Below are 113,879 nucleotides of genomic sequence, written 5' to 3'. Positions count from 1 at the left end.
GGGTGTTAAAAATCTCTTCTCCAATTGTGACTATTTTTGAATAGTTCATTTCAGGCCAATACATTTTTTTTCTTTGTATTTTTTTTTCATCATTAATCTTGACTTTTTGGTGCGGCCCTTCGTAGAATCGGGATTATAAAATGGTTGTTGTTTAGTAGATTATTTTTGATTTAATCAGATGGCAAAGGCAACCCCACTTGGCCACCGGATGCTAATCAGCTATTGGTCGGGTACAAATCTCAGACAAGAAATATTAGCTTCACGCTTCAGGCGGGGTTCTGCTTTCATAATTAGGAACATTTGATTCTATTTGAATCCCGTCTAAAGGTTTCCATGACAACATTTACAGAACTTGCAAATGTCCACGCCAAACATATTTCGGGATGAAAGTTGTTCTCTTACTAATTGATTTGACGTGATCTGATGACAAATGATTTGACAGGATGCAGACCAGCTGAATGTGAGCTTTTGTGAAGCACTTTTGTCTCTCATCCGGCTCAGGAACTGCACCACTTTGCTTCTCTGTTATTTTTATTTTATAGAGCTGTTTTCGAATAAATAATTAGCAGCAACCTTTTTGGGGGAAATCGTCCCTTTTTGCAAGTTCTGTTTTCTTAACCAGTATAGCTGAAAAGTAACAAATATACTTGTTTTCAAATTGAATATGTTGCTGAATAAAAAGGATGCGTATGTTTGTCTTAAATGTTTTTTTTTCCTCAAACATTTGCATTGGGGATCCTTTGCTTTCTAAAAGTTTGAGAACCCCTGAATTAGCATAGTAGGCCCATGGGCCTTCTAAAAACTTGTACGACAGTTAAGAATGTTAAAGGCGTCTTAAAACACTACCCGTGCATTCAATAACACCTTTATTATTATTTTTGTTATAAACGCTCATATTTTTCACTTTATTTACAAACATAACAAATGGAAAAACCCCAGACAAGATGGATTCAATTTTAATGGACAAACAATGACAATGATTTACACTTCCTGGGATAATTTGGTCAGAAAAGCGGACTTTTTTTGTGTGTTTGTACTCGTGTGCGTTTCAGAATTCCTTTTGACAGAACGCCAGTGTGGATTGCACACTGCTCAGGATCACATGCTTGGCCCTCGGCGATATCTCTCAGTTCCAGATACTCCCTGGAGGATTCTGACAAGGCATGGAAATGACCAAGCAGGGGCAGCACCATGCACTGTCTGTATGACGTGAATGGAGATGCTCAACTCAGCCAATAGCCACCATACGCCAAGACAAAATTCATCATCTAATAAAAAATGCATAGGAAATGGCGTTTATTTCATTTGTGAAATTAAAAAAAAAGAACTCCATTGGGTAAATAGTGTACAGAAAAACGTCACTAAGAATAAACAACTTGAAATAATCGTTTTAGATTTTTAGTTTCAAAATTTAAAGAATGGTGAAACAAAGGCAATTTATTAATGGTTAAAAAAAGAACATTTTAAAAAGAAAAAAAACACTTCGTTTCCGTTTATTCTGAATGTAAATTAAATTATTGTAATACTTAAAAAACTGATATTTTAAAAGTAATTTGTTTCAGTGTTTATTCGTACTCAAATATTGAATTTTCAAGGAAAAAAATCCATGAAACGCTGAGGTCATTTCCGTGCGCCTGTTTGAGATGAAAAACTCTGACGTCACATTTACGCGACGGCCATTTGTCAAGCAAAAGAATCCGAAAGCTAGCAGTAGCGCTGAGCGGCACTCCAAGCCAAATTGCTCCCGTTTGATAAGCCGTTTGCTCCCGTTAAGACGCGGCCCCCTTCCGTCACAAACACAGGCCGTGACGGACTTGAAGCAGCCGCGCGAGCGCCATATACGCCCCGACTGCTTTGAGCCGAGCGGTTCACGCTAGCGGCGTTTTTTTCACCAGGACCCCCGCGCGGACCGATGCTAAGTTAGCCGGTGCCGCTAACGTGGTCGCCCGCGGTACCCGTTCGCTACACGCTGGGAAAGAGAAGACCCTAAAGGGAGAGCATCGTTCACTCGGAGGCTCCACACCGGCGCTTGCTGCCCGGAGCACATGAGGAGACCCCGCGCAGTATACGCCGCCGCAAGGAGCTACCGTAGAGGCCCGTCGTCCCCGGCCGTCCTCGCGCTTGTGAGGTGAACACACTCGGGCATTTTCCACTCACCCAACCCGGGGAGCGAGGCACCACATCGCGGGCCTAGCATCTTAGCTTTAGCTTGTTAGCCACATGCTAATTCGGCGTGCTTGTTTCACCCTAAAGAAGTTATTTACTTTTCTTTCCCCTAAGCTCAACCACCCGTATGACTTCCTGCGCGTTAATACGATTAGGGTTCTTTTTAAAAAGATGCTGCTAAGTCAAGAAGAAAAGAAGCCGAGTTAACTCTTGTTTAACTCGTTAACTAACTTTGCTCAGAGTTCTATTGCAGCTAAACTTTGTTCATTGTTGTGGTTTGAATACAGCATTTTGCACATTGAGCTCATCAAGCTTTTATATTTTTTCGGTGTCTGATGTCTGGGTAATCAACGTGCTCGCTGAAACATTACGACAGGAGCAACAAGGAAGCTTTGAAGTCACACAATCTAGTCAAATAAACTCATGGCCAACACCACTTGTAAACAGCATGATGCAAAGTTCTGGTGAAGGCGAGGCAGGGTGATCAACTTTTAAAATGGATGCAATCGGCAACAGTCAAAGGTTATTTTTATATCTTCCAAAATGTCCCTCGAATTCTTCTTTAGCTTGAACAACCTCCCGGCTTCCTGCTTGGACAGTTTATTACGTTGATTCAATTGTGGTCATGAGCTGTTGTGTCTTTGCGTTTTCCCATTAAAAGACATTACAGAACACACAGACATCTGAACTTATTCTGTTTATTTCATTTAAATCCACGAGAGAACAATCATTTTGTTTGCCCATCTTCCTGTCACGATCGATAACATTGTGCAAGATTGCGCACAGAAAGAAACATTGGCTAAATAAGTCGACTCTTGTTGAGCAAAGATGCAGTCTCCATCTGTGAAAACGCATTAATCAGATGGTTATCATATTTTCTCATCACGTGCCTTTGTAATCAACAAACGACCGACTCCACGAGTCCTTCCCATAGAACCGGTGCCACACGCTTCTTGTCATGCACGTGTCAAAAGAAGTTAAGCATTGTTTATTAACTGACAATAGGCATAATTGTCATTGCTTTGAAATGTGCCACAAGAATTCACTTCCTGTTTATATTCTTTTGCTGGAACTGCTTTTAACACTTGTATCTCAAATCATATTTCCCCATCGACCTCAGGGGACAGTCATTTTGCCACTTACTGAAAATGACATCACATTTGCCCAAGACTCAGGTAATGGCCAATCAGTTTGTGAATGTCACATGACCTAACTAGCCGAATTGGTCTTTACTTGTGCCCTGAGGAGCTGTGATGTCATTTTCGGTCTGCAGCAAGTGGCAAAAACACTATGAATCAGAGTGTCATATTTCATCTTGTGGGGACCCAAAAAGTATTTCACAGTGATGTGCGAACTGAATACCAATACTAGATATTTGGGACACTGTAAATAACAATGGCAAGTGTGAAAGTATAGTACTTATTCTATGTTATATCTATTTATTCTTTGTTCATATTTAGTTAATATGCACCAATTGGAGCAGCACTCCCATTTTTTTGTCCACCTGCTGTCCAATGATAATAAAGACATAATATAGTATTCTATGCTATTCTACCTATTATCCAGCTGGTACTTTGCTTTATTTTAAGGTATTGATACACTGCTGGAGCAGTTTTACAGTCATAAACTAAAGATTACAAATTAGAATAATAAAAAAGACCCTTAATAGCATGAGATTTTAAGCCTGAATGCCTTAAATACAGATGCTGTATACAGGTCTTTCTTAAAAAAAAAAAATCTTTTATTTGTGGGAAATTTTGTATAGAAAAATAGTAATGACTACTAAAGAGTTGCACTTGTACTGGTTAGTAGTATTTCATTCAAATATTTGATTATCATGTATATTATATCGAGTATTATTCAAGAGCTGTAGTCTCACGACTCCTCAGTCATTTTGTTTTGATATATAAAATGTATAAAAAATATATAAAATGTATAAAAAATATACAAAATGACAAAGTTGCTCCTCTTGAAGTCATCGATTAGCCAAAATGTTCCTCAAAGGAAAAAAAAAAAGGTAGTTCCAGCTTTGTGCAACGTCTCAAACCGATGAATCGATTAGTAAGTAATACTCGTTTAGTTGACCTCTATATTTGTTTTAATAGAACAATGCGGTGCGCTACACTCACTGAGTCGTGATGGCTTTTGGAACTTCTTAATCACCTTATCATCGGAGCAGACTTTCCAAATAGCCCCCGACTCTTTGAAACAAACCCTCGGACCTCCTGCCTGGTGTAAATAAATAAAAGCAAAAGAGCGTAACTGGTGAGAGTCTCCCAGGTGGCGACGCATTCCCCAAGCATAAGAATCTTCAGTAGTCGGAATCCCTTATCGCCTCCGTGTTTGTTTTAAGATTAAACGCTTGTTTTGAGGGAGCGCTCCGATAAGAGAGCGGGCCGCAAATAACATCGCGTCATGGATGTCAGTAGGAAGGGCAGACGTTTGATGCGGCAAAATGAAGAACTGAGTTCCAACGTGGTGTGTGGGCAGGAGGAAATTAAAGGGCTTTGCTTTCGTTTCCTGCGAGAGAGAAACACGTGCGCGCACAACAGCATGCCTCTGATTCGTCGTTCTGAAGCCTGATTTTATGCTATCATTTCCTGACAAACTCGTCACATCTCTTTCTTTACCGCTGAAATTTGGTGTGTCCTCCAATCACTAATGTTACCCTTATACACAGCTAACTACTTGTATTCCTGGTGGAATCTCAAGTGGCTTCGGGCCTGTAAGAGAAAGCTTAGAAAGTGGCATATCGTGTTTTTGTGTCAACAATAAGGCACCAAAGTACGGCTGTCCTCATCTGTGTCCAAATTTCAGTCCAGTGTTGTCTTTATTTTATTTATTTTGATCCTGTGCTCGGTGAAGCTTTGCTGAAGTTTGGTGAAGTGCATCACGTACTGTCTGGACAGTTTTGCACAATTTGGTCCATAGTACACAAATCTATTAAAAAAAAAAAAAAGGAAACAAGATAACACGCAAACTTACTTTGAATAATTTAGGGCCTCAAGTTAATTATTTTGTTGATGAATTCGATTTTAAATAGTTTATTTTTCCATTCCTTCATTAAAAAAACAACACTTTCAAATTTACGTGAAAAAAAAAACAAAAAAAAATTCTCACTTTTTCGTCATCTTGATTCGATCCAAGTCTTTAGCAGCTAGGACCGAATAACGAACACTGAAGTACTCCGATCTTCGTCCCGGATTTGACCAAATGTTATTGTTTTTGTCGTTTTCTTTCTTCATCTCAGGAAATCTTGACTTAAAAAAAAAAACAACCCTCTTTTTTCCCCGTTTACATCAAAGCACACCTTTTAACCACTTACATCATCATTTTGTAGTCCAATTTTTGGCACATTTTAGAACCGGAATCAATTTCCTTTCCTCTTGAGTCTTGCAGAGCTTAGCAAGCATCGTGTCGTTCTGCCTTAACAAAAGATGTTCCTTTCCATCCCAATGACATCAAAGTACACTAGTCCGCATCACACAATCCATAGAAATGATCATAAGCATCCAATATAACCTTGGATGGAATTTGATGCTAAACCTGCAGTGCAGTTCCTCCTGATGTAGATTGAAGATGTGCTCAGTTGGAAATGTATGCAGATCAGCTCTGACCCACATTCCTTCTCACTCTCAGAATGAATTATTTACTGTTTATCAAACTTAAGTTAAGACGCATTTTGTGGCTCCCACATATTGACACCAGTTTAAGTACTACTCGTGGAACTTTTTATCTGTTCAAACGTTGCTCCAAGGTTGAAAGCATCCAGTTGTCCAACATATTTGAGGGTCATTCTGTGTCATTTCAAGGAATGCCAGGGATGTCGCTCTAGTAAAACCCAGTATTGGAGGTACTTAAACTTCTTGTTTAAATAATGAGTTTTAGATAATTACTCAACAATATGAAACAAAAAAAAAATAAAGATACTTGCTAGCATCAGCTTGCCCCAAAAACTGCATGTTTTAGCACCGCAAAATCCCCCAGACCGACCCTTAAGTGTTCTGCGTGGGGCTAATGCGAGAACTTTGATGCTGCCCTTAATCTGGGTGTTACAATACATCTGGAATTCCACAACTCAATGCATAGTTTGCGCCGCCCGTGTCTGGATGACCGATTGAGTTCATCTCAGCGCTTGAAGCACTTTTGGAATGTGCGTAGGCCGTCTTTGGATTCCAACCTGGATCGGAAGGCTTTCCCGGTGGCGGCGCAGACAGCTGGGAGATCAGTTAAAGTGCCTTTAAGTCTATTAAGAGGGGGATTATCCCTTTGTACGGTCAAAGTGAACTAAGAGGTGCAGGAAAACAAGTCTATCACTTTCATCACATTTCCCGAGTGAGTTTCTTTTCCCGTTTGTGTTGAAACGGTAACAAATGGACTCCGTATCGAAGAATTTCACGACAACCGTTTGGCTTCCAAGATCCCATTCACACCCGACTCTGGCTTTGCTGAGAATGAAAACGTCAATGTTTTTTTTTACCCCCCTCTCCACCTGCCGTCCAGACAGGCAGCATTGAAATTTCAAGGTCAGGAAATTACCGTGCTGCGTTTCTGTCAGGCCGTTTCACCATTTGGCTTATGGGCGTTTCCATGGCAGCAGCATGTTGCAGGGCGCTCAGGTCCGCCGCCGCGCTTCTCTCCCCTCGGGGGTGAAACACCAGTCTCCACCCCACGCTCTCCTGTAGCACCTCTTCAAGGCAGCATCTGTGATGCAAGACCACCTTGCCAGCAGGTTGTCTGTACGGTTACAGACTCCAAACGTCTACAATCTGCCCATTTCTGCATTCACAGCGACATTGTGAATCCCTGTTATCGCGAATCGGAAATGTTCATAACTAAACCCGTAATAGTTGAAAACCGCGAAATAAAGGGGCTGTCGTATTTGACACTGCTTATGATTGGGTCTGCTGGGTGACTTTGGGTTAGAGATGGTGTACACCCTTGATTGCTACTCACTCAGCCGCAAGAAATGCTAGTATTTTTTTTACCTTAACTTTTGGAGAGGTGCTCCAGTCTTATTACATGCTGAGATGGTTTATTTTTCAAATTGTTTAGCTGCATTTCCTAGGTGAATGATGATTTGGGTGAGGCAATGACGGCACCCTATATAGTGCAGAACCAATGGCCAGTTTGACATTCGTCGCCTCGATTAAGCAGCGTTGTAAGTAGGTGAGCAGCTTCTATTTGCGGAAGCAGAGCACGTAGTGTGGGAAAAGAAGAAAACGTACGTAAAGACATTCATACGATTTCACTCTTGGAGGCAACGCTTCAGTCATGATATACTTAATACACAATTGTACTGTGCATCCATCAAAACTCATTGTAGGAATGTCTTTGCACACAGGTGACTTTTCCAGTTTTTGCAAAGGTCATAGATTTTGAGATTATTTGAAACAAAGTTGAAATAGTTGAGATTTCCCATTGACCCAAACGCCCTTTCCCCCGTTTGTCCCACAGTTATCAAGTGTCGCAGCACAGCTGGATTGACTGTACGCACATCTGTTCCTTTCCCAGACCCCCACGTCCAAATAAGCCTGCGCTTGGCACACAAAACAACCTTTTGAGGGTGTTTTTTTTTTTCACCCTTTTGTTGACCTTATACAATGTATAGGATTGCCACATATATATATTTATATATACATACATGTGTGTGTTTGTATTGTAGACCTTAAGCTTCTCTTTCTTATTTTAGGTGGCACCACGGCACCGTGACCCTCTGATGACCTCGGATACAGCGACGGTGGCACTGACGGAACTTTCGTGCACAAGAGGCGTTCACACGCCCGGGCCGGCATCCAGAGCCGAAACCAGCGCTCGCGGCCAGAGCAAATACCAGCAGAGAGAACTGTAAGTAAACACTGCAACTACTACTAATCTTCTTTTTTTTAACAGCTCAACTAGGGCTGAACAATTAATCGAATTTTAATCGCGATCACGATATTGGCCGCCACGATTACTTAAGATGATCCCCGACGATATTAACATTTAAGCTGGTTGTCAAATCAAGCACTTTCAGTCATCCTACCACCAGGGGGCAAATGCAAGGTTAAGACTTCATTAAGCTTAAGAAATAGCAAGCGTGCAAATCCTGCAGCTTCGGCTAGAAGCGTAGTAGAATTAGCAGCAGCCTTAAATGAAAGCCGTCCGAATGATCTTAGCGACGCGATATTTGATATGCCCATGCTGAGGAAAAATCCAATACTTTCATTAACCTACAAGTCTTATTAATATTAGAACATTCTTAATTGCCATGTGCAGTCAACCACTGTAAATTAAAATCAAATTTAACCAGAAACTGATAGGAACCCAATTGGTGTGTTTGTTTGTTTTTTTAACCACTGGTAATATTAAGGGGTTAAAAAGGCATTGATCTGGCCAAGAGTGACGCCTCGTGCACTATAGCAGGCTTGGTGTTTTGGAGTTTGCAAGCTAGCAAGTGATATTCCTGCTCATTTCGGGATGGTTTGTGCAGAACATCCTGGCTTTTAAATCATGCATCTGTCAGGAGCTTTTGGACTGCAAAATGACATCCAATTTACCAGCGATCTTGTCCTCATCGACTATTGAAATAATCATTAGGGATAGCACTAGTTTGCAGCGCACCCCTCAAAAATGTGCGGCACTGGCTGCCACAGGGTTCTTCTCTCGGTGAGCAAATGAGACTTCAGTGACAAAGTCATCACGCAGTGGGGGATGTTTTTAACAAGTGCTGACTCAGACATCACCTGCAGGAAACCAAATTAACGACGGCACTTTACCACCTTTGGCCGGTAGAGCGCTGCCCACGAGAAGTAAGTCGGTAGCTGATGTGCATTTTTATCACTCGGAATGAGACAAATAGTTTTCAAAAGACAGGCTTTAAACGTCTGCTGGAGTAAAGACGCCGGCACCGATGAGTTGACATGAGATGGCTTTTACGTCCTCGTATTGTCAAGTCTGGTGTCCTGTTCTCTGTGGTGCAGTGACCACTCTGCTGTATGGATCAATACTCTCATGCACTGAGCTGACACAGTGAAAGGCAATATTCATAAATAATGAACCCTCTTTTCCTGTGTTCGCTAGGAAAAGACCATAACGGTAAATAGGATTGTTGTTCCCCCTAATCCCCAGATGAAGCTCAAACTGGACTCTTTGGGCTTCATCTTTAAGCTGCGCTGTTATCATCAAAGCAAACAGGAGGCTGCTTCTGAGCAGCTTTAAGTGTGTGTGAGGGTGTGTGTACTATGTGCAGCTGACGGTGACATCATGCACTGACTCTGCTGTATGAACTCAAAAAGACACTTCCGTTTCGAGATAAACAGTTTTGATGAATGATCTGTGCACTGTTGCATTTTAATAAGCCGTTCTGTTTTTCAGGTCCTACTCATTTTTTTTCCTTTACAAACACAAGCAATAAATCTGTATAACGATACGCTATCCGATCTATTACACCTTAATGTTTAGGTTCTAAAGGTTAGACCCGTGGTAAAGTAAAGCCAAATGAACCATGAATTCATGAGACTTAATTGATCTATTCCAGCAGCATCAAATCAAATTAATTTTTTATGAATCCTTTAAAAAGGCAGCAATTTAAAAGTTAGCTAGATTGTGAAATTGACGCTTTGCACTAGTAGCAGTATTCTGTAGAAATGTTTTACGAGACGTTTGCAATAGTTATTAGGTATATTATGCCATTTGAGCGAGATATACACAAGCTATGAATAACTGTTTAATTTAGCGAAAGCTGTAGATGTAAATTTAACCTTAAAACTCATTTTAAACGAGTGTACATTGTTGTTGTCCTGCACAGGATTTTTTTCAATAATTCAAATATTTAAATAAATGTTTGTTTGGTTTATTAGTAAAATTAGTTTAGGTATTATTAGTAATTAAAAATGCTCATAATTTGGTGGCTTAATTAGTTTTTTTGTGTCATTAAACATTGGTATGCCCCTAAGCATTGAACCGATTGACTGTAGACACTATAAGAAAAAAAAAAAAAAAGAAATAAGCCCACTGATCGTCTGAACTGAACCCCCACCCCTTTGAAAAAGGGTTTAGTTCCACTTTAATTAGACTTTTTGTTACAGTTGACTTTGTTGCATATCAGAGTGGAAAGGAAAAAAAAAAGCCTTTCTGCTAATCACGTTAGTGCTTCTGAGTTTTCATTGTTTTGAAACTAGGGCCCATCAGTATTTGGGTCAAACAGCTTTTCAGTTTATTTTAGAAGACTGCTCTTGCCAGATGTACATTTAATCAACTTTGCTTTGTGTCTGTTTGAATGCCATTTATTTGTTTATTTTCACCCTGCACACACACACAGACAATTTTTCCACTCTATTATTCGTCTTTATTTTTGCTTCGCTGTGCGGTTGCATCAGTTTGCGTAGCGCCTTATCGAAAAGCATCGTCTCGTTCTCGTGGGTTGTTCCATTACTTGCCGCCCCTTTCTCCTGACACAATGGTGGCAATTGGGGGGGACAGGGAATCAATCAATGTAATGCCTGAGCTATTAATATCACACCGCTTCTGCGCTTCCTCGTCGGGAGAGGGAGTCATCCTATCTCCCCTCGCGCTCCACCACACCAACCTTCAGTTGTATCCGCTTACTTTCAGATTCTTGTCACCGGCTCGTGTCGCAAAGGTTGAGGGACGCAGTAGTAATACTTGTATAGTACAGGCAAGTAAACTTTGTTTCTAGACCACTTTTAATAGCAAGTCTTAGCAACTCCAAGAAGAAAAGTTCAATCTGCCAATGGGTGTTTGTGGCCAATTTGCTTTCATCGCCCATCCTTCGCTCACTATTGTCCACTGTTGTTGTTATACAACAACTCGTCATGATCGGAGCTTAGTTGTGTCGTTGACGTATTACTTTGTCAGATTTCTCTTTTTACACAAATAAAAAGCACAACATACAGTTTTGAGCTAATCTTTTGAAAGTCGATTTTCCTATTAATTATTCCATCCAATTGTCAAGTAATTGACGCAGCCCCCCTAAGAATATTTGTTTTCAACAAAGGTTGAATTTGTGTGAAAGTGCTTGACTGTAACTATTAGAAGATATCTATCGCAGATAATTATCTTCGATACATAAGAAATTTTAGACACCAACAAAATTGTTAACTGTCAGGAATCAATCACAGCATCTTCTTTCAACCAAGATGAATAAACCCAGGAATGAGATTTAGATGTAGATGAGCTTCTGTGTTCCAAACGCTCAGTTGTCCTCTTATAATTCCTTGTTTCCAAGTCAAAATTTCTCACCATATTTTGTCAGATCTCTATGTGCAATGGCTAACTTAGCCCCCAGTGAAGACATTTATGCAATTTTCGCAGCTGTCATCCTTTTTCATCCAGTCATCTGCAGCATTTTGAACGATTACCATTGTAATCTGGTGTGCCCTGTTGTCGTCAGCTTCCTAACTACTTTACCCCCCCCCACACACACACACACACACACCTTCCCCCACGAGCGTACCGGCGCATGCAAAGTGGCTTTGCATTTCTCGTCTGATTCTGCCAGACCGCCCGCCCGCCCTCCCGATTTAATGGAAGCGTCGGGAGCTCAAATGTCATTCGGAGGAAAGCACTTTTATCGGCAACTTGGTGGAGCTCAGTCTGAGCGTAGCTGCTCGTGGGGGGCGCGCGTATGTGTGTGTTTGTACACAGCGGTGGAGGAGGATAGCATCCTCAGTGCACGCCGACTGGATTCGGGAAAGGATCCAGACATCTTCTTTTGTTGTTGTTGCAACATCAGGTGGAGGTGTTTTGTGGATCTAAGCGGAGTCCATGGGGAAAGAATCACTAGGGGATCGCAGCAAGAAACTCCTTCTAATGTTTGTGTGCGGATAGAAGTGGAAGTCTGTGGCCTGGAGATAAGTCAATTATGACACGGAGTACCCAAAGAGCCAGCGCCATGCGGAATACAATGAAAACAAACCCTCGGAAGTGAGGAGAACCGGAAGAGATTAGGCAAAACGACGAGGGGTGGCCTTTTTTTAAAAATTTTATTTTCTTTGAAGTGCCCACTAATGAGCAGGTGGATGTGTGGCTGTGGCTGCAGCATCATCTCCTCTTTGATGAAGAGGCTGGGCCGCACGGCGTGCTGCTCGGACCTCCTCTCCTGCAGCCACACTTCTGAGCAGCTGCAGCGGCTCGCCACAGGCGACCGGCCCAAATCCAAGGTAACGGTGCCCGTGTCTGCACCTTGACCGCGAGCGGTCGAAAAGTCGCATACTGACTTTTAACCTAGTCAGCATTTTTTTTTTTTTTTTTACTCAAGGTGAGATGCCAATGTTGTCATGATACTGTACCTAATTTCCAAGTTCTAAGTGGAAAATAATTATTTCGCCAATATCAATAGAACATTGTGCACTGACCACATGGATTTGATGAAAAAAAAATCCTTTTAACCCAACATATCACAATTAGGATGACCCTGACAGATAGGTGACTTCAAGACACATTTTCCTCTTATGGTCTTTGCTTCCCTTGTAAGTTTACTTGCTGACTGATAAGCAAGTTGAACATAGAACTGTTTGTTTGTGTTTTGGTCTGGTTTTCATCTTGTAGTTCGCTCCCTCGAGTGAATAAAAATCTTCTCTTTCACTTGTCCTTTCACACTCGCTTACAGACCACAAGACTGCTCTGTTAAGATGTGTGTCTTTGAAGCTTCAAATATACAGAGCCCTCGATGAAAGGACAATTTGTCATTTGACAGACTTTTTAATGATCTTGACTAAATCCTAAAAGTTCCACAACACTGTTCAAAGCGTCTGTATTGGGCCCGTATTATTTCAAGTTATCTCGGCCGATGATAGTTTTAGCTGTAAAAATTAGCCGCCGCGTTTGTGGAATTTTCCAGAAAAAAACATGGGGTGAACAATTCAAATGCTTTTATAATAATCCATACCAATAAAAATCCCTCCAAAAGATTTTTTTTTCCATAAGCAACCTATCATTTTGCCTATTGCATTTTTTCTCACCAATATTATCCTATCTGTGCTAGTCAAGTCGAGTTTTTCTGGGAATGTGTCTGCCTTTGAAACAGGGCTTATTTTTACACATTTTCCTCTTATAATTTTGGCCTGAAAAATTGGTGTATGTTTGCCACTGAAACTTGAGCAGAAGACAAAGCGGAAGAAGGAGAATGTTGAGAAATAATGGTTATACTGGTTTGTTCAAATTTTGCCTCAACTGGTTTTCAAAATGTTTTTTACGTTTTACACAAGTTGAAATGGCATTTCTGAACACATTTTGGCATTTTGTCAGATTATCTTTTTTTTTTTTAATGATTAAATCTTGTCATGTCTTTTCTTGGATAAGTCGCTCTCTTGTATCAGCTTTCTGATCGTCAACAAAAAACATATATAATATTTTTTCTAACTGAAAATGCTATATTGGATTATAGGTCTTTCTTTGTAATTACCTGTCATTTTTTTCTGGGTAAAATTCATTGTTTCAAAAGTATTAGCGTTATTGCTACTCAGTATCTGTATCTGTAACTTCTCAAGAGTTGAGTGCTCGTACTGTTATCAGTTGGAAATAAAAGTATCGAACAGGCCTACAGTTTATTGACATCTGTTGAAAATGGCTGATTCTTTTTGATAATGCATGTTAATGGTTGAACAAACTGTTTTGGGGATCTTACGGCCTGTTAAGAGAAACAGCGCAAACATACATTGAAATCCACAAAAAAGTTAGTTTCACTATCTATCTAAGAATCGCTTCCACAGAAAGGAAATGCAAACAGATTAATTTGGGAGTCTTGAATTGTAAATAAGCATTCATCAGAAGCCAAAGCTGTTAGCTGATGCTAATCCGTGCAGCCTACAAACATAACTGCAGTTTTTATTACATTTCGGCTTTGGTGTGATAGCGTTTACTTTCATTTCGGGGAAAAAAAAATGACATCTTTTTCTGAGCCCCAAATCATCACATACAAATGCAACTTTCATTTAAATAGCTTCAGGATTCGAAGCTTTACTCATTTTTTTTCTAATGAAACGGAACTCTTCGTGTCGCCCGTGATATCGTCTGGGTATGATATGGCAGCGCTTGTCGCTCTAGATTGTCAATTGCATGAAGCATAGAAGCCTTGTGAGTCCGCTTTGGTGCTGTAAAACAATTCTTCAACTCGAACAAGTGTTGCATCAGAGAGTAGCGCAGTAATTGATTCTTTAATGGAAGCGCGGCAGCCTTGACAACAGTGTGCTAGAAATCACTCATTTAAAATGGATTACTTCAGACTGGCTGCAGTGATTGCTGCTTCTCCTCAAGTGGACACCCCCCCCCCCCCCCCCCCCCCTCCCCTCCACCCCACTCCCGAAAGGAACAAGGAACAGGCAAAACAAGATTGCACACGTCTGCGTCGCCGCGGACCCACTTTCTCGAATTTCCTCTTGTCTGTCCAACGAGTTGGGAGGCACCGCTAATTTGGTTGCAGCCAGATTGCTTCAGGGCGAAGGCCGCTTTCACAATAGAGGTTATGAATTCTTGTAGTTTCCAAGACAATTTATGCTCTCACAATTAACAATAGAAGCGCTCAAAGGGAACTTAGTTGTCACGCCGCCACGGTTGCATGGAAACAGTCATGTGCAGTGAGAACAGTGAATTTTCAGAGGCTAACAGCACACTCAGATTTCAGGCCAGCAATTTTTCCTCTCTAATTTTCAAATATCTGCCTGAATTTGAATGCATTATGCGTCTCATCCTCAGGTTAGCAGTTGGTGATGATTTTGCAATAACGTACAATCACAGTGTAACGCACTGGTTGATATTTAACATCTAGTCTTGCTTTGCTGTTTGTTGTTTCAAATTTGAGAGGAGCGTAAACGAGACTTGGTTCGCGGGGTGACAATTTCTCACTCAACTTTTCGACCAAAATGCCCGCTTCAAATCTAAAACAAGTTTTCACCAGGATACATTCATTTTGGAATCGTTGCTTCTGATTTGGAGCTTCTGCTTCCTGTGGGATGACGCAAGAGACTGACTCGAAATAGAAAAATCAATTAATAGCTTCAGCGTGGAATTGGAGAAGCCAAGAAAACAAATACAGACCGAGACTTCAGAAGTATGAATCCAGGAAGACACTTAAACACATGACAAAGCTGTTGGAGTTTAGAGAAATAATAAAAATAAATATGAGTAATTAAATATGAAAATCAGGCATTGCTTTTAAGTTGTGGTACAACGATTTTTATTTTTTAATTTGTAGTATAAAAATAGGAGTGTATGATAGGAAAATCTGTCAGGCAGCAGGATTGTTGTAAAATCAAAACAGCTGCATTTAAATTATTCAAATCATGTATTGCACCGGCAGTAGATGTTAAAAAACAAACGTTTCTAAACGGGATAGTGCACTGGCATTGTATGATACAGCACAAGTCTCTAGCGTTAACACCAGCTGCCAGCTACGTACAGTATGCGGTGCATTCAAACACTGTCGGACAATTCAAACTCAAGCCTGTCAGTATATTAAATGGTAATAATGACAATGTCTAATATTGGGCTTCCTATCAATCTATAAAAGCTGAAATAAAAAAGTATTAAAATACCGAACAAGAATAATACTGTATAGTGTTCCGTCTTTGTTTGTTTTTATCAATTATTTACACACCTGTGCACGCCACTGGTGATGTTACAGTCTGTTCCCGAAGTCGGTTGGCTACCGCAAGGCTATGTGGTGTTTTGTTTTTTGGCCTAGCATTTCTGTTGACCAAAAGTGTTCATTTCGGTGCATCCCTACTATTATACATGAAAAATACCTTTTCACTGCAGCAAATGGCTAACTAAATAAGTGTGCATTTCCCTTTGAAGATGGAGGCGTGTTGGCGCGAAATCCAAACGAGCTGTACTTGGACAGCGATTAGCGTGCGGTACGCGAGCGAATCGCTCCCCAAGTAGAGCTTGGTTTGAGAATCACTGGACAAAAGCCTCCGTGCTCTTTATTTAACCAGTTTGCATTCAAAGTCAAGTGGACACCGCGTCTATTGCGGCGAGCAGTACTTGCGTGCCTTTATGAAAAGTCAATATCTTTTCTACTCTCTCCCACTGCGCTCTGAAGGACACAGTCTTGTGCCATTTATTGCCTAGCATCCTACATAGTTGAGCCATGTAGTCGTTTTGAAGCTGATCATGTCCTTTTTTTTCCCCCCTGTGAACATTCCTCTCAGTAACATCTATAATTTGAAGTATTTTTAACGACACGTACAGCATTGACACGAAAGTAAGCAAATGTCAAGTAGGCTGCGTTTCCGTTTTATTTGTGTACGTTATTAACCCGCTAAGGACATGTTTGAAAATTTCACGCAGCTGAAATAAGAGGGGTTGAGGGAATGGCAGCTTTCCCCACTTTTAGTGTTTGGCGTTAGTTTAATTGTGCAGAAAGCGCTAACACGAGCGCTAATGGTTGCTAGACCGTCTCTAAAAGCCCCGTGATTGACTGCCCACCAACCCTAATCGCTTCCAGGTCCTTGATCAAACTCGACAGAATAAGTCGCGGTTGGCCGTGCGTCATAATGAAACATTTTGACAGAGAGTCATGAAATTCTTCTGGAGAGGGAAACAATGTTTTGTTCTTTGCTGGTTGTACTCTGGCGTGCTTGTATACAGCTGTTGCCAGAGGAGAGGGACGCTTCGTGTCCAAATCGAGCAGCGTGCTGTCTCCCAAGTACCACATTAAGACTCTGTGCACAAAACCTGCCTGTTGGTGCATCGAACGTTATCCAGGCACAGCAAATTCCCATATACTGTGTAGGAATTATCCTCAATTTTTTCTTCTGGGCACAATTGCATAATACGCAATGTTGTCGTCTAACGAAAGCACATTTTATGCAACAGCAAGTTTTATTTTTAATCATTGTATGCAGCAGAACTGCAAAAAAAAAAAAAAAAGCCAGAACATTTACTGTCAATTTTGAAAACCTGCGGATTTAGATGATAATTAGGTATCTAAATGAGTATTTGATCTTAAAAATAAAAAATTCTCGATTGAATAATCGCTTGGGGTGGGCTGGGCTTGAAATGGTTCGTAATTGGTTAACTCGTTTAGTAACAGCAGTTTTCCTACTCTCCTTTACGCTAACATTTAAAAAAAATGCTGCAATAAATACAGGAATTGAATGAGTTAATTGTCGCATTTGGGTCTGGGCCAATAGGAGAAGACCACTTGGTGAAAACGCAAATTTTATAGGGGAGTGAGAAAAGGTTGAAAAACCAAAAGGCAATGTTGGAAGACAGTGAATTGGTGTCTGTTCATGTTTCAACCAACACGGGATCGGGGAGAACGTGCAAACTCCAAACTGGAGTGAGGTGGATTTGAACTCTGGTCCCTGAAATGTCAGGCGAATGTGCTAACCGCCGCCCACTGCGCCACCACACAAAAAAGGCCCAAAAAATGAAAATAGAAAATTTCACCAAGTGGTCCCATGCTATTTAATCAAGTTATACTCGAGCTATGATTTTTTTTTTTTAATAAGGATTTATCTAAATTGTAACCGTCCAGAACGACTGGCGGAAATTAAGATTTTGTTTTTCGGCTTTATCACGTCCTGCCGGTGTCCGGCGCGCCCCCAATTTCGTAATCCACACGCGTGCACTGGTAAACAAAAGGTTGAGCGGCAGCACCACACGAAGCAACCAACATATTTCACCAGCAAAGTGCACGATCCCCGAACATCCCAGAGCAAATTTTTAACTATTCATAGCCCCTTCTCCTCAGCGCTCAAGTCCACGGAGCGGTGGTCCCCGGGGGGCTCCTTGCAATCTGAGATCCTTCTAATGCTTCCCACCGCAGCGCTGAGACCACACTCGCTAAAAGAGACGGGTGACATTGTCCTCAAAGTCAAATGAATGGCGGAAGGGGGGGGGGGGGGGGGGGGGGTGAATTGTGCTTTGTGAGCTTTCCCAGAAAGATTTTCTCACGTCTTATGACTTGGAAGATTTTGGGAGCACATCATCAAAATGAGCTTATAGACCCGATGCGGGCATTAAAATGCATTTTTAAAAGCTGAATTTCTTCCTGACACCAAGCAAATAAACTTTTATTTGAAATAGTTTTTTTGGCCACATTTATCTTTACTTATTTCGTTGAAAGAAAGACTTCCTTGTTCTTGGGTGTATGTTTGTGTGTGTGTTTCACATCTAGTCTGAACTAACTCTGGTTTATTAACCCAGATTTTGTACCTGCAATAGTCTTATCACCAGTTGAGAAATGTTGTTTATCATATTTTTCGGACCGTATTATAAAGGCGCACCGTACTATAAGTTGCACTTTCAATGAATGGCATATTTGAAAACTGATTTCATATATAGGGTGCATCGCATTATAAGGCACATAGAAAAGAAGCTATAGTAGTGGCTGGGTTATGCGTTATGCATCCACTAGTGCTTCTCTGGATACTCCGGTTTCCTCGCAGCTTACCAAAAACATGCATGGTGTTTGTATTTGACAGTCCGGATTACCTTTTGGTGCTTTTATGAGTCTGAATGATTTTTTTGTTTTTTTTTTTTATGCGTGCCCTGCGATTGGCTGTCAACCAGCTCAGGGTGTCTCCCGTCTACTGCCTGGAGACAGCTTAGATGCATATGATTTTTTTTTTTTTTTAAATATGATTTTAGTCTTGATTCTGATTTTACTTTTTTTTTTCTATCTGTGTATTGTTAATTAATTTTAGATGAACTCAGAGTGTCAGAGAATGCAATCAGCAGATAGCAACCGGGATACAGAGAGCCTGGCAGGGTCACCGAAAGACAAAGTCTGTGTTCTTGGAAAATTTCATGATCAATTTGTATTTTCAGTGTAGGCGATATCTTCTCCAGAAATTAACATTCCATTTGCTCACGCTGTAATATTGTGCCAGGAAGCAATACTACTTGTCTTATTCGAGTTCTGAATTTTGGTTTTGTCTCTCCTGCAGCATGTCAAGACCTTCTCCTCTTCAGACAGCTTAGCGAAGGTGCAGGAGGTAGCAAGCTGGCTTTTGGAAATGAACCAGGATCTGCTGTCGGGGGGCAGCAGCAGCAGGCGGAGTCGGGGCTCCGGGGGTCCGGCGGGGAGAGGTAACGCCTCCTCCTCCGCCGCCCGGGCACCCCAGCAGCCGGCAGAGGAGGCCGACGAGGATGAGCACATGAACCGGGTGCTCGAAGATGAAGAGCGGCCGCGGCAACAGGTGACCTTCGTGATCTTTTTACACTCGCCGAGTTCTTCAAATGGACAAAGAAATGAATTGCTCTTCTATAAACAGAACATATGACTTACTCTGTTACCTAGCCAGTTGGTGGCTAGTTTGCGGCTAACGTTGCAAGCTGATTTCTTAAACTTAGACAAATCCAGAAAGCGGATCTTGTGACATCATCCGTTTCGGAATTTGCATTGTTCCACCACGCTAAACTTGTATTTCTGTGGCCAGTTTTGCACTCGGCTCACATATCACCGCGTTGTCCAATTCTCCAGCCCGAGAACTCGCAGGTCGACGTGGACAGAGGACCGCCATGGGCGCCAGGCGAGTCCGCACCGAGCAACGGCCCCCGGGGGGACAGCGGGGAATGCGAGGAGGGTCCGCCCAGCAAGGTGAACCGGGGCGAGAAAGGGCCCCGTTGGACGTGGAGGGCCGAGCAGAGGCAGCGGACGCAGGAGGACGAGGAGGAGGAGGAAGAGGAGGAAGAAGAGGAAGAGGAGGAAAACAACAACAACAACAGCAGCGGTCACCTGGAAGAGGAGGAGAGGACAGAGGGTGGGCAGGAGCCCAGGAGGACGAGGGAGGAGGATGAGGAGGACGAGGAGGAGATGGACCAGGACAGCGATGATTTTGAGCACTCGGCGGAGAGCGGGCGTGAAGAGGAGGAGGAAGAGGAGGACGAGGAAGCAGACGAAGGACTGATGTCTCCCTGCATCAGGAACAATGCAACGGTCGCCAGCAACAATGTGGACTCACACCAAAGCTCCTCCAACAAGAAGGTAAGCTTCGTTCTTCACTTGGATTTAGAAAACTTGTGGGTGCCCAGCTCTATTGCAATTTTTCTTGAAACAATGGCGCCATCTTGTGGCCATAAGGCATTCCTGCAACTGTTGCCTTTGAGTGGCTCTTGAAAATGAAATGGAAAAAAAAGGTACAAGCTTATGCAGGAGTACTTTCATTTACATATCAACCACACTAAAATGAATAAGATTTTTTCTAGGCACCCAAAACACACCATTATTTTGAGTAATATTCATTTATACTATATTTAATCAAATAGTCTTTGTCTTTTTTTTTGTTGCTTTTTTTCCCCTCTCTTTCAACACCTTTTCCATGTTTTCAATAAAAAGTGATAAGCAGCCTTTGGTTAGCGTTTCAGCCGGGAGTTTTAATCTCTTCAGTGAAGGACGAGCTTGATAAATAGAGTGCGATGAATTTCAAGGACGGTGCTTACTAAAATGTGAGGATTAGACAAAGGTTGTAGCTATCGACTTTTCGGTTTTCGAATATTCGAATATAGAAAAGCCCCCATGAAAACATTATGCTTTACGCCACCAGGGGGAAGCATTGACCCAAAAAAAATCTGAAGAAATCCATCCTTGCTCAAGCTTTGCCTAATGTAACCTCCCTGCCTCTGTGAACTGTTGCACCACAGCGGCTATTTGCCAGGCAGTTCGTATATTTTCTAAGAGTTATACCTCCGTTGTTGGGCCGAGTTTCCAGCTTCCCTATTTACCTGCAGTTAGAGACACTTCTTTTCCTATGCATTGCTTATTGGAAGGTCATAAAAGAATGAGCCGGGAGGAAATGCGCGATTTGGGGGAGCAAATGATGATACACGCTCGCAGTAAAACATCTCCCGCTTTGCATTAGATAGATAGATAGATAGATAGATAGATAGATAGATAGATACTTTATTCATCCCCGTAGGGAAATTCATGATGAATATTTAGTAGCTATAATATTTGGGGCAAGCTAAACAGCATTATCGCCCTTCAGGCTGAATTAATAGGCTGAGGCAAGTCCATTATGGGGACACTGAATCTGTTCATGAGCTATTGCAATAGCCTTTACAAAATGCTAGTTCTTAATAGTGTTTCCCCATTACAATTTTTGGGCCTTTGTTACCGAGTGTAGTGACTGTGCTGTATCTGCTATTACTACGCAGAGAATTTATTTTCTTTTCTTCTGCCAGGTAATACACTTTGCATGTGTCAAAATAGAAACTTTAGTGATTGAACATGTGTAGAGACTTTATGTATCTACATGAATATACACAATTCGCTGCCCGTTATTTTGTGGACCCTTAAGAACCTGCTTGCACGTTGAAGCATAGACATTAGTTGCACTAATTTGTTTTAGTATATGTCATATAAACAGGTGCAAGACACCGTTTGTGTGTGTGTGTGTGTGTGAGGGGGGCGTCCAGTGGTGCGAGCCATTCTGCCTGGCCCGTATGGTTGGCTCCGATGTTTTGGCATGGTAATCCTATTCAAACAATGGTGGATGTGAGAATAGAAGAGAGGTTAAGCCCGTTAATTCTTTGTGTGGCCACCTCTTGTTTAGACTTTTAAATGCACACAGGGAAGTTGTCAACGTTTAGCCACAGCCACCATTTTGTTATAGCATACTTTATCTTAGCTTGGCATGGACATATGACATTTGAGAGCATCAGGTTGATTGACTATTAGGGTTGCAAAGGTTTCCCATGGGAATTTGATTAATGAAATCATTTAATCAACACTAAATTTGGAATGAATGCAAATTCTGAAAATAGAAATAATTATTTGCATTTTCTATGCATTGTCTCTGGTCATGTGACGTTGACAAGCGTTATCTTTACTTCTTAGGTTCTTGTAATTGCACAAATCCAACATCGTATTTTATCTTTGCCTCTATATAATATGTACACACACACACACACACACACACACACGCACATATTAATCAAATTGAAATCCATATTGCTACTTGTTAGGTCATGTGTCTTCTCGCAATAAATATTGATATAGAATTATCGCCCAGCCGACATTGTATATTTGAATAAACTATCGCATATTAACTTTTTGACCACTATGAGTACGTAATAACGTCCTCTTTCCCTTTGCTGGCACACAAGTATTGCCGTTCCTGGAACGTCCGCCGCTGTGAAGAGTAAATGCCTCTGAGAAGCAGGGCTCAAGAGAATGCTCGCAATGAGGAAGTTCCTCAGACACGTGTGCTGTGAGATGATGCCGCCAAAGGTTCACGGGAGCAGATTCCACAGTGCTTGCGGGTGGGCGGGTTTCAGAGGAGGCCATATGTTGGGTGGCAGCTGCTCACCAGTGACATCACGGGCCGGCCAGACACTTTTTAAAGGGTGTCCGTCAGCAGGGGTATTTGGACTAGACTGGTGCGAGGCATTAGAACTGCTTGCTCGGGGCCATTTAAAGAGCTTCCTGATGCCTTCCTGGAATATGATTTGTTAGTTACTGTTTGCGCTGCGTTTGCGATGCTGCGGCATTGCCCTATCACCCGTTTCTCGTCCGGCGGCGCCCGTAGAAAGACTGTAAATAATGGGAAGGACAGGACTTCCAGCAAAGCTCCGCAGGCCAGCAAGAGCCTCGACGTGGCTGATCCCAAGGAAATCGTCGCCGACTCTTTACCACCTCAGAAAATCCTCCGAATATTTAGTATTAACATCATCACTCAAGGTTTGCCATTCTGCCGACGACGGGTAAGTGCTAAAGGTTTTATGATAACGGCAAATGGGATTGACAGAAAAAAAATCATTACTTTTGGCCTGCGCAAGTTGTCTCTTGTTACAAATTCTGTTGGACAAACATTCTGTTGTACAAACATTGGCAATGCGCGGCAATTTTACGCTGTAGGTCCACCCAAAGAAAAAAAGCCAGCCGACACATCTGTCGCCGTCTTGAGCCTAATTTTAGCTTTGATAAAAATGTTGCGAGCAAATTTATTCGTCAGACTTGAAATAGGAGGATACATTAGAACCGCCCCATAAGCTAATATTTGCTGCCACGCCGACCTCGCTGGTTTATTTTTTAAACCCAATCAAAACAATAATTAACAAGTAATTAGGTATTATTTACAAGTAGATAATTTACAAATTTAGTACTAAATTGTTAGGATATAAACTCGTTAAACTCGTTTTTCACCTTGTTAGCGGTCCTGAATTTTTGGTGGGCGGGGCTAAAAAGAAACCCAAGTACGCACATGGGATTTCTGGCATGAGTCGGTCCTCTCTCACCTTTCAAGTCGGTGATACCATCATAACCTCGGTGTGCAGTTGCCACTCTCTTATTAATAATCCCCTGGTCCGTTTCGACCGCGACTGTGCTGTTAGCTAGCAAGCGAAGCCTCGGTCCCCCATCATTTGAAAGCATGTTAACTGGTTAGCTAACTGGCTAGTTGCAAATTTAGGGCTGAGTTGACTGTATTTGATTGACAGAAGAAGGCTGAGGTGTGCCTGTCAACAACATATTTAGCAATATGCGCACAGCGCCTGAAAAATAGGAGGCGGGTGTAAGAAAGAACCTGATTTCATATACTCTTCATATTTTTTTATTTTAAAAATGAAGATTTGGTAGTTTTGATAACAGTCTTGAAGCCGACAAAAATGACAAAATAGTTTTGCTTTGCTCCCAGTGGCACAATCTACATTATATCTGATTAATTAATGACCAATACTTCATTAACAGTGTTTTCCTGCAAATGTAACATAACCTCAAGCGTGTATTCCATGTATAAAATCATTTGCCTTGAATTTAAAATGATCCGATCCAATTAGGTTGCAATTTGTTACCTCATTAATTTTAACTTAATAATTGGTCCGGATATTATTTCCCTAAATGATTACGTCTAGTAACATAACACTCTTAATCAGTGGATGAATATGACGAGTCATTTCTCGATCATAAAAGCGTAAATCGGAATGAATGACTATATTACTATTACTAGGAAGAAAAGCGTTAATGAAGCGACCGAAGGCGGTGAAGTAAAAGCTACGTGATCTAACCAACGCTGAAGTCTTCGGGCGTTATTTGATTATGGTTGACCAATTTGAACCGTCTTGTTCCCCCTTAAATAAAATAAAAGCGGCATTCAACTACATTTGGATGATGTGCACATGATGCAGGCAAAGGTTTTAGGTTCCCCAATGTGGAAGCGTACTTCTGTCCTGGTAAGCGAGTAAGGAGTATTGAGTGAAATATTGCGGGAGGTTAGTTTCCGTCACTCTTGGGCCTCAAATAACAGAGGGGACCATCGGGGGCATCTGCCATTGGCTATTCTGAGACGCACACCCCATTCCTGCGCACACAGAGCCAGTCTGTCGGCAGACAAATGCCCAGGTCAGCTACATGTCACCGCCGCCGAGCCCAAAACTCCTGTCATATTTTGCTCCATTTATTTTAATGACGCAATGTAATTGGCTCAACAAATTTGTGGTTGTCTTTTGGTCCTGGAGCAAGGTTCATGCCCAACGCCAACGATGTTATTTCATCGGTGGTCAAGACAGAAGAAAAAAAAAAGCTGGAAGTTAAACCAGATTGTCAAATGGCGTCATTTTGACCATATTCATGTGTCCTTCACAAATAATGCCTACAAATTTGATATTTGACAGACAGATGATGCTTAGTTACAGAACTAAGATTGTTGTCAATCAGTGTTTGCAAAGCATAGCAATAGCACTTGATAACTTGGCAAATTCTGAAGCTGTGTTCCTCACAGGGACAATTTGTAGGGGTTGGTTTTGGAGGGTGGGGGTCATGCTAAGTCCCCCACACCAGTTCAATAGCCATATGAAATTTGGTAGGCATTTCTATTATGAGTAAACCTACAAAAAACAGTATGAAGGACATACGTCCAAAGAGATTAAGGAAGTCTTGTCGTTTTGGTCTGAAGTATTTTAAGGTACTGCATTTTCCGCACTATAAGGCGCACCTAAAAGCCTGGATTTTTTTTTAAATAGCTGATGGTGTGCCTTATAATCAGGTGCGCCTTATATATGGATCAATATTCAGATTGGGATTCGTAGATGGGGAATGAAGTGATAAAGTAAGCTTTATCTGTTTCTTTTGTGTGTTTACTGTTGAACAAGTTTGGATATTGACATTGAGTTATTATGCTATTGAGAGTTTAGGGTTATTATTTGAGTTATCATTGGTATTACTTTGAGTATTACTATTTTGTGATTGAAAAAGTTTTAAAATATGTCATTAATTGAGGGTGCGCCTTATAATCCGGTGCACCTTATAGTGCGGAAAATACGGTAACTTGGGCTCAGAGTCCTCCCAACACAAAAATGTTCAAGATTTTGTCCCATTGTTACCAAATTTGAACATTATTGACAACTGTAGCCGGCGCTGATAAATTTAAAGAAACTAGTCTTCATGGGTCTGTGTTGATGATTTGTTGTCCAGTAAAACGTGACATTTTATGACGACAGATCCCTTAAAGTTTGCGTTTGAAAGATCATGACAAGACTTCATTTATTGTCAGTGTCATTTTCCCATGACCGACCTTCCACAAGGTCCTCTTACGCCTGCCGTAGCCTGCTCATCAGCAAAGATGGCCTATGAATATATCTTTAATAGCTTGTTACTAATATAGTTTGCCTGATGGGGTGGCTGTGAACCCTGCTGACTGCACTCCCGATACACTGCACTGCGGTGTGAACATTTGCTGCAGTCCTTGACCTCTCAGGATGTTTTTCTGCCCTACCCCTCTTTTCTTCTCCGCTGCCAGATATCTTGTTTAGCATCTTTTCTACAATTGAAAGCGCACCCCCCCCCCTCTCGTTTGATGTGACAAAGAGCAGCGTGAGTGCTTTCTTCGGTTCAAACCGCACATCCTGCGGAGGCTGGAGAAGAAAAAGGAAAACAAGCCCAAGCCATGCCTCTTCCCGGTATTCACATTCAGCCAGCGCGGTATCAAGTGCGTCTATATTTAACGGCAGTAAGGGAACGGTATTGTAGGTGTGTGTATGGATACGCATACCTCAGCGGGCGTCCCAGATGGTGAGGAGGAAATCTAAAGAGTTGCGTTGCGACAAAAGGATTCTTCGCTTAAAAGGACACCAAAGAAGGATTTATGCTTACGTATACAATTCCTGCTATTGGACACCAGACCCCCCAATAGATGAAGACCAAGAAGTTATGAACACAAAATGTTACTTATATTTTAAAGCGACACAAAGGAAAATTTCAACCTTTATGAAATATTTTTTTTAAAACCTCCTAATGAAACATTGACTTGCAATTATTTGAATAGTACTTTTGTCATGACCTGAGTGTGTCCTTTTGAATTTTACTGGCTCCAAGCAACTTTGAGGAGGGTGGCATGGACCTCATCACACAAAAAGTTACAAATGTGCTGTTTATTTAATAATTATTCTTCAATGTACACTGTCTGTTCACTTTCCAAGACACGTGGGCGTGCATCGTATAATTCCCACGTTCAACCCCCTGACAGCAAACTCAAATCTCTTTTCCCTTCAACTTTTCTTCGCTTCTGCTCCTTAAGCCCAAATGCTGAAATTGCTCTTTGTGCAGTAAAAGCCCTCCCCGGATACATTCCGGCGGATACCAATCTCCGCCCGGAATCGATTTCCATGAGCCAAAAGAGAGCCGGCCGCCGCAACAAAACATCACATCGCGCCGGCCACAATAAACACCTTCATTACGCCCCTCCTGCCCTACAGTCACACAAAGGTCCTTTAATAGAACCATTAAATCATCCGAGTAGCACCATAACATCGCCCAATCAACATTTTCATGTTGTTGCTACACTTTATTTTCTTCTTTCTACCTTCAGGCCTTTGAGCGAGCGCTTGTTGTTTCCATGTGTCAAATTTGATCAAATCACAACCTTTTACGCTTTTTTCCTCTCCACCGCCGGCTTTTCTGCAAACCGTGGAAAAAGGCAAACGATGCTGTGAGAAACGCCGCAAACGTGCAATTCTGCTTGTGGCGCCACAAATAAATTGTACAAATAAATTGGCGAGAAAATACTGATAAGTAGAGTCAAAAGATAAATTGAGGGTTGGGGTTAGTCATGATTGTAGTGGATATTTTCTCATAACTCTTTCAGTGCCATGGACGGGAATTTTTGTCTTGTAAAATACTTAGGTTGAGTGCCAGTGACAAGAATTCTTATCACCTGTTTTTTTTTTTTTTTTTTTTTTAATGAATGGATGACTCGTTTCACAATTTCTGTGTACCTCTGGATTATTTTGTTGCTTTGTAGCTCTTAAAATATTAAATTACTTCAGTTAAAAAAAAGTCAGACTATTTTTTTCCCCCTCCGTTCTGTTCAGTATGAAATGATGTGATTCGGCCTGATTTCAGATCTCGGGATCAGGACAGCCTGAATTCTGACTAGATAGAATGTAATTCAGCAGAAAAACAAAGCAATTTCACTCCTATTTTTTTCTTGTACCACCGATTTATTTAAATGAACCCAACAGTTTGAGTACAACATTTCCAAACGATAACACGAGTATGTAAGTTAACAGCTTGCTATATGGTTTGAGTGGCTAAGAACTAAACTTCTAATTGTTGTAAAGAGGCAGCGCCTCAGAAATATCCTGAAATTACTGTATGTGGTGCACTAGAATGGCTTGATCAGTTTAAGTGGCTGAAATGCAAAATAATTGGATTTAAAGCAAGATTTTTTTTTTTTAAACATCATTCATTTATAAAATGTTAACGGTCCCAGGCTATCGAGCCGCCGTTAATGTTGTATCCCGGGTTTGGTAAATGAATAGCCACAGGTGTTAGGTATTTTGAAAATGAATAGTGTATATATTTACCAGTTTGATATCCGCTCCTTTTACCCCACACACAACCTCAGTAACAAGAAATCTGTTTTCTTCTCTTCTCGGTGTCCTGCCACCAACCTTTTGCCGTGAAACCACATGAACACACAGGTAAGCAAAATTGTACTCACTTCACAGTTTGTTTGTTTGGTTTTTTTTTTGCATAATGGCTGAAAAATGTGTCTTTTGGTGGATAATGCTGGTGTTTTGGTTTATGGGGCTGGACATGTTTGAATGTGGCCTCCAGGGGGCAGCATGGCCTCAACATTTGATTGCTCTGTCCTTCATGTTTCAAGAGAGGAAATCTTGACTTTCATGCTGGCAGACCGGTATGGTCTTGCAGCCTTATGTAGTGCTGCTAATTTGTGAAATTGCTGCCACTTAACACACACCCCTCAAGCCTTTTCTCCTTTATTTGAGTATGCGAAAGCAACATTTGCGCCGATTAGATGCGCGTCGAGCTCCGTCGGCCTCCCTCTCCTTTTTTTAATTTATTTTCCCGCATGCAGATCCGAGCCGGCTAAAAGCGTGGGTAAATAAATATCCCACTTGTACTGTGAGTGTACTCTCAACGATGCATCATGAAGTGTGTTTGAAGGAGTCCTTCGCGCGATAAAACGAAGCCGCCGACGTGCCAAGCATCCTTGGGTAACTCGTCGCAAGGTCATCGCTGAAGATCAATCTAAGAAAATGGTTTGTTAAAAGTTTGACTCGGAAAAGAAATCGCTCTTCTCTGACGCTCCGACCGAGACTCAAACTTAATCAGAGTTGTCAGATTAGATTTGAGAGACGCATCTGAAAGCAGCGACATGTTTTTAGCACATTAGCATACCATACTTCCTGGGTGTCTACCTAACGCAGAGATTGACTTTTAGGATGATAAGTTTCTCTCTTTTCCCCTCATTTGATAAAAAGAAAAAACAAACAATGAAAACTTGATTTATGATAGGATATTACAAGTACAGATATAGCTTCCATTTTTAATGTTTAGTTTTCTGCGAAGTCTTTTTCTGAAAATCTCACCTATTGACGTTTTTGGGTACTTTTCCACAAAAGCCAGATTTTGGAAAGTTGTGCTAACTACAGTGTACACTCACGACATCGCGGTTTGGTTCTTGTGTCTTCACTCTGGTGGATTTTCATTTATGACCATAATTTTCTATGCATCGTACTACCACACGATGAAATTCTTATTCTGTTGACTCCCCCGAGCAGACGTTCCATAATCGAGCAAATAATAAGGTAGACAATAACATTGACAAAACATGACATCAACAGTTTTAAACAGTTTTTGTCATGCCTTCTCCTTCAATGCCTTATGGGAGAGTTTACAGATAGACAGAACAGTACTGGACACTCAGCTCCTCTGCAGTAGTATTAATAATTCCTTGCAGAGGATAGAGAATATATGTAGGTGAGTATTGCTAAATTGTGCATCTACCTTTGTTACAGCACAGTTCTAATATCTCTCAAGAGGAATAAATGCTAATTTTTTTGCCTGCATACCTATGCAGTTTTTCTCTGTGTATTAGCATGAAGGCAGTCGTCAGTTTCATTCAAGAAGCATCCGGAATCATCCTCCGCTTCACTGTGCATTGGCCTCCAGTGGCAGCCCCCCGCCCGGCCAGCTCTTTATCTCTATATTTAGTAGCATGACTCAGGCCAGTTTTCACCTCCTGCTGAATACACGTATTCGCCCTCAAAGAAATATCGCTTCGTGGTTTTTCTCAGCTGAGAGTAAAACTCAATGAGCCCTTATCTGGCTTTAGGCATAATAGCAGGCCAAATGGCGAGAGGTCTGGAATCTATCACTAAACTATGCTAACAGTGTAGTAGGGTCACAATTAAAGCAAATATTTCTATTTAGAACATTTCTAGGGCCTCATAATCCGAGGACCCCACAGCAATCCCCCTTTCATCCACGGGTTGCCATTCACAATTCATATATTCTTTTGGAACTTATGGTTTCCCATTGTTTTTGGAACTGATAATACGTACATTGCAGAGGTGTCATCTTGGGAGTTGGTATTGGCCAATCCGCAAAATCGGGTGATTCAGACTCAAGCTCATCACACACCCGTTTGTGCGTGTCACGCTTCACCTCCCTCCATCTTGTGCAAGGACTCCTCCCTTCGCACCCTCTTGCCATTTCAGCATGCCACAAATTGCTGATCTGGTCCGCCTGGCCTCTCTTTTTTTTTCCTCGCGCTCTCTCTCACCCTCCCTCCCTCTCTCTCTCTTTCTCTCTCTCTCTCGTTTTATTTGTGGAGAGCGAGGGGATGCGGGGCTGGACTCCCACAGGGCCCGCTGGAGAGCCTCGCAGCCTGCGTGTGCTGCTGCTCGGAGACAGCTGTAGAGAACACCTGCCTCGTTAGCGCATATTTTTTTTTCAAGTAGATGACTTTATTTATATATATTAAACCAGGGCTAGACAAACTATTACACCAAACAGCAGCCGAAAAACTAAACTGTAGGCCGCTATGCCCAGGTTAAATAGGACAAATAGACTTTGTCATATTATGACATTAGAGGAAAACAGTTCAAATGTATGTGTAAAATCTGTAATGTAACACAGTTTATTCTTGTTAAAAGAAATAAAAGAAACAGGTTTCTTTAGCCTAATGCTAACAACTAATGGAAAATACCAATGATATGCTAAAATTAGCATACTGACCTGCTAATTTTTGCGTTGGTCACAAACGGTGGCACGACAGATAATGCAAGAAATTTTGTAGGCATATATCCTTTATCCTCTGTGCAAACTGACTAATAGTTCATTCTGCAGCGTATGAGTCAAAATAGCAACGAGGAATGAGGACATGCGCTAAATTAATTCATTCACTGCCATTGATATCTTATAGCCTGTCATTGACATCAATATTTACTTGGTTGGTAGAATATGAGTTAACTGTTCTACTTGTGACTATATTTCACCAGTACATATCGAAGAATAAGAATGCATTACTTGCTCTAAATAACCAACTGAAACCGTCATTTTGCACAAGACCATTTAATACATTCACTGCCATTGTCGGTTACAGACGTTAAAAGTTTTGATGGGATGGAAGCGAATTATTTAAATGAATAGATAGTATTTTTACATAAATACAGTCATCGTTGGGAGAATGACAATATCAGCCCGAGTGTACAAACACAGATCGCTTGTTAGCAATTTCCGCGTTGCGTAGCGCCGCATAACAATTGAGCTGTTTCATCACTTGATTCGCAGAGTGATACCCCGGCCGATACACTAAAAGCACGTTAGCTTTTTCCTTTATAGATTGTTTCCAGTCTGACAGGGCATGAAATTGCTGCGTGAGATCTTATCTTTGTTCTTTGGAGAAAGTTTGCGGGGAGGGTGGGGGGGGGGGGGATCAAATCAGCCCCATGAAATTGAAGCCTTAATCAGCACTATCTGCTAAACGCGCTCACTAAATTGCCATCCATGCACGCCTGGCCATAAACAGCGAGCCGGCACGTTCTCCCCCGGATGAGGCCAGAGGCGCTCACTGCAGCCTGGAGGCCAAGACGGAGAGACCACTGTTGCCAGGCAACAAGTTTACAGCTGAAGGGGGGTGCGGGGCTAGTTGCGGGGTCCTCCTCTGTTGTCCACGCCCCCGGCCGTCCTCCGTCATCCCGGCGTCGGGATTACATCTGCAGCTCGCCGGGCCCGCTCAAGTATTGATTTGATTTGAGTCTGCTCGGTGCTTCCAGCCAGCGCCTTCTCCCACCCTCAAATGTCTGACATCAGTCAGGCCGACTGCTCTCGTGCTCGCCGGAGGGAAATAAAAAGCACTGCGGCTGCAGTGCTTGTCACGTTTAAGAAAAAATATAATTGCGTCAGGGGGAAAACTTGGGGTGGGGGCTGTACTGCAACTGGCTTGTCATGGGGTCATCTGACATCTGGCTTGGTATGCTGGCATCTCGTGACGTTGTGCACGACGGCTGCGCATCATTTGGAATAACTGTGCCCCCCCCCCCCAACAACCCAACAACCCGCATCTTTCTGTTTGATAAGAATTTCTCTACCCGTCAAGTTTTGCGCATCTACGTTGTCTACGGTTATCTGTTCCTGAATGCGTAATCTGCCAAGTCTCCCCCGCTGTGAACGGGGCCCCTTGTTCGTGTCGTCTGCCCGCCAATCCTCCATCCTCTCGTGCACATTACCATACAGCTGTCCTACCGGATGTGGTTCGAGACGCAAACGCAGCAGATGGACCGACCGGTCCGGATTAAAAGCACCAGACGCATGGCCGCTATTACGGGTCGGCCTTTGTCAAACGGAGCAGGTCATTTATAGTGTCGTGGCTTGAATTTGAGGAAAGAGCCACACCCCCCTCTGTGCGTATTGAATGGGCGCTGCAGCGGCTAGCAAACGTTTTTGTGCTCGTCAATTGATGTCATATGTAACAAACAAGCATAGTCATTAAAGCGTGAGTAGGGGAGCAAATAAAACTGCTTTTTTCAGGACTTGCCACATACTCAAAATCTCATAAGAATTTGCATTTGAATTTGCGACGCCCAAAGTTGAGCCCTTGAAGTCCTTAACCTGAAATTTGACGGGGGGGGGGGGGGGGGGTGTCTCGAATCCTTCCATTGAGAAACTCAGAAAGTCTTTACTTTGTTGTGAGAAGTGGTCGTTTTGCCATTGCAGCACCATACATATCTTCCTAAATAATTTAGCTCCACTTGGACATACCTGCCAAATGTGATGCAAGCGTGCACAACATAATCTCGAGACCCCACACCAAAAATTTTTTAAAGTTGCACGTTTTCTTTGAATGTGCTCATTTTGACTTGGTTGCTACCCCACTTTGTACTTTTCGGTATCGCGCCCTCTAGACAATTTTGGATCTCTTTAATTTTCTGCTGAGCTTCAAAGATAAACTTGCTTGGAGATTTTGCCTGATAGCTACTACATTTAAACTTACATCTAGAAGGTAAATGAAAGAGCCTTAAAAATGGAAAATACTAGTTTTGGTCAACACAAAGCTCCTAAGTCCTTTTCACGCTGCACATTGCATTCTGCAGGACACTCGTGTATGTGAAATGAGGGTCTCGAGGACAGGACGCAAACTAGAATTAAAAAATGTTCAATTCTAGAGTGGTCTCAAGGTGTCAAAAGGCACATCAACAAGAGGGGGGCTGGCGGAGTGATTCCAGAGTGCTAAGAGAGTGCTAGACCAGCCAGCAGGTAAAGTCTTTCTGTTACTTCCTGCTACGCAAGCACTTTCCTAATATGGGCAAGATTGCACCGGTTCAATTATGGCCTTATGTGCTGCCCCTTGGTGCACACCAAAAATACCAACAGACAGTCCTTTAATCACCATAAGTCTGGAAAGAAACAAGAAAGCTGCCATTTTGTTTTGCGGCAGCCATGTTAGATTGATTCTGATGAATTCCAAGCGTCCTTCAAAGATAAACGCCATTAATCGCTGGCAATAAGTGTATTGCAGGCCGTAGGCTGCCCGAAACTGATTTAAGGACACACTTTGAATGCTTTTTTTGTCTGCGTCGTTCAAATAGAAGGGCATGTTTCCCTTTTTCCGTGCCATCTGCTGCCTCGGTGTTGCAGACGCTCCATAAATCCTGTTTAGCTCGCTTTAGCCCAGGGATTCCCAAACTGCGGCGCACTGAGATTAAGTGTCATGGCGGTCTGCTAGGATAACTACACATTGTTCATTTATTTTTTTTTTCTTCTCAAAGAGTGAAACTTTGTTTTTACCCTGGTCATGGCTAAAATTAGTCTTCCGAACAAAAGGATGTTAAAAATCACCTCATGCCTGGGAGTTGGTGGTGCATTATTAAACAGCGCATTCTTCTATTGTTTGCGGTGTCTGAGCTACCAATTCAATGAGCAGCACCTCCTACAAGCTCTATTCAAAATGGCCCGCTATAGTTTTGACCTCGCGTTTGTTTTCCATACGAGGTAGGAGGACGGAGCTTTGTGTACTCTTAGTGTGTAGGCCTACAAGACTGTACGTACACACACCAACCCTAATGAAAGATGGAAAGTCTGCAGCAAAGCCTGACACAAAGTGCAGCATTTTTTTTTTTTTTACAGTGTAGGCTTGTTCACCGTTATTGCAAACGCAAGCTAAACAACTGGCCTTCGGTTCTGTCCTGTTATATATTGCCTTTGCATCCTCATTTGTTGACCACTTCCATCGTTAGGACGTTTGTTTATAAATTTCATTTTAATCAGTTAAAAAGCTTTTTAAGTTTTTTTTAATTTTTAATCCCTGATTTGTGCGAGCATCTTTTGTTTCTTGTATACATGGAAGGTTTGTGTATGAAATTGGGGGACACCGATGAAAATAGGGGTGATTGCAGCTCTGATTATACGTTTTTATACGTATACGTACGTACATATACGTTTTCCATAATGTAATTTTAATGTATCTTTTTCTCTTTCAAAATGGTGCTAGACATTCATTGATGATTAAGAGGGCTAACAGTCTTAGCTTAAATATCATAGTTTGGTTCACACTTAATTCCTGAGATCTTAAAGTGCCAAATCAATAAATACGTAAATAATTGCCTCCCTAGTACTACCTTGTAGGCTGCAACCCTGTTCATCAATATTTTGCGGTTTTTCACAAAACATTTCCTTTCTAGGGAACCACGTCCAACAGCCAGGAGTTATGCTAGTTACATTAAAATTGTATTTACATGAATTACCTCAACAAGTTTGAAGCTTTTCCAAAATGAACACTGCAAGCCACGACCTATATCACCATAACTGCAGGCTGATCATTTCAGCGTGTTCCCCAAAACGTGTTTTTCAGTCTTGCATCATTCCATTTATCGTCTTTGTGATACTTGCCACAAGTTGCATCATTTTACTTCAATCTCCCCAAATATTTCTGACAAAAGATACTTCCATTTTCCCATGCTTCATCTACCTTGAATCTCAGTCTACCGGTCGCCTCTGCGGTCTCTGGCGGCCAAATTGTGTCATTTCAAGTCAAGTCAGGCCGGGCTTGCTATCAGCCGCTCTGCTGGTGGCCCATCAGAGATAGCGCTAATCTCAAACGGGACACTTTGGACAAGAACCTTTGCTCCACAAGCGTGCTGGGTGGACACATCTAAACGAGATCAAACGAACCCTTCACCGGCTGAAATTGGATTGTAAATCAACATGGGTCGCCCGCTCGCTTCACTCTGATCCGTTTGCGCCGCCGCTCTGTCAAACGTGTCTGCAAATACTTACATTTAGCAAAACTTACCTCCTAGCCCATTTATGAGTTGGATTTATTAGTTTCACAAAGGTCCGATCGATGATCAAAAATTACTCAAGGTTCCTTTTTTACTGGGCTGGCAGTTGTCAATCATTTGATTGATCTTTGCACCACTTTCACCCAATTTAATGCCCATGCGTGACACCGAGGTCAGGAAAATCTATCCCTTCTGGGCGTATCTTTCAGGAAATTCTACCCCAAAATGTTTCCATAAAGCTAAATGTTAAAACGTGAGCTTGAGATGTCAAAGTATTAAAATTAACAGTTAACTCATTCGAACTCTAAGTTTGCAATCAAACTTTGAGAGTCACTGGCACAAAGAAACGTTTTTTGTTGTTTTCCACACGATTATAAGGTGCTCCTTCAATGAATGGCCTATTTTAAAATTGATTTTTTTATATATACAGTAGGCCTCACTGCATTATAGGGCACATAGAATAGAAGCCACATTAGTGGCTGGAGTTTGAACTGCGTTAAAGGGAATGTCAACAAAACAATCAGATGAGTCAAGCAAAGAATCGGGGGGAATACCTCTCGATTACATTCAAATAGATTGCTTCAAAATTGGAGCATATCTAGCATATCAAAATTACTAATATAAGTAAAAAGTATTTAAAAGAATGTCTAACAATGTCAGATTTGGCTTTTTTATTTTACAGGAAACTAATTCTATTGAAGGACTAAAGAAAGCTTCTAATACAATCTGAATCCATCCAGCAGTCTGCTACTTTTTCAAAATCCCGATTTCACGATTTAGCTGAGTTTCCAGTCTTCGTTTTTCAAGTCGACGTATTAATCAAATTATTTATTGCCAAACCCCACTATAAAGTGCATTTCTCCAACTTTAGGACTCCTATCGTGGATAAACTACTGCTTTTTATTATCTTAAATATGTTATCGCCTCTGATCAATGGAAGGTTTTTTTCCCAAATTCCTCTTGCCGTACAGTAAAAATGATCAGAGTTGTGCGCGCGAGATAAGTAAAACTCTTTGAAGCTAGCGGGATGAAATGAAGGTCAAGGCGAGACTGTCAGAACGTTCCTAAATGAGTTTTCTCAAACACTTTTGGATCTTCATTTTCAGAGTCAACAGCCAGCAGGCACCGCAATGTGTGTAATTTGCGATGATTAAAGAGGTTTATGCATGCCTGTGTAAATGTTGATGGCCCAGCCAGGAATCACCTGGCGCATCATAGACACATTTCCATAACCCCCCCTCACTTAAATACCACAATGGGATGAGAGCAGCTCAGGCTGCAACCACACGCAAAAGCCTCTCATCATTACCGTATCAAACATGGAAGAACAATTTAGCTGCATGAACACCTGAACTTACAAGTGGCCCCTACGAACGCACAAATAGTACAGTACGATAAACACACTTTCATACCCCTGTCTTGTGAAGGTTGCTGATGCGACTGACTTGTCCTTGGTTGTTGTCCAAGTGGCTGCAGATCTTATTATCTGCTTATTAATGCCGTGGCCAGAAATACTGGTTTTCCTTTTCGAATCAAGAGCAAAGTAATTGCAACATGAAGCAACTAAATTGTGTTATGACTGCTATGCACACCGTCGTATGCCTTAATTTGCGAATTGTCATTGGTGACACAACCGTGTTGGGCAAACGAGCCTGCAATGAAAACAACACTAGTTCTAAAATTTATTAAATCAGAAATGGATTGCACAGCACTCTGTTTTAAGTCCTTTTTTCATCCAATAATAATTCATGCTGGTTCGGAGTTACTTGGCTGAGAAAAATAGTTAAGATTAAAAAAAAATGTGAATACTATTGAATAAAAGCAATAAGTTGGAGCTAGTCACCGTTCCAATATTTTTGAATGAAAATTTGGTGTTGTACCCTGTCTCTCACCCAAATTGTGGATAGGCACCAGCTCACCCATGATACTAATGATCAGACCTTAAAAAAAGGATGGATGGATTTTCAGATGAAGTTTTTTTATTCCCCCCAACAATTATTAAATGGCCATTTTAAATGGGAGATAAAAATCCTATTACATTAGTCATAGGGAAGGTGACATTTTTTTTGTCATTTGGGGCGAATGAGGAAGAATATTTTTATACTAACGTCCTTAAATGTCCTTAAAATAGATTTAGAGGACCCCTCAAGGGTTCGTAAAGTGTGATTTATTCGTAAAACATGAACACTATCCTTTTGGGAGTACCTAATATCCGAGGATTAGCTGCAGGCCATGTGTGTTCAAGCTAAAACGTTAGCATTTGTAATTTCCCAGAAGCCATCCTGCTACACCGCAGCGTTAATGAGCGTTTCCACAGAATCTCTGCCGCTTAAAAGGATCACCTTATCCCCCCCCTCCAAAACCAACTTGCTCTATCGGGTTTACGTAGGTGTGACCGGCGGGATTTAGGTTTTGATGAGCAGTAGGTCAGTATCGGGGGTGTGCGCGGACGGGTTTTACAAAAAGGCCGGAATGAGAGCGACAAAGGAGAGGCCGGCCCATTGAAAGGCCACAGCGCCGCCTCTCCTGCATGCCAAGCATTCCGATGCGCTGTGTAAAGGTTGGGCGACGAGGTGGCCTTTTCGCACCGCCGTCTTGTCCGATGCAGCCAGGGCCTTCAAACCGACGACAGCTAACGACACTTAGCTTCAAATATTTGCACTTACCTTGCAAAAAAGAGATAAATGTGCCTAGCCTACCGATCGACGGATAGTGAGGTTTGCCTAAAATCTTGCAAAACTTTTTTGAGAGGAAAATAGTGATTTGCATAACAACAAATTTCAGTTTAAAAATACGCTGATGATACAAAAATGTTATCCAGTTGGTTGTTCATTAAGTATAGATTTGTTTTGTGTAGGCTGTCACTTATTGAATCGTTTGCTAATCTAGTAACTAGTAAGGTTGAATATGCGTTGGAGTGGATACAGTGACTCATTTTTTTAATCTTCTGTGCATATGAATTTTTAGACCCCCGACAAAAAACGGTTAGCAATCGCAAATAGCGTTAGTGAGCTAGCAATTACACTTTTAGGTCAGCGAACCGTTAACCGCGGGAAATGAGGGATCACTGTATTTCATGAAAGCCTGCTAACTACTCACTGTGTTTTTAAGCACACAAATACCATCAGCCATCCGGCCACTAGGTGGTGCACCAAAACAAGCAATGTCAATGTATGTCAAGACTGTTATTGCATAAGTGCTTTTTTCGTATGTGCTACTGTAGTCTCCCTTTTTCACTTTGCAATAAATCAAAATTTAATAGTTATATAAATTTCTTTGGGAATGATCCTAAACTTGTGACAGCTATGATATCCTGCAAATATGGTTCAAAGCGAAGCTTCGAGGCGGAAATTTTTTAGTCATCATACAGTAATTTTTAAGTTCGCTTTCCTGACTTTCCTGACCCTTTTTTCCCACCATTCAATCTTCTATTTATAATTGCTCCGCTTCATTTTTTTCCCCCCCAATCTAAAATATTAGCTGATTGGATGTTTTTTAGAATTTGCAGGCCGAGTTGTAAATTATATCAACATGCCGTTTATCTATTTGCCGCTTCAAAACCGGCCGAAGACACTTCCGGCCGGTGATGCGAGAAGCGAATGATATTCCGTAACAGCTGCCCGGCGAGAGACCGCGGCAGATCCTGCCGTTCCAAATACCGCTGGTGGGAACCCTTCCAACTCGGCGAGAAGAATGGGCCTTTCTCCAGCTAATGTTTAATGCCAGGCGGTGAACTTGAGGCCGGAATACCTCTTGGGCAGCGATGCGTTACTAAACGGGAGCGCGTCATTGTGCAATTGTCTTCTTTTCGGGGGGGCAAAATCAGTACGGGGGGGGTCCCCCTCTCGAAGAGGTCCCGAACGATTAAAAAAAAGCCTCATTCCAAGCGTGACAGATGCAAGGCGTGAGGAGAAAAGGGAGGGGTTTGATGAATAAGGAAATGATGAATCACGGCGTAATAGAGCATCGTCTGCATGGAGTCGAATTAACATCTTGCACAGCCACCCACGCGACTACAACGTTGGCGTTTGAAGGGGTCGGGTCAAAGAGAAAATGAAGGCGAGAGCCACCGCAATCTCCCGCGTGACATCAATGGGCTTGCAGAGAAAATAAATAGGCGGGCAAAGGTCAGCGTTAGCAATTATCGGCAGTCATTTGGACGCGCCGGTTTGGCGCAAATGCAGTCATTTTGTGTCAAGTAGAGTCCAGGGACAAATGTTGTGTACCTTGGTTAGCTGAGGTGCGGCACTTGCGTCACAACCTTCGCATGCAAAGAGAAGGCGTTGGATTCGATAAATTCAGTGATGAACAATTTATCCTGACGCAGATTTGCCCGAATGGTCACAAAGACAAACAGTATCAGCTGTCGGCGCCGGCCTTATTCAAAGTATCGAGGACTTGTGGAGGATGCCGATACAAAGCGCAGATGCTTAAGGCGAGGATAAGATGGTCAAGCAAGTCCGCTTTGCCGGTTGTTGCCGCTATAATGTGGCATGGCAGTTTGATGTATAAGTGAATCATCATTTGCACCAAAGGTTTTGTTCAAAATGTTTTGTCATAATGGTAAATGAAATTTCAGAAAAGTATCCGTGACTACCCATGTTGATATTTTTTGTATCAAGCAATCCCGATCTTTTAATGTTTTACATCGTAATGTAATAATTATCTTAGATTTTTATATTTTCATGGTATTGGGATTTTTGTTTTCGTGAAAAAAAAAATAACATAAGTCCCATAGTCACAAAACATCCAAACTTTCACAATGTTACTTCCCCAATCCCCCAAAATATAAATCCAAAAAAATATATACATTTTCCTTCTCGTGAGAGTATGAATTTTGTCTTTAAAAACATCATTCCATTCTTGTAATGTTAATTTAAATGTCCTTGTTTTTCTAGTTTCAAAAATATTGCATTCGTTTTATTCATACTCATTTTTAATCATTTTTCCTAACTGTCATAACCTCGTCATCAGTTGTATAGTAAAAATGTATAGAGTAATAATTTCATCTTTTTTTTTCCAAACCAGATAAACAAACGATCGATCTTCAATGTGGTTAAATGGAGACATTTTGACAGTTGTCATCCAGATATGAAAATTTTGACCACCCGTAAAAAGAAGCCACCTGGCGCACTCAACATCCATCCACGATCACCTGCCACACGGAAAGGCTAACGTTTGCTCCTTTTGAATAAGCGGGTGCACCAACAACACTAAATGTGCTGGTAGATTGCGATAGCAAGATCGGTTCATCTCATTTGCGGCTTGAGCCCATTTCTCTGAGGTTTGATAGAAGACTTTCTCGGTGGACAAACATTCAAATGTTTAAAAGATTTAGTCCTGAGCAAATATTGTAATGTGCTTAAGCGAGGTATCCTTGAGTGTGTGTTTGTGTTTGTGTGTGTGGGGTGGGTGATTTTAACTTGGTAAGAACGCCGGAGGTGACGTAGCAACATATTGCCGGATGAAGAAATATTTTTAAAATTGGCGGACTAAGCCCGACGAGAACAGTATATTTCTCAAGGTGTAATCACCACCCTGTGTTACCTGTCATCAATGGTTACTTTTTATTTCCTCACACATGTAAATCTTCCAATTTTTTATGAATTGTTTAAACTGTTATATACTTAGGAGAATGGAAGTGTAAACACAGTCTAAATAGGCAGCAAGCTTCCATATAGTATATACCCCCAGGAATAACTAGCTAAGAGCCAGAGCATTTTTTTCATGTTGAATTTACTAATCATCAAGATCAAGCGCTCTCACACGCAGTCCCGTTTTCACGTTTTCCTTTTGCCCCTGAATTTGCCCTCCCACCCACTACAGCAAAAGTTTCAAGCTCATTTTTATCATGAGTCACATTGTAGTTGTAGTTTCTGTTGGAGGGCCGTTATGACTGTAAAGTCAAATTTGAAGTATGATCGTCACACATTCACACATTTTAGAGGCTATTATAAACTGTTCTCAAGGGGTTATTTGATCAGAAAAAAAATGGTAAAGGTTGACGACAGCTTGGAAACTTTGTATTTCAGCCAGAAAGTTCAAGCATAACAGGCATTTCGCGGGCTACGTAACATGATGTGTCGGGCCGGATCTGGCCCACGCGCCTTGAGTTTGACACCCGTGCACTACGGGAGCTTGTCAGGTTTTATCAAATACGGCTGGCGTCGGACGTCGGAAAATTGATCTAATTAGCATGCAGAAAGATAGAGATTAAAACGAAGATTTAACTGCGACCGTAATCAACGGATCACAACTAATGTTACTCTGACAGCCCTAATTTATTTTTTCAAAAATGAATGAACGATCGGTTGCTCATCGCTGCTGCGTTTCCTCTTTCCAACACTTTCCCCTGTGCAATATTTGGGGGAGGAGGGCCCGGCGCGTGCATCAAGTAGCGTGTGCAACAAGTGGTCGTCCGTCGGTAGAGGAGTTTGTGCGCGCAAACCCCGGGAGAGGAGGGCGCTGAAAGCCAGACTGCACCATTCCTCTCCACTGGGGAGGCTCTAATGCGATCCTTGCGGAGGAGTCGTCGTCTTTTTGCAGCGTGCGCAGAGGAAGACGAGGACGCACAGTCGCTCTCTCTCCCCTGCCCGCTCTCGCTTTTCCGCTCCTCCTCCCCTCCCGCGATCAATCCCCGATCGGCATCGCGTCGTCGACACGGACGCCAGTCTCGCCTCCCTCGCGCCCGGCGTCCGAGCGGAACTCATTTGGCCCGGCGTTGAATTCGATGCCATCGCTCGGGGGGATTCTACCGAGAGCGACGCGAGCGGCGGGGTGACTTGCCCGAGCATGTTCACAACCGAGGCGGCGTCGGATCTACCTGCGAGTCGGCCACCGGCCTCACGCCGCCACAGCCCCGCCGTCACCGCCACCGCCCCCGCAAAAGCACCGCCACGCTCCAGCCAGCGTCACTAAGCAGGAAGGAAGCGGACGCCGGCTCCCGAAAAAGGCAGCACCATGGGGTTCTACGGCACTTTGAAAATGATTTTCTACAAAGTGAGTCACTGCGTCGCCTCCGCTCTTTTATTATTGAGCTCTTTATTTTTTATTTTTTTTAATGACGCGCCACTCGCGGGTGAGGTTGCTCGGGCACTGCGGAGGACGGAGAGCGGCGTGGCGTGGCGCAGAGCTCGGGCAGCCCCGGGGAGGCCTCGATCTTGCGTTTATTTGTGTATACTCCACGCCGATGTGGCGTCCTCGCCTCGCTAAATACCGACACCCGTCTCAAACCGGCGACGGGTGGTGGAGACGGGACTCAGATGTAGGCTTTTGTCCAAAATGACGAAAAATGCGCACGGACTTCTTCATCGATTTGACGCACCGTGCAGTAGAATGGCGTTAAGCGATGACACTCGGGGTTCGCAACTGGTGGCTGGAGGCCCAAACGTGAACCCTTTTCGACGCAATGAGAGCCTGCTTGGCTCTTATATATATATCTATAATTTATATTTAGAATGGTAGGCATGTTTATTTTCCATTATGCATAAAAATAAATACTGCAAGTGGATGTAGTATCCTTAATTTCCATTTTCGAAACGTACAAACTACATGCGTTTGCCCGCAATGTAACAGAGGTTGAAAATCACTTGAAATGTATCCGAAAAAGAAGAAATGACATGACAATATTTGTCCTCTTATTTATTTACAAAACATTTTTTAAAATTTAAAGGTCAGTTTGACCCAAAATAAAAAGAGCAAGGTTAAATGTTACTTAAAGCGGCATTCCAAAAACATAGTTTTAAATCACTTATTTTTTCCATGGATTAAAAAAAAATGCATTTGTAATGTTAAAAATAGGTCAGTGTAAATCCCTAACAAAACAGGAGTGCTTTTAAATGTCGTTTCTCAGCATGAAGGCCTTTATTGTCTTAAAGACATAACTTTAAAAATACCACAATGAAATCGCTCTTGTTCTATGGACATATTTATATATTGGTAAATACCATTTTGCTATCCTGCTCCAAATTAGCCAAATCACTGTCATTCATTCAATTTATCAATTGAAATAGCTTGTTTGCTTGTGTTTAATAGAGGTCTTAAAGTAGATGAAAATGCCTTGGAAATGTTTTATTTTGTAGTTACTGTTAGATTTGATTGGAAAGGGAAAAAACAAACGTAAATAGCTAGAAACCTGCCTCTCTTCACCTCCAAAACATACCCTACTTTTTTGTCATCCAGCTTGGAACTTGTTTTTGAAACCCTCACAAAAGGCTATTTTATTCCAAAATGAGAATAGCTCACTTGTATGGAAACGGTTGGAAGGACTTTGGCACGCTATGCCGCGGCGGTTGTCTCGCATGCATCTGATCTGTTGCTTGTCGGAGTCTTTCACTGACAGTATTTCTTAGCGCTCCCATGACATTATACTTTTGCCCCAGGCTCGGACCTGGGATAATGGGTCACTGTGTCAGCTCGTGTGAGGTTGCGTCTCCTCTGGGAAATCGGGTGGTTGCAAGTACGAATCGTGGTCGGAATTTGAATATTTTATACAATTTTCTTCATGTACTGCAGTGGTATCTTGACTTGTTTGTTGCTCAAGTCATTTCCTGTGAAATGAATGCGGACAGTCTGTTTTAGCCTGCAAAAAAATGCTTATGTTTTTCAAGATAACAGTATATAGAATTAAAAAGTCTCAATTGAGCTGCAGTTTGATAATGGTGGTGTGTTAATGATGCATTTATGCTCATGTCAGTTTTCTTAAACGGTGGATCATTGCTGTGTTCATATCAATATTCATTTTGTTAGTTTTTGGAGATTGATCATGTTAGCATTAAGCTAGCAAAAGTGTTTTGGTTAAATTAAGGGCGACATGACCGAAAATATGTCTGATTGCATTACTGTTTTCGTATGATTTCATTTATTTATTCATTTAAAATGCCACAATTATATGGCAACTATTGTAAACACATCTTGAGAACCAGCCGTTCATCATTCTGCCACTTGCAAGACTTTAACAATTAAGCTCGTTTTTAAATCGTTGCTTTTCAAATGTCATTCATCGATTTAATATAGATTGATTGTATTTAAATATACAATTTGTAGTTCTTGTTTTATGTTTAGATGCCAGGAATGGCAATTAACAGAAGCAAGCACGCGTGGCCTTTTTATTTTTTATATGTTCATGGGGGGCAGAATAAACAAACATCAAGAGGCGGATTTATAATTTAATGTTTAAAAAAAAATGCACAAAGGATATGTGAGCGCCTGAAGCTGTCGGCGTTTGAAACGTCACAGGATTTTGCTGATTTTATCCAAGCACATCAAAATAGTCGTTCCCCTTGCGTCCATGGTGAAAAAAAGTGGTGGCTGAAGCGCTCCCTTATTAGTCCTCACCCCCTTCTCGCTCTCTTCTTCACACACAAGAAGAGGCTTGTTACACACATTCTTTTTTTTCTTCTCTACACCTTAGTTTTCTTTTGAAGTTCTTTTCCACAGGCACATCAATGTGCACCATGGATCTCCTTGGCCATTGAACTGCCATTGCAATGAGATCACCACTTGGTGGTTGTCTTATGTGGAGGCAGGATCTTCACCAACACAAATAACCTCTAACCTCACACACACACACACACACTACATCTACATGGTTTCTGTCTGCTTTTAGACTCCTAGTTGGCCTGTTCCATTTCCTGCTCTTGCCAACCGAAATGCGTCACAACAAACCAAGTAACTGCACACTGTTCCCTCATTATTGGTTGCAGGAATGTAAACAGGAAGGAGGTCAGCCGTCTGAAATAGAGTGATAGAGCTAAAAGGATTTTATTGTCGATAGCTAGCCAAGATGGACGATATGACGGGGTAGGGTACGATGTCAAAAGTTAGCTAGCTAACATTGTATGATTTATTTATGTATTTAGAAACCCTGATGCAATGAATCTGATTTTTGTACACATCCAATTTGCGCAGAGCCTGGAAAATATTTGTGTTTTCAGAAATCTAACCACATTTTATTCATGCAAGGGATTTATTTGGTCCTTTGGCAATTGCCAGGTGTACTTTGCCTTTATTTTGTTTGTCTCCTTAATGTAAGCAGATTGGGAACAATTATCACAGTATCACCAGAAGTGTAGAAAAGTCAGTAGTTTAGTAAACTTCTGATCCGTATGGCATCAATCCTGAATAAAACCTAATAATTTTCTTGTCACATTGTGGCAGGTTTTGTCGTGTTATGAATTTACTATCCAGTGTTCTCTTGTTTATTGCTCGGGTTACTTTCCAAAATAACCCACAATAGGTTAATTACGCAAAGAAGAGGGTTTATTTTAGTTATACATATTTTTTTTTTTTTTTATTTAATCGTTTAAAACATGTCATTGGCTTTATATTTTGCACATTGTTTCAATCGTTTAGCTCAGGGTTGTCATTTTTATTGTGGGTCTCGTTGTAATCATAGTTTGTTAGAGGGCCGTTGCAACCGTGAAGCCAAACAAATAATTAATTTTAATGCATACGTTTGTCACACATCTACCTAGTTTTGAAAGCAAATGTGGGTAAAAACTGTTCAAAAGGGGAATTGGTAACACAAAAGTTGAAAACTACTTGCAAATGTGACATTGTGCTAAAAACTTGAATATAAATCGACCATTTCCCAGATCCAGCCCCCAGACCACGAGTTTGACACATATGGTTAGATGTTGTCAATCCCCAGAATTGACAGTGAACAGTAAATATTCTCAGATTATTATTATACTGAATCAAAACTATAAAATTTAAAATCACTCGCTTTTATTTTGGAAAGCAATAATCTATACTTTGGATAACTTTGTGCCCGGTTATCGACCGATGTTAATTTGAAAAAACAAAATCTTGTTTAACTTGTTTGATCTCATCTTGTTGAAATTTTAATAAAATTAAAATTTGATCGATCGACCAAACAAGCAACAGATGAATCGAGTATTCACTCATTTGCTGGCAGCCGTATTTCAAATCACTGAAAGCACCAAAAGCGGCGGTGAAATGTTGACATTGTACGACGGACGGAAAACCCCTCACCACGGACACGCCTCGAAGTATTTAAGCACGCCGACCACCGCCACTTGCTACAGCGCCTTCGTTTTCGACATTCCTAATCCGTCCTCCGCCGTCGCCATGTTTGTTGTCAAAAGGTTACTCTGAATGAATAACCGGCGGCTTTAGAGGCTCTCTCAAAGTGCCGTTTCGCATGCGGGCGGGAGGAGGAAATCATCAATTGTGCTTTAGATCACAGTCTTAATGTCCTGAGGGGGGTTCGGGTGGAGGCGGCGCAGCATTAGCGTGCTAGTCATGTACATGTGCTTCTCCTGCCGTCACTCGCTTTGAGCGCATTGATTCTGTCGTCTGTTTTCAATACAGGAAAGAATAGGCGCCGTCAAATAGCCAGCATTCCTGGCTGTGTTTTGAGAGTGGTCTGGGGGGCTGTTTTGGGCGCACAAACCAAAAAAAAAACCACAAAACAGCCAAATTATAGAGACTGACAAAATAAATGACCAAACTGGCAACGAGACATGTTATCAAGCCTGTGCAGATCCAGACAGTAAGGCATCAAATATGCAGCTTTTCTCTACAGTTATCACACAAACTTAACAGAAAAGCCAACGTAGGATAATGCTGTTTGAATTCAAGCAGGCCTGGCAGATTTTTATCACCATCAAATTTACTTTTTTTTTTTTAAACTGCCATCTCTTGCTGCAGTTGTGATCATAAAACGCAAATGCAAAATAACGTTCGAACCTCGGTCAGGATTTAGCTCATTTTCGTATTACCGAAAACGTGGAATGAATTCCATTGACTGCCCATCAACAAATACTCATTTGTATTTGCTTTCATTTTCCTTTTCTTTTGTTCTCCTGTACGCAGCCAAGTCAGCCTCACAATTGATCAATCTTTTCTAAATTGCATTACCTGGATAGCCGGAAGATAGCACGCTGCAATAGTGGATGGTGTGTCTGCCTCACAGTGGAAAAGTTCCGGATTTAAATCTCCATGTTCTGCATTCATTGACGTGTGTGATTGTTGATGCAGCGCTTGCCTTGGATCTCATTAGCTTTGTATACAGCGCATTGGCTAATGTATTGATCCTCTGTTCTCGGGCTCCCCATTAGCATGAATGTGACGCTAGCAGATTTTAATATGCCGAGTTGCAGACACAATGCTAACAACGTCTGAGGCAATTCTGCACCGCGTTGGGGGGGGGGGGACAACACGACCTGCTTTTTACCCGCTTTGAGAACTTTTCTTCCTTGGAGTTGAAAGCAAAAATAAAATTCTCTCCACAATCTCCTCCACAAAGGTTTAATTCGTGTTTGCGTGTCTCACCGTATCCTCCACTCTTGTTTTTTTTCTTAGATGAAGAGAAAGTTGGACCATGGCCCCGAGGTCCGATCTTTCCCTTCAGGAAAAAAGCCCTGCAAAGGTCCAGAGTACCCAAGGTGAACTTCACACACACACGCACGCACGCACACAAGTACAAAAATAAGAAAGGAATAAGTCAATTAATTTTGAGTTCATTCCAAGATTTTATTGGAGTAAACTTTACAAGCATCGTCAAATCGTTTTTAACAAATTCGATTAATCACAATTATGGAAAATTTAGCAAATTATGAGTTCAAAAATGGTAAATCGTTTGTCCACTACAGAAAATGTATCATTTGAAGCTAACTAGACCCCGTTGTTTAGAAGAAGTAACAAAGCAAAAGACAAACTAGCGCTTCGGCGTTTGTTCAGTGGAAATCAAAGAGTCATTTGTGGTTATCTGGGTTAAGGTCCTTAAGGACCCCAAGGTAAGCTTCATCCACTTCGTCCCGACAGTGTCACACGCCTTTCACGCCGTTATCCGGCATCAAAAGAAATGAAATATTGAACAAGCGCTAGCTTTAGCCGCAAAGCGCATTAAAGGCCGTGGAAGGAAAGCAAATTGGAGATGTTCAAACGGAATGAGGCTTTTCCCGCCAGCCATCCCTGATGTTTCCCATGAATACTTGATGTGCATGTTGCCCCCATTAAAAATACACAGATGCACACAACAGGCACTTAAGTGTAAATGCGGTCGTGTAACCAGCTGTGTATCGGCATCCTGGCCCATTAAATATGAATCAATAATGAAATGGACCCCCTTCCCGCACTCAGGGAATCTCTTCTGCGTCAGTGTTCTCACATCAGGGTGTACAAAAGAGCGTACCAAAGGACATCAGACACCAATATGAAGGCTTGATTTTGCATTCATGTGACACGGCGATGACATTTTCTCCTTTTACACCGATAAACATTTGACAAGTTGTAATTCGATTTTAAAACAGCCGCACCTTAACCACTAATTGGAATAGTGTCCTGATACCAAGAATGAAGCCTATTTACATCGTATTTAGTCTTAGACATGGAAATGGCGGAGCTGACCTTTTTGGGAATAAATGCTCTCATGAATATTGTATATTCCTCTGTAATGTTTCTCATTAGGGGCGGATCTGTATGGCGCTAATACCTGGCCATATCGCACCATATTAGAACAGCCAATACTAGTATGGTCCTCTTTCTTGGAGCAATTTTACAATCACCAACCACAAATAACGAATTAGAAGAATGGAAAAATTGCCATCGATGCCATTGTGTTTGTTGTTTTGTTTTTGTTTTTGTTTTTTTATACCAATGACTACTGGAGTTAATTCATGATATGAGTCTGGGGGGGAAAAAAGCGTGGGTATCAAACACCCTTATTAAACATTTTTGGCCTTCCAGCCCGACGGGAATCGTGCCGTGCCCGGCCACACCCACCACATTCGGCCACATCCGGGCGGCCAACGGTCAGGGCCAGCAGAGGCGGCGCATCACGTCCATTCAGCCACCCGCGGGGCTCCAGGAATGGCTCCGGACATTTCAGGTAAGAAGCTTTGTGAGGACGTTTGGACCGTTGTTCTTCCGAAAACCACAAACTGTCCCCTCACTTAGGAAAGAAAATTCGCCGCATGTCTTTGACAGGGTTTACGGGCAACTTCCAATTGTTTGCGATACAGCGCCACACTCAATGTGGCTAATACCATCATTGCGGTCAAAAGCGACAACTTGAAATAATGACCGCCTCCGATTTTTATATGCGGGACAAACCCTGGGTAGGGGTAATAATCAATCTATGTTGGCTCTTGCTCTTGCGCGATAATTGTTGTCGTTCCAGCCATGCCGGCACATCACTGGAAGCCACGCAAGCGTGGAATTGGAATTAGCCCGAGCTGTCGGGGAAGCTAAAAGCAGATGAGGGGACATGTTTTCGGTGTTAAAAAGTTGAACAGATGCTATCTAATGTCGGGTATGGATACGGCAGAATTATTTCCTGAGCTTGTTATTAACAGGGCAGAGGATAAGATGCTAATCCAAGGATAATTAAGGCAGTCTGTTTGCAGGTTTCGCTCCGAGAGGGGCAGATAGTACAATTACACTAATGGGCAACTATGATTTTCAACTGTCTGCTTTCCAAAATAAAGACATACCGACGCAGAAATCAGTACCGTATTCCTCAGAGTGCAAGTCGAGTTTTTTTTTTCTTTCCTCATTTTCAACTCCCATATTAGGGGAGACTAATCGAATAGCAGTATTTTCAGGCCATGTTTTCTTATTTATTATTATACTTGCAAATTAATTGCTGGGGTCATGCTTGTCGCCCACTAACTTTCGTTTCACATCAATCAAGAAATGAAAAAGAATGTGAAAACCTAGAAATTGACATAGTTGGCAAGCTAGTTGATTCAGCCAATGCTGACTGAAAGGTTTTCCAAACAATCAGCTTTACCGATTGTCTTGCCCACTATTTATAGTCGCCCTCTTTTTTTTTTTTTTCTTATAACCGCTTCGAAGCACAGAACGCTTTTAATTGACTCTCTTGGAAATAAGACGTCACCGCAAACACGTCCATGTCTGAGCGATGACAGACGAGCGTTCGAGCTGCTCATTACGACCGACTCGCTGTCACACCCTCGCGCGAGCGTGTGTTTTTCCGAGGCGAGTCCTCGGGCCAGTTTACCGTCTTTCCAAACTGACAGCTTCTTGATCGTACAGGCGGCCCCAAGCCAAACTTACATTCTGTACATTCCCCCGTCCCGTCCCGTCTCGGCCTGTCTGGCTTTTCGGGGAAAAGAGAAAGCGACGGCGTGACAAATTCGAGCTGTTAACAAAAAAGACAAAAGTTTGCTTGTACCAGCGCATTTTGGCCAGGCAGCGTTTCGTTATGGGGAGGGACGATGTAACTTGCGACATAAGGACTGTGACGATCATTAATTGGCAAAGACTAGTCTCAATTAGCGTTGGCTCCTGCCGTGACAAAATCGGGAATTTGCAACGTAATTCGATACAAAGAACAAAAATGGCAAGTTGAAATGTAGTTGGATGGCAGAAAAAGAACATCAATTCATCTGAAAATGCCGTATGGAAATGGTTTAAAGCGGTATGAATTTACCATTTTTAATATGGAAATGGAAAATAGAACAAGAAACCTGCAGTGTCTTTTCTGTTTTTATTTTAAAGTGAATGCAGCCTCTGCAATTTGAAAATGTCATTCTATTAAATGTTTAGATGGGGTTCGATTTACAGTATTCTTCATGCACTATCATTTTGATTTCAGACATTACCATAGTAAGAAAACCATGGAATTCTACAAAACACAATAAAAAAAAAATAAGGATGTATGAGACACCCAGATTTTTTTTTTTTTTATCAAGCAAACCAAAATCAATATTTATGCATTCATTAATTTATTAATAGCATTTATGAAGATCTGAAACCTAAATATCTTTCTTTCTACAAAGCAAATAGCTTTAGATCTTACAAGATTTTGGAGTTAGCCCACCAGAAAATGTCAGCCCCCATTCATGCCATATTTTCACATTTGACTGACTGAGCCAAGAGTGGAGGAAACCATTTTGCTTGTAAAAATGTTCTCGTTTTGTCTTTTAGTCACTTTGGTGTTATGAATAAAAAAAAAAAATAAAATAAAATAGTTGCACAAACCATTTTTAGGATGTGCCCGTGGGCTGCTTTCAATGGGACAAAGAGGGGCCACAAACAGCCTCCGGGCCATATTTTGGACACCCCGTCGTTTCTCGTATTTTTTTTTTTACCATGATGACAACTTTGTCTTACTATACTGTGTCCTGTTTGACCACAAATATGTGTCCATACTCATATAGGGTCCATTTCTGCCCACTTTATCCACAGCCTACTTTGGAACGACTCCTTAATAATAGCTCTGCTCGGGTCCAGACGCATTGGCTAGGGGAGTTCCTAAAGATGTTGAAAAGCTCCATAAATAACCCAAGGAGGCCTGCGCGACATAAGAGCCTTTTGCTGGATGATAGTCGTGGAGGAGGGGAACTGTGTCGAGAACAAACGTTTTGATCAGCTAATGGCGGCGGGCTGAGGAAACACTCCAGAGAGGAAAACACTCAACATCATACACCAGGCAGGGAATCCTACAAGCCACAAACATCATCGCAACGCTTGTCGGAATGAGGCTGACTAGGGTTTTGTGTCGGAAATGTGTGATTGGAATGCATTGTACAGAGCAAAGAACATACATGAAGGTCGCAGGTCACGCTTCGGTGGAAACGTGAATGCAAGTGGTGCAAATTTCCCAAGCATAGCATGAGATAACATCCAAAATATAAATCAGTGGTGCAGGATTTTCTTTTTTTCCCCCCAATCTCATGAGAAATATCCTCCAAACAAAAAATATTAAAAAATATTAATATAAATAATAATAAAAAATATTAATGAAACAAAACGAATACAAAAAGATCAGGTAACTATTGGGACAATCCCAGCTGACCAATTGCACCGAACAATCATTCATGCACCCAATCAACACTTGAGGACAACTTTGACCAATACACCCGCCATGCATGTTTTTTGGAGCTTTGGGTGACGCAAGGTGGAAAGCAACTCAAAATTGAGCTCATTTCGCTTATCGCAAGAAGATTAAAAAAAAAAAAACTTGTCACGCATCGTCAGGGCCGGTTTGCGGTCACCCGGAGCTATCCAATGCGGCCAGCTGATCTTCCAATACAAAAACAAAGCCAAGCAAATTACGTTCTTGTTTTTTTTAAACAGCTAAATGCCGGCAGTTAACACCCTGCAACAAGCCCGAATGAGCGTAGCGACAAGATAGTTTGCGTTCGGTGCGAACGTTGCATTAAATACCTGGTTGTGCCTGACCGTTGCGTGTGCTCTTCCACCGTGGCGAGTCCGGCTTCTGACGTTCAACTTTGCGTGTTTGCGGCCCCAAAACGGGCCGAGTGCCTGCAGCCGTCTTCGTAGGTCACGTCGGGAGTTGTTTTTGTCTCCTCCACGCCAAAAACATCCGCAAGATGCTCCAATGACAGGCTTGTTTACATAAGCAATCAAATGACTGCCGCCCGGCTTATAAACTCTTTTGTTTTGCCTCGCATCGTACTGTCAAACTGCATCGGGTGCTAGGTACCATCTGCTTTTATATGGTGTTCAACTAGTGCGCTGCATTGGCCAGGCTTGAGCATGTTTACCAAAGTTGATCTAACTGATGGAATTATGGTGTGAAATAGGGCTAAGTAATCAAATTAGTTTGATTAATTCGCCTTTTTTTTTTTTTTCAATTGACCCTTTTAAAATGAGCTTTTTAACCCCTGATTGTCCAGGGATTTATCCAAGCTTGTCCTTATCACCACCCAACTTGGGCTGACTTTAAAAGGGTCATAACATCGTCAAATTTAATATATATTTACTTTCAACCCCTCAAAATGCTCCTTTGTGTGCACATAGTAGTTGGAGTGACTATGTGTTTCTATTAATACATAGGTGTCAAACTCAAGGCCCGAGGGCCAGATCCGGCCCGCCACATCAATTTATATGGCCCGCGAAATCCTGAGCAAACTTCAAATTTCTGGTTAAAATACGAAATTTGCAAGTTGTCCTCAACATTTCAAATTTTGGGGGTAAAAATAACAAGCATTTTTTGTTACCAATATCTCTTTTGAACAGTTTTTTCCGGGCTCTTATTTCAAAACTAGTTAGAAGTGTGACAAACACACCTAAAATTGATTTAATTTCACAATTATACCGGCCCTCTGGCAAAAAGTATAACTACAATCCGGCCCCTGATAAATATGAGTTAGACACCCCTGTATTAATAGTACAATGTGGATTCCGTTTCGCAAAAAAGTTGCTTGTTTTATTTAGTTTGTATAGGAAAAAAATGTATTGCTGATGTCTGCAGAAACCCTGTCTAAATCTCATGCACCCCCTCTGAAATGCCTTCATGTAACCCCACTCAGCGACACTAAATACAGTAGTCCAGACAATTACAATTTGACACGGTAGTCCAGATAATGACAATTTTTACACCGTAACAACTGTCGACACAGGAATAAATTAGATGTGCTGCATTGGCACAAGAAATTAGGCGAATTCAACTGAAACACTTCCAAAGTCAATCATTAAAAAAAAAAAAAAGGGGAAACCTTTTGTTCATAGCAGATCCTGACAGCATAATTGCTGAAAATCTGTTTCCATGGAGACAATTGTCAAGCTGAATTTCAATGCGGAAATATGTGCGAGTATTTTAAAACCGCTTATGTATATTAAGTAAGTCTATGTTTTGTTTTTGTTTTTTTTGTCCCCCAGAGCTGGACCGGCCCCGAGAAGCTGCTGGCGCTGGACGAGTTGATTGACATCTGCGAGCCTACGCAGGTCAAGCATATGATGCAGGTCATCGAGCCGCAGTTCCAGCGTGACTTCATCTCCCTGCTGCCCAAAGAGGTGAGAAAAGAAATAGCTCCTCCATTTCAATACCCCCCCCCCCCCCACACACACACACACACACACACACACACACAGGTCTTTTTACTTCTTTGTGTCAGACATCAAGCCCTTGAATGGAAACACCTGACATTTCGCTAGCGCTAATCCGACCGAAGGGCCGCCTTGCGTCATTCACGGTGAATCAAAAGAAGACTACAGATGAGTGTTCAACACCGCAATCCATTGTATACTTCATCAAAGATGTATAAAGCCCTCTGAGGGGCCACTTTCTTAAAAAAAAAAGTTGCAGGATATCAGGACAAGCCAAATGTTTGGGAACAAAATGTTTACTTCATGATGGCCGTTCATTTTCCTTTTGTTAGCTGATTTGTTCTAGTTTTAAAACAGATTGTCCAATAGGGCTGTCGGCTGTATATTAACCTGACATCTGCACGGCGCAAATGATGGTCCCAACACCATTGGAAAAAGCTGGAAATTCCACTTATTAACCTTGACAAAGCGCTCGTGTCAAGTAAAAAAATCTTACGGGCGGTGAGCTTGTGAATCTCATGGAGAGAATGCCAAGAGGGTGCAAAGCAGTAGTCTTGAGCTAAAGGCGGCCATTTTGAAGAAACTAGTACATAAAACATGTTTCAGGTATTTCAATTATTTTCTTTTACTATGTGCACAAATCCTTATTGATGATGAAGTTACTTTTTCCTATTATCTTCAAATAGTTCAAGAGACCACTGTATATGGAGTTCCGAAGTTTAATAAATCTGACATTGCTCGTGGAGCATTTAAGTTTTTTTTGTTTGTTTTTTCTTCTCTTATCCATAAATGCTATGGGCTGGTGAGGGCGTCAAAATAAAATGAGACCAATAAAATCAATGAAAAAAGGCAAATTCATATCATTTATTTAATTTTTAATTATTTTTTTTTATTTTTTTTATTTTTATTTATTTTTTTAACATTAGGAAAACATTTTTAGAACAAACATTGGTCTTGTATTTCACCCCCAAAAAAATCTTGTGACAGATACAATCGTGCTTTGCGGTTGACAATCATTTGAAATATTGTAGCAAAAATACAATGTTTACAACAAACTTTTGAATGTTATGGTAGAAAGTGTGAGTTTTTTTTATGCAACAAAATAAAGAATGCTCAAATCTTCGACGAACGGCGAAAACGATTGCTTCTTCGTAGCAGCATAAACATGTTTTCTCGATGTAGTCGAAAGTGGTACCAGCAAATAAGCCTTGAGATCTGTTGACCACATGCTGAATTTCTCACGCGACGGTTAGAGCTGGTCTCCAGATTTTCCACGAGGTCCTGCGCTAAAGTTTTTATACATTCACTCTAGCGGACTGATTCAAAGAAAAATTCAGTCAACGTCATCATCCCTGTTCACGGCATTCTTAGGTGCTTTTTTCTTTCTCGAACGGTGCCGTTCTCATGCCGCCTCCTCGCCATTCCCACAGCTGGCATTGTACGTGTTGTCGTTCCTGGAGCCCAAGGACCTCCTCCAAGCCGCCCAGACGTGTCGCTACTGGCGCATTCTGGCGGAGGACAACTTGCTCTGGAGGGAAAAATGCCGGGAAGAAGGTGCGTGCTTAATCCTCTGCCGCAACATGTCCTTTTGAGGTCTTTGCCGATGACCTTGCCAAAAAAAAAAATGTTCCCCACATTCCCCTCTCTTTTCTCAGGCATCGACGAGCCTTTGCCCCTCAAGAAGAGGAAAATCGTCAAGCCGGGTTTCACTCACAGCCCGTGGAAGAGTGCCTACATTAGGCAGCACAGAATAGACACTAACTGGAGGAGAGGGGGCCTCAAATCACCCAAGGTAGCATTTTGGTCTTTGCTGAACTCCGCTGATGTACCGCTTAAACCATGGGAGCGCTTACGATTTGTCCAATCACATAGAAACGACATTTTGCGTGTAAATTGGAGATTTTCATTAGGGCTGTCAAAGTAAGGTTTGGAGGTTACTTGAAATTTTTACAAAGCGTTAAAAAGAATAAATAAATCAGTCAACGCAGTGTTATCATTGATCGAAATAGAATATTAAAGTAGTTTGTGTTTAGTGGGAACAATTTAGCAATGTCACGCGAGCGGGATTCAGATTTACGCAGCGAAGATTTTGAAATTGATTGATTTACGGGTTTTTGCAAAACGAGAAACCAACTTGGGCGGGAAGTGGACTTATATAAGTACTAAAACTAACAAGGTAGTCCTGTACCTCCTGTACCCACTTTGCTTAGCCATGTATAGTTCTACATCTTTGGTGTACCTTCTCAGTCACTAAGAAAAAAACTGCCCGTTGTGCCAGATTTGGCACTATTGTTCAAAAGTTCTAGTATACAGGAAAATAATTGTATGAAACGGCTAATCTATCACGACCATATTTGAAACAAAATATTTGTTGTTACATAGCCGATACTATTTATCATGATTAATCATTAACAATGTTGTGATAAGTCATAAAATATTAATCGTTTACCAGCACCGATTCATAGAAAGAATGAATGCATTTTTCCCACGCGCTCCCCTGTTCCGTGCACACATTTGCCAGCACTGGATGAGAACTCACCGAAAGATACTTGACCTCAAATCAACAGTAGCATTTTCCTTCAGAGACCTCAATTCGCCACCAAGATATAAAAATGAGTGCGATTACATCTTATAGAAAATTAATGGCCTTCGAACAGTTCCCTGATAAACCCCATTGGGGGCAAAACTAAATGGATGAGAGGGGAACTCAAGGCGGCATTTTGCTTCAAATTAATGAGGTCTAATCTTGTAGAAAATGAACGAACCCCGGAACGTTTCCCTGATGAACTCCCCTTCGCCGCGTTCATCCGCCAGCGCATTTTCGACGCTGACTGGAGTAGAGGGGAGCTAAAATGCCTGCGCGGGGCTGAGCACGCAGTACCCCCGAACCACATGTCAACTTCAAAGATGACATGTGACCGGTCACAGCATGCCGTGTTGGCTACTACACCTGCGGCACTTACTGACATTTTGCGCTGGTTCTTTGATGTTGAGAAGCGAATGATCTCTCCGCTCAGGTGCTGAAAGGTCACGACGACCACGTGATCACCTGCCTCCAATTCTGCGGCAACCGCATCGTCAGCGGCTCCGACGACAACACGCTCAAAGTCTGGTCGGCTATCACGGGAAAGGTAAGAAGCCTTCGAATCCACTTAGCGGGGATGCATCGAAACAAACGTTTGGTTGAAATCGAAAATGGCTGAAAAAAATTGGAAGTGAGCCCACATTATTTTGACATTTGCGGTTATTGACGTTTAACGACGGACCTTTTTTTCCCGATGAGTCGGAAACGTCTGACTGCGTTTGAATGCACCGCATACATAGTTAGCAGCTTGCGCTAACGCTGGCAACTTGTGGGTTTGTTTGCGTCCTTAATCAGCAATTAAATTAGATTTTTTGACGTGTTTTTGACGTTAGCTCTGATGTGACTGCGGTAAAATACAAAGTCGCGAGGATTCAAGAGTCACCCTGCTACCACACTTCCGATTACTACCGTATTTTCCGCACTATAAGGGGCACCTAAAAGCCTTAATTCTTTTTTAAAAAGCTGATGTTGCGCCTTATAATCAGGTGCGCCTTATATATGGATCAATGTTGGGATTGGTAGATGGGGAATGAAGTGATAAAGTAAGCTTTACCTGTTTCTTTTGTGTGTTTACAGTTGAACAGGGTTGCTCATATTGACATTGAGTTATTATGCTTGAGGGTGCGCCTTATAGTCCGGAAAATACGGTAACTTCAAAGTAAAAGCCTTTTATGAGTATTGGTGTCCATGTATTATACGGTGTTTATTTTTTAAGTTGACCTTTGCAACACGTCGTTGGTCTATGACATGATGTTAATAGTCATTTTGATAGGTCTTTTCATCATGTTATTCGTCGTCTTGGTAGGTCTTTTTTTTCTTTTCTCGCAGTCGCAGGAAGGAAGTGGAAAGCTTGAGTGCTTTTTTCTCAACTTGTAGCCTAACAAGCGACGCCACTCTCCTGTGTGCTTGTATGAAATTCAGACAGGTCCTTGCTGTTTTTGGGTCATCACTACATCCGTTTGTTTTTTTTATGTATTGTGTTGATTTTGATTGTCTTTCAGCTGAATATGAGGAGTTCATAGTTTGCCATTTTCAACCAAAGGTTTTCCGAGAAATTGCCTAACTTTTCTGTCAAATCTCCTGAGACAACTATCTCTTTTGCATCCTCCGATCAATGACTGATTACAAATTCTAATTAGAAAATTCCAGCTGGGCAGAGGTGCTGTCGTAATGCACATTTCAAAACGAATGCCCTTATAGGCTTCATTACAGTACAATTCTTTCTGATCATGCAGCACGACCGCAAAGTGCGTTGGTATTCCAAGCCGTTGCTAGCGCGGCCACACAGCTTTCGTGGCGTGGCATTGTGCGGCGCTGACTAAAGAAAAAGCACCGTGGCAAAGGAATGTGTGGAATTTGTTGTAAATCACTGCAGCACCGCTGTTGTTACAGAGCTTTAAATAACAATGCTCTGTTCTCTTTGTTACTGCATACTTGAGCGCTATTTCCTCGCGTGTTTATTGGTGAAAATTAGATGCAGTTTCATTGAAGAGCTGAGAATTTTCCCACCGCTGGAAATGTAGCTCACGTCTGGCTTGAATAGGAAAGAGAAAGAGAGGGAGCGGAATTAAACCCAGTCGACCATTCCGGCTCAAATTGCCTGTCCACGCCAATAAAAGTGCAGTGTAAAAGATACATTAGGATTACCACCATCTGCATGTAGCGCCTTCCACGCAGTCAGCACTCCTTCACAGTCTGTCACGGGATGCTTGGCCGCGCCATTTCACACTCTTCAATCAATGCATTAGGGGCATTTGACCTGTTAAAAGGGGAGAACAAAATGTGGGGTTATTTGCCCGGCGCCTACTCCGCTGAGAATAATTTGTTCATTGTTTTGCAATATGTCTGGAAAGTCCTTCAAAAAAAATGGACCTTGAACACTTATTTTGCTGTGGAACACCTTTCAAAATAGAAAATAAACTCAAGATTGCCCTGACGAACTCCATTCAAAAGTATCCAATCTGAAAACTGATCTTTAGGAGAGTGACCTCGAACCCTGCCCTGAGGAACTCCATTTATTTTTGTACAATATACCGGGGTGCTCGTGTAGAAACTGAGTGAGAATTCAACACTCTCTCCCTCGCACGCTTTCTTTATCTCTTTCTCTCCTCTCTCTCTCTCTAGCTCTCTCGCTCTCTCTCTCTCTCTCTCCCGTTCTCTCTGTCTCTGTCTCTCTCTATCTATCTGTCTATATGGCTCGGTATCGTGGCTCGGTATCAGACCACAGACCACAGGTTGGGAATCGCTGATTTAAATTCAAGCCTTAAACAAACATCCCCATTGGCACCACAGGGTCCTCCCCTTTCTTTGCCAACATTGCAGTTTGGATGGTGCCGACAAGAATTTCTTTCGTTGTCCAAATCAGAGAATGTTTTTGCGCCTTGGACACATTCATTGCACATGGTGGACACTCACCAGAGAGTGCAGTGGATGGGCATCTTCTCACTGGAGTTTAAATATTCAAATCAGTCCAAAATAATGTGTAGACTGGAATGTTATAGCCAAGATATTTTTTTCTCTGCAAATTTATTCTTTGCTGCTTAGCCTGTGTGTGTGTCTGGGGGGGGGGGAATTCTCGCGGGTATTCTCGCTGATCTGACGTCTAGCGGGATTTTCCCTATGCAGTTTCGCCATGCGTCGCAACACTTTAATCACAGGACAGAGACTTGGCACGGTTGCACTGTAATCTTGCTCACGCTCCCTGCAGTCAATCTTCTCTGTCTGCGGCAAAGCTGCTACCTTCCCATGTTGTACATACAGCAGCCTCTACCCACGCACTTTTAATTGAATACATTGAAGATCCGCTAATAGAAGCACACAATGCAGACAAACTGCGCAAATCCAATTGATCAAAAGCATTTCCCGTAAGCGCGCTAATCAATTGCTAATCTAGCGCGCCTAATGAGAATGAATGTGCGCCGCGTCTTTATTGGACACTTGTCAGGGCATGGAAATTCAAATTGTTCATCATTTCATACATTGCTTTCTAACCCCACAGTGTCTGAGGACGTTGGTGGGCCACACCGGCGGCGTGTGGTCGTCGCAGATGCGCGACAACATCATCATCAGCGGTTCCACCGACCGCACGCTCAAGGTCTGGAATGCGGAGACGGGAGAATGTATCCACACCCTCTACGGGCATACCTCAACGGTGCGCTGCATGCATCTGCACGAGAAAAGGTGAGGACTTGCTTTCAAAGCTCGGAAACACTGTTGGCACTTCTGACAAGGGGTTGGGCTCATGTAGCAGAAATGGAGTTGTGGTGGGATTTTGTCTTTTCTCTGGCCCAGAAATTTTGGTTTGGTAAGTTTACCATTACGGTGATGGAATTTATATCTCGTTGGCTTTACGATCCTGGACCAGAAATACTGCTCGAGATGTGTTCGGAAAAACACGGTTCTGCATCAGTTCCATTGTGCATTGACTTTGGTTAGGGTTTTTGACCAGTATATGGTTAGGGTTCTATACTAGATGAAGGGTTTAGGTTTGCTGGCGCCCCCTGTCACAATTACAATTGGGTTAGCGAATTTGTCGGCGTCCGTTAATGCTGGGAATGGCGTCCTGGACTAGAAATATTTTTAGTCAAGGCTTAAGGACCAGATCTGTGGTTACTGGTTATTGGTTAGGGTTAAGCACCAGAGATATGTTCACGGTTGGTGTTATGGGGCTAGACCAATCACGATGCGAGGGTTGGGATCTTGGGCCAAACATAAGTTTAGATTAATAGACTTCTGGAGCTTAAATATTATGTTTGGTGGATCTTGGTCCAGGACCAGAAATATAGCATGAAAGTGTTATCCCAGAAATGAGGCTGGTGTTGGTTTAGGGATAGGGTCCTAGACCGAAATATTGGTAGCATTAGGTAGACCAGAAATGTTAGTGTAAGGGACATTTGCCGACTTTTAATCCACCTCCAGCCAGCCTCCACCTGGAATCCAACCAAAATTGGCCCTCCCACCCGCATGCATAATCACTGGCATTTTCATAATGTCGTCATGCAAGTATGAACGTGCATAGCTGTGCGATGCACAGACATGTATTTCAAGATTCAAAGACGGTCGAGGTAGGACTTAAAATTCGACAGAAGAGCAGAACTTGCCCTTGAGTTTTTGCTCTTGGCATAGCTTAAACGTATGTCAGGAGGAAAATGCTTGTCGTGCACCTTTTATACAAATTGTAATTGCTTCTTGGCCCTCGGTGCCCTTTTGCAAAGTTCTTTACCAAAAAAAAAAAAAGTGTGTCAATTAGTTTAGGACTCATCTTGCTGACAACCCAGCAAACAAACGGCGATGAAAGTCAAAAGTTGCTGGGAGGAAGTAATGAGCATTCTGCCAATGTAGTTGTTTTCTTGACTTAATAGCAGCTGCAACCCGACAGACCAAAAGAGCATCTGCGTCTATGTGAAAGTGAGCATGGTGGCTATTAAACAGGCCCTCTTTAGTGGAGCCCCCCCCGCTCACTCATTCACTCCACAATGACACCAGGGAGGCTCCAAAGTGCTCTTTGCGCCCCAGGGCCCGCCGAGATTTTGTGTAGCTTTTGATGACTGGCTCGGTGGGTTGAAAAGCTGAGAGCCAGTAACATGGCGGCGGGCGTTTCTTCTACATGTAGCAAGGCCCGTTGGAATGATCCTGCGCGGCCCGTGGACCTAGCGCGCAATAATCGAGTCACCAATCGGAGACGGACGGGCCCGGTGTAGTTTCTCAAAGTGCTAGCAAAATTCAGGCTATTCATGTAAACAAACTTGTGGAAGCAATCCACCCTAAGGACGCTTTATCTTCCACAGTCTCTAAAAATATCATCTCTGTTCTGCAAGATGGAGAGCCTCAGGTGGAGCTTTTAGATTTTTTTTTTTCTGTGTACGTTAAAGTGGAAAGCTGTAGAAAAGGGGGATCTTTGAATCAACCCTAACCCTACAACTGCCGATTGAGTTTTAGCTGACTAAAAATGTCCATTAAAACAAACTTAATTACTTGTGATTCTTGTGCTAATTGTCTGCTGTGTAATATATATGCATGGATCAATATGACAAAATTACAGCGGTCATTTGAGGGGTTTTTTTGGTTTGTTTTTAATATTAGTATAACTTAAAATAGGGTGACAGCATTTTTCCCCTGAACAACATAAATATTAAACACAATAATACACGTCGAATATTTGGTGTACCCTGCTAAATTTGCTGAATTCCCCTATTCCTGGTGAACTATTTTTACAACAGACACGTGGGCTAGTCATGTTAGGGCAAAAAGCCCTCCATGTCTTTCATCTTGCTCTCCTTCCCTACTTCACCGGTAACTGCTCACCCCTCCCCTCTCTGCCCGCCGGGAAACAATTCACTTCAAAGAGACTACCAGTTTACTCGACTTTGCAGGCAGCCAATCACATTGTGCTTAAGAGTGCTCTGGGGGCGGAGGAAAGCGGTTGTGAGCCCCCGCCTTCATGTTGAGCCAAGTTCTGTCCATCTGGGTACTCGGTAATTGTGAGGCGGGCCGTTATTGTGTTTCCAGGGTGGTGAGTGGCTCGCGGGATGCCACGCTGCGCGTCTGGGACATCGAGACGGGCCAGTGTTTACACGTCCTCATGGGCCACGTCGCGGCCGTGCGCTGCGTCCAATACGACGGGCGGCGGGTGGTCAGCGGTGCCTACGACTTCATGGTCAAAGTGTGGGACCCCGAGACGGAGACGTGCCTCCACACGCTGCAGGGCCACACCAACCGGGTGTACTCGCTACAGGTGAGCCGTCCGACGGCCCCGCCGAGACAAACCCGGGATCCCGACTCGGCACCCGGCTGAAGTCTCTGACCGTCCGCTCGCGTTCAGTTCGACGGGACCCACGTGGTGAGCGGCTCGCTGGACACGTCCATCCGAGTGTGGGACGTCGAGACGGGCAACTGCATCCACACGCTGACGGGACACCAGTCGCTCACCAGCGGCATGGAGCTGAAGGACAACATCCTGGTGTCGGGCAACGCCGATTCCACCGTCAAGATCTGGGACATCAAGACGGGCCAGTGTCTGCAAACGCTGCAAGGTGGGTTTGGATAACTGAAATCCATCAAGGAATTTGGATAGTGGTCAAATTGCATTTTTCGTCTTCTAAGATTCATATCCAAATACTTTTTAGAATGCCGGTTTCCATGTCATTTCTATTGGTATGTTCTTCTGGGTTAGGCCAGGGGGCAGCGACCTGCGGCGCTTTCGTCCTTATCTTGCGGCTCTTTGCGGTTTGGGAAAATAAATCGTGCTTGACTCGGATCGACTACATGGACGGAGTAACAAGGGACGCGTTTGAATTGCACTTTTGCGTGATTGGGCGACCTCTATAGGACCTGAAATTGAATCGATGATAAAAGACTATTGAATTTGCTTTTAATGGTGGTATTAAGAAATTGTCATGGAAAGAAACAAATTTCCTAGTCATCACAGACACAAATAACGAAAAAATGTCATTATAGTCTTTTATAGTCTTAGTCCTACGGAAAGACTGAACAAAATCGGTTTGGTTTTGTTTTTTGTTTTTTTTTTGGGCGTTATGGCCAAAAACGAAAAACAGTCTTAGTAATAAGTCTGATTAAAATGAGGCAAACAAAGATTTTATTTTTTTTTTCTCTCTGATTCTGATCAGGTGAAAATGTTGATCAGACCTGATTTCTTTCCTACTTATAACTTCAATTTTTCACATTTTATGGAACAATATTTAAACAGTACTTTGTCAGGTGGAACTTTAGAGTTCATTTTGATTCACCGATTACAATTTAAACATGGAATTAGTACATCATGTGTTCAAATCTTATTTTCAAGTTAAATAAAAAAAAAAAAATCACTAGGAACATGAAAATTGACTTAAGACCCGTTGTCTCAAAAGACATTTGATTAGTAAATTCATACATGGGTTGCAAAGCTTTTATTTTTTTTAAGTGCCGCTTTTGCGTTGCCACAGTTGCGTTTAATTGACATTGCGCCTTTGATTTGAATTTGATGAATGGCCGAGGCCTCGCGACGCGTCTTGTTTGTATAATGATGTCAAATGAAGAAGCGGGGCCGTCTGAGCTTGTTTTGTCTGCGCGGGCAAACAAAGCTTCTCGCATTTCTTTTGTGTTTGCGTGAGCTCCGTTATGGCGGCTCACAGGAAGTAGCTGAAGAAGCCACGGCTAAATTCCCTCATTAGCAAAGCGGGATGAAACAAAAGGGAGTCGCGCCGTGGCTGGGCCTTGGGCGGACGTTTGTCTCGGAGAAGGGGGAGGAGCTTCTCGGGTTATATAATGAGGCCGGTCCACAACGTCGACCGTTCATAACCTTTAATGACGCGATCGGAGGACGGAGCGCCTCAGTCCCGTGTTGATTAGCGCGCCCGACGCGGATGGATCCCGCTGCCATGGCAACAGCGGCTCCAAACGCCATTTGCGTTTGGCGTGGCCTCAAATTGATTTTATTAAGATATCGCTTTCAAGCCTCCCACCGGCTCGCGACTGGGCCCGCCGCCATCTTGACTTCTTGTCATGATTTGAAAACGCTATCGCCATTGCATTCAATATGGCGCGGCACTAGCTTTGAACAGGTTCGTTAATATGCAACGGCAAGTAAAAGCTCCCGAAAGCCCGACCAATTGGCAACATCTAACCAATTTTTCTATGGTGTGCAGCGTTCATAAAAGATTTGATTTGATTCTGAGCAACAGATTTTTGGATTCATATTCGGAATTGTACACTTTGAGCCAGGTTTTAACCCTTGTGCACACACTTGATGCACATTTTATTTTGTAAATGCTTTTAAAGGCGTAGTTAAAATTATTTATGAATACTTTTTCCTTCAACTAATCATTGTTAGATGGCATCAGTTCTACTCATACATATGGGAATTACATTTATTAACACTTAAAAAATATTGAAAAATGTTATGGTTGGTCTTTGTAGTCTGTGACACTTTAACTGGTCTCTACCGCCACCTACTGTCTTGAGGTGAAACACAAGCCAACAAAGAATTGTTTTTTAGTTTGAACGCCTCTCAACGCAAAGTTGCAAAAATGGCAGGAAAACCAATGTCATAAATCCTATCAAAATGCATCTAAAAAATTGCAGGCACATCAAGCAAATTATGATTGATCAATTGAAGTGTTTAAAAAAAAAATATTCACTTCAAAGAGGCAGCTCATTTACTCATCTGTAAGCCGCCAATCATGTTAAGAAATTTCAGCCTCTCAACTCATTTGCGTTAAATGTAAGTAAAACGTTTGCAAACTGACATTTACTTTGAAAAGTAACATGAGCTCATGGCTTCTTATTTGATGTATTTTCTAACATATTATAGCCCAAACTAGGAACTGAATCTTAGTTCTTTCGTGCATTTATTTTGCTCTGTGGATCCGATACGGTCGCCATACCAATCAAGGTCCGAATGTGTCCTAGGTCCGCACAAGCACCAGAGCGCCGTCACGTGCCTGCAGTTCAACAAGAACTTTGTGATCACCAGCTCGGACGACGGCACGGTCAAGCTGTGGGACTTGAAGACGGGCGAGTTCATCCGCAACCTGGTGACGCTGGAGAGCGGCGGCAGCGGCGGCGTGGTTTGGCGCATCCGGGCCTCCAACACCAAGCTGGTGTGCGCCGTCGGTAGCCGCAACGGCACCGAAGAGACCAAGCTGCTCGTGCTCGACTTTGACGTGGACATGAAGTGAACGCGCGCGCGCTTGTTACGGGTGGGGGCCGGGAGGAGGTGGATGGGATGGGACGAGCGGGGGGGGCAGGAGGTTGTCGCGTACAGAGAAGCACCTTCAAGACCTAAGAAAGACCTCACGTGTGGATTTTCGACCCGTTCTGTCGCCGTTCCTGTTCCTGTTCCGCTTCCTTGTTCCTGTTTTGAACCTTGGCGTCATCAACTGTGAATTTCCAAATCTGCTTGCCCTCCCCCCCGCCTTCCCGTTGCCAATGGCAATGAATCCCAGTATTAGAAATCTTCACTCGTTATTTTTACGGAGCAAGCAACTGGAACGGGATGGCTACCAACGCTGGTCGAGACGCTTTTCAGACCTTCCCAGATGCTACGTCGTGCTGCCCATTTAGCGCTCATCAGAAGAAAAACCAGGAACGGCAAAGAATTCTGATTCTGCTCTGCCCGCCTACCAACCTCAAACGGGAACAGGAACGTCGATGCTGTGCCCTCTTGCCCTTGGGCGACGGGTTCCAGCCTTTTGAGATGAGGCATTTTAATGTGCCACAACCTCCTCTCTTGCAAGGTCTCAAGAAGAGCAGGAGCAGCAACGTCAAATGGTCTTTTGAGGCGAGCCAACAACCTCCCATCAAGTCTACCCAAACACAAACGGGAGCAGGAAAGCCAGCTCGTTTTCCCTTCCGGCAAGACCTGTTCCAGTTGGGCTTAGAATTGACGAAACGGGAACATCGTCACCGTCTGTCCGCAGTGTTTAAGCTCGTACGCCGTTACGCCAGGAATTCCTTGTCCGCCAACATCCTCCCTCCACAGCCGAAGAAGGAACAGGAACATGGATACGGAGTTTCTGTTCCGGCTTCTCAACTTTTCACCAGATCTTCAGTATCAGGAACGCCAGTGCTGTCCAGAGTTTGTCCATCCCATTGTTTCGTTGGCGATAAATTCTGCTTCCTATCACATCACTATGGGTGGGAAGACAGGAACAGGAACACAGCATGTCACAGCTGGGGTGTGTGAAATCCTGCCTCACCCACCTACCCCACCACATCTCTGTGGGAGGGGCGTTAAAAAAAAAAAAGGTAATTTTCTGGAATGCTGTCCAACTGGTTCCATCCGCCATGCCCCCCCCCCCAAAAAAAAACAAAAAAACAAAAACAACAACAAACACACAAGACAAAGTCAAAGCTGTCCTCAGTTTTTCAATACGTGTTCCGGCCTTCCTCCCCCCCATGAAGACCGCCTCCCACCTGCCACCTCCCAGCCCGTGGCCAAACTGTACAATGCTGCTAGATGAACCGGCGGGACGCAAATAGTCGCAACTTTTTTTTTTCTTTTTCTTTTTTTTTTTTTTTTTTGCTGTGACTTTTTTTTTTTTGGTCCCAGGCAAAATTCCAAATTGAACACTTTTGTGTTTTTGAGAGGGGAGAAAAGAAGACAAAAATAGCAAACATCCTACTTTTTTTTTTTTTTTTTTTTTTGCCACTGAAACTTGAGCCAAACGTGCCTCTACGAGGCGGAGAGGACGAGAGATTGCCTGCGAAGAGAAAGAAGGACGCATGAGTGTTAGCGTGCTAGCGGACAACTTGTGAAGACATTCCTTGGGACAACCAATGGGAATGTATCAATGCTGCGTGGACAAAAAAAAAAAAAAACACTTTAGGGGACTTTACCTTAAAAAAACATTCTGCCGTGTGATTGGTTGTCGTCCATGGAGGGCCCGCCCACCCGTTAAAGTTCAAGTGTTACACATGGTGGGGAAAATTAAAAGAAAAAAAAAAAGTGAACCTTGTAGCCAAAACTTCTCTCCAAAAGTCACAAGCTGAACTGTGAAAAGTGGTTGTAACACTGTATAGAAAACACACAAAAAAAACAAACATCAACAAAACAATCTTGCTCTTTCTCCTCGTTTTTCTCCCGCTGTTTTAATTTATCGTCTGGTTTGACAAATCGGATATATTGTTTATTTTTAAAATGTCTTTTTTTTTTTTCAGTTCGGTTTGCTTTGAACTGTCTGGCAAAAAAAAAAAAAAAAAAAGACCAGACAAACAGAAAGGAGAAAAAAAACCTAAAGGGATTTTTTTTCTGTGATTTGTTTCATTCACTTAGAATTTTATTTTCTTATAACTTAAAGTGCAATAAAACGTGGGTTTATTTGACTTTTATTTTCTTTTTTTTTTTTCCATTTCAAGCGAAAATCCGTTGTCTGTTTTGTTACCTTGTGTGAAGGAATCTTCTATGTTGAATAAAGCAAATTATTTGGGTAATAGTCTCGTGAAGGGAGTCATTTGATTTTTTTTTTTTTATGTCTATGTAAATATGCGCGCTGCCACATGAAAGATTGACTTCCATTCTTCAGTTCGAATTGATGTAGGTAACAGCTGCGTTGTAAGTGTGGAAACACCGCCATCCAATGGTCGCTATTATCACTACACCGCAATTGGCTTATTAGGTAAGCGTTTGTCAAGGGTGTCAGCTACCCTCCATTAAAAAAAAAAAAGTTACTAACCTTAACCATACATGTTTATTCTTGTTATTGCTATTTTAAAAGACGAGAATTCTCGTCCACGGCACTGAATGAGTTAATTGTGTGTCCTCAGGCGCCATCTTCTTCATTTATCTTTTTGTGAAGATGATGAATGGTCTCATTCCTTCAGGTTATTGGCCATTTATCCAGTTCACCCCCCCCCCCCCCCCCCCCCCCCACTCGAACGCCGCCTTCGTGCTTGATGAAAGAGAAGACGCGGCGGTTGCTTCCCAAGGCCCTCTAAGATGGAAGCACGCAGCATCCGTTGCTAGGGAAACATCCAAGGACCAATGTGGATGACTCCTGAGTCGTTTTTTGTTTGTTTTTTTTTGTTTGTTTTTTTTAGTGCTAGCAGCCTTACTTCCTGTTTTTAACTTTTGTTAAAAGCTGCAGGGCTCACCCAAGTTGAGTCGCAGGTGGATGAACTTTGTTTTTTTTTAAACGTTTTTTTCTTGTCACCCAACTTGGGCAGAACAACTGCTCTCCTTCATTCCTCCTTTCTTCCTTCCTTCCTTCCGTCTGTCCTTCCTTTCCCTTTCTTCATTCCTTCTTTCTCTCCTTCCCCCCTTTTGTCTCCATCCTTCTTTCACATTAATTCCTTTTTCTCCCCTTTTCCTTCCATCGCTTACTTCTTTCCTTCCTCTTCTCTCCCCATCCTTCTTTCAAATTAATTCATTTTTTTCTCATTTTCTCTTCGTTCCTTTGCTTCCTTCCTTTCCTTCCTCTGCTTTTCTCCATCTTTTCACATTAATTCCTCCCTTTTTTCTCTCATTTTCTTCCCCCACTTCCTTTCTTTCTTTTCTTTCCTTCCTCCCTTCCTTTCTTTTTCTCTCCATCCTTTTACATCAATTCCTTCCTTTTCTTTCCTTCCTTCCTCTGCTTTTCTCTTCATCTTTTCACATTAATTCCTCCCTTTTTTCTCTCCTTTTCTTCCCCCACTTCCTTTCTTTCTTTTCTTTCCTTCTTCCCTTCCTTTCTTTTTCTCTCCATCCTTTTACATTAATTCCTTTTTTTCCTTCCTTCCTCTGCTTTTCTCTTCATCTTTTCACATCAATTCCTCCCTTTTTTCTCTCCTTTTCTTCCTCCACTTCCTCTCTTTTCTTTCCTTCCCTTTTTCTCCATCCTTCTTTTACATTAAGTCCTTCCTTTTCTTTCCTTCCTTCCTCTGCTTTTCCCTTCATCTTTTCACATTAATTCCTTCCTTTTTTTCTCTTTTTCTTCCTCACTTCTTCCTTTCTTTTCTTCCTCCCCTCCCTCCCTTTCTTTCCCCCCCCTTCTTTTACATTAATACCTTCATTTTTTTCTCTTCTTCCTTCCTTCCAAACTTCAGGTCAAAAAATCTGCCATTTTTGGTTCCCAAACTGTCTATTTTGACCAGTTTTTACTGTCGTCTGGAAACTGAGGAACGTGTGTGAGGAACACACTTGAAATGTATTTGACTTGACGATAATTGCGGCCCTCTGACGGAGACCATAAGTACAATGATCAAAATGACGGCCCCGAATTAGAGCGATGAGTGATCTGTAACTCGCGCAATCGTTATTTATCTCCGACGGTCGTCCTCCTTTCATCGGCCTTAATTGCGAAAATCCGTGAGAACCAAAATCTCCTGCAATCTTAACGAGCTCCGCAAGTGGGTACGTCCCCGGTTCACGTCTTCTTTTTTTTTCAACTTCCTGAAATCTCAATTAATTAGTGGTGCAAACTTCGCACATGAAAAGTCTCAGCGGCCTATCAGCGAAGGCAATTAGTCGAGAAGAACGCCGGGGGGGTTTGACGTGAGACTTGGGGTGCGGCCACCATTTCACTCGCATCTTTGATCAAGATCGTGGCGCCCCTCCTCCACCCGGAGGACTTATCACGCAACTCACATGATGATGGGGGAAAAAAAAAAAAAAATCCCATCAAAGGCCGTCAAGATGAAACGTGAAGGTTTCGACACTTTTGACACAAAAAACTTGCGAGAGGCGGCAAGAAAATGACATCGCTTGCATCATATCAAAGACGCGGACATTTACTCTCATTGCAACTTTGGATTGTTCTGAATCCAAAGTTAGATATGCTGAGGTGCCTTGACGTACGAGTGAGCGGAGCGGTTTCTCCTAGGTCTTAACTGGAGCACCCACATAACCTCTCCTACCTGAATGCTAGCCAACAATAGGACAATCCATGCTAACAATTAGCATCTGTTCCTCAGCAGACATAGATTCTTTATCCTCTCCAAGAACAAAAACATTCCATTTTGAGACTTGAGGGCCCCAAGATTTCAATGAATTGGATCAAACCAAGTCTGAACCCCAAAATTAAAAATATATATTTGTATGGAGCACTTTTATTCAGCATACCTGTCATGTTATTGATTTTTTTCCCATGTTTTTAGTATATGGTTTAATTTTTGCTCCAAATAAAAGTAACATTACATTTTTTTTCATTAAAAATATTTTTCCAGCAATAGAATAAAATAAGATAAAAAGTTATTGAAATTTTTAAACAATATTTAAAAAATAATCATTAAAAAAGTTGAATTTAATGTGATAATGGGTCCGATATTTGGGTCAATTTATTTATCTATTGTTTTGATGTGTGTGTGTGTGTATTTTCTTTTTTTTTTTTTTTTTTTTTTTTTACTGTTAAGCCCATTCTTCTATTTTGTGGGTCAAACCAAGTCTGAACCCCATGACAGACTAGGATTCCTAAATGGGTGTCTATTTATTTTTACAAAAATACTTATTTTGTTTGGAGTATTTTTCACTTTACACTAGAAAAATTTGGATTAACTAAATAACTCAATAATGGATCAAAAGAACTTAATATTTGGGTTAGTTTGAGCCAAAATCCTGTGTTGTTTTTGTATTTTTATTTCATATAAACGAACCCAGAAAATTGGGCCTGTCCATATTTTCCCACTCATAATCGAAACATTTGGAAAATCAAAGCTAATTATTTGCTTCCATGTTTTGGTTGGATATCCGTAGCAAACATTTGTAAACATGCATAGATTCTTTATCCTCAGAAAGAACTAAATCTTTTTTTTTTTTTTTACCCTTGGAGACCCCCATACGCCCCCCAGCTACATCATCTTTTTTTTTTTTTTTTTTTCAAGTTTCACAATGCATCTGATGCAGAGTGTGACTTGTTCGGTAGTTCCCCACTTGAACCCGTCTATTTCTCACTTGACGCGTTCTAATGAGGGCGGGCGGGTCGCTGCACAAAGAGAAGAAAAATGATGCACACAAACAACGTCTTCCAAAAAGGAACAAGAAATCCGAGTTAATGTGAAGTGACGTTAAGCTTGATTTCAAATGAAAACTGACGCTCCTTTCTTTTCTTTTTTTGCTCTAGATAATAAGTGTGTGTGTGTGTGAGTGAGTGAGTGTGTTTTGGTGTGGTGGTGGGGTGGAATGGGGGGGGGGGGGGCGTCGCAACGCATCCATATTGCATGAGGGAGCATCCTCATTAATCAAAGATCCACAAAAGCAGCTCGTTATGCTAATTGGATGCTTGTTTTCTAATGAAAAGCTCTTCTCTTTATGATAGTTTAAACGGGTGCGTGTGAGTGCATGTTTTGATGATATTTTTTCGTCTTATGTATTCGCCTTCTTAATCATTCGGGTTTTTTTTTTTTTTTGTCTTCGCTTGACATTGAGCTCATTTTGATATTAGTTGACGTTTTAGCATGTGTGTCATGTTTTCCCCACCGCGTACAATAAAGTTGGAGTATTCCCACCTTGGCCACCAGGGGGCAGTACATTGTAATATACAGGCGTGCCAACAGCAACGAAGAAGTTTTCTTTTTCTGCTATTACTACGTACGTTTCTATAATTTTTGTATTTTTTTCGTAGAATGTAACAAATATTTGCGTGTGTACTTTTAAAAAAATCTGTCCATGCGTGTTCGTGTTGGTGCTATCGTTTGTGTTAAAAAAAAACCGATGCTAACTATTAGCATACTTAGCATTAAGCTAGTGGCTAAAATAGAATATTTGTTTTCAATATACGCAATCAAAATGGTTTTGCTTTGTGGATCGTTTGGTTAGTTCACTTAGACGAGGATAAAACATTAATAAGCTTTTCGGAAAAATATCCACCATTTAAATTTTTATTGTGTAAGTTTTTAGTTAGCCCTATTATGACTATGTTATGTATTTTTTGCTCATCCACGTGTGTAAACAATTGGTTTTAAATTGGCTGCTAGTCAATGAGTTCATCGTACATTCATTTTTTTCATCACTTTCATCATGTTTTTATCATGCATTTGTTTTTATCTTGCAGGTGTTTGCTTTCCATAAATCATCAAGCGCTTTCAACGAAGTGATTGCTCTCATGATGACCTCCTGCAAGGTCAGGTATATTTTTTTTTGTTTTTTGGGTACAAGTCATTGACCAATAGAAAATGTCGGGGCACTTTTATTGCCCAATAGTGCAAAATCTGTGCATGTTCCTGTCTGAAAAATGAATAAAAAGCGATCGGTTGACTGAGGCAACAAAGTTACTTGCTATCGGTAGTGGTGACTCCAAAAACAAACTTGAAAGAAAAATAAACAAGCGTAATGAAATATGAGAAAGGCGCGTGTTTTGGAAACGAGTCGAGTGCGTGTCATGTCCAGCCGGCGCGGCCGCCATCAACATGGCTGGCTTTTTTTTTTTTTTTTTTTTTCCAGCCGAGCGATTGAAATGCAGCGCGCACCCTGGCAGGAGGAAGGAGATGCAGATGAATGCGAGCGCTGCCAGCTGACATCCCGCTCGCACACGAATACTTCTGTTGCACCTTTCCCTCCGTTCCGTTTCGTACCGGACAAAACTTTGGCTCTTCTTATCACAGTACGATATTTTGCAGCCGTCATATCTTTGGTCGCTCTCGATGGAGATTTTTGATTACCCCCCTAAACAACGATGACGATATCTAATTTCGAGTTCTTGATCAGAAAACTACTTTTCGAAATTGGCCGGCGGATACTGGTATCGGATGATACCGGTGCTTATTATCGATACTCCTCCATCCATAATTTTGACTACTCACTGATATGATTTACTTTTTTTCAGACCGGTACCAATACAAGTACTCAACTGTTCCCGAGTCACCGGTATCGATACCAAGCACTGATATCAGTAATTCTTCAGATACAAAAAAAATCCCCCCCCCCCCCCCCCCAAACAATGACAATTTGTGATTTCGAGTTTGTGATCATAAAACTGATCCAAAAGAATGAACGGTGCTAGTATCGAGTGCAATTGCGACCACCGATACCTTGAAATAAGACCCTTCATCGGCCCAATACTGATACTTAGTATTGCTACTCCTCCATCTATCGTCACTGATATTTTTGTGTTGCCTAGTCACCAATATTAATACTAGTAATACTTTTGATACACAAAATTATCCCCCAAAAAGCTATGACAATTTGTAATTTCGAGTTTGCGATCATAAAACTGACAATGCTAGTATCGGGTGCAATCGCGAGTACAGATACCTTGAAATAAGGCCTTAGTATCGGTGACTTTTTTTTTTCACGTCAAACGGTACGTTTTGTGAGCGAGCGCGCGTTATCACAGAGGCAAAATTGCGCGTGTTATCGTAGCTTAGCCCCATTAATTGGCATCGCCGTCACTGCCATGTTCATTTCACGCGGACAAAAGCGAGCCGAGCGCCGAACACAAACAACGCGTGGCCCGCAGGCCTCATCAACGACTTCAAAACATGTCCGCCGTGAATAAATCATCCCTTTGATTCATTGGCTTTTAATGGGGGCCGATTAGTTACGCCGTTCGTCGGTGACGACGGCCCGCGGATGCGTGACCATGCCGCCGTCGTCCAATCGGCCGCCATTCCTGCAGACGTTTGAAAGGCACGCGTCAAGACGGCTTCGATTCTTTTTGCATCAAGTACCAAAAATGTGGCTAGTTTCTTGAATCCCGCACCAAAATTCGTTGTGGTCAATGGCACCATAGAAAATCGGCGACAATTTCTCCAGTCTGTTTTGTGAAAAAAATTGAAATAAATAAAGTGAGAGCAATGTAAAATTAATACAGATTGCATTCTTCTTGAATCAAGTGCCAAAAATCTGGCCAGTTTCTTGAATCCTGCACCAAAACTTGTTGTGGTCGTCGGCGCCATACTAGTAAAATTGGCGATAATATCCAGTCCTTGTTTGTAAAGAGAATTGAAATAATGTGAAATTACACTGAAATCAGCGCAGATTAGATTCTTCTTGCAAAATCTTGAAAATTTCTTGAATCCCGCACCAAAAATCTGGCCAGTTTCTTGAATCCTGCACCAAAACTTGTTGTGGTCGTCGGCGCCATACTAGTAAAATTGGGGACAATATCCAGTCCTTGTTTGTAATTAGGATTAAAATAATGTGAAATTACACTAAAATCAGCGCAGATTAGATTCTTGCAAAATCTGGAAAGTTTTTTGAATCCTGCACCAAAATTTGCTGTTGGCACCATAGTAAAATCTGAGACAATTTCTCCAGTCCTTGTTTGTAAGAGAGAATTGAAATTAATCGAAAATCCAGACGGATTAGCTTCTTCTTGCATCAAGCACCAAAAATCTGACCGGCTTCTCGAATCCTGCACCAAAATTTGTTGTGGTCATTGGCACCATAGTAAAATCGGCGCCGATTTCTACTGGCCATCTTTGTAAAGAGAATTGAAATAAATGAAGTGAAATCAAGCTAAAATCAAGACGGATTGGATTCTTCTTGCATCAAGTAAAATCTGGAAAGTTTCTGGAATCGTGCACCAAATTTTGTTGTGGTCATTGGCACTTTAGTAAAATCTGCGACAATTTCTCCAGTCCATCTTTATAAAGAGAATCGATGTAAAATGAAATTCAACTAAAATCAAGACACCAAAAAATAGAAAATAGGCAGTTTCTCGAATCCTGCACCAAAGTTTGTTTTGATTTTCCGGTCCAAAATGTATGGCTTTTTTTGTCCGGCGCCAAAAATCCTCTCCAAAGCTGTAATGCGAAGATGCGATTCGTCCGCGATGTTTTTTTTCGTTATTAGCGGCGATTGTCCCGGATGACGCTAATGATCTCCCGCTGTTGTTTTTCCTCCCAGCTTCAGGAGCCGTCACGCGTGTTTACAGTTGACAAGGAGCCCCGGGGCTCCGGCGTAGCTTTAGCGCCGGCCGGCTAACGCTCCCATTAGCAGGCGGGCGAGATGAATGACTGCCCCTCCGCCGGCGGGCTCCCGTTGACGCGGGGCTTTAAATCAACGGCGGCCGTGGAAACAAAGCGCCTGCCGCTCGCCGTGCCTCGGAGATGCTCGCCGCCGTTTTCGCCTCCCGCTTGAATATTTTAGCGGCGACTCTTTGGGGGGGAAATGTCGCTGCTCGGTGTAGAGGTGGGGCGCACACCTACCGGAGGCCTTTGTATGACATGTACCTTGTCTGCGTAGCTAATGTCCACGCTTATTTAGTTTTGCCTTCCGTCTAACCGTCCAATCGTCCGTCCATCCATCCTTAAGGCTTTTTCCATCCATTTTCAATTCTCCATCCATCCATCCATCCATCCATCCATTATCTATTCTTAAGGTTTTTGCCATCCATCTATCATAAATCCGTTTCTCCATTTTTTGCCATCCATTCTCAGCCATCCATCCATCCATCCAACTATCATCAATCCATTTCTACATTTTTTGCCATCCATTCTCATCCATCCATCCATCTATCATCAATCCATTTCTACATTTTTTGCCATCCATCCATCCATCCATCCATCCATCCATCCATCATCTATTTTTAAGGCTTTTGCCATTAATCTATTTCTACATTTTTTTGCCATCATCCTCATTCATTCATCCATTCAAGTTATCCATCCATCCCTCCATCCATCCATCTATCCATCCATCCATCATCTATTCTTAAGACTTTTGCCGTCCATCAATCCGCTTTTACATTTTTTGCCATCCATGTTAATTCGTTCATCCATCCATTCATCCATCTATCATCCATTCATGCATCCAACCATCCATCCATGCATCCAACCATCCATCCATCCATCTATTATCCATCCATGCATCTATCCATCCATGCATCCAACCATCCATCCATCCATTCATCCATCTATCTATCCATCCATCTATCCATCCATCCATGCATCCAACCATCCATCCATTCATCCATCATCCATCCATCCATCCATCCATCCATCCATCATCCATCCATGCATCCAACCAACCACCCATCCATCCATCCATCCATCCATCCATCCATCCATCCATCCATCCATCCATCCATCCATCCATTCATTCATCCTTCTATCATCCATCCATCCAGCCATCATCTATTCTTTTCACGCATGTATGTTCATTATTTTTTTGTGGACAAAAAATACAAGTTATTTTTATAAGTTATTTTTTTTTAACCTAAAAGTGCTTTGCACTGGTGAAGGGGCACTTGGATGAAAATGTATCCCACAAGGGGCGCATGGCTCAGCAAAGGTTGAGAACCACTCATCTCCAGCAAACCCCCTTTTGCACAGCGCGACCTTTGGCGTCATCGCTGACCGGTCGCCACTCCGCCCGCTAAATGCCAGCAAATGTCACACCAAGGACTGGCTTCTCCCTCGGCGTCGTGCCACAAATATGACGAACGGCCAATGGGCTCCTTCGACACCGTGTCAATCGGCGGCCCCTCGCAATTAGGCGGCGGGAACCGGGGGGGGGGGGGCAAAGTCATTTCACGCTGGGGTGCAAAGCAAAGGCGATTACATTGGAGAGCAGCGAGGTAAATAAGAGTCACTGTCACTGGGGATTTACTTGCCACGAGTGGCACTCTCTGCTTAACTCATTCAATCCCAAAGACATATTTTGACGTTTTTGGAAACTGAAACCTCAAATTTCATTCTGGACAATTACCATTTCAATCCATTTTCATTGTAGTAATAAACCCCAGCAAACATATTTAAAATATTGATTTATTAAAAAAAAATAGACACAGATCATATCTGCTGATTTGAAAAACAGTTTTAATTTTGAACATTTATGACCTCATTCAAACCCGAGACACATTTTCATGCTCGGTATTGATTGATTAATTTTAGAGTTTTAGAATAAAGGAAGGTCAGAAAACGCAAGGTATTAAGTCGCTAGGAACTATTGTAAACATGTCTTGTAAACACTTTTGTGATGTTTTCCCATTTTATGATTTAGCTCATTTTCATATCTTTGCGATTTAAAATGCAGAATTAATCGAATTAATGAGATGTATTGCCAAGTTAAAAGAACAATTGCTTCTGTCCTAAAATAATCCACGATAATCCACTCGAGGACCAAAAGTAATCAATCATCACTTTGGTCCCTAAAGTGACACTGGATTCTATGAAGTACAGTGGGCCCCCGGTTTACCAACACCCTGTTTTACGAACAATTCTTTTTTTTTCCCCACTTACGAGCAAACCTTTCGTCTTACGAACAATCCGACATGCCGGCCATTGTGTATGCAAATATATTTTCGCTTAGCTGCGTCGACAAAATCAGCAGTTGACGCTTTTGACAGTAACGTGAACGCTATTGCTCTTACAACGTCACAGTCACTGTCTCAGTCACGGTGTCAGTCACGGTCTCACTCACGGAGACGCTATTGGCCGGCGTCACGTCAATCACAGAAATGCCGATATGCTATTGGCCGAACGCCTTTATCTAGCTTGATGGCACGGCCGGTCGGGATGGAAGGAAGGAGAGAAAATGAGTGAAAAACGGAAGGAAGAAATGTTGTGAAGACTTTGCAAACTTTATCTGTTAGACATAGCTTCTAAAATTGCTAGTAGCGGTAAAGGAAGAAGTAGCGTAACTGTGTTAACTCTGCGGGTTGGTCTTTGCTCCCCTCCGCCTCCACCCAGCTCAAGTCGCGTCACTCCAAAGGTAAATGTCATTTTTCCTTTGTATATGTTATTTAATTTAACTGTACAGTAGATGATGTTACTCATTTTTAATATGCGTATAAGGTCGTGATGTTTTTTTAAGGTTTTTGCACGCATTCACGAATTAACATTTTGGATTGCCCGTCATACGAGCAGTTCGAGTTACGAGCGTAGCCGCTGAACGGATTTAAGTTCGTAACCCGGGGGCCCACTGTGATTCAATACTTTTACTCCAGATATTCATTTATGACCCTATCTCTCTATTGCAGGTATTTTTTGACCAAACAAAATATGTATATATAAAAAAATAAATAACAATGCCGATTAGCACAAACAAAGTTGACTTTCACCTTTAACAACTGAATTTTTCGTGCCATGTCGGATCGGGTGAAAATGAAAAAGAACGGTCCAAAAAATGTACTGAACGGAACCAACGTACTTGTCCTCCCATTTGTGGTATTTACACATTCCTACAAGCCCATTGAAAGACTTGACAAATAGGCCGACTTCACATTCACTTTAGACACAAACTCCTTTTTATATGGAAAGTCCGGAGTTCTAAAAAAAAAAAGGCGATGTCTATTCACGGTCCTCTCAGCAACGTGTTCACGCTCCGCCAAGAAGCGCTCGGGAATAGCAAGTACTCATGAAACAGCCTTTGATTGACATCGTTTTGTCCCTCCGTCGCTTTGCGCCGAAAGGCCAAACCCAGCTGAAACTTTCTGCGGCTATTGAACTTTTTCTCTATTGACGCCGTCCACTTAACTCTGTGGCTCAATTCTCTTCATCCCGGACTAAAAAGAAGTCCTACGGCTTAACGCCAAAGAGGGGAATGAAGCATACAGATTATGTCTGCAGAGAAGCCACCGTGCCCCCCCCCCCAAAAAAAAAGAGAGCACCTTTGAATTGAATGAATGATTTTTATTTTGAACATATTTCAAACATACAGTACAGTAAAAAAGATTTAGTTTGTACAAAGAAGGAAGATAAACGTGTGAGGACCATTTTTGTTGTTTCCACTAGAGATCGACCGATATGGGTTTTTAAAGGACCCGTACCGATTAGAAGTACCGTATTTTCCGCACTATAAGGCGCAGCCTCGATTAATGACGTATTTTAAAAAAAATTTCCCATATATAAGGCGCACTGGATTATAAGGCGCACCCTCAATCAATGACATATTTGAAAACTTTTTCAATCACAATATAGTAATACTCAAAGTAATAACAATAATAACTGAAATAATAACTAAGCTCTCAATAGCATCATAACTCAATGTCAATGTGAGCAACCATGTTCAACTGTAAACACACAAAAGAAACAGGTAAATCCCAATTTTGATCCATATAAGGCGCACCTGATTATAAGGCGCGCCATCAGCTTTAAAAAAAAAAAAAAAAACAAGAATTTTAGGTGCGCCTTATAGTGCGGAAAATAGGGTGCTTAATGCAAACAGAAACAGTGAAATATAGTATGAAAGTACAAACAAAATAAATTTGGACTTTTAATGACATTTTTCAATTTGAGGGGCTCTGAATATGTTAAGTTTGATTTTCGTCGCAAATACCTGGAATTGCAGTGGGTGTGTAGACTTTTTTTTTCATAAGTTTTGATATTAGCTCCTGTATATAAATATATAATGTAAAATGTTTGAATTTCTATACAAACAGTAAATGAAATGTCCAACAACAAATATCTACAGCTATTTGTGTGTGCATACATGTATTTTTTTTTTGTTTTTGTTTTTTTTTAAATATGGGACTCTCTTGTGACACAAATCAAAATATTGATCCATATATAAGGCGCACCATCAACTTTAAAAAAAAATTAAGGCTTTTAGGTGCGCCTTATAGTGCGGAGGGGGCCGATAACCGATATTTGGAGCCAATATTCAATTGCGGTAAAAGTGTAAAAATCGCCGTAAAAAAATGGAATAGTGCAAATGCTGAATTTCATTGAAATGCCTCAAGCTTGAGGCCTTCCTGGAGGGCCGGTATCCTTCATGTTTTCTAACTTCCCCACTCTAACACACCTGATTCAAATGACTAGGATAACTTTCAAGCTTCTGCAGAGCGAGATAACCATTTGAATCAGGTGTGTTAGAGAGAAAACCAGAAAACTCGCAGGATACCGGCCCTCCAGGACTGGAGTTCGACACCTAAAGCATGCAGAGCGTGAGCGCATGTGTGATTGGACAGAGATGTAGCAGGTCTTCCGAATGCATGCGCATCACTGAGGTTTGTAGTTTAGGGCAATCACACACATAGACAGGAGACACACACACACACACGCTTTCTCAGGTGGCCCAGCTCCTCGGTGTGGTTCTGCTTAATTAATGCCGTACCATCTGTCTGTCTCCTGAGGAAGAAGAGCTCCAGCTGCTCTCTTTCATTTCACCTGTGCGCCCGCGTGTGTAACTGCTGTGTATCGATGTGTGCGTTTGTCAGGGGTTGGCGGCTTATAGGACTTCGCTGGTCCGACATTCGTCAGAGCCACGCCCCCTTTCCGTCATCGTCGGTCCGTGTTTTTTTTTTTTTTTAAGCCGGACGAAATTGTAATCTTTGTATTTTAACCTTCTGCCGCTTATATGGGCCGACGTTTGACAATTTTTTTTTTTTTTGGTCCGTCATTCATCAGGAGCTGGTTTCCTTCTGCCTGAACTCATACTAGATCTTTTTTCTGTTTTCTTAACATTACAATTTTTTAAAATAAATGTTTAATACGAGTACATACAAGCGTATTTCTTCAACCTATTTCAACGTGTTTCAAATAAATCCAAAAGTACTTGAGAGCGCTATAAACATTAGTACCTGTCCCCATAATACCACAGGGTGTTAGCATGCTAACCCTGGTGCAGTATAGGGATTTATTTTTTCCGATTTTAGCATTTAGCTAACGAGAACAAATTTGCGAGTATGTTTAAATGTATTTTCAAGTACCTGCTAATGAGTTTGCCGTTTTGAAAACGTGTACTTCAGTTTGGCACTTTTGCATAGTTCTGTCAGTTTTGTTGGATTCTTTTTTAAAAATTCTCGTTCAAGGCGATGTGGTGGTTGGTATGGCGCCCTCTATTGGCCAGTCGCCTCCAATACGTACAGATATTCCACTTTTTAAAAAAATTCTCATTCAAGGTGATGTGGCGGTTGGTGTGGCGCCCTCTATTGGCCAGTTGCCTCCAATACGTACAGTTATTCCACTTTTTTTTAAATTCTCGTTCAAGGCGATGTGGCGGTTGGTGTGGCGCCCTCTATAGGCCAGTCGCCTCCAATATTTACTTTTTTTTTTTTTTTTTTTACATTCTCTTTTATGATTTTACGCCGTTATCTCTCCGAAACATCCCGTCCACTCCAGTACAACATTTCCTAGGGTGCCATTCATAATAAATGAAGTCGGGCCAGGAGCGGGAGTTTTGAGTTTGCCCGGCCTCGGACTTGTCGGCGTCTCGCGCCGGCGTCCGTCGGGCTTTTCCGACATGCCGCCGTCAAACAAATCACGTCGCGTCTCCCACTTGGCCGCTCGCAGCTCATTTTATTGTTTGTCCATCACTGCGATAGGCGGCGACGACCTTGACGCCTCGCCCATTCGCCAAGGACGGCGAGGCGGCCGGCCGGCCGGCCGGGAGGGACGGATGGGAAGGATGCCGCCGCCCCCGCTCGTCACATGACGTCTGTACGTTTCCCTTTTCATGCATGTTAATTTCACTCTTTGTGATTCGCTGATCTCATCGGAAGCGCTTGATGAATAAATGATGACGGAAGATTAGCGGCAGCCTTGGAAGGTCGGCGCCGACAAACAAGAAGAGCGAGCGTTAACCTTGACGTACAATGCAAATGTGTGGACGGACAAATACGCTTTTCGCCTACTGTGGCTCTCAATGTAATTCCTGTTTTATTGCCTGTTTAACCAGTGTGCAGAATTTTGATCATTTTTGGGTCATTTTTTTCCACGTCGTTCTGCCAGTATTTTAGCAAATCTGATAAGTGGTCATGCCATGTTGAAAAATGTCTTGTCACCATCCGGGTGAAATTTCAGCTCCCTTGTGCTTACTTACAATGTTTTCCCCTTGAATTGAAATGTCTTGGATTGGACAAAATACCGCACAAGGGTTAAACATTCCAAATTATACGATTGAAAGCTACCGGCTTCGCCCGATGTTTTCTACTCAAGATTCAAATTAGGATTTTAACACGTGAACGTATATGGACAATGGAAAGAAAATGGATCCACGACAGCCTGACCAATATTGATTTATTTTTTTGGTCGTTGCTTGGTATTTTGTGTGTGTGTTTTTACAAAGGTTTATTGTTTAAACATAAAGAAATGCTGAGAAAAGGATATGCCAGCCCAGTTAATTCTCCTGTCGTTTGCTTGTAGAGATCAGCAATAATGAAAAATAAAACCTTATTTTTGTCTTTTTTTTTAAATTGGAAACAACAGCAAAATAAAACTCAGATTTTGTAGCACTGCAAGCAAGGTCTGTGTAGCATAGTGGCGCAAACATGGTTCCAACAGAGCAGATATTGGCCGACCTATTTTTAAAATCGACTCACCCGACTTGGTCGACTTATCCCAGCCTTAAATCCCACGACGGTGCAAGCACTCCTTTCTCCCGAAAAAACAGGAGCCTGTAAATTTGTTGACGGCATAACGATGCTCTACTGTATATATTTACCCGAAGAAAAGTGAATCTGGTTTGTTTTTTGTTGCCTTGGAGACACAGAGAGCAGAGTGTCAGAGAAACAACCACGTTATCTGTCCATTCCCGAGCGTGCATGTCCATGTACTGATGTACTTGTGTACGTGTTTTTATGCGTATTATTTACAACACGAGGACACGGGATTGTACTTCAATAACCGGGGGCTGCCTCAAATCGGAATTGCTTCAAGTTTTATGGTCCAGCAAACGGTGCAATGAGAGAGGAGGGTTGGAGATGAACTCAGAGTGACAATCGCACACACACACACACACACACACTTTTGTTGAATATATGCATGTTTTTTTTCTCGCCTACTTCTCAACCGCTTCTCATTTCCACACTTGACTTGCTCCTCCTGACTGTTTTTATTGACTGCAGGTCCGCGGCGCGATTGGCAAAGAAGTCGTGCGCGTCATCAAAATCCTCCCGAACGACGGAGTGCAAAGTGAGTTGGAAAAACATACAGACAGGTTTTGTTTTTCAGTTTTTACTATTTTGTGGCTTTTCTTTTTACAACTTAAGTTTGAACGCAGTTGCAAGTACATTCAAACATATTTACAAAAACGTTTGAATGTATTTCTGTCTTAGTCCTGGTTTCCGTTTTCTTGCTGGTAAGAGCATTCTAGGAATGCAGAACCAATTTGCATTCTTTCTCTGACTGGCTGTTGTCCAGGAAATGCAAGATAGAAGTTTTTTTTTAAGATCAAAGTTTTGCAATTTCCTAATCGAAGGCGTTTTTTAGTAACTTCAACTTTAGCAATACTTTGTTTTACTTGTAGTGTATGTGACAGATGAAATTTAGAAAATTTTTAGAAGATTTCCAGCAAGACAGCACCCAAACAGGAGACATGTTTGAAAAGGTCAGGATGTCCTCTACTGAGCCCACTAGGACTTAGTAGGGTATCCCCAATGAGTTCAGAGCAAACAGAAATAAATGAATAGGGCTGGGTATCAGGAGACTATAACATCCTTTAATAATATATTTCATCAAATAAATATATGAAGATAGACAGATGAGTGTTTGCGTGCGTGTGTGCCCCGGTGATTTGTAGTGTTAGCCCCAGTGAAGTGTGAGCTCTCCCAGTGAAGAATGAGCAGAGTGGCAGCTCACACTTTTGATTTCCCGCAGGCTGACTAGAATTCAAAATGTGGTTATTTCCCCGTTTTGTTTTTTTTTTTCTTACATCTTCCTGCCACCTCTGTTTCTACCGGTGACACCAGGGGTGGGCTGTCTCGTGTTTTCCTGACACGCAAGCGCTTGACTTGTTATTTACGCGGCACGTAAAAGAAAAGGTGATGTAAGATGACCTTGACGTCACTTTAGATTTCCCGCATAGAGTGAAAAAGGGGGCTTAGCGCTACCTTTGTGATGGTTAAGGCACGTTTGAGCATGTGAAATGAAATCTTCGCGAGCACTGCGGAGGATTTGTCTCACAAATCCATTAAGGAAAGAATTTGTTTGGAAAGGGGCACACGTTAGGCCCTGGACACACCAACCTGACGATGGGCAGATCGGCTCAGAAAAAACGCAGTAGCGAGGCCAACTACTGCGTACCTTCCGCGCATGCGTTTGATGTAGTACTCCTCTGTGCCATAGGTGGCGATAGTCACTGTTCCTACCGCGTAGCATACATTTTGCGCAGTGAATTGTGGGATGCCCGACCCCAACTACTATGTACCTTCTGCGCATGTATTTGATGCAATACTCCTCCGTGCCATAGGCGGCGATAGTCAACGCTCCTACCGGTTACATTTTGCGTAATTAATTGTACCTACAGCGCACGCGTTTGATGTAGTTCTACTCCTTGCCATAGGTGGCGGTAGTTACTGTTCCAACCGCGTGGTGTACATTTTAGTTTACCTAAAATTATATCTTTTTTTAACATAAACAAGTAATATAGCAATGTAAATCAACTTTCAGCAAATGTTAACATGTTAGTCAAAAACAGGAAAAAAAAAAAAAAAACGTTGTGGCGTCAAAATGCCTGAAATAAAAATATATTTCAATCCTTATTTCAACTAGAAACATTTTTGGCTAACTGAACCTGATGATGCTTTGAGAAACACCTTTTAAAAGATGTGCCCATATCAATCACAACATCAATTGTTTGTTCTCAACTTCCAACATTGAGACTTCATTTCTGGAGATAAAAGTCTTTCATAAGTTTTCTGGACGATGTCTGTTGTTATCTTTATATGAGAGGAGGAAGGGTGGCGGGAGACGTCACGCAACAATATCAGGCGGCGGCGGCGGCGGCGGTGGCGGTGTGTGTTTAGCTGAGGCTTGTAATTGCTTTGGGACGAGCTCTAATGCTTCCTGTGGAGGTGGGAGGTTTTCTTCTGGTCTGCTAAGAGGCCAGTAAGACGGATAAGCCAAGGGGGCGGCGCCGTACCCCAAGTGAGCGCCCGCTCTCATTTCGCAGCAATACGGCCCACTGGATTGCGCCTGTGTTATGTTATGTTATGTGGATAAAATCCTACGTAGAAAAAGAGTTTTGAAAAGTAGTTTTTTGTTCATTATCAAGTAGGTTCTTATGTCAGCTAGCTAGTTAGTTCGTTAGTTATTTGATGGTTATTTTGTTGGCTGGTCAATGAGTTGATTTGTCTTGGTCGGTTGGATGGACGGATGGTTGGTAGATTCTAGTACGTTTTTTGAGTTAGTTACGCAGTCAGTCGGTTAATTAGCTGGTCAAGCAGCTCTTTTTGGTTCAGTGCTTCTCTTACTATTTTGTTGGTTGGTCAATGAGTCGTTAGTTAACTAGGGTTTGGTTGGTTGGTAGTTTCTTGTAATTTTTTGAGTTAGTCATTCAATTGGTCAATCAAACAGTTCTTAGCTTCTTTCGTTAGTCGATTAGTTATTTAGCTAACTAATCATTTCTTTCTAAGTTGGGCATTGAGTTAGTTGTTTGTTAGTTGCTTAGTTAGTTAGTTCGATTCAGTAGCGACAGCCGGAGTATAAATAAATATAAGAACGCCTTTGCGTAATTCCTACAGCCTCCTAATGTTCTAATAATGAAAAATCTTATTATAGTGAAGCTATTGTTGCCTTGAGGCGCAGTCTTGACACGATGGTCCAACTTTGCAACTTAGCAAATTAGCATAGTCAGCAGACAAGAAGGCCGCCTCAGCCGCCGTTGCATCCGCACGCCGTAAAAATAGACCTGGCTCGCCGCCTCTCCTCGCACACCTCTCTCAATGTGTCAACGTCAGCAACCGCGCACCTGCTGAGGCCACACTGTTGTGTGGTATCAGCGTGCTACGCACGCATCGCGTTTGTGCCTTTATGCACGCCGAAGGTCGCGTATGATGGATATACTCGGGAAGTTGAGGGAAAGATTGCCAAGTATGGCAGTTGACAATGCGCATCACGGCCACCTGCAGGACAGGAGTGGAACTGTATTCTTAGAAAGGATAAAAAAATCGAGATTTAAAAAAAAAAACTTTGTTAGTACTTTTTGAAATGACTCAGAAAGCACCCGCGTTTGGATTTTCTCGTCTCTCAAAGGAGGCTGACCATGTTTAATCAATATGCGGCACCGGCGTGTGTCTTCCGCTGTTTATTTTCTCACAAGCGATAGCGTGAAGCTCATGAAAGTTGAAGGAATGAACGGCGCGCTCCAAGTGAAGTTTAAGCGGGCGGGCAGCGGAGCAGAACCGAGCTTTCTGGCTCTATGGGCAGCGGCGCCTATCGCTGTTGTTGTTCAGCGCATCCAAAGCACTCCCGGGATTCCCAACGTGGAGCCTTATCTCGTACGGGAAACCGATTCGGGGATTAGCGGACGTGAGATTGGGAGACGCTAAAGGCCAAACAAAATGGACTGCTTCTTCACACAGGGATCAGTCAGTCAATTATTTAGTTAGTCACTTAGTTAGTTCATAGCTTGTTTTGTTGGTTAGTAAACGGCTTAGTTAGCTAGGTAGTTAATCAGTTATTTGATGTGTTATTTTGTCGGTTGGTCAATGAGTTGATTTGTTCATTGAGGTGGATTGTTGATAGTTTCCACTAGGTTTTGTTTAGTTAGGTAGTCAGCCACTTAATTAGCGTAGTTTAGTTTCTTTTGTTAGTTAGATGGTCTGCTAGGTAGCTAACTAATTAGTTAATTAGTTATGTGGCAGGTTTGTTTAGTTAGTTGGTTTGTTAACTTTTTTTTAGTTAGTCACTCAGTTAATTGGTTGTTCTTAGCTTCTTCTGTAGGTTAGTTGATGAGTTATTTAGCATGTTAGCTAACTAGTTAGTTCGTTCATTTGTAGGTTCTTTTCTTTGTTGACTAGTTAGTGAGTTAAACTAGTTACTTAATTCATTTGTAGGTTATTTTCTTTGTCAACAAGTTAATTCATTGGGTTGTTAACTTTTAAGTTTTTTTAGTTAGTCACTCAGTTAATTTGTTGTTCTTAGTTTCTATTGTAGGTTAGTTGATGAGTTATTTCGCGAGTTAGCTAACTGGTTAGTTAGTTCATTTGTAGGTTCTTTTGTCAACTAGTTAGTTAGCCACTTTGTTATTTAGTTCTTTTGTTAACTTTTGTTATTCTTTTAGTTAGTCACACACTTAATTGGTTGTTCTTAGCTTTTTTGTAGGTTAGTCCATGAGTTATTCAGCGAGTTAGCTAACTAGTTAGTAAGTTGCTGTTGGAATGTTTCTTTATCAGTTAGTTAGTTAGTTGATGGGTCATTTTGTTGGATGGTTAATGAGTTCATTTGTTAACTTGAAACCTCCTTTGGATATACTTTGGATATATAATTTGTAGCGTAACAAAAGCAGCTGGTACGCATGGCTGTCATAGCTAATCACACCAGTCTCCCACGACGCATCATTAAATCAAGCCATTACAAGGCCGAAGAGTTGCTCATCATCTCAATACCTCAACCTGCGGATCAATGAGGCTTTTTTTTTTGACAAACGGGAATCCATTGACCTGCGCCGGATGCCGTTAATTGGATCGGCCTGCCACTCACCGACGAGTCTGCCGGGACTTTAATAGCGACGGAGCTCGGCCGACCTGTCCCATCGCGTTTATCCCTTTTACGTCTCAGCCGGGGGTCCCGGCGCAGGTGCCGACGTCGCTGATAAAGGAGGTTTTGTCATTAGAGGGGTACTGTCAGAGTTGAGGCTCACCGGGGAGATGACTAGCTATTGGATCTGACGTTTGTATAACGTAATTAAACGCATCCGGTAGCTGCTCCCGTCTTATCCGGAAAATACCCGTACACATACAGTCAGTATGAGAGAATCAAGTTGGAATGGCGTTGTGTGTAGATGCCAGAAGAAGAAAAGAAGGAAAAGAAAACTAAACATTTTTAATTCCCAATCTCCCTTGAACAGATTTCACCGGCTTCTGATTTAAAAACTTGTTAAATGTGCTACCAACGCAATCAATATATATTTGACTTTACAGTTAATCTGTCTCTCTGAAACTATAACTCCAATGTGGCCCACAATAAAAACACAATTTCAATTTAAAACAGGCTTTTTTATATGATCCTCTCCGTTTTGTGATATTCCTTTGTATCAACAAGGAAGGACTCGGACGTTGGTTCCGTCTGCTCACTTCTTTTATTGAAAATAACAACCTCAGCTAACGCGAGCTGCTGTTAGCGGCAACAGGCTCTTGATGCTAACAGCCAACTGACGTCCCCCTCTTGTAGCTCGTCCTATTATGATAATTGTTGTAAACGAATACGGCCAATATAAAAATGCACATCTGTAAGGAAAAAACTGGCTTATGTCAATCAATCTTCATCTGATGGTGTCGAATAAAAAAAATTCTAACATTTAAGTTACCGTTTATGGGATGCACAAATACTTTCATTTTTTGGGACAAAAAAAGTGTGTCTTATAGTTTGGGAATTATGGTAACAATTAATTTGCAAATGGATTAGTTGTTGATGAACCGATTAATCGTTGCACTTCTAGATATGAGGAAAACGTTTTTACTTCAAGAATAAAGAAGAAAGATATTTGAAAAAAAAATTAATTCAATTAGAAAACACAGTTATCATATTACGCTGTAAAAATTTTTTCACAATTGACATAAAAAAACAAACGCTAGATTACAACTCTTATGTTGTTGTTTTTTTTTACTCGCGTTATGTTATCTTTGAACAAAAACATTGACTGCGTTCGCAAAGGACCGAATGTAAAAATATGTCTTGCGCTGATGTGTAAACACTTTCAATTGTTATTAAAGTCTGTGTGGACCAAATTGGGCAAAGTGCCCGTCTGGGCGGCAGTTTGAGGCGCAGTCGCGTTGACAGCTGTGGCAGCCGCGTGGGAACCGGGAAGCTCTAATTGAATGGAAAGGCACTTCCCGGCTGCTTCTTTTCCTCTCCGAAGGGATAGAAATAGAAGTTAGCGGGAGAGGCAAGTCTTGCGACCCTTTATTAAAACAGCTTATGCATACGTTTACGCCGCGTATATATACCGTACGGAAATATCATTTGAAACTTTCACCAAGTTAAACATTTCGGCCTTTTTCACCCCGCTAACGGCCGCGACGTACGCTACGCGTGTCTGGGACTTAGCCCCGTGCGCCGTGGAAAATGTTCCCCATCTCGCCTACGCGGGTGAAGGGATTTATGATGGGAATATTTGGCCTCATTTCGCAACTCTCCAGCAGATTCCATCAGATGAGAAATAGACAGTATGAATCCAAAGGCGTCCGCGCGGCCCAGCACTCGTGTGGAAGAAAGAAATTGTACGGTCGCACAAATGTGGTAAAAAAAATAAATAAATAAATCTTCATTTAAAGCAGTGCTTCTCAAATAGTGGGGCGGGGCCCCCTGGGGGGGCGTGGATCATCCCAGGAAAAAGGCTTTGTTTTTGTCATGTGGAATCTAATTGCAATAAAGTAATAATTGTCATCATTTTCTTTTAGTTTCAGGCGCTTTGGTGCACTTGCTTCTTTTTTTCCATTTTAGACTAAGCTGTAACTCGTATAAACGCGATAAAAATAATTAACAGTTGTTGAAAGTTGATTTATATTGTTTTCTGTTGTTAATGTTATAAAGGATACGGGTGTAGGTATACTTAAACATTTTTCATCAATAATAATCTTATTTATATTCAGTGCATTGACTTGGGGGGGGCGCAAAAAGTTTTTTCTTTTCTAGGGGGGTCCTAGCAAAATATTATATATTAACATGCCGCATTTACCATTGTCTGTAGCTATAACAAACATGGCCGCCTCGGAAGGTGCCACCCCTCATGTAATATCATTAAATGATAACGAGACCTACCATTATATTTCAAAGATAATTTCATTTAAAAACATAATTTAAAAATGACTAAAAATATATTTGTATTTTATCAGGAAAAAAATCGTCAAATTAGTTACAAAACACGAATGCCGATGTGAATGCGGTGCAAGCACTCGAGCAAGGTATGCGGCACCGCTCACGAAAACGGAAACTTCTCGGAAGTTCGGCGCTTGTGACGTCGGCGCTGTTGCGGGCTCATCGCTCTCCTTTTGAAGCCGAGTGTGAAATGGGCTTTAAATCACTTTGGCCGCTCGCAGCCACATTAGCCAAAAGGCCGTCTTATCTGTTTGCCTGCAAATGAGCAAAGTCATTATTGCGTTTTTTTTTTTTTTTTTTTTTTTGGTGGGCGAATCGCGGCCCAGACCAAAATCCTCTCAAAGACGATTCGGCGGCGGGGGGGGGGGGGATTTAACGTGCCAGAGGGCGCCTTACGCAATCTGGTTGCCGACTTCATTTGAAATTTATCTGCTCAAGAAGAAGAAAGCTCTGCAAGCGCCTCTTGGCCTTGCAGTTCTTAATGAGATGAAAGTTCATTCCATCGTTTTTCAAAGTCATCTTTTATACACTGTCGGAAATAAAAACAGTGCCGTTTATTTCGGGCTATAAGCCGCAGCTTTTTTCTCATGATTTGAGACCTGCGGTTTACGGTCAGTTCGGTGCAACGTATCTGCAGTTCTTTTTTTCTACCACCAGGGGGCCCTTTTTATTTTAAACAAGCAGTATACAAACAAGGCTTCAAGGCTTGGTACTGAGAAATCATAAACTAAAATGAATAAAGTAAATAATAATTAATGGCAAAAACTTGGCACACAGAGCAACACAGCTAAATTCATTTCTGAGCGCAAAACAATGAAAAAAAAACGAAGCCTACTTAGATCCAAGCACATTATTTACTTTGAAGCAAATTTTCATCAATTAGCAGTCAGAATGTCATTTTTGGTCATTTAAAACCGAATTTATCCCGATCCTAAACTCAACGCCATTTCACACTGGTAAATAGGGTAAGAGAAGCCGAGGCTTTCGTCATGCAAACATGGTGGAAACATTGACCCCTGGTGGTAGGGTGACAAAGTGACAAATTTGACATGTACGGAAGTCGTTTTTTTATGTTAATATCGCCGAGGATCAGCTTAATTTATGGTGGCAGCTAATATCGTGATCGCGATTCAAATTCGATAAATTGTGCAGCCCTACTTCTTTCTTTCCCTTATTTTCATTTTTTTCAAATACAATTATTATATTTAAATCCTGTAACAATAATGACTCAAACAGATTTTTATTTTCAATTATTTCCAGGATTTCAAAAAGATAACACACATTCAAGTGAAAAAAAAATGTTACATGGATAGTGATCGGTGAAGTCAACTGTAAGCGGCGGCCCCTTTAGCAGCAACAAAAGAGCCATTCAAGGCCGTCAGTCATTCCTCGAGAGCGCCTTATGCGAGTGGAGGTCCTCCCCCCAGTTGGGGAGCGCGGCCCCTTTAATTACAAGTGCCGGACAAATGTCAGCTGCGGGGGTTCAGCCCTCGCGCCTTTGTGTTCTATCGGCCTCCGGCGGCGAGACGGGCTTCTCTCTCTCTCCCTCTCTCTCTCTTTCTGTCTTTCCCCATGCAGTTATCTCCGTGTGTCTCTTTGGGAGATAGAAAATGACAGTGTCCCCACTCTCATCTCATCTGGCTCTCAGGAAACTGTCTGCTGTGATGAATCATCTCATCCTGCCCAGATGGAGAAAAAGAGGGGCGGCAGGAGGGCACACATTTTGTGTTTTCATATATATATATATATATATATATATATATATATATATATATATATATATATATATATATATTAGGGCTGCACAATTAATGAAATTTTAATCACAATCACGATATTGGCTGCCACGATTAATTAACCTGATCCTCGGCGATATTAACATTTCAATCCAGCTATCGTATGTATGTCAAATCAAGCACTTTGCCATCCTACCACCAGGGGGTATGGTTTCACACATATTTGCATGACAAAAGCACCTGCTTTTCCACCCTAATGTATTATTTACCAGTGTGAGATGACGTTGAGTTTCTCACATGATTCCTAATATGAACAGTGCTAGCTGCCAATTGAAACCCTTTTTGAAAAATCCGGTAAATAAATTTGGCTTGAAAAGATCGATAATGTCATTTTGACTGCTCTTTGATTGAAAATGACTTAAAAGTCAATAATGTGCTTGGTTCTAAATAGGATTATTTTTTCATTGGTTTGCACTCAGCAAGTAAGTTAACTGTGTTGCCCTGTGTGCCAAGTTTTTGCTGTGTCTTGGGGGGTGAATTTGGTTTCATTATTATTCATTTACTTTATTTATTTTGGTTTCTTATTAGTAAGTATCAATCCTTGAAGCTTTGTTTATATACTGCTCTTTTTGTAAAGCAAAAAAAAGGGCAATAAATGGAAATGTTTGACCAAACATGATGAATAATGCTGATTTCAAGATTGACTAAATAATTATTATTATTTTGGCCATAATCCTTCCCATAATCCCATCCCTAATTATCTATCTATCTATCTATCTATCTATCTATCTATCTATCTATCTATCTATCTATCTATCTATCTATCTATCTATCTATCTATCTATCTATCTATCTATCTATCTATCTATCTATCTATCTATCTATCTATCTATCTATCTATCTATCTATCTATCTATCCATCCATCCATCCATCCATCCATCCATCCATCCATCCATCCATCCATCCATCCATCCATCCATCCATCCATCCATCCAGGTGTGTGGCGCCTTGAGATACAAGTTTTTGAAAATGTTACTTTTGGCTGTAAATTGCGAGCGCAAACTTGTAGGCGCTTTGATGAGGCAAATTCCGTTTTATGTTCCTCTTTAATCAGTGAGCTCCTCCGGCCCCTCCTCCTCCTCCTCGCAATGTGGGCGACACCCCGGGGTAGCGTTTCAACCCTGTCGGTGGCGTGTTCAGAACGGGAGCGCGGTAATTAGGCCTCTGATGCTCCAATCAAAACGTAATGACGGCTATGTCTCGGCAGAGGTGAGCTGGTTGTTTGTTCATATTAAAATCACACACAAACACACACACACACACACACACACACACACACACACAGCTTCAAGTTGTCAAAGTCTGTGAAAAGTGAGTGCGTGTTCAAGGGTCATTCCGGAATCGATGGAAATTTGAGCTTCGCTTTAATCATTTCTGCTACATATTCATCAATAATAGGTAATAAACTATCATTAGCTCGGCTTAAAGATCAACGGTAGATTTTTAATGACGTGATTTAATACAAGCTGCAAACCTGGCACTCTAATCACAGTAACAGGTTTTCACATGCCTGACGGATGTTAGCTTTCTCTCAGTAGCAGAAACCGTTTAGCTAGCTGTTGCTGGCGACCAAGAGGACAAATTTACTTATGTGAACAAGCAAGTAAAACATTGTCGTATTCCGATTATATGTACAGTATAACGGGGCTTAGCTTTAGCGCCGTGTAGTGTAATTGCACATCTACGGCACTAGGTGGTGCCGAAGATGTCTGTGTAGGAGTTCTAAACTTTTTCAATGGCTGTTAGCATGTAATTAGAAAAGGATTGGTGTAATCTCGTAATTTCATTTAATCGATGTGTTGTCTCATTTATCGCACATTTGCTAGCTCGCTAGCATACCATTTATTGTTAGCATTTTACCAGTTGTGAAAAAGAGCCTAACTAGAAGGGATGGTGTAAGTTATCAATTTTGTGTTGTGCTTTTTGATCTTATTTATCTTTTTCTTTTATTTTATTCGGAATTTAGTTTTATCTTAAAAAATCTCATCTTAAAACATGTTTTTATCAGAAATGTTATACAATCCTTTCATCCACCATAGCACATTTCGCTATTGTACGTTAGCGAATAACGCGTACGCAATTTATCAATTTGTACAACTCTTATTGCTAGCTTGCTATATGTTAGCATCACAGTTCTGTTTTGAAATAGTACTTTTTTTGCGTGCTTTTCGCTCTCATCGTTTTGCTTGTTAGCATACCAGCCGTTAGCTGTTGGATTTCTATGAATGTTTTTTTTTTTATTTTACCCACAAATCCCCTGAGCCCATGCCAAGATGAGATGTTTGCTGGAGTGGCAGCTTTCAATGTGGCATATATAAACACAATCAGATGACTTGGGTGTCGCGGGCAATGGAAGTACGAGCCGCCCGCTAGTAAAAAAGATGTAATCACACGGGCCCTCGTGAATAGCGCTCACATGAATAACTCGGAGCCGCTCCTCCCACACGCTTGTCGTCTGGAGGGCTTTTTCACGCTAACGCACATCATTTGCCTTCACACTAGAGCGATGGGTTCCTCATCTTGACATTTCCGTCACGTACGGAAGGACCACTGTGGTCTTTCGGAATCGGCTCGTGTGCTCGCTTTTCACGTTTTTTTTTTTTCTTATGTTCAACTTTGTCCATACATTGTATTCGATTGTTTTCACCTTGATCGCCGTAATCCCCTTCATCGTCAGAGCTGAAAACATAATATTCAAACGCGTACAAATATGAACGTAATAAAACATTCATGAAATGGAATATGCATTAACACACAGCTTTTGCCTCTTCGGAGGGACTTGCTCGCAAACGCGCAAACTCAAAAGCTATGTGCCGAATCCGCAATCAAGCTACCTTTTATCTAGCTCACGACTCCGGAATTGCGAAGAAAAAATAAAAGCGTCCAACGCGAAACCGGAAGTTACATTTCAGACATCAAATATCAAAATTAAATACGACCGTAACTTTTGAACATATGGTTATTGACTGTATCTGCTAGCAAAAAAGATTAAAGCTACAAAGGGCAACATGCTAACTGACCTCAATACTGCCACCTAGAGGACAGGACTGGAAAGTTATCCGCCAAATGCTAACCCTACATTCTACTCTGGAAGCCTAGAAAGAAAAAAAAACTATAAAGAATAACACGGCTTAATCATTTCGTGTCAATGCTACATGCTATATGCTAGCAGAAATCTAGAAAACTACAAAAAATACATCTCCCTGACTGCTTGAGCGCCACCTTCTGGGCTGCAGTGGAACATTATCCAACGGTACTAACGCTATATTTCTAGAAAAGCCATAAACTAGGTCATGTCTCAATCCCAAACTCGTTGACAAGAGCAAGTAAACAAAACTTTGAAAAACGTCCTAATGACGGCGCCATAATGACGAAGGGTGTCCTCGACGTCCTCGGCTGCGGCGCAACCGCATTTTCTGTCTCCTCCATCTGTGTAAAAATGATGGATGGGAAGGCTTTCCCTTTTCTTTCGGCGAAGCTTTCGTTAGCCGCAGAGATAGGGATGAATCACGCTTTTATGTGGAGGTGTTCCGGAAGGGTACGATACAAAGTCGGCGGCTCCCCGCGGCCGTGCGCCAAAGTTAAGTCGGGACCCCCGGAGAGCGACGTTTGATACCCTTTAGGATGACATCATCAGACGTTGAGGATTAAGAGGCCTGAGGTTAAATTAAGAGTTTCAAGAGGATGCGCAAAAGTTTTCCCGCGACATGACGGATCGTGCATTATTCACGGGCTTCTCCTCACCTTGAGAGGTGACGGGAAATTTTTCGCTCCCCCCTTAGGACGCACTTCATCGACCCCTTTTTCAAACGCGTCGGAACGCGCTTTCAACTAACTTTGCTTTAATGATGACGTTTTCCGATTTGTTTTGAAAGCCTTTTTAACGCTTCGTTCCAGGTTTGATTTGTGAATCGCCGGGCCGAACTTTCTATGTAGGTTGCGCAGCCCCCGCGCTTAAATCCGAGAGGCGTCGGTCCTCCCGCTCGCTCCTCGACTATTTGGAAAAGTGGAGATAGAGCAAAGGGGGGGAAAAAAAGAATTGGGGAAGAGAGATGCCGCCGGGGGCGCTTTGCTACACTTCACAGGCAGCTATCTAATTACTTTTCTTCCTAACTAACTAACGAGGACTCTCGGAACAGCGGGGGGAACAACAAATATCTCACAGCCCCTGCCTTAATCCCCCACATGCTATATATATTTATATATATATATGCTCTTTCATAAACAAAGTGTTGAATCAGAGTCAAAAGAAAGTCGAGGCAGCCAAGTCTGGTTTTTTATGGAGGTTGAGGATGGGATAGCTTTCTTGTCATGAAACTTCCAAAAATAAGGCAACCGTAATCAGTTCAATAGGCTCAAAGTGTCCAAGAAACGCACCAAAACAATAACAAACGGGAATACAGAATAGTAGGGGATCAAAACATAAGGGTTAGGGTTGGATTTAGGATTAGGGATGGGGATGGATCCTTAAAAATATTGCCGTATTTATGCAGCGTTTCCTGTTTTTTTTTTTTGCAGTGAGCGGTTGCCGGAAGATCCCCACTGTGAGACTTAAGAATCATAAGGGAGTGCAAACAAAGCAAGACTCGGAGTCAAAAACGATCTTTTGCAAAAGAGGGAGAAAGCACCAAAGTGTTCCGGTGATCTCGGGCTCTCCTTTTCGTTTCGTTACAAAGAAGGCGGTTACAAATTTCACAGTAATGTCATATCGGGAATTTTTTATTTCTGTGTGTGTAATTGTGCGTGTGTGTGCGTGTGCGCGTAGGTGTGCAAGCAATGTGTTTTTATGCGATAAAATACATACACATATACAATTAGCCCATCATTTCCCTCGTGTTTATCAAATAAAAATACATCCCTCATTATAATCTCACATTTCATCATAATTATAATATCATTTTTATTTTATCCTGTCAAGTGATATTGAAAAACACACTACTTTTTTCTATGGTGTTGGCGCAGATTATTTCTATTTTTCGATCGGGAAAGATGATTTGATATGCGTTTTTTTCTCCTTTCACAGAATGAATTAGAAGAACGAAGAACGTCCACCTCACAGTTCAAAGGTCTCGGTTCAAATCCACCTGGCTCCGGCCTTCCTGTGTGGAGTTTGCATGATCTCCCCAAGCCTGCGCGGGTTCTCTCCGGGTACTCCTGCTTCCTCCCACTCCCCAAAAACATGTATGGCAGGTAAATTGGACATACTAAATTGTGCTTAGGTGTGATTGGTCGTAGGTCTCTGTGTGCCCTGCGATTGGCTGGAAACCAGTTCAGGGTGTCCCCCGCCTACTTCCCGAAGCCAGCTGAGATAGTCGCCAGCAATCCTGCGACCCCTGTGGGGATAAGCGGCTATAGAAAATGGATGGATGGAAGTCAAGGCAGCGAGTAGGTGAGTTTGCGGATGGTGACTCGCTTTTATGCCTACACACTCAGCTATTAGTTACATTTAATTTCACAGCACATAAAGCTAGACATTATTAGTCCCCCCCCCCCCCCCAGTCAAACTGCGAAGCATACTGGAAAGGCCGTCAGCCGCGGAATATGCCATACCTGGGAATGATTGGAAATGAAATTATGAAACAATGAAGCCCATGCGCCCGCCACCCACCCACTCGTCTTAAAGCAACCCCCGTTATCGTTCCGTCCTCGTCTTCATGCGTCTCAAGATAAGCCGTTTGCTTGCTTTTTCCCGACGCAAAGTGATTTGTTTCTTTTCCTTCCTCGCTGTCGTTATCTTCACCTGCGTGTAAAAGGCGGAACGTTTTACCGGCGCCTAATGCGTAAAGTGCAGCACGAAAGCATCTTAATTAGCCAGTCGCACACGTCAATCCCCGCAAATGGGACATTTACGGGCGGACCGCCGCGTCTCGGAACGCGACAAAATGACTCAAAACAAAATCGGGTCGGCCATTTTTCACGCTCGGCCGAGTGTGATTAGCGTCACAAATGACAGGATGCGGCGGGCGCTGTCCGTCATCTGCACTGACCGGACACCGTTAGCGACACCTGCGCACATTTTAGGACAGCCGCTATGAAACTTCATGGCGGTGTAAGGTTGCAAATATATGATAATAATTACATATATCATCATAAAAACAAGTACTTGTCATGATTGCGGGTGACGCTGTATCCTAATGCAATTCCAATGTACTCAACTTTTCTTCTTCTTTTATTCCATTTAATCATCATTGTATATAAATCAACAACGCGCCAAATAAAACATCAGTGTACAAGAATGTAAAAAATTCATTCATTTGGCCTTATTAATTTTACTTGCCGTCGTGCTCTTAAATTCGCATAGATGGGCAGAATTTGTATCATGGGTCCCATTGTTTTAGGAAATCAAAATAGAGCTGGCAAAATTTGATTTTATTTATATTAGTACTCAAATTAAACTACCGTATTTTCCGCACTATAAGGTGCACCTAAAAGACTTTTTTTTTTTTTAAAGCTGAAGGTGCGCCTCATAATCAGGTGCGCTTTATATACAGTATATATATATATATATATATATATATATATATATATATATATATATATATATATATATATATATATATATATATATATATGGATCAATATTGTCATTCATTGAGGGTGCGCCTTATAATCCGGTGCGCCTTATATATGGAAAAGGTTTTAAAATATGTCATTAATTGAGGTTGCGTCTTATAATCCGGTGCACCTTATGATTCAGCATATCGCGACTATAAACAAACTTAAAAAATATAACCAAAAAATGTTTCAAATTTTGCACATTTTGCCAGGTTATGTGATATTATGAGCACAACTATACGATACTCATGTTGCTAAAATTGAATAAACAACACAGCAAATATTCCAGCAATATTGAAAATGTGTAGACGCCGGAAACGGCGCTCGCAATACTCGGCGCGCTACAATCGAGTAATCGCACATAGTAGCTACTTGGTGCGTTGATCGTTTATGCCACTCGGCGCTGTAATTAAATGCCAAAGTGCTACGCGCTGCCCTCCGTGATTGAGTATGCTAATTAAGACCTTGCGGGAAGTGTGACATTTGCACGCCGGAGAGGCCGAGCGTAATGAGGGACGACGTTCGGGACGTTCGTTCAATCGGAACCGGCCTTTTATCGATCGCGACTCCCAGCTCGATATTGACAATAGAAGGCGCGCGCGGCTCCGCGCCGCACCGCGTCTTTTGTTTTATAGCCGCGCATAAAAACAAAGACAAGCAATCTAGCGGCACGGCCAAACAATGACAGATTGTTTGTTGCGTCCCTTTGGTTTCGTACAGCGGCGGTACACAAAGAGCTTGCGGCTCCTTGGCTTGTTTCGCCGTAAAAAACACGATTTTGGTGCAAAAAGCCCGAGGGGAGAAATTGCTGTTAATTACTCGGTTCACAAGTTGACTAGCTTAGTTAGCCAGATAGCTAGCGTTTTTGTTTGTGTGATTGTGTTTTGGAAACCCACAAAAGCGACTTTCTCAAAAATGTTATGCTATTACCGCCGTATTTTTCATACTATAAGGCGTACCTGATTATAAGGCGCACCTTTTTAGAATTGTTTTCATATATAGGACGCACCGCAATGTAAGGCACATAGAATAGAAGCTACTGTAGTGGCTGGGCTTACACCATGCATCCACTAGATGGAGCCGCGCTAAAGGGAATGTCAACAGAACAATCAGATAAATGATTAATAGACAATCAGAAATTACTGTACTTCTCCGTGTTTTTTACCCTCATTTTCAACCTCCATATTGGGGGGGGGGTTGTCTTATAACCGCACAACTCAAAACCAGACCGATTTTCAAAGTCTGTCCATTTGTAGCTACTTATTTTTTGTCAGAAACCGACATGACCCCCGTACTTTTCGGACTCGCTCGTTCGTACAGGGCTGTACAAACAAAATCAAAAACATATTTCGCCAGTTTTTTGCTTCAGAAAGCAACAAAACCTTCAAACCTTTCGGATTTTAAGTCCCTCATAAGTTGCACCAAATTGCATTAGTAGGCAGAAAAATCACATTTGTACAAGGACTTACAAACAAACAATATTTAGCTACTTTTTTAGCGACATAACGTTAGTACTTTTCGCACGATAAATCACTCAGAAGTATAAGTTGTACCAAACAAAAGTAAAGAAATAAAGTATATATGGACATTTTCTATATTACTATATTTTCTATGATCAAATTCTACATTTTTCTGTGATTTGTGAAGATTACTGTGAAGAAAATCCTTTTTTTTTTTCCAAGTAAACTCTGGTGTTTCTCAGCGGGGTTTGTTTATGCGACAGTATGATTTATTTTGCTTTCATTGCTCCCCCCTAAACCAAAATGTATTCCGTCTGCGGGGGGTCCTGAATTAGCCTCATAGAGCTGTCAAAGTGAGCCGCGGCGTCATAATTTTTATATATATCTATATATATATATATATATATATATATATATATATATATATATATATATATATATATATATATATATATATATATATATAGAGAGAGAGAGAGAGAGAGATATATAGATTTTTTTTTTTTTTTAAGATGATGTTGCCTGCTTTACCGTGCGTTCCTTCTTCTTTGAAACATTAGCGTTAAAGCGTCAGAAAAATCTGCGGCGGAATGCAACGGCAAACGCCGCATTCGGGAAAATGTGGGAATTTTCAGAGCTTTAATGAAGACCCGAGACAAATGCGGCGTAATATTATCAATAAAAGAGTTGATGAGAGGCGTGGCGTTAGGAGACGAGTCCAAATACGACGTGTTTTGTCTCGAAGAGGTGACGGGAAGTGAGAGAAAAAAAAGATAAAAGTCTCGCTAAGACAAAGGCAAATCATCGCCAGGAGCGTTGGGACGTCCCCAATAAATTTGAGATGAGGTCAGCTTTAACGCTTGCTCTAATTTATTCACCCGGCAGACAAGAAAATGTCGTCGTCTCATGTTTTAATGATGCTCGCTGCCGAAGATAGACGTTTTTTTCTGTCCCTATGTTTACATCCGTATACGCTTGTTGTTGTGTGTGTGTGTGTGTGTGTGTGTGTGTGTCAGACGAGGCCCATGTGTGTCCTATATGTTGTCCTTGCCGAGGCCATTTTGGTGAGTCCCGTTAGTCCCGATCTCTTTTTGATTTTAGACTTGATTTTGACTCGATTTTAGAGTTTATTTTTGAAATGGATTTTCATTGGGGTTCGGCTAAGTGTTAGGGCAGAGGTGAAACCCTACAATGCTGTTTTACTCTCTTTAATTTTCTTTGAATGCATTTATTAATTGAATTTAATTATTTATCCATTTCTTCTGTTTAATTTAGTTTTTTTGTTTGTTTATCTTATGTGTTCTACACAAAATTGACAAAATATGTATTTTTTTTAACAAATGGAAAAGAGATTTCCATTTATTTCATTCAATTTAAGAAAACACTTTAAATTGGGATATAAAGATAGATAGATAGACAGCTAGATAGATGCTAACTAGCTAGCAAAATAAATAACAAGCTAGCAAGATATGTAGCTTGCTGCGGATAGATAGATAGATAGATAGATAGATAGATAGATAGATAGATAGATAGATAGATAGATAGATAGATAGATAGATAGATAGATAGATAGATAGATAGATAGATAGATAGATAGATAGATAGATAGATAGATAGATAGATAGATAGATAGATAGATAGATAGATAGATAGATAGATGATTTTCGATGATCGTAAAATCGATGCCAAAACTAAGCAAATGTCTTCTTTTGTAAACTTCATATTTTTGTGTTCTCTAACCGGTGCACACAGCTTCCCGCTTTTGAATCAGTTGGAGGAATCATATTTTGAACATGATCCTCTTCGTTTTAGTAATATTCCTGCGCGTGAACAAGGATGGACTCAGACGTTGGTTCTGCGCGCTTGCTTCTTTGATTGAAAATAATGCCGGAACGACCTCAGCTAACACGAGCTTCTATTAGCTAGAATACAGCAGGTATAAAAATGCAAATCTTCGCTTCCGGATCCTCGGTGTCGAACAAAAACAAAAAAATATAATTGCGCTGGTTAAGTGTTGCGTTAGGCGCTACCATTACGACAATGGGAAGGCCCCACTAAGCCAGTAAGACGAACCTGTGCGTGTATGTGTCTGAGTGGGTCCGCGTGTCCGCGCATCCGCTTTTCGTGACGTACACGGCAACTTCAATTTCAGTCTTTCGTGATTCCCAAATAGGGGAACCAACGATAAACGTCTCTGCCAGCCTGTTTAATTCCGCCCCCCCCCTCCGGCGTCGGAATGACGGCGTATACCGTCAAAGTCGGATCATTCCGGCTGCATCCGAATGGATCGGTCGCTCTCTTCGGCCGGCGTGATTGAGGTGCATCCTAATGGCGTCCCGGAGGCCGGGTGCCGTTATTGAAGGCGGACGCGGCGCCAGGAGCGGCACACAGCAGATAACTGGAAATTGAAATTTCTTCCACACCAAAAAAAAAATGCAATGAGTTGATCTGACCTGGCCAAAATTGAAAAGGAAAGGAAAACAAGAATGCTGGTGGCTAGCCAATCAAACTCGAGCATAGCAGTTCCCAAATATGCTAACATCTGAACCAAAGTATTTGTTTTTTGATTATAGCCACTCAGTATTCATACCATTAAAGCTTTATATGCAGTTTATGTTCTCTGCATTTGCACCTAAATTCTGTATAGAGCAGGGCTATAAAACTCATTTTATATATTGTATGTGTATATACATATGTTTAAAATCAAGATGAATAAAGTCAAATAAATGGCCAAGCCATCATTTCTCCGAAAATCCCTCAAAACAAATGGAAATGGAAAGCTTTTTTTCCCATTTGTTCATGAAACATTTCCTATAGAATAAGTCGAATGAAAAATAAATCATGAAAAACTGACTGAATGATTAAAAAGCTAGAACTATAAATACAATTTAACATCCAGTGGAAGGAAGGAAGGAAATACCCCTATCAAAATTTATGGTTGTACAACTTCTTTTCAAGGAGTACAATGAAGTGCAAAAACATTCAACAGAATACAATGTGTGGCGTCCACGTGATGACAAAAAGTGACAAAAGTGAAAAACCTCCTTGCGGGCCAGTTCCAGCCCGCGAGCCGCACTTTTGACACCCTCGGTATAGAAAGTACCATTATACAGTGTATAATAGCATTTGTGCAAATATATGCATGCCTGTGCAATGAATCACACGTCGGCTCTTTGGGAGGCTGTGTGACTTTGACTGAAAACAACAGCCCTTAAAAAAAGGAAAAAAAAAAAGAGGCGCATTTAGCCTTTTATTGTGGTACATAAAAGCAGCCATTACAGACGCAATGTCACCCTCCTCCGTCCTGAATTAATGGAGCCGGTCCAGGGAAGATGGCCGCCATTAACGGGAGGGGGCAAGAATCCATCGGCCACGCCGGATGACAAGTTCATCGCTGGGTCACAACCTTGAACCGGCACCTGGGATACTTTATTACTGGAGGGAAGGATTTTCTACTTGGTAGCGTTCCCTCACATATTGAGCAATTTACAAATTTGCAGATCATTTTGAAGTATTTATTTGGCGCCATCTTGTGGCCTATGGGTCCCAAGAAACTATAAATTAAGGAGATTGATGTTTGCCGCCATACGTTTGCTGGCAGGACTGTGTTGTTTTCTACTCCACTCCTATAGGTGGCAGTAATTCACATTGGACACTTCCACCTCACCAAATAAGAGGTTTTTTTTTCACTTTTCCCTCATGCAATTATACTTTATAAAAACACTAAATTTGTTTGACTAAACCAAAGTCATTTGCTTCTGTTCATTGAAATGTATTTAAAATTTAGCAAACTGACCTTGCAAAATAGTCTTTTCATTGTATAATCTCTATTTAAACAGAAAGGTTTAAATAACTTGTCACAAGGAGTTCTGGTACAAAAAAATGGCACGATTTGGCCCCTAAACGTTAAAAAAATCAAAAAAACTTTTTTTTCGCAGTAGTATGGTGGTGCACTGCCCCTTTTGCCCCACCCCTGTTCAACTATACTATATAAAAAACAAATTTACCCACACTTCTGTTCAGTTTTTTTTCCCCGCGTAATCCACCCCTTTAGCTAGCGAAATAATACAGCAAATGCTTTGTTTAATTTGGATTTATTCTACTAGAAAATTCACATTAAGTTTCAACTCATTTCTAGTTCTGCTACAAAAAAGGATTCTATATATTCTATTCTATATATATATATATATATATATATATATATATATATATATATATATATATATATATATATATATATATATATATGTTTTTGCACTTCAGCGTACTCCTTGAAAATGATGGTGGTGTACTGCCCGTTTTGCGCCCCGCCTTGCAATGACACCATTAAAAAAACACTACATTTGTTTAAAAAAAATTAGGCCATGATGCAATAATGCTAGGTGTAAGTTTTGTTTTTTAATTTGGTGTTTTTGCCCCCGTCTCCATACGTCTCAGTTAGCTAGCGTGAACATGAGCACTTCTCCATCCACTTACCTGTGAAATGGATGAAAATCCAAGCAATAAATGAAGCACGGTCGTTAGGGACCAGCCCCAAAAGCTTCTAATTGCTTATTCATCCAAACGTTTTACTCGGAGCGGCTGCGACGCCAAATTTACTTCAAATGTGCAAAAAAATGCAAAAAAGATGCTAAAAGCGCTGACGCGCCGGGACCGTTGCTCTAATTTCCCCACTTTTCCATCCCCGTGTGTTTTGTCTGGATATTTTGTGGCTTAATTGCATTTCCCCTTCCTCCCCTGACTCTTCATCATTTCACATGATTTCATTTATATTAAAATGTCACAATATTAGCGAGAGCGAGGCTCGCTTCCAACAATGTACCGTACGCTAACTTACTTCTATAGCTCATCAAAACGGCATAGGGACGGATCGATTACCCCCCCCCCCCCCCCCATAAAAATGGGGGACACTGTGTCAAAGTTTGATGATGACTTTCCGTTTTTTCCAGGAAAACGTGGCCTGAAAAGTTTGAAGGAACGAGCTCTCAACAGCAGTTTTCACTGATGAACAGGAAATGGGGCAGACGCGCAGATGATAATAGGACCCCCGAAAAAAGGACCCGTGATGGTAATTGAGCAGGATGTGACACCACATTTGGCTTTGCGCTCGGCAGAGCCATCAGCACGTAATAAGCGCTTTCGTTTGGAGGAACTTGTGACCCGGCTGAAGTAGATTTTTTTTTTTTTTACGCACGTCTCGTCCATTCCCTGTCAATTCCCTTTAATTGCCTCCGATAAAGCCGTCGGCTTCTTTAGGCTTTCTTATGATAAATGTCTGACTTTTAGCTCAGCCTGGTCATTTCGGATCGGCTCAGTTCATTTGACCTTGTTTTTGGTCGCTACCTGGGGCCGCACGATTAATCGAATTTTAATCGCGATCAGGATAACGGCTGCCACGATTAATTAAGCTGATCCTCGGGGGTATTAACGTTTAAAAATTGTCAAATCAAGCACTTTGTCATCCCACCACCAGGGGGTATTGTTTCACACAACATTGCATGACAAAAGCCTCTACTTTTCTCACCCTAATATATTATTTACCAGTGTGAAAGGGCGTTGAGTTTCTCACCTGATTCCTAAGATTTACAGTGCTAGCTGTCAATTGAGACCCATTTTGAAAAATCCGCAAAAAATTGGGAGTAAATTAGGTTTGAAATGACTGAAAATGACATTTTGACTGTTAATTGATTAAAATTTGCTTGCAAGAAAATAATGTGCTTAGTTCTAAGTCGGCTTCATGTTTTTCATTGGTTTGCACTCAGCGAGTAAGTTAGCTGTGTTGCCCCGTGTGCCAAGTTTTGGCCATGTCTTGGCTCAATTTGTTTTCGTTATTATTCATTTATTTTAGTTTATTATCATTATTTTTAAGTATTAAGCCTAAAAGCCTTGTTTAGATGCTGCTTGTTTTTAAAAAAAGAAGGCAATAAATAGACATGTTTGACCAAACAGGATGAATAATCGCGTCGGATAAAAAAATACAATAAAATAAAAAAATCTAATCTTTAAGTTGCCATTTAAAGGACATACTCATAGTTTTGGCCTTCGTTTATTTGGGGATAAAATGTCTGATATTATGATATATTATGAATCATGGCAATTTGTTATTTTAACGCGAGATTGTAGAAAGAGTTGAAGAAGGTTTCACAATTAAAAAAGTGAAGAAAAAAAACACCTTGAAGGACAATGGAAGGACTGTGGGCCTCTCCTGTCCCATCTGGCCTGTGTTTTTTGGTGGGAACGGACCCCTTCAGTGGCACCCACTGAATAGGGGTGCGCCTCCGTCTCTTGGCAAGAGGGCCAGTGCCAATGGCCTGGTTTTGTCTGCGCCCCCTTCCCCCAGACGCCCCTAGAAGTTACACGCTCGTATAACGGAAACACATGCATTTTCTTCAAGTGCAAATGAGAAAATGGGATTAGTTTGGGGGGGGCAAGCGTTATCGCAAAAGAAAACCTCTACAGTATTTTTAGCATTTTCACTCACCTTTCAAGGCCAGCCGAATATTGTGTGCTACGTCGATATAAATATGGGCGGTATCGTGTGAAACATTGACTTCCATTCTTTACTTTGAATTGCATGTAGATAATAGCTGTTATAAGCGTGGAAACACTGCCATCCAATGGTCACAGTTATCACTGCAGTGCTCAATTGACTTATATGAGGTAAGCATCAGTCAAGAATGAGAGCTCCTCTCCATAAAAAAAACGTATTTGACCAGAATTTGATCATTTTTTGTGTTTATACTTTTTTAAAAGATGAAAATTCTAGTCCGTGGCACCGAATGAGTTAAGAAAGTGGATTCATTGGTGAATGAATCCCCCTGCTTATTTTTTTTCCCCATTCAAGTTGGTTCAATGCTCGAACGAAATGACGCCCTAGTGCCCTCTATGGAGCAGATGCCACCGGTTGTTATGATGTAAAAAGTGGATCCCCCAAATTCCCCGTTTTTCACCCTTAATTCAAAGCCTAACCCTCCATGATGAGAAAAGGAATAACTCAGGTCCCAAACGAGGCGCGCGTTTTGTTCTCTGATAGCGCCGGAATCCTTTAAGAAGCGGCGCCGCTATCAGCTAGCGTGAAAATGTTTGGCCTTTATAGATGTTTTGTTTTTCTTCGCGCCGGTGATGAAATATGCTGCGAAACCATCGATCCCTAACTCAATTTCCTCGCCGCGCGGCGCCAGAGAAAAGCAATTATTAGGTAATATGAGACGAGTCGCGTGTACAATAATTAAACAGGCCTCCCCGTGGAGCCCCGCCCCTCCCCGAAACAGCCGCTGGACCAAAACAGCCGCAAACACACATCATTGTATTCATGCTGGCTTTTAAGTCCCTGATGAGGAGGGGCTGATTTATCTCCGCCGATACACGTGTGGGGTCCCTTTTGTCGCCGTGCCAACCTCCTCTTGCAATTATTTTGTGTGTGTGTGTGTGTGTGTGTGTGTGTGTGTAGTAGGGAGGGGGCTGTCCTTGAGTGGGTGAGAGGCAGAACCCATCAATGAACAATGTAAACTGCCACACACAATAAACACTAGAATTTAATACAAATCTACGTGTGTGTCCAAAAAGTGAGAAAAAAATTATGACATCAAATAATCACATAATTGCCCCCTCCGCAAAATCATGAAATTCAATTTTAGTGTATTTTATTTATAATCTAATATAATGTATATTAAACATATTTTATATATATATATATATATTTTTTTAATTATTTTTATTTATATATTTTATTTATATTTATATTTTTTTATTATATTTATATATATTTTTTTATATATATATTATAGTATATATCAATTTTTTTATTTTATATATGGTATATATATATATATATATATATATATTTATATTTTTTTACTTTATATATAGTATATTATAGTCTAGTATATATATATATATATATATATATTTTTTTTTTATGTGTGTGTATCAAGGGACCCTAGTTCAATTCCAGCTTTCTCCGGCCTTCCTGTGTGGAGTTTGCATGTTCTCCCCTAGCCCGTGTGTTCACTCCAGGCACGGCAGGTGAATTGGACATAATAAATAGTATTATTAGCTAAATTAACTAGTTTTTAAATTTACAAGCGACATCTAAAATATAAGTCCTTTTTGATGAACAATTTTTGCACAGTTGAGTTGTTAAAAATGGATATTTTTAAAATAAAATATCTTGGAGCGCAAATTTAAGACTATTGTTAATGTTATCGTATGCTTTGTAATTTCTCCCTCAGCAGTGATGCAAAAAAGCGAGGCAGCAGAAAGGAGCAGGAAGTGGCGACCGTGTGATGACCTGGGAAGAAAAAAAAAAACCCAGCTGAAGTCCAATGAGACAAATGGACGTGTGGACAAAAGCGCCCGGGGCAGGTTGGCTTCTGCTGCATACTTGATCACAAAGGGGAAGTCGGCCTTTCTAGCAAATGCTTGAATAGTACTTGGACGTGGATAGCGAAAAAAACCCCACACTTTTCAGGCTGCGTTTGAAGGACATTCCAAATAAGGACACTCTTGACAAACACGTCAAGAAGGCTACAGACGACTTAAAATTCATTTCAATTACAGTCCAAGTTTGGATTCTGTGACAGATCCGGCCTTTAAAGATCACGAAAGGAAGTTAACGTTTCAAGGATCCTTCAATTTGTCGTTGTTAGCCTTCAAATGTGTGAGGCAGCCCATTTTGAAGGACATGAGTCTACCAACAATGGTAGCGAGCAGCCTGACAAAATCTCAACACAAAATGACATTCGAAGGGCATTTCAAATAGCGTAAGCCTTAAAAGGCAAGAAATTCCTTCAAATGCAGCCTTCAAAGGCTGTAGTACATCACAAACATCACAAACAACACTTGTGATACATCGTTCAACAGACAAGGAAAGAAGTCCATTTGAAGGACCTTTCCAATCATAAGTGCCTTCATGCATGTCGTCTTGCAGACATGGCCTTCAAGTGTGAGCTCCAAGGGAAAAATACGCAAAAGAAAGCCTCATTTGAAGGTAACTTTGATTGGGCTTCAAATATAGGCCTATGAAAAATGCGTCCAATTTAAGACACAGATAACAAAGGCTTCAGCTGATGGACTGTATGACATCATGCGCCTTCAAATGCAGCCTTCAAAGACTGTAGGAGGTCACAATTTATAGTTGCGATCCATCCTTCAACAGATTTGAAAATATGCCTGCATTTGAAGGACCTTTCAAATTGTTTGCCTTCACGTGGGAATCTGTGTATTATTGGCCTTCAAATGTGAGCTCCAAAAGAGGAAAAGAAAGCCACATTTGAAGGAAACGCTGATAAGGCTTTAAATATGTCCTCTGAAGGATCTGCCCATCTCAAGACACAGATAATGAAGAGTGCGGTTGAATGCACCGTACGCCGTCATGTGCCTTCAAATGCAGCCTTCAAAGGAAGTCCCAATTAATAGTTTTGATTCATTTTTCAACAGACATAAAAAGTTTGGAATTGTGAGTACCTTCATGCGTGAAACCTTACATTGAATGCCAGCTCCAAAGGAAACAAAATGGAAAAGAAAGCCACATTTGAAGGACACTTTGATCGCGCTTCAACTATCTCCTCGAAACGATGCGGCCATCTTCACAAAGGCCGCAGTTGATGGACACGGTGTTCCTTCAATGCATCCTCCATTCTTTTGCTACTCTGACGCATTTTCTGAAGACGTTGAAGACTTTGTTTCTCCTTCCTTCCGTCAGGCGGGCAACGAAGGGAGAGAGGGCTCCCCTCTCGGACGGTCCGCGTGCGAACCTCCTCCTCCTCCATAGCAACAGTGCTTCGTAGCAACCGTCTCTTTGAGCGAGGGCAGCTTGGAGGCCGTTCACAGGCTGCGTTTCAAGTACGATCACCGATCGCCACCTCAAGGACCATTTCGCTTCAGGCTCATTTGTTTTTTTTTTTGTTGTTGTTTTTTTTTTAATTATTTAACCCCTGGGTGTCCGGAGGGTTTTTACTGACCTCACCCGACCTGGGCTGACCTTGAAATGGTCATAAAATGGTCAAATATATTTTTACTCTCAACCCCTCTAATTCGGCGTCCGTAAATATATTTGCTTATAATTTACTTTTAATAAGATCAATTGCATCTTAATATATCGTTTATTAGATTTTAATTAAAAAGGAAGAATTCACCACTCCGTAATGGAATTTTTTTTCCCTCTAGTTTCCGTGGCTAAAACGCAATCCGAGTGCAAAAAGGCTCCTTTTCCCACAGCCCCATTTACTGCCGCTTTGATCAGTCGGTACCGAACCGAGCTCGGACGTCACCGCCGGCTGTCCGTCAAATGGACGGCGCCGGAGGGGGAAAAAAAAAAAGCTTTCTATTATTCAGGGGAAGAAGAAAAAAAAAAAAGCTTTCCAGGCATTTGGAGCCTCTCACCACGTTCACGTTTTCCACACACTGTGATCAGTGGTGAGCTGAACCGGAATCATTTCATTAGGGAAATTTCTTCATCTCAATTAAAGGAACGGTCAGTGTTATGTATCTAAACTCATTCAATCCCAAAGACGGATTTTTACGTTTTTTTTTCCAAGAGGGAAAATCAGATATTTAAAACAACTTCAATACTGTCCAAAACGGTAAAAATACAACATCACTACTACAATAACCCCTGGGGGTAACTGTAACCCAACTTGGGCTTTTTGATGTTTTTGATGATCAACTGAAAAACGTACAAAGAAAAACCACTAGGAGGCTAAAATATTGCATGGCTTGTCAAAACATGACAAGTTTCAATATCCCACGCTGCCGTCCCTTCTAAATGCTTGCAGAAGGCAGGGGGAACGGTACACCCTATAGGTGTCAAATTTAGCCCATGTCAGGGTCATTTACTGCCATTCAAAATTGGAAATATTGTCCATTTTGGACATATTGAAAACCCTATATTTTATCATGCGCTTACCCCAATTTTTGCATGAATCCTTGCAACTTGCAAACAGGGCGTAGTAAAAAATATTGTGTTCACACCACAAAACCACTGGGTGGCGCTAATGGCAAACTTTTGCAAGCCTTTGACTTCAATGATTGGCTTAGCCTGGACTCCCATGATGCAAAAGTCATAATACCTTATGACATATTTCTACTTCAATTTTCTAAATGTATAAATATACAGCATTATGACTTTTTCTATTGTCCCATTGTCGATTAAACCCAAATAGCAACCAGTTCGGTAAAATCAATTTAATAGTTTTGTTTTTGATTTTAATCCTCCCATTTTTTATCCACATCGTCTCATATTAAATTGATTATCTAACAGTCCCATTTTATTAATATTTATGTGATATTGCTTGTAATCTGTTTCCTCATTGTAGTTGTTGTGATTTTTGAAAGAGTATGCTAAAAAAATAATGAACAGACTGCAAATTCAAGTAGTGAAATACCACTTTACTTTGGCTGTGAACGCTTTAACACAAAAGAAACGTGGCCATGTCTGCAATTTCACAACACAAACTGTGTGATTTTTTTTCCCAAAAGGGTTTAAATGAGCCATAGCATTAAAAAAATAAAAATGACAACAACGATGTCCAAATCTTCGTATGAAGGCCACATACCGGAAAAAAAGACATAAGGGGTATGTTTGTTTTTTTTACTCTTAACTTCAGACATGATTAAAAAAATAATAAAAACAACTAAATGTTCTTGAATAACGCAGTTAACAAAACTATGTCAAAGTTTTTTGTAAATGTTTTTCCCCGCTTCTGACAGTGTCCTTTTACTACTTTTTCAAATAGCATTGTGGGCCATGTGATTTTAGTGTTATTCTGCTGGCCGCGAAGATGAGGATGTCAGGCCGCAAATGGCCCCGCACCCGCAGTTTGGACAAACTTATTTTGCGTAAACGTGACTTTCATTCAAGATGTCCAAAAAGTAGTTGAAGACATGAAAATCCCAGGTAAGGAGGGGATAAATAAAGTATCAAATCAGTCTTTATATTCGGTGTACTTTTTAGCCGAACCGTGCACTTTGCTGGCGGGGTATTTGAGTCTGTTGAGGGCCATTTTGCGGAGGACCGCTTGCGGCAGGTCCACGCGGCACTTCTCGGCCAGCTCCAGCAGGTAGATGAACACGTCGCTGAGCTCGTGGGCCAGCTGCTCCCGCTCCGAGTCGCTCCAGTCGGGGAGGCCCTCGGCCACCTCGCCCTTCCACTGGAAGAGCTCCGAGACCTCGCCGACTTCGCCCACCAGGGCCAGCAGGAGGTTGCGGGGCTGGTGGAACTTGTTCCAGTCGCGCTCGTCGGTGAACTCGGCCTGCATGCGACGGATGTCCTCCACGCTCGGCTCCGGGCTGAAAGTGAAGCGCTCCTCCGCCGAGCTGCCGGCGGTTCCGTTCACCGGAGCGTCTTCGGAAGCCTTCCCGTTTGTGGCCATCATCTTGAGCGGCGCTAGCAACGTGCTTTGCCTGACGAGTCCCGCCAAACACTCGACCGGAAATGACGTCGTTTTAAAATCCTTGGGATTTGTAGTACGAAGAGAACTGTGCGTTGGAGAACTACTGTTCCCGTCTAACCGTGCCGCTTGCGCGTTCACCACAAGTTGCAACAAAATACTCAAACGTAGTCCAAATGAGTTTTTTTTTTTAACTAATTTCCCGTATTTTTTTGCTATATTTTGTCGAACAAATAGGTTTAAGAATAGTGCTTTCATCTAGAAGGTATCGAGGTTCTTGACTGTAAATTATTCATATTTGTGGGTGCGGTTTTGTCCTATACACTTTACAGGACTATTCTGGATATTTTGCTGAATAAGTACAATGACAAAAAAGGAACACATGTTTTTGTAGCTCTTTTATGAAAGATTTGCCTCAGAAATGCATCATTTTAAGGACGCTGAAATTCAACAAAACAAAAAAACTAAGAAAAAAACGAAAAAAAAAACCAATCAAAATTAAGTTACCACGCCTGGATGTTTAGCTATAGATTTTTCCGGAGGTTTTTAAACTCCCTTTCTGACAAATCCTGTCAAACGTTAACCACAAAGGTCCCTGGGTTTAGTAGTTTGAAGACTCTTACACGTGCGTTAAATTGCGTTCTTAAAACTACAATTCCCGATGAATCTACGCTTCTTGAACATGGCGGCCTAAGCACTTATGAAGCCACAAATTGCTCAAATGTAATCATCACGTCCAATTGTTTTGTTGTATAGTATGTCTTTTAGTTTAGTTTTTGTGATATTTTGATATCGAAAGTTGATAAATCGTAACCTACACCGAATTATTGACACCAATGAAGATTACTTTTTTTCAGACATCAAATTTCATTCGCGCCACGTTACCCATTTTCCCTCCCACAGCATTGCAACTTTCTGACAAATAACTTACTATTTCTAGTTATAGTTTTTTCGTGTTTTTGCTTCGCCCAACAACCCGGAAACATGTCAACACTAAAGAACTACAATTCCCGTGAACAGTGCTATCATAACCCAACATGGCAGCCTCCACTACCGCTGTCGCTAGAGTCCGCTGTAAAATGCTAAAAAGAACATTATTTTTGTGCCCTAATACGTCCTTTACGATATGGAGACTGAATATAGGAACTTCGCGACATGTTGGTCAGCTCCAGAGCAGGATTCAGAGGTTGGTGAACACTATACAACGGAGTAATTTATGTTCATGTTGTGGCCGAGCCAATTTTGGTTATTTCTCGATTTTTTTTTGCATTCTATTTTTGAAACGTCGCTTTTGTATTCTTGATCGTTTGCTACTTTTAAATATAAGATGAAACAACACCGAACAAAATTCCTAATTAAACCTTTATCCCCAAACTGTTTTTTTCCTCCTAACATTAACACTTTATTTCCTTTACATTGCATCTAGTGTTATGACTTTTTTAAAAGTTACATTGTGGCTTTATTATGGTAACTTAATGACTTCCTTATAACTGCGAATGCATTCATGTAACTTGACAACACAAACTGATTTAGTCACCGTTTCTGTTGGTTTTCTTTTTGTTTATAATATCAAAAGATGAATTAAACAAATTTCACATCAGACCACAGAAATTGGAA

General features: G+C 41.7%; 3 protein-coding genes and 1 long non-coding RNA gene across 11 annotated transcripts in view; 3 read left to right on the top strand and 1 right to left on the bottom strand.

The window, feature by feature from the left end:
- The first annotated feature begins 1,685 nt into the window (after positions 1-1,685).
- Positions 1,686-67,942, top strand: fbxw7 (F-box and WD repeat domain containing 7). Of its 4 annotated transcripts, none has more exons than XM_088419591.1 (14): positions 1,686-2,128; positions 7,859-8,013; positions 19,065-19,316; positions 19,601-20,104; positions 47,470-47,552; positions 48,856-48,997; positions 53,761-53,895; positions 55,359-55,482; positions 55,584-55,720; positions 56,946-57,059; positions 60,012-60,193; positions 62,522-62,747; positions 62,835-63,045; positions 65,420-67,942. In XM_088419591.1, the coding sequence occupies exons 3-14, from the start codon at positions 19,134-19,136 to the stop codon at positions 65,686-65,688; spliced, it is 2,310 nt and encodes a 769-aa protein (XP_088275717.1). In that variant the 5' UTR covers positions 1,686-2,128; positions 7,859-8,013; positions 19,065-19,133; the 3' UTR covers positions 65,689-67,942. The 4 variants fall into 4 exon arrangements, with proteins under 4 accessions (XP_088275717.1, XP_088275719.1, XP_088275721.1 ...); XM_088419593.1 differs by lacking the exon at positions 1,686-2,128 and adding an exon at positions 7,713-7,732; XM_088419595.1 differs by lacking the exons at positions 1,686-2,128; positions 7,859-8,013 and adding an exon at positions 11,911-12,329.
- Positions 67,943-83,011: 15,069 nt separating this feature from the next.
- LOC148421625 (uncharacterized) lies at positions 83,012-109,894 on the top strand. 3 transcript variants are annotated; one of them, XR_015866229.1, is made up of 7 exons: positions 83,012-83,215; positions 92,913-93,067; positions 96,882-97,006; positions 97,078-97,247; positions 104,823-104,941; positions 108,105-108,237; positions 109,577-109,894. It is a non-coding gene; the product is annotated as an uncharacterized LOC148421625 (long non-coding RNA). The 3 variants fall into 3 exon arrangements; XR_015866231.1 differs by lacking the exon at positions 92,913-93,067 and having other exon boundaries at positions 97,094-97,247; XR_015866230.1 differs by lacking the exons at positions 83,012-83,215; positions 92,913-93,067 and adding an exon at positions 96,389-96,498 and having other exon boundaries at positions 97,094-97,247.
- Positions 109,895-111,240: 1,346 nt separating this feature from the next.
- dctpp1 (dCTP pyrophosphatase 1) lies at positions 111,241-112,296 on the bottom strand. Its single transcript, XM_088419849.1, has one exon. It carries the CDS (start codon positions 112,245-112,247, stop codon positions 111,798-111,800), a length of 450 nt encoding a protein of 149 aa, XP_088275975.1. The 5' UTR covers positions 112,248-112,296; the 3' UTR covers positions 111,241-111,797.
- A 797-nt stretch (positions 112,297-113,093) lies between these two features.
- The window catches only part of gatb (glutamyl-tRNA(Gln) amidotransferase, subunit B), a 7,319-nt gene continuing 6,533 nt past the window's right edge, over positions 113,094-113,879 (top strand). The window contains exon 1 of one of the 3 annotated variants that reach the window (XM_088418518.1): positions 113,094-113,448. In XM_088418518.1, coding sequence (XP_088274644.1) covers positions 113,300-113,448 — 149 coding nt within the window. In that variant the 5' untranslated portion in view covers positions 113,094-113,299. The remainder of the gene's footprint in view (positions 113,449-113,879) is intronic. The other 2 variants (XM_088418516.1, XM_088418517.1) reach the window with 2 other exon arrangements.

This window comes from Hippichthys cyanospilos, chromosome 7 (assembly GCF_059441005.1).
Source record: "Hippichthys cyanospilos isolate Australia breed blue-spotted pipefish chromosome 7, RoL_Hcya_1.0, whole genome shotgun sequence".
Lineage (NCBI taxonomy): Eukaryota > Metazoa > Chordata > Actinopteri > Syngnathiformes > Syngnathidae > Hippichthys > Hippichthys cyanospilos.
Note: the sequence above shows the minus strand (reverse complement) of the source record. Positions and strands in the feature narration are given on the sequence as shown.

What these genes read in the sequence shown, in the direction of transcription:
- fbxw7 (XM_088419595.1), top strand. Translation starts at nt 12,177, where the DNA reads ATGAGCAGGTGGATGTGTGGCTGTGGCTGCAGCATCATCTCCTCTTTG. An exon ending in ATGCATCTGCACGAGAAAAG is followed by an intron (nt 60,194 to 62,521) that starts GTGAGGACTTGC and finishes TTGTGTTTCCAG; the next exon opens with GGTGGTGAGTGGCTCGCGGG. An exon ending in GTGTCTGCAAACGCTGCAAG is followed by an intron (nt 63,046 to 65,419) that starts GTGGGTTTGGAT and finishes AATGTGTCCTAG; the next exon opens with GTCCGCACAAGCACCAGAGC.
- dctpp1 (XM_088419849.1), bottom strand. Translation starts at nt 112,247, where the DNA reads ATGATGGCCACAAACGGGAAGGCTTCCGAAGACGCTCCGGTGAACGGA.